Here is a 104107-nt window from a genome sequence, read left to right as displayed (position 1 = left end):
CTCTCTCTCTCTCTCTCTCCCTCCCTCCCTCCCTCCCTCTCTCTCTCTCTCTCTCTCTCTCTCTCTCTCTTTAATATTGGTAATGACTATAATTAAAAAAAAATCTGATGTAAAAAAAAATCTATAGAAAAAAAATCTATAGATTTTTTGGTATAGCTTTAAAATATATTTTATTGCTGTAGAATTTTATTAAAAGCACCTAAAATTGATGTGGATATTTGATTTTCTAAAACACTTGTACAACTGTAAAATTATAGAAATATTAGGATTTAGTTGTGAAATAGTATCTCTTGAAAAAGTATGTACTAAAATCTTGGAAATTTACTTCAATATGCAAAGAGGAAGTAGATTAAACCTCACATGAAACTGAAATGAGTGTTTTGGTTTGAATTCTCACCGTTTGAAAGAAAGCTATCTGTCTCAACTCTCAATCAATAAAGTTTGTCTCAACTCTCAATCAATCCCCTCGTCTAAATTCTCAAGTATTCAAAACTCGCATGTACATACTAATTTGCTTGTGACTTTTGAATGGGAACCCGATTAAGACTCGATCCATCTGAACATGTGAATCACATTGTAACTGCTAAAACTTAACAAAGTTGATAAAGGTCGTGGAAATTGTTAAATGTATCTAATTTCATTTTTTTTTTATATTTGGACTTCAGGGATGCCTCTGCATTGTTCATCCGTCAAAGCAAGAGGCTAAAGGTTCAGTGATTAGTTTTGTGTTCTAAAATCAAAACTGATGACATAATAAAGGTACAAAAATATGATCCACCAAGCAGAAAATATTTCAAACAACAAAACCTCACAAGAGTAAAATCCCCCTCAAACCCTCCTTTACAGTCACAGTGTCTTCGCCAAAAAAAAAAAAAACTGAATAATGCCTTTTTTGCGCAAAATATTCTTAATCTTACACCCATTTTTTTTAGTTCTCAGCTTCAAGAAACAGGCTGAGTTCCACATACCTCTCCTGCGAAGAAGACCTGGAGTCTCTCCGACCTCTCAAGCTCAAGCTATCATCGGTCTGTGGTCCAAGCAACAGAGCACCACTCCTTTCCTCCGCCACAGTCCTATCGTCCTCGTCCACATCCCTTAGACCCCTCAACGCCATGGAGTCCGAGATAGGGAAGTAGACAAGCAAGCAGATGGAAACCACGGACAAGCAGAAGAGGGAGGAGAAGGCCAAGAAAGAAAGGGCTTCGAACACAACCGTATCCACCTTGGTTAGTACCGACAAACAGAGCATAACAATCCTCAGCGGAAGGAAACACGAGACGGAGAATATCAAAGTGTACACTCTCTTCTGCAGACGCTTATTAATCACAAGTTTCAGTATCCGCCTCCCGAGCCAGAACAAGTAAGCTGTAAGCACGGCCGCGAACACGCCGAGGACGACTGTACTCAGCAGAGGGTAAGTACACAACGCAACCTCCTCCTCGTCCCCATCCATAATAACTCGGGAATAGGTTCTCGTGAAGTTGCGCGGGAGGTTCACGTAAGCGCCGCTACCACCGTTTAGGCGCGACTCGGACAGAACAATCGCAAGCTGGAGGGCAAACACGGGGAGACAGCAGAGAAAGATGTAAAAGGCAGTGTTCCTGTTCCATCTCCCGCTCAGCGCCCCAGACTCCATCTTCAGAGGAGCTCGCAGGAGAAACACGAGGGCGAGAAACAAGCAAGGCTCCGCGAAACCGAGATTCGAGACGATGTACCACTTGCAGACGTTCTCTTGCCATCTGAGATCCAACCCGCTAAGTATCCTCCTGTGTCGCCTGAACAAACTCAACCTGAGAATCTCTCCGATGGCCCAGCAGATAGAGAAGAGGATGAAAGCGATCCGGATGATCCAAGGACCGCTGAAGTAACCGAGCTGGAGAAACCTTTGATTACGAACGTGAGACTGGAAGTAGAGAGAGTAAGCGATGCAGAGGAGACCGAGGAGGATGAGCAGGAAGACGAGAGAGATGGTCACAACCCCGAATGCATCGGGAACTAATTTGGTCAGGGGCATCACCCAAAACACAGTATCCACGCATGCTCTCTAACAGCATGGGTGCCTGTAGCCGCCACTAGATGATAACAAGCCTCCTTGTCTCCAAAACAATGCGAAGCTATGAAACACCCACATTCACTCGCATCTGCTGCAGCCCAGATCACCCGATTATAAAAACTTTTGTTGATCTTTTGACTCTTTAGCACCACTTGTTTATGCGTCTTACCTACATAAACTGAACCACAATGAATTGAATCAAAACAGACATTAAAGGAACATGTATCCAAGATCTGATAAAAAAGACAATAACAAAGCAACCTTCAAGACCACAAGGATTCAATAAAGACAAGTCAACAAGGGTTCATAAACTTTTTGTCATCCCAAAAAGACATTCTCTTTTTTTCAGATAGAACCAAGAGGTTTTTTTTTTTAATTACAGGACCAAAGTCAAATACGTGTTCTATGTAATAAACGAGAGAATCGCATAAAGAAAAAAGAATCAATTTTACGAGCGTAATGCAAACACGAAACTATCAAGTACAAACCAGATCCGACGGAGGAAGAGAAGGAGAAAAAAAGAGAGCTTACAAGGAGGAGAATCTGGATCCACAAAAGAGTTAGAACGGGGAAGATCTGAGCAGCGGCGGAGAAAAGAGAGAGAGAGAGAGAGAGATAGAGATTGAGAGGGGAATGAGAGACGAGGAGAGGAAGAAGAGAAAAGGAAGAGAGATATGGAAGGAGAAGAAGGAAACTCTCCGTTGGTGACAGCCTGTATCCAGCTGTTATTGATAACCAATAAACTCTGGATCCGGGTTCGGGTTTGTTTCTTTTCCTGAGTTGTCCGGGTTTTTTATTTATTTTTGTTGACGTGGCTCCACCCTGGCGGCGTTTGTCTTTTTCCCTCTCTCTTTTTTTTTTTGTTTCGACAAAAAGTAGAATTAATTTTACCAGATATTTTAAAATAGTCAAACTTGGCAAAAAGAGATAATGAAGGAAACAGTATCCGAGTATTATATTCCGAAATTGATACGAAGAAGAATCATAGACAACTCGAAATAACCCGCCAGATATTTTTATATTAAGCAATAACAGAGTTCAAATGGAAACGATTTGGATTTATGGTACGTGTTACAGCTGATGTTACCAAATATTTTTGTGCAGCTATTTTAATTTGCACAGCTGGAAGGAAGGATATGATCGAAATGATTGATTTGAGAGAAATACGTCCTATGATTTTGCAAACTTTCCATAAACTAATCAAAAGAATTTTTTCCACAAACTGCAACATAACTACACCAAACGTTTATATATATGTTGCATTTGTTCTAACTTTCGATTGTCTGAGTACTTTCTGATTTCTTTTTTGAATTTTGTTGCACTATCTGATAATCATTTTTATACTGTATGCAAATACTATTTTCTTGACTCTGATCGCTTTTTGTTTTCCGGAAAAAGTGTTAGGGATTTATGTAAAGCTATATAATTTTTTTAATAAAATATATGTTTTCTTTTTTTAATGCTAAATAATTATACTAATACAAATTATAAATATTACATTTCACTAATTTTCACAATTCTGTCATTTTAAGATTTGAAGTCCAAACCTCTTAACATAAAATTATTGATTTTAGCAAAAAAAAATACATAAATTTAGTGACAAATTCTTAGTTTTTTTTTGTCAGCTTGACGCATTCTTAGTTAAACCAAAGAAACAAAGACATTTCTACACATGTTTAATTAGTAAACTAGGATAAACTTCCGTCTTGCATATGATGAATTTATATAAAAATTATTTGAAAAATATTATATGAAAGAAAAAATTGTATTCTTGTTCGAATTAATATTTTTGATCCTTAATTTTTTAAATTATTTTTGTTAATTATATTATTTATTTATTAATGAACTGATCTCAATTTTAAAAAATATTTTAGGTCAAAAAATTACTTATCGCATAAGAATCTAACGTTTAGACCGAAAAATCTCTGGTCTACTATTTGGTTACGATGAAACTATGTCAGCTCAGTTTTAGATCATGTTTTAACAATTTAAAAGTTAATTATGATTTATAAGAAGTTTATGTTCATGTATCAATCCTATATATTTTCAATATTTTTTTATGTTGTTTTTTATTTTATTCTCGTTTTGTTCTTTTTTGGACAGTGACAATAATTTCAAAATTGCTGATTTTGGTCTTTCTACTTTTCACCAACGGAAACAGCCTCTGACTAGCCGTGTTGTGACCTTGTGGTACCGTCCTCCTGAGCTTCTGCTCGGTTCTGCAGATTATGGATTCGCGGTTGATCTGTGGAGCACAGGATGCATTCTTGCTGAGCTCTTTACTAGAAAGCCTCTCCTTCCCGGAAGAACAGAGGTGTTGTTTCCACTCTTAAGTCACTTAATGTAAGTGGGGAAAATGAGTATTTGTTTTCTTGTATGAATATAGGTTGAACAAATGCACAAGATAATTAAACTGTGTGGATCACCTTCTGAATAGTATCGGAGAAGATCAAGATTGCGGCATGCAGCTATCTTTAAACCTCAACATCAGTACAAGCGATGTTAGCTGGACGTATAAGGATCTTATCCTTCCTCCTGCTTTGGCTCTCCTTGAGGTTCTTTTAGCTGTTGAACCAGAAGCACGTGGAACCACATCTTCTGCCCTTCAAAGCGAGGTTACATAACTCATGAACTTTGCTAGTGACACTTTGGCTTTAAAGCATAGATGTTGATATTCCTTTTTCTCTGCCTTTTCCAAGCGAGCCATCAAGTTTACCGAGGTATCATCAGCCAAGGAAAGAGTTTGATATCAAGCTTCGTGAAGAGGAAGCAAGACGGTAAGAGTCTTGTTTAGTTTTTTTTTTCCTTTGTATCATCATCATCATCATCTCAGTAACACTTATGCATCCCAAATGTTCTCATGAGCAGAAGGAAAGGTGCGAGTAGTAAACAGAATGAAGCCAAACGGTTTTCAGAGAATTTAGAGCTGTACCGGCTCCTAGTGCCAATGCTGAGTTGCTGGCGTCAATACAGGTATCTTTACGAGGCTATAAATGCATAGATGTGTGTGTATGTGTCACTAAAGCCTATGCTTATATCTTACAGAGGGAGATTCTGGTTTTGGCTTCCGGATCGAACCACTGAAGGGTATTACTGCACAAAACCCCCTACCCAAACGGTGACAATCATCCTAACGGATCAAGCCAGCTGAGAACACAAAGGTCTTATGTGCAACGTGGGGGAGCCCACTTGTCAAGATTCTCAAACTCTGTAGCACCTAATAGAGATGGTTCACAATTTGGTAGTGTGAGAGACGCGTTAGTGAATCAACGCTGGCTTGAAGATGGTTCAGGGAACTGCAATTTGTCACAAAGAATGCTTGAGAAACCCAATGGTTTGAGGAAAGATGACCCCTCATCATCCAGCAAAGAATCAGTACTGGTAATAAGAAATGAAAACACACGTCTATCATTGTTGTTGGCATGTTTGTTTGTTCCTTGTGTTGTTATACTTGTGGCTTATCACACACTATTTGGTGAATTATAGGGTTGTGAAGGTGGGAAGAGAGAGAGGATTCATTACTCAGGACCATTGATTCCAGGAGAAGGAAACTTGGATGAGATGTTGAAAGAACATGAAAGACGACAGATCTTGTTGGCTGTACGGCGAGCTCAAGCTGATAAGGCTAATTAATAGGGATTATAAACAGACAGGACCGAGCCTCCCTTTTGGGTAATGGAAGGTGATTTTGGGAGGTTCATTCGTAAATAAGTTTAGAGAAAGGTCAAATAAAAAGCAAACTTTGGGGAACAATCTGATAGATGTTTCTTCACCATACATAAACCTTTTTGTTTAGACTTTGTGTGGTTCAGAAGTAGGGGTTAGGACTTAGTGTTTTTGTCTTGTATAGTCAACTGCTAACGTTTATTCTGATTGATTCTTTTAAATAATCTAATAAAAATCTCTATTTAGGAATCATTTTTTGCTTTTTTTTTTGTTTCATTTGGATCAACTCAACACCTTGTTGTGTCCTCAGTAGTACTTGAATAACATATGATCAAACTGTACTTAATATTATTTTACAAGAAAATGAAAAACTATCAGACTGTACTTAGTATTATTTTACAAAAAGATGAAAAAACTTACTGATGTATCAGACTCTTGTGTCCTCAATAGTTCTTGGTTTTGTGGTATAATAGGTAGTATTGATCTCATATATCAAACTGTACATGGTATTATTTTACAAGAAGATGAACAGAAAATAGGATGAGACTTACAAGTTACAACCCAAACTTGACAAAGAAATGCTCTTTGAGATGAGATGACATGATCATCATACGAGCTGCTCACCACCTTTCTTCTCGGTCTTTTCTTGTGATGCTGGTCACCATCATACGAGCTGCTCACCATCTAGCTTGAAAACAGATGATAAATCATAAAAGTAAGAATATGGAAGACTTAGCGTTTATAGCTTAACTGGCTATTCATCTGGCTACTCAAATGATTAAAGTTCCCGGAAGATCCAAGATCAAAGATGGACAACGGAAATCACTATATAGTAGAAACTTTATAAATTAATTATTTAATAAATTAATAAATAGTATAGATTAATAAATTTTCCGGTTTTTAAATTGGACTGATTTAAAATATAACATAAATCGATAAAATAATAAAATAATAATTTAAAAAATCAATATTGATATATGATCCCATTAAATCATAATTTAATATATATATATATGTACAAACCAAACATTCTATTGTTTTCTATATTTATAATGGTATTATCTATATTTTATCTTAACAATCAACATATTTTGATAATATTTAGTAAAATTATATCTAAGACTATATTTAAATTCTAAAAAAATTATTTCATATACACCAAAAATATAAAAAAATAATATGAAAATTGATTTTCTAGAACTTAATTAATTTATGTAAGGTAAAATTAATTATTTTTCTTATTTTATATAAAAGATACACTTCAAAACTGAGAAATTCAAAAAATATTTGTAAATTAATAACTTTATAAATTAGTAAATGTGATAGTCCTAAATTAATAATTTATAGAGTTTTTACTGTATTATTATTTCAAAAAGTCAGTTTCTTATAAATACTTCCTAGCAACTTAATTAGAACAAATGTAAGAGGACTGAATAGTGGACAATCTGAAGTAGGAACTTAATACTTGCTATAAATACTTCTTAGCAACTTAATCAGGAGGAGGAAGACCTCATCGATGTAACCCCTACTGATGGAAACTCTGTAGCCAACAACTACTCTGACCCTGCAGTGGACAATTTGAAGGGAGTCGTCAAAGATGCTCCGCCTGTGGAAGCAGAGGCGGTAGATAGACCTTTTTACCTGGTTAAAACAGGGGGTGTGGCCGCAAGGCTGCAGAGCATCAATAATCATCAGATATGTATTTTGCATGGAATGTAAGAGGACTGAATAGTGCAAGATGCCACACTATGACCAAAGATTGGATTAATATCCATAGGCCACTTTTTTGAGCTTTTTTGGAGACACACATTTTGGAAAGTAATAAAGAGAGAGTTTTAGGAGCTATACCAAGAGGTTGAAAATTTTTTGGAAACTATGACGATGATGTCTCGGGCCGTATTGTGCTTGTTTGGGACCCGAGAGTTACCTTGATTATCTATGACGCTACAGCTCAATCTATCACCTGTGGGATTTCTATTCTGTCTGAAAACGTCAGCTTCACGGTTACTTTTGTCTATGGGTTTAATCTGTTGGAGGAAAGGAGAAGCTTATGGAGTAGGCTGGTTGAATTGCACGGGTCTTCTCCTGTCTCATCTCATCCATGGGCAGTATTGGGTGATTTTAATCAGATGCTGCGCTGCTCGCATCACTCTAACCACCTTACTTCTAGAGTTGACGTCTCTGGTATGGATGATGCTAACTTTGCGTTTCAGGATGCAGAACTTTTTGAGGCTCAATACAAGGGTTTACCATTTACATGGAGAAACAGCCAGGATGAGAGCCCGTTATCTACTCGGATTGACCACGCTTTTATCAACCAACTGTGGTCTACAGATTTTCCAGATTCATATGCGGACTTCCTAGATCCTTCTCAATCGGATCATGCTCCTTGTCTCTTTAGGATGCCTTCTGCTAGACGTCTGGTTATTAAGCCTTTCAAGTTTTTCCACCATTTGATCGATCACCCGGATTATGCAGAGACAGTTAGAGAATCTTGGGATTGTGGACGAATCACGGGTAAGGCTCAGTTCAAGCTGGTGCGTTCTCTCAAACTGCTTAAGAAACCTCTGCGCAGGCTCAATAAACGCCACTTCAGTGGTATATCCCAGCGAGTTAAATCACATAGAGAAAAGGTGGAAGCTCTGCAACGAATATTACTTACTTCCCCTAATGTGACAACGGCTACTGAGGAGCATGCAGAGCGTGATAAGCTTAATGGCCTTCTCACTGCGGAGGAAAAATTCTATCGCCAGAGGTCAAGAGTGAAATGGGGGAATCTTGGGGATCATAACACCCCCTTCTACCACAGAACGGTTTCCTCTCATGCTTCTAGGAACCATATCCACTACCTCAAGGACAGCGACGATCACATTTATCACTCAACGGACGACATCAAAGCCCACGCTGCTAATTATTTTCAGGGTATTCTGGGTTCTACTGATCTCCCCTTCTCATCTGCTTCTACGGATGACCTGAGGTCCCTGCTTCCTTTTCGTTGTACCGATCTACAACAGAATTATCTGAAACGAGAGGTAACTGCAGCGGAGATTAAAGCCACATTGTTTGCCATGCCACTAAACAAAAGCCCGGGTCCAGATGGCTACTCGGTTGAGTTTATTAGAGCATCTTGGGATATGGTATGTGATGATATTGTGTGTGCTGTGAGGGAATTTTTTCGTAATGGCAGGCTTCTCAAGGACATGAATACGACAGCCATTACTCTGATCCCTAAGATGCCCCAAGCATGCCGTCTTACAGACTACAGGCCTATAAGCTGTTGCAATATTGTATACAAGCTGATCTCCAAGATTATTGCGAACCGTCTGAAGCCTATCTTGACTGAATGCGTAAGTCCCAACCAGGCAGCTTTCCTAAAGGGTCGCAGTCTTGGAGAGAATGTCCTCTTGGCCACCGAGCTCATACGGGACTACAACAAGACTTCTTGCCATTGCAGTGCCATGATAAAGATTGACATCCGTAAAGCTTTTGATACGGTTTGCTGGGATTTTGTGATCAAGGTTTTGGAAGCTCAGCAGTTCCCTCCCATGTTTATCACTTGGATAACTGAGTGCATATCTTCTCCTAGATTTTCAGTGGCCATTAATGGTGAGCTCGCTGGCTTCTTTGAAGGCAAGAAGGGCTTAAGACAAGGAGATTCTATTTCCCCTTACTTGTTCATCATGCTCATGGAGGTACTATCTAGGCTGTTGGACAAAGCAGAGTCGGATGGAGCATTTGGGTTACATCCTTTGTGTTCTTCTCCTAAGCTCACCCATCTCTTATTCGCGGACGATCTTCTAGTCTTCTCAGATGGTTCCAGCGACTCGACTGCGGGTATTAAAGCCACTATGGATCTTTTTAAGGTTTGGTCGGGGCTGGACACTAGCGAAGCCAAATCTGAAATTTTCTATGGAGAACATACAGACATTCAAACCGCGACACTGTCTGCTCTCTCTGGTTATCGGCGTGGTGAGTTCCCAACACGGTATCTTGGCCTTCCCCTAAGTCCAAAGAGAATATATGCAGCCACTCTTCAGCCGTTTATAGATCGTATAACCTCGAAGCTCCATTCCTGGACTGTTAAATTTCTCTCCTTTGCGGGTAAAGTGACAATGATCTCTTTTGTCATATATTCAATGGTTAACTTTTGGAGCTTAGTTTTTGTGCTTCCTAAGTGGTTCTATGCAAAGGTGGATTCTCTCTGTTCGGGTTTCCTGTGGAAAAATAGTACATCGTCTGCTGCTGGGGCTAGAGTTGCTTGGATTAATGTCTGTAAGCCAAAATCAGAAAGGGGTGTTGGTCTTCGTAGTCTTGAGGACTTTGAGCTGGTTTTCAGATTAAAGAGACTTTGGCTTTTCTTCTACGGTTCTGGCTCCCTTTGGGTCCCTTGGCTTATCAACAATAGATTTGGGGGTAGAAGTATCTGGCTGGTGAATGACTGTACTAGATTCTCGAGTACAGTTAGGAGTATGTTACAGCTGAAGCAAGATCTCTCACTGTTTCTACGTTGCGATGTTGGTAACGGGAACATGGCTATGTTCTGGTATGACTCATGGACTCAGTTAGGTCCATTACATCTCCTTTTCGGTCCATCAGGGCCAAGGTTTCATCGGATTTCGCTTACTGCAACTGTCTCTCAGGCGGTCAGAAATGGTGAATGGAACTTACCTCTGCCTCGATCTGAAAATGCGGTGACACTGCAGATCGTTCTCTCTACAACGCCTATCCCAGTTGCAGCTAATAGGGACGATGTCTACTTGTGGAGGCATGCTGCGGGTGGGTTTGGTCCGTCTTTCTCTTCTAGAGTTACGTGGGACCGAATTCGTGTGCCCAACCCGGTGGTCGATTGGCACAAAGTTGTCTGGTTCAAAGAGGAAGTCCCTCGATGTTCTTTTATCTCCTAGACTGCTTATCAAGACAGATTACCAACCCGGGATCGCTTAATCTCTTGGGGTCTCCATGTTCCACCAGGTTGTGTCCTATGCTCTACTGCTGATGAATCAAACAGCCATTTATTTTTCGATTGCACCTTTGCATCTTCTACTTGGAATCGTTTTTGTGGCAGGTACTTGGCGTCTCCTCTGGCCTCTCTAGCTGCAGTCGTTGCCCTGTGCCAGAACCTCCAAGGACCTCATTGATGTGGTCATCAAACCAGTGGTTGAACCAGAGGTCAACCAAGCAGTCCAAACCGGCCACTTTGGAGGTACCAGCGACATAGGTCCAGTCCACGGCATATATCTCGACAACCAAAAGGATTTTTGGAGTGAAACAAATTTTAATGGATTCTACACTCAAGCCGGAGTCCAGCCCAATTGGAATATCCAGAAAATCTTACTGGACCAAGGAGTTATGAATTTTACAAACCGGAGGTTTCCCAGCCCATCCATCTGCGAGTACCCGACTTTTGAAGGAGATTCAAGCCCAATGAAGAAGCGTCATGAACCAAAGCCAATCATAGGATTCAAGAGGAGTCTCTCATCTTTCCAGGAAGCCCAATATCAGGAGAAATGGCCACGGAATTATGAAGTTATGCCCAATTTTCCAGAACCGGTCAAACCAGTTCTACACTTGCCTCAATTGGAAGCTAACCGGTTCAATCAGCTTCAAACCAGACATTGGCGTCCAGGAGATCATCTCAACCAATCAGGAGGTATTGAAGAAGTCCTTAGCTACACCAGAGCCCAGGAGATCAGTTGGTTCAATGAAGAGTCACTTAAATCAAACCGGAGCTATTTATGGCAAGATTGGACAATCTTTCGGTTTGATCATTTCCAACCAAACCAACTCCGACCAGAAGACAATAAGATCAGTCCAAGACTTCCAGAAGACATTATATTCATTCAAGAGGATTTCTACAAGTTCATATCATGCACCAGCCATCATAGGATCAGGAGGATCCCCATTAACACCAAGCTGCCTTATTTGGAGATTCTTGCATTCAAACTCCAACAGCTCTTTTTCTCTGAGTTTATGCACGACCTCAGCACCTTCCAAGCTATCAAGAAGATTCCCAGGAAGCTCACTTATCCCCTTAAACCATCCAGGTTCAAGAAGATATCAAGATACAAGATCATCTCATTTGGAAGAAGGCATAAATCAAGCTAAAGGAAGATTACATGGAACCATCAAAGCCTTTGCTTCCAAGACTTTTATTTCAATTTTATTTCTTTCCTTAAGTCATTTTTAGACTGTTAGAGAGTCCCAAGGTCGAGCCTATATAAGCTCATTTAGTTTATCTTTGTTAATCACCCTTGAATTTTATGAATGAAAATACAGTTTTTCTAGTTTTCTTAAAACTATTATCTAAGTCTTTTGAGTGTTGTGAGAAGCAGCTCTTGAGCAACCTGACTTATCAAAGCCCCCTTTCACAGAGCTTTGTGGCGTCCATCATTCCATTCCACCCACTGATCTTGCTTGAGAGAGACTTCAGTCCAGCAAGCAAATCCCATATCTATCCATCTTCCATCCATTGATCTTGTTGAGAGTGACTTCAGTCCAGCAACAAAGATCCCATCTCCAACAATCTATTCCTTTTCTATTTGCTTTTATTCTTATTATCATTCTGATTCATATTCATGTTTGCTTCTGTTTGCATCATAAACTTATAAAACTCATAAAAAGGTTCACTCTTTGTTTCAGGTACCAATCCGAACTATTGGACTAAACCTCAGTTCCATATTCCGGACTGCCTGACCCTGTGCCCACAACATTTTGGTATCAGAGCCTAAGCTCCTGACCCAGGTTCATTCTATCCTTGCATCATTCATTTGATTGCATTTGTTTTCATCTTAAATAAAAAAAAAACAGTTTTTGCATTTTGTGTTCTTTGTTCATTATAAAATTGAAAACCATAAAAAGTGTGAGGTAGGAGACGACCAGTTGTTTAGTTTGATTCATTTCTATCATAAAAACAAAAGAAAAATTTGTTTGCATTCATTTAGCTATTTGTTTCCATTTTAAAAAAAAAGGGTCAAAAAAAAAAATCTGCATTCCATATTTGTTTCTTATTTGAATCTTGCATTTAAAAAAAAAAATTATTGTTAGTTTGCATTTAATTTTCTTTGTCATAGTATTATTATCATTTCATATTTGTTTCATTTCGAGTTTGCATCCAGAAAACCAAAAGAAAAATCATTTTTTGCATATTTTATTTCATTTCGGTTCAAATTAGCATATTTTCTCGGTTTAGATTTCAATAGCTTGCATTAATTCATTTGGTCCGACCAACACTTCTCATATCTTCTTCACTTGATCTTTGAGATTGCTTTCAGGAAGAAATGGAAGTAGCAGCACAATGCCAAGCTTTACTGGCCTCTCAAAAACAGCTATTAGCTGCTATGAAAGGTGTACAAGAACAGATTGCTCAGCTGGAGAAAAGAAACAAGGCACAAGGCCAACATCCCCATAAAGGAAAAAGATGTTTTGGAGATGCACCAGAGGCTGTCTATGTCGAGCCCAAACCACCAGATCCTTCAAAGATCAATCAAACCCCAATTTCTAAAACCCACAACCATCATGTTGTTAATTCTCGGTTTGAACATAACTCTTTTGCTGATAAAGTTGAACTCTTTAATTTTTCAGGAAAAAGATGTTATCTTAGATGGGAGAGGAACCTTGATGAATGGTTTTACTACAACAACATCTTGAAGGAAGAAAAGCTAGCTTATGCCATTGATCATCTAAAAGGAGATGCCTTTAAATGGTGGGTTCAAGAAGTAGATGATAGATGGTTTTACAAGGAGCCAACTATCAAAACGTGGGGAACACTTAAGAAAGCCATGAGGTATGAGTTTGCACCAGGTTATACAAGATCTCAGATCAAGGAGCAGTACCCAAGGAGGTATCCAACTCATGGTTCCCACGAAGCAAGAGAAGCTGCCCACAAAGAGGGTCAAAGAAGCTTACCTCAACAAACCAACTTTCAGCCAAACCAGGGGCACGCCATTGTCCATTGCTTAGGCCAGAAAAGTGACATCCTAAAGGTCATGGAGGTGAGTAAAAACGTCAGCCAAGACACCTTGAGCAGACCCAAAGAAGAGCTAAACAAACCAGTACTTCAAGCAAAGGCTATGGTAAGTCCTATACTTGATAAATTTGGTTATAAATCAACTCCCACTGGTATGAGTCACTTGTCTTTGTCCAAGAATGATATTACAGGTCCTGAGGTCAAGAAAGACATGATCTCAAAGTCCTTGTCGGATTCAAAAGTTGTCCATGATTTAAGTCCAAGGAATGATGAGATTTCAAACCCAAAGAAGGAAGAGACATCAAGCCAAGGTAAGTCTTCTGATTTTAAAATTCTGAAAGATCAGATATGTTATAAATGTCATAAAAGAGGACATTTTGCTGTAGTTTGTCCAAATAAGAAAGCTTTGAAAGAAACATCACTAGAAGAGAAAACAGATTTATCTATGAAAAGTGATAGTTTTATTCAATCTGATTTATTGGTTCAAAATTCTGGTATAATGCACTTGTTTTTCCCAAGGAATTTTGATCCAGGAATAACAAAAGAAAGAGAGCCTAGAGGAAGAGATCCCACGTCCCTAGTAAGGCACACCATCAGCAGTACATGTGCAAAACAGAATGAAGGAGAAGCTGGCAACAAGGAGAAAATCATACTTCAACTTTTTGATGCAATCAAAGTAAGTATGAACTTTAAATATTCTGTTTTTAAATCTTCAACCACAGATATAATGCATTTGTCTTTGCCAAGAAATTGTTTTTCAGATACAAGACAAGAAGGAGATCACACCAAACAAGATAAAAGGGTGCAAGAAAAGCAGCCATCAATCCAAAGCTGTCCAAAGAAGAATTTAATTCTTCATCATGCTGATGCACCTATGGTAAATTCGACCATATCACATTCTGTTTATGAAACTCCAGTATCAGATATAATTCACTTTGTCTTTGTCCAGAATGTTGAGAATTTTTCAGGTTGCAAAGAAGAAAACTTAAAAGAAATCCCACCGGATAATCTTTTATTACTTGGAGAATCAGTCCCAAAGATGATCAACCATGAGGTTACCACTAGTGTGAAGTACCATCAACTCCAGAAGAGAAGAAATGACACTATCCAGGCCAGAGGCGTGATCATTTCCTATCTTTCTAAAGAAGAGCCACCAGATGCACAACCCATTTCCAAACCAAAATTGTATCAAGGTAAGTTTTCAAACTCCCAAAAGAGAATGAAATCTGACTTGCTCTATTGTGGTGTATCAGGTTATCCAGTTTTGAGGTCAAAAACTTCACAGGGGGGAGGGGATGATGTGGTCATCAAACCAGTGGTTGAACCAGAGGTCAACCAAGCAGTCCAAACCGGCCACTTTGGAGGTACCAGCGACATAGGTCCAGTCCACGGCATATATCTCGACAACCAAAAGGAGTTTTGGAGTGAAACAAATTTTAATGGATTCTACACTCAAGCCGGAGTCCAGCCCAATTGGAATATCCAGAAAAGCTTACTGGACCAAGGAGTTATGAATTTTACAAACCGGAGGTTTCCCAGCCCATCCATCTGCGAGTACCCGACTTTTGAAGGAGATTCAAGCCCAATGAAGAAGCGTCCTGAACCAAAGCCAATCATAGGATTCAAGAGGAGTCTCTCATCTTTCCAGGAAGCCCAATATCAGGAATTATGAAGTTATGCCCAATTTTCCAGAACCGGTCAAACCAGTTCTACACTTGCCTCAATTGGAAGCTAACCGGTTCAATCAGCTTCAAACCAGACATTGGCGTCCAGGAGATCATCTCAACCAATCAGGAGGTATTGAAGAAGTCCTTAGCTACACCAGAGCCCAGGAGATCAGTTGGTTCAATGAAGAGTCACTTAAATCAAACCGGAGCTATTTATGGCAAGATTGGACAATCTTTCGGTTTGATCATTTCCAACCAAACCAACTCCGACCAGAAGACAATAAGATCAGTCCAAGACTTCCAGAAGACATTATATTCATTCAAGAGGATTTCTACAAGTTCATATCATGCACCAGCCATCATAGGATCAGGAGGATCCCCATTAACACCAAGCTGCCTTATTTGGAGATTCTTGCATTCAAACTCCAACAGCTCTTTTTCCCTGAGTTTATGCACGACCTCAGCACCTTCCAAGCTATCAAGAAGATTCCCAGGAAGCTCACTTATCCCCTTAAACCATCCAGGTTCAAGAAGATATCAAGATACAAGATCATCTCATTTGGAAGAAGGCATAAATCAAGCTAAAGGAAGATTACATGGAACCATCAAAGCCTTTGCTTCCAAGACTTTTATTTCAATTTTATTTCTTTCCTTAAGTCATTTTTAGACTGTTAGAGAGTCCCAAGGTCGAGCCTATATAAGCTCATTTAGTTTGTCTTTGTTAATCACCCTTGAATTTTATGAATGAAAATGCAGTTTTTCTAGTTTTCTTAAAACTATTATCTAAGTCTTTTGAGTGTTGTGAGAAGCAGCTCTTGAGCAACCTGACTTATCAAAGCCCCCTTTCACAGAGCTTTGTGGCGTCCATCATTCCATTCCACCCACTGATCTTGCTTGAGAGAGACTTCAGTCCAGCAAGCAAATCCCATATCTATCCATCTTCCATCCATTGATCTTGTTGAGAGTGACTTCAGTCCAGCAACAAAGATCCCATCTCCAACAATCTATTCCTTTTCTATTTGCTTTTATTCTTATTATCATTCTGATTCATATTCATGTTTGCTTCTGTTTGCATCATAAACTTATAAAACTCATAAAAAGGTTCACTCTTTGTTTCAGGTACCAATCCGAACTATTGGACTAAACCTCAGTTCCATATTCCGGACTGCCTGACCCTGTGCCCACAACACTCATGCTTCGCGTGCGGTTGTTATCTTGAACCTCCTGAACCAGGTCATCATCTACTCCCTTTGGCGTGAGCGAAACGCTCGTATCTTCAAAGGCGTGTCGTCATCTCAGGAAGCTCTTTTCAGAGTGGTGGATCGAGCAATGCGTGATAGGCTTCTCTCCTTGCCTAGTCCTGCTGCTTCTGTTTGTTCCCCTTCTCTCCTCGAGCTGTATTTCTGTTTCATTTCCCTTTATAGTTAGCGCTCCTCTCTCTCTTTCTCTTGCGGTTGCTTTGTGTTCTTGCTCTTTTATTTTTTCTTGTGTAATAAATTGTGGTTGCAATATTTGTAAAAAACTCAAAAAAACCGGTACAAATCTTAACATTTACACCAAAAAAAAAAAACTTAATTATAACTTTTTCAACGAATAAAAATATTCACGAATGTGTAAGATTGATTAAAAAACTCAGCAATCTAACAACAATACTTTTTAATTTACTATCTTCGTAATTCAAAAACATGGAGGATCGAAATCTTGCTTTGTAAACAAGATCACAATTCTTAAGAGTAAACCATACTTAAGGACTTAATATTTGTAGATTAACTGGTGTACCATCATCTTTGGTTAACGGAATAAAAAAACAAACTACACCTGATTGACAAAGCCAGAAGGTAAACCGATTAGAGCTAAACGTAACGAAGAATGTTCTATGACGACCGTGTCCAATCCTCCATGTAAAGAGAGACCTACTTTACGTTGTTATTTTGCCGGCTGTATTAACCATTTTGCTCTCGCGGAGAATTCGCAGATCATTTTTGTAATAACTTGTCTGTATTGTATCTTTTGATATCACTGTCTGCAATTCTCCCTTGAGTGCTACACAAGACTCTTTATGCAATTGCCAAGAATATAACTGGAATTTCCATTTATCTTTAGTAGTATTTTCTTGGTCACACCAAACTATACGCATATATACTAAGAAGAGAGAAATATGCTTGAAAGTTGGTGGTACTTAGGGATGGCAATCAAGGACCTGGACCGCGGGTCTGGTCCGTAAAGGCTTGCTGCGGGGTGGGATTGGGGCTCCATTTAATAAGCCCGCAAAATTGCGGGTCTCGCGGGACGGGCTCAAAGCGGGACGGGTTCAAAGCGGGATGGGATCAAAATGGGACGGGTCGAAAACGGGATGGGTTAAACCGCGGGATTTTGCGGCAATCCTAAGTTTCCATTTATGCTTTCACATGAGAGAGATAGAGAGAGAGAGAGAGAGAGAGAGAGAGAGAGAAAGAGATTAGACACTATAGAACTCCACTGATGGTGGTTTCAGTGTCGATGATGCTTCCGGTCTCCCAAGAGCCTCTAATCTGCACTGGTAGAGCTTCTTCGAACCATCATAAATGATAATAAATACATTTGTTTTGTATAAGCTTAATGTATTGATCTTGTAAGAGTATACTCGATCATGTGCAAGATGAAAATCAATTCATGTCTATGTTTGTTTGTGCATGTAGAAATAAGCAATGTAATATTCGATGTCCTGCGGGACGGTCCGCGAAGACCTACATATTTTGCGGTACGGGATTGGGCAGCTAGTTTGAGGACCGCATCCCGCGCGGGACAGGCCCGCCGTGTACCGCCAGAAGTTGAACCCGCAGCGGTTCGGGACGGGACGGGACGGAAGAACCCAATTGCCATCTCTAGTGGTACTGTTGACCAAAAGAAAGATGATTGTGAAGCAATGATGCACAACGACTCGTGGAAGGTAACCAATTTTATAAACTTTTATAGAAGAAACTGAATTCAATAAAACAAGGGAAACTTATATATGACAAGAGTACAATAATATAGTTATTTAGACCTACCAATAATGCCCACAAATTTACATTAACCCATGTTGAAGCACCTTAACTAAAAATACGTTTCATATCCACAAAATGTAAGAATGATTACATACTCATTAATCTTCTTCATTGTCTTTTAAATTTATTTTAATCAGAACTCGAAACCATGGAAGATCAAAATCTTGCTTGGAAAACATATTCATAAAAGTAAACCATCTTAAATAATAATATATTATAACCTGCGTGGATGCGCGGATTTTAAAGTTATTTTTGTCACAAAATTTATATTAAATAATATAACTGATTTTATTATTAAAAGTTAATAGTACCTATAATATTATTATAGTGTTAAAAAAACATATAATATTACTAAAATATAGGTAAAAATTTACTTTTTTGTTGACCAGTTAGATAGATCAATAAAACATCATGACTAAGGATGAGAATCAGAGAACGCTCTCCACTAAGACTCATGTATGATATGCAGGCAGAGGAGGTGGTCAAGAACTTAGGCAACTTGACGATAATTAAAACCTTTATTACTATATAGTTTTTATAGTCTATTTAAAAAAATTTCATATGTTCTACTATTCTTATATTTTTATGACAACATTTTCTATTTCAAATATAATACATGATCTCAAAATATTATGTATATATTTCGATGCGAATATTTATGTAGATATATTTACAATAAATAAGACATATACCTAATATTATGTAAACCAAATATTTTTTTTTCAAATAAATGTATTTACCATTTAAATATATAATATTTACCAAATTATGGTTAATATCACATCACAAAAGTAGGAGAATTATATAGTTTCCATTTTTATTTAAATATTAAATAATATATTAAGTTTCTAGTGAATTGGTCTAACAATTTTTTTTACAGTAGATACAAATAAGACTCTATTTTAATAGAGTTGATATATTTAGATGCAAAAATTTATGAAGATATGTTTACAATAAATAATATATATTACCTAAGATTATGTAAACCAAATATATATTTTCAAATAAATGTATTTAATATTTAAATATATAATATTTACAAAATCTACAATGTAGGAGAATTATATTCTTTCTATTTTTATTTAAATCTATACTATTAAAAGTACAATTTTGAGGCACCAGGGAGCGTCCACATCAGCGTTAAAAATAAATAGAAGTAAAATAGACAAAAAAATAAAGAAAGGATGATATTAACAAAAATATCATGTCTGAAAATGTAAATATTTCCAAAATAAATATTTAAAAAACGAAATTAATTGTACATATATAACTTAAACAGAAAAATCAATTTTAACATATGAAACTTCACTTAAAATGCTAATTATTAAAACTAAATGGAAAATTAGAAAAAGAAAAAATAACATTAAGAAAAATATAATGTATTCTTAAGTATAATATATCCAAAGTACATTAAAAGGATAAATTAATGTTAAAGTAACAAAAAAATAATGAAATATTTAATAATTTTGTGAAAATAAAAAAACTATATTTTATATGTATATAAATAAATGAGGTGTTTTTTTTATATGTGGCAGTAAAATAAATAGAAGTAAAATAGAAAAAATAAAGAAAGGATGATATTAAAAAAATATCATGTTTGAAAACGTAAATATTTTCAAAATAAATATTTTTAAAAACGAAATTAATTGTACATATATAACTTAAAACAGAAAAAATCAATTTTAACATATGAAACTTTACTTAAAATGCTAATTATTAAAATAAAATGGAAAATTAGAAAAAGAAAAAAATAACATTAACAAAAATACAATGTTTTCTTAAGTATAATATATCCAAAGTACATTAAAATGATAAATTAATTTTAAAGTAACCAAAAAATAATGAAATTTTCTTCTTTTCATGCGCCTAAATCATGAAACTTTCTAATATATAAAATATTGGTATTATTATAAATAGTCGTCAATTTTTTTTTTATTTGTTTGTGACTAATGATGACTCTCTATCTTATAATTCATATGATTATTCATGTTTCTTATTGGTTTTCTAGATTTCTCATATACAACGAAAGAAATGTAGTAATTGGCAGTATCAGAATGAGTAATAGATTGTTGTGTATTAGTTACAGTATATGCTGAGTATAGTAGGATCTTTGATATTTGAGTTAAGAGTTACATGTTAGTTATTTTAGAACAGTCTGGATTACAATGTAATAAAGCTTAGGTTAGACAACTTCTAAATAAGTTTCAAAGACATTATTTTCAGCGTTTCAAACCATGTGAAAGTCCACACAATTGGGAGTGAAATTACAGGCTGTGATACAAATCTGGAAATCTATACTAATAAAAAGCGACTCCAAAGAACGTCTACATCAGTGGAAAAACTTCTCCTGAAAGATGACACGTGACATTATTACAAAAAAATAAAAAAGTAAATAAAAAGTAAATGTACTATAGAAGGAAAAATAAATAATAAGTAAATATATCATTTGAGAAATAGAAATATTACATTAAACGTATATCTGAACTGCAAATTAAAAAAAATAAAATATACAGTATAAAAAATAGATAAAAAGTAAATATACCATATAAGAAAAAGAAATATTAAATTAAATATCTATCTGAAAAATGTATAATAAAAAAATACACAATATAAAAATAGAATTTCAATAAATATACAGTAGAAGAAAAAAGTAAATATACAATAGAAGAAAATTTAAATATATGATTATTACCAACGAAAAAGTAAATATACGATTATTACCAAAAAAGTAAATATCATGACATTATTACAAAAAAAAAGTAAATATACGATAGAAGCAAAATAAATAATAAGTAAATATACCATTTAAAAATTGAAATATTACATTAAACGTATATCTGAACTGCAAATTAAAATAAATAATAAAATAAATTTACGATATAAAAATAGATAATAAGTAAATATACCATATAAGAAAAAGAAATATTACATTAAATATCTGAAAATTTATAATAAATAAATAAATATATAACATAAAAATAGAAATATTACGTTAAATAAATATATAAGAAAAAAATAGATAATAAGTAAATATACAATATAAGAAATATAAATATTGTATTAACATTTATAGTAATAATAGAATAAGTAAATATACAATATATAAATCTAAGAATAAGTAACTATATAATATAAGAAAAATAAATTTTACATTAAACATCTAACGTAATATATCATTTGATATAAAATTAAAAAATATTTTTATAAATATACAATATAAGAAAAAATATAAAAGGTATATACAATATAAGAAATAGAAAACAGAACTAAACATCTCTCTGAAAAATATATAGTAAAATAAATAATAAGTAAATATACAATATAAAAATAATAAAATACTAAAATATCTATTATAATAATATAATAATAAATATAAAATATCATAAAATAAATAACAAGTAAATAAACGATATAAGAAAATATTACATTAAACATCAATCTGTAAAATGTATGATAAAATAAATAAAAAGTAAATATACAATATAAGAAATAAATATTAATTTAAACATAATATTACAACTCTATATGAAAACAAAACAAGTAGAATAAGTAAATAAACAATATAGAAATAGAAATACTATATTAAACATCTATCATAATATTATAATTTGATGTAAAAAAAGAAAATTAGAATAAATAAATATACAAGATAAGAAAAATTAAGAATAAGTAAATATACAGTTAAGAAATGAAAAAACTAAATTGAACATCTCTCTAAAACATTTACCGTAAAATTATTAATAATAAATATACAATATAAGAAATAAAAATATTATATTAAACATTTATTTTAAAATTATTTATAAAAAAATATAAATTTAAGAAAAACTAAAAAATAAGTAAATATAATATAAGCAATAGAAACATTAGTTTAATCCTAGAGACTGCATTTTGAATAAAAATATATGGTTTCCAAACCAGTAAGATAGAGAGATTGGTCAGCGAAACATTATCGATTTTTTTACCATGCACATGATTGTTTTTAGTTTTCTCCTTTCAGCTCATCACACAAATGAACAATAATATTTTTAAAAAATATTTTTAAATTAAAATATTTTTAAAAAATGTTTAAATAACTTTATAAATTAAAAAAAATTGTCTTATGTTTTATATAGTTAAGACATTAATGGGGTATCACTTTTCACATTTATTTCTAGTTTTAGACAAATTTACTCATAGTTTCACAACCGTTACCAACGCAACCGAAAAAATTCTTCACCTTTATTAGATATACTGATAGTACCGATTAGTTAGCTGTTAATTTTTGAACTATACATTACTGTTCAGTGCATAAAAGTAAATGGGTTTGAGAGGTGCGGTACGATCTCGTCAATTGAGTCGGGTCAGCCAGCAACAATTTTCCCACCAATGACCAACCTTCTGCATTTAATTCTAGGTTATATATAGGAAACCTAGGTTACTAAAGATTCTTGCATCCATACTCATACAACGTTTGTTCAAAATATGGCGATCATAGGCTTACTTGAAGTCTTCGTAGCATTCCTTTTTTCCCTTGTATTCAAAAAATTCTTCCTCCACATGAAATCTCCCGGCCATCCTGTTCTCAAAAGCTGGCCTGTCCTCGGGATGCTTCCAGGAATGCTCCCCCATATCCCTCGCATCTTCGACTGGACGTACGAAGTTCTCGACGCCACCAACCTCACTTTTTTTTTCGAAGGCCCATGGCTTAGTGGAACGGACATGCTATTCACCGCCGACCCAAGGAATATCAATCACATACTAAACCTAAACTTTGGGAATTACCCCAAAGGACCTGAGTTCCAGAAGATCTTCGATGTTTTGGGAGATGGGATCTTAAGTGTTGATATGGAGCTGTGGGAGGATCTGAGGAAGTCGAACTACGTCCTCTTTCATCATCCAGCCTTCCTGGAGCTGTCAGTAAGTAGCAATACAAGTAAGTTAAAGGAAGGTCTTGTTCCTTTTCTTGATAATGCTGCTGAGGAAAACATTGTCGTAGACTTGCAAGATTTGTTCAAGAGATTCATGTTTGATACTTCATCGATTTTGATGACTGGTTATGATCCAATGTCACTGTCCATCGAGATGCCGGAAGTCGAGTTCGGTGAAGCTGCGGAAACCGGTGAAGAAGCGATCTACTATAGGCATTTCAAACCGGTGAACTTGTGGAGGCTTCAAAACTGGTTGGGTATTGGACTCGAGAGGAGGATGCGGTCTTCTTTGGCGACTGTCAATCGTATGTTTGCGAAGATCATATCTACAAGAAGAGAGGAGATACGTCGCGGGGAAGGCGTGGAATCAATGGACGCGTTAACGTACTATATGAACGTGGACACGACCAAATATAAGCTCTTGAAACCAAGTGATGATACGTTTATAAGAGACGTTGCTTTCAGTCTAGTGTTAGCGGGAAGGGACACCACAAGCTCAGTTCTCACTTGGTTCTTCTGGCTTCTTTCTAAGCATCCACAAGTTTTGAGCAAGATCCGACAAGAGATCAACACTAAGTATGATCCTACAGATCTAGAGAAGCTCGTGTATCTACATGCTACGTTGAACGAAACAATGAGACTCTACCCACCACTTCCCTTTAACCATAAGTCTCCTGCAAAGCCAGATGTACTTCCAACCGGGCACAAAGTTGAAGAAAATTCAAAGATCGTACTCTGTATGTATGCATTGGGTAGAATGAGATCTATATGGGGAAAAGACGCATTGGATTTTAAACCAGAGAGATGGATTTCAGAAAGTGGAGATCTAAGACATGAACCTTCAAACAAGTTCATCGCTTTTAATGCCGGTCCAAGAGCTTGCTTGGGTAAAAATTTGGCTCTGGCGCAGATGAAGATGGTAGCTGTGGAGATCATACGAAACTATGACTTTAAGGTCACTGAAGGTCACAAGATTGAAGCAATCCCTTCTATCCTTCTCCGTATGAAACATGGTCTCTGTGTCACGGTCACTAAGAAAATATGATTCTTATTGGTAATTGGGTTACTAGTATAATATGCGTTTGTTCGGCGCAAATATCATCTCAAGTATTAGTTATAACTATAAGTGTGATGTTACTTGTACTATCTTATGCGTGCATGTGTCTCTATTTCTATTATTATGTTTGTTCCCCGCAAATATCATTTTTACAATATTAAATAAAATATTAAGAAATTATAGTTGAGTATTGCCAAAGTTCAGTACATATTTTTATAATGTCTCATCCATCCATGGCTAACGGCATTATACACATAATATATTATCATTCAGTTTACAATAAAATTCATTGGAAATAAAAAATAATTTTCATGTTTATGAAATTTTATATATATTATAACATCTAATAATCAAACAAAAAATTTAACAAAATAAAATATAATAAGTATTACAAATACAATTGATGTTTTGAAATAATTAATTGGATGAAAAGCAATTAAAATATAACACTGTTGTATTTAAATAAGTCATATAAATTTTTGAAAATATGCTTAATGTTTATATTATATATCAATAATGATGTAAACACAAAAAAAAATTATGTAAATATAAATGAAAACAAACATTCGGAGGGTTATTAACTCTATTTCACACCCGGTCAAAAATTCCGTTTAATGCTTTAGAGCCGAAGAAAACAATAGGTTCACGTATGTTGAACACCCATCCCAAACTGATGAAGCAATTCCTGCCGAGCTTATCAAATCAAACCGAAAGCGTTACGAGACTCAGTGCATTAAAAGATGATCATAAATGCACCTTATTTTCACCGGACGGGACCATTAACTCCACTTATCAAGAAGAACTAAGAACAAGAAGAGGGGGATCCGAATTCTTTGTATAGCTAACTTATAGTTTCAATACTCTTGTACTCTCCTTTTAATCAATACTTCTTAATTCTCTATCACATATCAATAAAAATACATTTTCATAATTTTTTTTGTCAACTACATTTTCATAATTTATCTCAAGTTTTATAAAAGTTTTCTGGGAATTATTTTTTATAAATATTCATGTTATGCATTTGATTGGAGCCCACATTTTTCTGGGGCCTACAATTTAAAGAAAATCCTTTTAAAATAATATATTTTGCATATTTAACTTGAAATAAAATTACAAAATATATAAACTAAAAACTTCATATAATTAAGCTAATTAAACTATGTAATATGTAAATATTTTGTAGAAATGATTTCATTTATTTATTTTTTATAAAAATATAGTTATTATGATAAATTTAATATATTTTATCAATAAATAATTATTTTTAATTTTGTATGGGGTCTCGGAAACCTCTGCGTTGTCTATCATTTGGTACTAGGATTCAAGTCAACACGAAAACCTCTGAAGATTCAAACGTAAAACACATACGACAGTGACCTTAGGAAACACATCTGCTGCTACAGGAAACAACTCGAACATTAACAATCCCAGAAAGATTGCAACAACTTATATACTCGCTTTAGCTGTTTGCCTTATTCGATATACAACTTATATACTCGCTAGGAGAACTTGTTCATCTTGTTTGAAGATCATTCTTAAATTGAGATCTTCTACATCGGAGCTGCAAATCATTGTTTTATGAACGATGATTCGTGTCAATAGCAGAATCACCGGTATCATTCGAACAATGCAGCGTGGTGAAGACACACGAGCTTCTCAGTAGGATAATTAAACTTTGTGTCAATATCATGTCGGATCTTGGTCATAACTTGAGGATGTTTAGAGAGAACCCAGACGAACCAAGTGAAAGCTGAGCTTGTAGTATCCCTTCCAGCTAACCAAAGACTCAACTCAATCATGCTTATGATCAGACAGGGTTTGATAAGGATGAGACCAACTCATTTTCAATATATAAATTCATGCATTTATCTTAAAATATTGCTATTGAGCCTTTAGTAGGTTGTGAGAATAAATCAGGAGAGCTACCTATTATTCTATCTTCACTTGAATCCCTTATAGAAGTTCGGTATTGGATTTGCATGTGACTGACTGCGCCTGTATTACATGATCCACAATTGTATATAATTATTGAGATAAAGTTTAACTATGTAATCGGGTTCATGTGTGGCGCAGCGTCAAGCTTGATAAGCTCGAAGATCGTTGATTCCCACAGGAATGGCCGCTCGAGGACTCGATGATCGTTGATTCCGAAGAATAGCCGTTCAAACGAGGGTTCTTGATGTTCGTTGATTCCGAAGAATACCGAAGACAAGGAAGAAGAACAAAGTTCTAGGGTTTTTATTATTCAATATATCAATAGTTTCTTTACAAAGCGATGATCCTATTTATACTATACAAAGATCAGAATCGTATATCTTATTCTAACTAATCTACAAAGGTTTGATATTATCTTTAGATAAAAGAATAGTAAACAATTACTAGCTTGACAAACACGTAGAGCCCAATAAGCATGTTTGTCTTTAGTAGGCCAAATCCATAAGGTGCGCTGCATCAGTCCCTCCCAGTTAGAAAAGATTCGTCTCTGAATCTGAATTGTCCGTCCAACAAATTCCATTGTTGTCAATGATTGGCTGTTGCCATCCTGTTGTATCACACATTCCAAAGCCAAAACAACAAACTTCATTTGTCCTTGATGCGTAAGTAACGTTACCCCTATAAACATGCACCGTCGATGTGAACTGGACCTCAGACGTCTGCAGCAAAAATCTCTTATTCGTCGCTTAGAAAATTTACAGTGCCACACAATTGACAAGACCGAGTTTGTCATGAAGGCGTCGATCGTGAAAGGCATGAGAAGAACCCCACGAGTCATGACGAGAGCCGATGATGCCCATGAGAACTGTATTTCATCGTTGAACCAAAAGCAAGCAAAGACAGAATATGGTACTCTCCCAAGCTCCAGGTGTAAGTGATCCAAGGAGGGGTGGCGTTGAAACATTGTGTCGTCGAACAAGGCCCCACAAATAACAATGTCAACAAAGAAATCAACTATGACACTCAGAATAGAAATCTTCTCTTGACGGAGACTTTCGCAAAATTTGATCCATCTTACCCGTACTACCATAAATTCTTGTTTGTGTATAGCAACATGAACTTGGAGCCGAAAATACCAAAGCCCTTCTTGAATAGCTACAGTGAATATTGCTTTTTTCAAGAAGCTGGTAACGCACCATGTCTTTAGCAATGACTGAACCATAAGACATATCATGTAGGTGCTCCCTACCTCTTTGTAATATGCAGTATATAACCTCATGTTGAGAATCTTTGAACTGACGAACAACTCCGTGTGAAGAATTTGATTTACGTCGCACTGGGAACCCTGAAATCTATCAGCATCACTGTTACACTCCTCGACAGAAACAGCACCGACCGGGTCTCCATCAAAGATAGTGAAAACCAGAGCAAAAATGGAACAAGAACAGACCACCACCAGCCCATAGAGGACATCAAGATCAGCAAAACGTTGGGTTACCATTCCCATCTTCAAGGTGGATAGCAAACATAAGTCTTCTGCTTTGAGACGAGGTAGCGAAAGGATCTCAAAGATCATCAAATTCTCCAAGAACAATACTCGTGCAATACACATCTTGCATCTCATGATATTTCTTAGAGAAAAACAGAACACGATCTCCTTCATCTCCAAAGAAGAAACTGAAGTAGTGGACTTCCTACCCTGCACCACGCACCAAACTAACAACCCGTCACGAGATATATTTGCTTTATCACCAGGTTGGAGTCGATAGGAGGGAAAACCACAAGTCATATATAGAGGCACGTGTCCAAGATTAAACAAAACATGCGGGAAAAAGCAACTCTGTTCTTTAGAGATGTGTTCCTCCTGTTGCAATTTCCAAAACTCATGTTCGTACATCTCGCACTTCATTGTACTCCCACATATGTCTTTCTCCCAACCAAGAACCTCTATGACTTCATAAGAGAACTCCACATGTGAAACACACACCACTCTTAAGCTCCCCGTAGAAGCTCCAAGCCGTAATCCCATACGTAAAAGGAACCGTTGAAAATACACGGTTGGCACAATAATGAAAGTGTGTACTACAGACCTCGCTGCCTGGCGTAACCACAGTGGACGTGCAACCATTGACACCTCCTTGCCAGATAGCACACAGAGCCCAAAATATCCCACTTGACAGAGCCGACGTAGAGAAAGAGTACCAACGCAAATTGAAGTTAGGGTTTTGCCAAGCGTCACGTCGATAAATCTTAGTGAAAGAACAACCGGAGAAACCACAATACTCACGATCAAATCCCAGCTGATGCTGCACTTATCATTATCTCCTTCTACTAAGAAAATATGGCGATACAAGAGAAGATGTCGTTGGTCATGGCGTAAATTCGGGACATCTGTTGCGGCTTCAACAATGACTATTATAGCAAAGAAACCCATTACCGCTTCCAAACAAAGCCCTTGTTGGTACTGTGCGCCTCTCAGAACATAGATGTCTTCCTCCATGTGACAGGTGACAAGAGGTAAATGAGTCAATGATGGTGGAAAAATAACAGAGTTGTCTCTTTGAACATGAAGACAAGGGCGAGAGCCAAGAAGGTTACTTGATGCCCAAGAAACTTCATCCCACCACGTATTTGTCAAAGACGTATTGTCGAGCCTCAGTCGTGGATCACATATAGCTCTAGTTTCCCACTTATACGTTCCACACGGTAAATTACTTAGAAATAGTAATTTCAAAAGGATTAAAATGATCATGTGAGAGAATTCTTGAAAAAGAATCATAAAGATATCCCGAGCCCATAGTGACCAGGAACATTTTCTTTCCCCTTTTTCATCAAAGACAAAAGCCACAAGAGAACCACAGTGAAGCATAAATCGCCCAACACAAGCGGCATAACAAAAATCATGTTCTCCCCTCGACCTTACTAACAATGCCAGAGAACATGACAAGAAGATCCAACCGCCGCTCACGTTACACCTCATTTGAATATGAAGGTCAACAAGACATGTTCACTGAAGAAAGCTCATACTCTGAACATCACATGCAAAAGCTGAGTGAAAACAGAGCATCACCAAAGTGTTCGAACCCGGTTCTTGCATCGCACAGTAGCAAGAAGAGAAGAGCTGCTCGGAACCAGTATTAATGGAGTTTGGTTCACTCGCCAAATCAGGAAGACATGCTTCACAACAACATATAACGTAGCTTCCTTTTTCTTCTTTCTCCCCTTTATTATAATAAAAAAAAGGACAAAGAAAAAGACTTTGTCGTACTGTCTAGTACGGGATTCATTCCTCCTCCAACTTTTACCAAATAAGTATCTATTGATAAAAATATATGACCCCGCATCTTGAACATGGGGATACCCGCAAGTAACATATTGGATGTAAGGACATGTGATGACCAAGTCCAAAAGAAACACATCAAACGATTCTGTGTATGTTCTGGTGTTTCTTCACACAAACTGGTATAGCTTATATGATCAAAAGCAACATTCAACTTATAGACGGGCTGCCTTAATCTTGAAAGGATCATGGGCTGTCTCTCGATAACTTGGTTCTTGTCATATTTAGATTGTGAATGTGCAGCATCCTTGTAACTCTTAATCAAAATTTCTTCATCCTTAACATGGAAACCCGGCTCGTCGTCATAGACGTCAGAAACAGGCTCACCATAGATGTCAAAAACAGGTTCACCATATATCTCAATTTCATTGTAGCGATTTTCTTCCCTTAGTGAAAATGGATATGGTTTCTCGTTGCCGATCCACCAATGAATATCTCCACAACTCGTAACTAATAGTTCTTCATCATTAACATAGAAATCCGGCTCGTCATATACATCAAAAACAGGTTCACCCAAAATCTCAATCTCGGTGTAGGGATTTTCTTCACTTTGAGAAAACAGATTTGGTAGTGATTCACTCGTGTGTTGATCCATTAAGACAAGCAAATTGTTAGATGCCATGATGTAGAAAAAAAAAAAAATTCCGGACAGGAACGTGCTTGCTCTGATACCAAACTGGCGGAGCGTCAAGCTTGATAAGCTCGAAGATCGTTGATTCCCACAGGAATGGCCGCTCGAGGACTCGATGATCGTTGATTCCGAAGAATAGCCGTTCAAACGAGGGTTCTTGATGTTCGTTGATTCCGAAGACAAGGAAGAAGAACAAAGTTCTAGGGTTTTTATTATTCAATATATCAATAGTTTCTTTACAAAGCGATGATCCTATTTATACTATACAAAGATCAGAATCGTATATCTTATTCTAACTAATCTACAAAGTTTGATATTATCTTTAGATAAAAGAATAGTAAACAATTACTAGCTTGACAAACACGTAGAGCCCAATAAGCATGTTTGTCTTTAGTAGGCCAAATCCATAAGGTGCATAAATGAGTTTGGGGAATTTGGTCCGATCCGGTTAGTTGAGTTAGGCCAGCCAGGAAAGATTTCCAACCAACCTTCTGCATTTAGTCGAATCTAGGTTATATATAGCAAACCAATTTAACTAAGATTATTGCATATGCACTCATAAATCCTTTGCCTAGACATGTCTATGACAGGCTTAATTCAAGTCTTCGTAGCATTCCTTTTTTTCCTTGTATTCAAGTGTACCTTCCTCCACAAGAAATCCCACGGCCAGCCCATTCTCAAGAACTGGCCTTTCCTTGGGATGCTTCCAGGAATGCTCGCTTGTCTCCCTCGTATCTTCGACTTTTCCGTCGAGGTTCTCGAGGCTGCCAATCTAAATTTTTCTTTCAAAGGACCATGGCTTAGTGGTACCAACATGCTATTCACCGCAGACACAAGGAATATCAATCACATACTAAGCTTGAACTTTGGGAATTACCCTAAAGGACGTGAGGCTAAGAAGATCTTCAATGCTCTGGGAGATGGAATCTTAAGTGCTGATATGGAACTATGGGAGGATCTGAGGATTCCATAAACTCAAGATTATTCTAAAAAAAATCCTCCATAAACTCAAGATTTAGAACATCAGCTACTAAAGGCAATTCAAGTAAAGCAACCAACCCCATGTCCTTCATTTCAAACTGCATATTTTTTTTATTTTAAAAGACAATTAGATTTTGAACGGTGCTTTTACTTTTTTTTATAATTTAATATGAAAATATTTAAAGAAAATATGCGTGTTTTTATTATAAAAACAGTTTCATTTATGGTTATCAGTTCCAAAATAAAAATGTTTTTTTTCCTATCGTATATTTATATAGACTAAACGTTTACAACTGACATGTTTAGTGTGGCCAAAAGAAGAAAAAAGAAGTTTGTGTTGATAGTTCTAAAATGATGAGTCTATTAGTATCTGTTATGGCCAAAACAGTTTTAAAATGTTTGGATAGTTTACCTTCTCTATTAAAAGAGAAATAGTATTTTTATCTACCATAAAAATAATCATAATATGCCAATTTCATTGTTTAAAAAAAAAGATTAATTTCATTAATTACATAATATGACATAATAATCAATAATAATTAGGTGATTTTTCCGTGCGCATGCACGGATAAAAATATTTATAAAATAAATGTATTATAAATTTATTAATATTTTATTATTTTACTTGATCATTTTCTATTTATATGTAAGATTTATTTTTAATAATATTATGCTATTTTAGTTAAATATATAAATTTAATATATATTATCTAATGAAACTGATTATTACTTGGATATATTATAACGTAATTCAACTATTATTTATTGTTCTAAATAGATTAAAAGGTTTACAAATTTTATATTTACATTTTAGTTTGTGATTTTGCGTATACAGTTTTTTATTTTTTAAGTTACTTACTTTGTCGGTTATATTGAGTTGCATATATTTCTTCAAATCGAAGTACAGTTTTAGTTAAACAAAATTTGATTAGTTTAATTTATTAAATTATTTCAACTCTTCATTTTAAATATGTAATTATACTTTAATAAAAATTCAAAACCTCATGAACAAATATCAATATTTACAAAATAATTACTTTTCGTAAATTCTAAATAAATGTATACTTTAGATGTATACAAGATAAACATAATATTATTTTAGTTCATCAAAGTCAAAGATATCTTAGTTATGTTATTTGAATTAATTTTGTAATAATCTGGAAAAAAAATTATGGATAGAAATAAAATAATTTATTACTTGTAAAAGAGATCTTTATTTTTCTTTCATATCAAGATTGTTTTTTGTGAACTTTCCTTTTTATAAAACTACTATAAATAATATATTTTCCTAAATTATGTTCTTTCTTTTTTGTAAATTATTTTTGTTTACAAAAAATAAATATTTTACTTGACTAATATGTGTCTTTTTTTAATTTTGAACTTTTTATTAAAAGATTTTTTGGATTACAACAGTATATATATATATATATTATATTTGTATTTAAAATCTATATTTTAAGATTTTGGATAATTCTTACTATTTTTAATTTTAAAAATTCGTTTTTATTTTTTAGCTAAAATATATTTTTTTATTCATTAAGGGTACCATCGAAATTAACTATTCTAACTTTTAACGTGAGAGCTCCGTTGTGAAAAATCACTTCGCAAATAATAGTATAGATTTGTAAAAATATAAAAAATATCTATGAATGAAAAAAACAAAAATGTAAATTACGAAAAAGGGTAAATATTAAAAAGTAAGGAAATTTCATGATGTTGTATTAAGATGACACACATATATGTAACCAACATGGGAAATTATCTTTTATATAAATTTTGTTTTTATAAAAATTGGGTTACAAAAAATTCCTTTTTTATAATAATGTGGTTACAAAAATAACTTTTAAAAATATTAATAATGACAATAATAATTAATCCAATTCAATAAGACTATCATTGTAATCAACTATCGTGAGAATTAACGTGAACCCGACACTTAGAAAACTGACTTCTCAAATAATATTATAGATATTAATAATAAATCAATTTTAAATTTTTTTGACAACAATGCAAACAAAAATTATGAGCAACCTCGTCCTGTCCAAAAAACCAAACCACATGCATAGAACATAAATCAATTTTAACTACAAACTTGGTTTTTATTTTTAGTTATAACCAAATTTATTGAGAAAAATTTAACAAAATCCTACTAAACTTTTATTTTTTTTATATTAAATAATGCATTAAAGTATGTATATACTAAATAGAAGTATTATATAAATAATATATGACTAAATTATATTAAATTGGTAAATTAACCTATTTAATTTTTAATGCTTTTATTTAAATATATTATCATTTAGCATTAAATGTGTTAAAACTTGTTAACTAAGAATATTTTTATACCAAAACAAAGTTACTAACATGTGTTAAAATATTATTTCTACAGCTATATATTTCTCAAAAATAATATGTTGAAGAAGTTTCTTAATTTAATTATTTCAAATTATATCTTAATTGTACCAAGCTCAAAAATGTAATAACATTTAATAAAAGGGTAAAAAAAAATCACTATATATTAATTAAGAAATAAGAAATATAAACAATAAATTTAATTGTTATGCAATAAATAAAACTAAAATATAAATCCTATACCAAAAAAATTTACGATACTATCAAAGTTTATTAAATGAAAAACATAGTTAAACTCTAGTCTTAATTTATTCGTAGTTCATGAAGAACTACAAATTTGTTTATCGTTCGAAAAAAATAAGCACTGGTGGAAAAGTATAGATTGGAATATGCTATTTCCCCTACATTGGACATTACTTAGCTCTAGAGTTTAATAACATAAAAATTTTTTTTGAAGTTTTAAATTCTTTTTGTTGATAAACAATTTACATTTCAAAAATATCATACTATATGAGATAAATTTTATTTTTGATATTATTTTTAATATTTTGTTTTTCTACATTTATAATTAAATTTTATTAATAATAAAAATTAAGATAAATATTTAAAATCTTAAAGTTAAAAACTATAAATTCAGGCCTAGATAATTAAGAAATAAATCTGGTGAAATCGGAATAATTAATAAATAAATCTGGTGAATCTGATTATTATAAAGAATAGATCTATACCATCTTTAGTTTGTCCACACATAAAACTGATTGAAATATTCTATTTTAACACAGAAAAGAAAATTCAGGATTGATCAAAATCCGAACGAACATGGAAGAACCACCAAAGGAGGAAAACCCTAGCCACCTCTTTGGCGGTGTAGACTCAATCAGCTCTCTACCAGACGAGATGCTCCACCATATCCTGTCCTTTGTTCCGACCAGTGTAGCCATCACAACTAGCGTCTTGTCCAAACGTTGGAGGCATGTATGGTGCAAGACACCTTATCTCTCTTTTCCTCATATTACATCCTCTTCTATTGAATCGATTCTCGAAACCCTAGATAGCTACACGGCCGCAAAAATCATGCGATTCCATCTCCACGTTGATAGCGAAACGTGGGAAGACAGCGAAAGGAGCAACCATGTTGATAGCCTGATCAAGTTTGCAATATCCCGCAACGTGGAGAAGCTTTCTTTGGTATTGAAAGCATATTACGTTTTTCCAGATTTCTTCTTCAGCAATCCATCTCTAAAGCAACTCATCGGAGATTCACTCAACTATATGAGACCCAAATGCACCGTTTCTTGGACATCACTGCAGAACTTGTCTTTGAGTAACTCTTCACTCGATGAATCTTTTCCTAAGCTTCTGTCTGGGTCCCCAATGCTGGAAAGCTTGAAATTGCAGTCTTGTTCACTTTCTTGTATTGATCTGAGTGGATCGCCGCGCCTTAGACGACTGGACTTAGAATTCTTCAATTCTTTTCCAAGAAAATGTCATATCGTGGCTCCACATATCCATTACTTGAGAATGATAGATTTTGCTCAAAAATATAGTTTAGTTGATGTCTCCTCTTTAATAGAAGCTAACATAGACACTATTTATTACTTACCTCGAGTCTGGTGTACTCAAGATGATACCCCGAAGGATGATTACCAAGTGATGATGCAAACTATGCTAGAAAGCTTGCAGAACGTAGAGAACCTTACTGTTGGGCTTAGCTTTCTTCAGGTATGTTGACAACTTGACATTCTTGCATTCTTTATTATAAACATATGCTAGCTAAGTAGTTTTTTGATTAACTGTTTGCTTTGGTTTTCTTTTGATGAGACGTATTCACTATCTCTTTGTCATTCTTATTGCTAGATGCTATCTGTTGCCGAGTTCAGTGGTGTTCATTTCCCGACGTTTAAGGTCAAAACGTTGACTCTTAAAACTACAATTTTGCGATCTGCGGTTCTTGGTATAGCTAAGCTGCTACAAAACTCACCTGAATTAAAGAAAATTGTTTTCTACAAAACTGAAGATTGGAACAGCTCAGTGGTATATTTTATTATCCTTTCCTTGCTATATTACAATCTACAAGAGTTTTTGGCTGATATACGTAGAAAGAGTTTGTAGTTTGCATGCTAATAACTTTGTTTGTTTTGCAGGAGAAATATGTTAATCTCTACATGGAACCACAAGATCCACAAGACCTGATCTTTCCGGCTAAGTCAGCCCTTAAAGTTGCAGGGCCGGATCTCGTGGCCTCCTTCATGGAACTTTTGCTGCGAAACACAAGAACATTGGAGACATTGGTTTTCCAGTTGAGGAGTTGCCTTAATACATCGAATTATGATGAGCTGTCTCAGATCGCTCTTACACTCTCTCACAAAAATAAGGTCTCCATTGTGTTGAAATGATCAAATGATGTTATATTATGTATGGTGGGTTTCTAGTGTTGGATACTTGGATCCATTGAAAATTTTTAATTGTTGGCCTATTCTACTGATTAAAGGTGAAGCTGCTTCATGTTCACCTGATTTAATTATAGTAGTAAGCATGGTTCCATATAGAAACAAAACTACTGCAATAGAAGAAAAAAAGACAGTGTGTTCACTTCTTTGGTTTTGAGTTATATTTTATATGCTAAATCGCAAGTTGCCTAACAAATCAGATTTTGACACATGAAAAAAGAATAAAAAATATTTTGATCCCAAATTTTCAGCAATCTTTTTCAGAATATTTCAATCCACGTTTCAAATTAACTGCTTATCTACAAATTTATGCTGTGTTTTTATTTTGTTCTTCTCTATGTTCTGCATTACCAAAGAAGCAAAACAAAAAATCCTTTCATCTCTCCTAAATTTCAAATTTGATCTCGATCAGTTCCTTTGTATATACCTTTTTGTCACCAATTCGAAAAATTTAATTATTCATCGCCTGTATTAATAATACTTAAAAGTTCAGCATAGACAAGTTTTTAGATTGATATGGATTGTGGAGGTGGAATCTAAAATCACTTCGGGAAGAGATTGATACTGGTACTGTGATTTTGGAGAGTTGGAGAACAAAATTTTGTTGAAGAGCTTCCAGAATCTGCAGGTATTGATGGTGGTGTGTGTGCCTTCATATGAAACTTTTTGGAAAAGGCAGAGTAAAAAATATAGCATAAACATTTGTATTGTTTAGTTTTGAAATTATTTAGCTTCAGGCTTTGCATGCTTAGCGGAATTGTATTTTATAGAAAATAATAGTGATTGACTGATGCAGATTTTAAAAGATGTGGAAAGAGAAGTAAATCTAACACTAATGTTTTTCTTAAGACAGTCCTTAAGGAAAAAGGGGAAAAGACCGAGAAAGAAAATGGAGAAAAAGGGGAGAGGACCGAGAAAGAAAATGGAGAAAAACTCCTATATAAGGATTGTCCTTATGCTTGTCATGACCAAAAAAGAAAAAAAAAGAAAAAAAAAAAGCTAAGAGCTTTTGTTCACTGCCCACCAATAATGATGCTCTAAGAGCATCAATATTGGGAAGTCCTTAGCAAAGTCTTTAAGGGGGAAAATGCGGGGACCGAGAAGAAAGAGAGTGAGAAAGCCCTTATTTAAGGGTCAGCCTTTATTCTCTATTGAATAAAAAAAAAACCCTTAGTCAAGGGAAAGAGAGAGGACACGTCTAAGTACCCTGAAAGACTATTAGCGAAAACGGAACTACAGGTGTAAATGCTGTGTTTTACTGACTTTTTGAACATGAAGAAGCATCATATTTTGTTTGGTTTCCTTCAGATTGATATTTAATTATTTTGGGTCTTGCAAAGATAAATAAAAGTTATGATGATAACATCTTATAGTACTTCCTGTGATTTATGTTTAAAACTTTAAATGGTATCTCAAAAGCAAAACTCAACATTTTAATATAATAGGTTAATCATTTTCTTTTCCCCTCGTAGGGGTAGTATATATATGTTTAAGTCTGCAATATCTTGCTTTTTACACGTCCTGATTGTATATGCATAATCCTCAGCTTCCACCATATGAACAAGATTATCAAATATCTTCAAGGTACAATTTTTCATGGGCTTCGACTGCGCAAGTCTTAGCTCTGTTTCATCAGAAATACTATTGTTTATGAATAATTCATGGTATAGGTTTATCACTCAATGCAGTTTACTGATGCAAGACAAAACGCACATGATTCATAAAATTGATTGTGTAGACCTGATCTTTCTCGAGAATTTGGCTAAGAAAGATTAGAAAAGAGCTTAAAGAAGGCTTGAAGAACCTGCAGAAACTCAAGCTTCAGAACATCAACTACTAAGGGAAATTCAAGAAAAGCAACCGACCAGTTCTATCGACCATTACATACCACGTCCTTCATTTTAAACTGCTTATTCGTTTCCTCTATGAGACAATTCAGAATTAAAGAACGGTTCTCGGTGATTTACATACCGTCAACTAGGGCTGGGCGTTTGGGTACCCATTCGGGTTTCGGTTCAGTCCATTCGGGTTTCGGGTTTTCGGGGTAAAAGATTTCAGCCCCATTCGGATATTTCTAAATTTCGGTTCGGGTTCGGTTTGGATCTTTGCGGGTTCGGTTCGGGTTCGGATAATCCATTTAAAATGTTTTTAAATTTTCAAAATTCATTATATACTTTAAATTTTCAAAATCTGTAAAAAAGATAATATATTACATATAAATTTTCATAACATATATATCAAAATACCTTAATCTATTATTATAAAGAAAAGGTGTCTCTCTTTTCCTGCTGCCAGCGCAACAAATAGAGATAGGAGAAGCCGACACCTGTCCACTTCATCAAAACTCAACGTTTAATTAAATGAAAACAAGGAAATTTGTGGGCTTCTGTTAGATCATAAGAATTAAAGCCCACAGCCTCAGAGGCGGCCCTGTAGTTTTCATCTCCTTCACACCGAAGTTATGGTTTCTGTTCTTCTGAAAAATCCGAGACCGATCAAAAATAATTCTGTGTACTCACACAGCTTCAATGGTGTTTCAATAGGTTAGATGAGTGAGATCGATATCAAGAATCTCTTCGTTTGTCTCCACCCGCGTCGTTTAGCCTTCTACTTTACTCAACCGAAACGGTCGAGATGCCGATTCAGCGCCAACATCGCCTCTTAACTCCATAGACGGACGTGTAGCACGACCATGACATTGATTGTGAATTATCGCAATTTCCAAGGTGGTCTATTCTTCACCTGTAAAAAGGTTTGCTTCCTTCACTTGACCAATATCCTTACAGTCTGTGAAAATTCTAAATCTGTATGTAGATTCTCTGTGAAATGGCTAACTCATCCATTTACTTTCTGATCTGAAAACTGGTTGCTGCTGCTCCTCCACCGTCTAAGTACGGTTGTCGGGTTCTGGAAAGCTAGGAATGAACGTGGAGGAGAACTGATGATCATCACACTTTTTCAATATATTTCGTTTATGGGAGATGATTTGATTTCTAATTTGATTGTTGATTTTGTTTCAATCTGTTCATCTATTGATTATTATTCAGAGCTTTTGTTTGTGACAGATGATAGTGGGAGACTGGGAATGAAATTTTTTTTTTTAGGATTCAGGTAAGGTAAACCTCTGTTATAATTTATTGTCGTATTTTCATATCTGGAGGAGCACTAAAAGACATTAGAATAATTGTGTTAGGTACTGCACCCTCCTATAAATCTATAATCCTCGATGGCAGACTCAGAATAATCTTGAGAATAAGTCTTCACGGTTCGGTGATAACTACCGCTCCGTCGATGAGGTTTGAATCACAAAACTTATTTTGTCTTGGTTTGTGTGAGTTTATGGCTGTTGGTGTTTTGTTTGGTTTTCTTCCTCTTGACAGGTTGCTTCTGCTCTCTCACATGCTGGTTTGGAGTTCATCGAGTGGGCTGAAAGTAACGGTGTTCGTGTTCTGGGGATTTGCTACGGGTTGCAGCTGGTTGTTCAGAAGCTCGGGGGTGTTGTGGTGGAAGGGGAGAGTAAGGAGTATGGGAAGATGGAGATTGAGGTGACGAAGGGTGATGAGAGTAAGATTTTTGGAGAGGGGAGGGTTGGTGAGAAGCAGGTTGTTTGGATGAGTCATGGGGATGAGGCTGTTGAGCTTCCTGATGGGTTTGAGGCTATCCCCATTCAACTTCTCCTCATTCCTTAATTCGAAATAGTTCTATGTATATTGTTTATGCTGTTTACTTTTTTAATAATGGTTCTTTGGCAGAGGGGTGATAACAACCCAGGAGATTACATGCCCGGAGCTAGAGCAGTGGCTATTAAGTCCTCCCAAACATCACCAAAGTTCCCCCTGCAACATCCGCTGGGTTGGATGCCTGTGGAGAGATGCAGCTGCTCAAAGAGGCATCCATGCAACTGTTGCTGGTGATGTAACTGATGAGGAAGCAGGAGTGCAGGAGGATAGGCGCATCGGAAAAAAAAACACATAATTCTTAGTTTTCTAGCCTAGCGAGTGGCCAAGTCTACAAACGCTTGGAATAATAGTTAGGATTTCATCGTTTCCTTGCATCTTTTCGTCGCTGGGTTTTCACATGTTGTTATCATGGCTTGGTCACTACGTTTCCTATGGGGTCAAATTTTAAAATAAACTCATATTTTGGTAGTTTAAAACAAACTCATCATCACCCTGCAACCCAGCTTGATAACAGATGGTTGCTTATAGATCTTTTTATTTATTTACCAACTCTTATAGATATTTTCCATTTGCCATTTTTCGTATACAACAACTCATGCATCTTACACCGAGAAACAACTCTTGCTTCAAATAAGATCGTAATATGATCGAATCTGTATCCACAATAATTTTGTAATTATTGAATATGATAATAACAAAGATATATGCCTTTTGACTTCACAGCTCAAACTCTTTATGATTTTTTGTCACTCTTTTTTTTTCTTTGACAACTGATTTCATGTCACTCTCTTTTTATATATTATTAGTAAAGCAAAAAAATAGTACCCGTGAAACAAAAAAAATACGAGAAACCAACAAAATATTATAAAAATGGAAAAAGTCACGTAATTTTACAAGATGTTTAAAAATTAATTGAGAAAAATATAATAAAATATAACTAAATAATTAATTATTAAAAACGAAAATTGTATTTATATAATAACACATTAAAAATCCATATGCAAATAAATGTAGTAACTTCATGAATTTCAAAGAGAGTTTCAATATAACTAATTTAATACTGATATGAAAATAAAAATTTTGTAATTATAAATTTTAAATTGAAACGTAATAAAAACAATAAGATATAGGAGTATGAATGAAAATAGAAAATATAAAATAAACCAATCAAAATATTTATATTACCAAAATAAAGAAGAACACATTTCTATTGAAATCATCTCAACCATCAAAGTATACATATACTTAATTTAAAAAAAATAGTGAAAAATCATAATAAAACCCCATAAAATAAAGTAAGCACGAAAATAATTATTCAAACCACATATATAACCAAACCTTCTCAAATAAGAACATACTTAACCAATGTGTTTTTTGCTTTTTATTTTAATCGTAACATAGAGAATTTAAAATATTCCAAAACCGTTCAGTTCAGACGAATGATTGTAAAAGTCAGTGTATGAGATTAAGTAAGAAAATCTTAACTTAATCTTAATTGTAACATATAGAATTTAAAATATTCCAAAACCGTTCAGATCAGATGAATGGTTGTAAAAGTCCGTGTATGAATTTAAGTAAGAAAATCTTGACTCAATCTATACAAGAATTATTGTTAGGAAAAAAATCAAATAATTTTGACTTTGAAACAAAACCGCCATAAGACTAAAAATCTTTACAAATTAACAAACAAAACTGTGGTAAAATAACTATCTCTATGCCATAATTTTGTTATGCACATGAGAACATGAGAAATTCATTAAATTTATGGATCGTCATAAATAAAAAAACCAACATGTCCCGGGCAGACAAATGCTGAGATAGATCAAAATTTTCTTAAGCGACGTCTCTATATTAAAAAAGAAGTGTTATGGGACTAATATAATCTTTACAATGCCACCACATCTCAATAATCTCAAAAATCGATAGAGTGATTGTTATTACTATAAACAAATGGAAAAATTCTTAGTGTTGGTTTTACGGTGACTGACAAATGCCTACACTCATCGACCACTACTCAGTTTTCACATTTTCCAGTTTTAGTATGTTCTTATTTTGATTAGCTTTGCATTCATACCTTCCTCTCATTTAATTTAACATTTTACATTTAATAAAAATGCAACTTCAAATAAACACCACTTCCACTCCAATATCATGTCGAAAAACTATGATTTCAACATAAAAGATAATTATTTTTGTAACATACACAAAAAATTTACCCACCACCAAATCTTTCCAAACCTAAATATTACAAACCACAAATAACACACCAAATACGGAATCAAATTTTTGTAAATGGAAACAACATGAAGATCATTTGAAACTCTCACAACGCAACAATGCCACAGCTTTACTAAAAAATAACTATTACAAACAAACAAAATATATTTTATCACATATAATTCTTCCTTTGCTAAAATTTGCTAAAAGACAAAAAACATTATCATATACATCTCTTCCAAACGTAAACCAAAAACACAACCCACAAAATCATACAAAATAATAACATAAATCACAAGTAAATTATATCCCGCCCGTAGGGCGGGCCTACCCTAGTTTAACATATAAATTAGTTTTCTTTGAATATTTGGATAAATAATCAATTGATATTTAACTATTTTTGGTATTTTCAGTATACTTTAGCTATTTTAAACATTTATTTTTGACTATTTGCATATATTTTTCGAGTATTTTGGAAAACTTAAAGGTATCTTATATATTTTTAATATTTTAATATAACATTATATATATAAATAATGTATATATTTAAGTATATAAATTTAATTCGGATACATTCGGGTACCCAAAATACTTCGGTTCGGATCGGGTTCGGTTTCGGTTCTTTAAATACCGAAATTTTGAACCCGTTCGAATATTTAATCAATTTCGGTTCGGGTTCGGTGCTACTTTTTCGGATCGGATTCGGTTCGGTTTTTCGGGTTCGGATTATTTGCCCAGCCCTACCGTCAACATATATGAGTAGCATGATCACATTTTCATTATGCTATTTTTACAAGATGATTCATCATGTTAATCTTGTTTATATTTGTAACATAAATTGATTTTTGAAGTCTTTAATTAATTTTTTTTTGGTTGATAAATAAATTAACATTTCAAAGTATCATATTATATTTTTTATATGATATATAAATTTTAGTTTGATATCTAAAATTATAAATTCAGATCTTGTGAATTAATTAAGAAATAAATCTGGTGCAATCGGGATGATTAAGAAATAAATCTGGTAAATTGGATTATTAAGAAATAACTTGATTTACATAAGAGATTGATTGAAATATCTTATCTAACACAGACAGAAAAAAATTCAGGATTGATCAAAATCCGAACGGCCATGGAGAAACCAGCGAAGGAGGAAAGTAACGCCCCTGCAGGTGCACAAAACCCTAGCCACCTCTTTGGCGGTGTAGACTCAATCAGCTCTCTACCAGACGAGATGCTCCACCATATCCTGTCCTTTGTTCCGACCAATGTAGCCATCACAACTAGCGTCTTGTCCAAACGTTGGAGGCATGTATGGTGCAAGACACCTTATCTCTCTTTTCCTCATATTACATCCTCCTCTATTGAATCGATTCTTGAAACCCTAGATAGCTACACGGCCGCAAAAATCATGAGATTCCATCTCCACGTTGATAGCGAAACGTGGGAAGACAGCGAAAGGAGCAACCATGTTGATAGCCTGATCAAGTTTGCAATATCCCGCAACGTGGAGAAGCTTTCTTTGGTATTGAAAGCATATTACGTTTTTCCAGATTTCTTCTTCAGCAATCCATCTCTAAAGCAACTCATCGGAGATTCACTCAACTATATGAGACCCAAATGCACCGTTTCTTGGACATCACTGCAGAACTTGTCTTTGAGTAACTCTTCACTCGATGAATCTTTTCCTAAGCTTATGTCTGGGTCCCCAATGCTGAAAAGCTTGACATTGCAGTCTTGTTCACTTTCTTGTATTGATCTGAGTGAATCGCCGCGCCTTAGACGACTGGACTTAGAGTTCACCAATTCTTCTCCAAGAAAATGTCATATCGTGGCTCCACATATACATTACTTGAGAATGATAGATTTTACGCAAAAATATAGTTTAGCTGATGTCTCCTCTTTAATAGAAGCTAACATAGACACTATGTATTTCTTACCTCGATTCTGGTGTACTCAAGATTATCCCTCGAAGGATGATTACCAAGTGATGATGCAAACGATGCTAAACGAGTTGCAGAACGTAGAGAACCTTACTGTTGGGCTTAGCTTTCTTCAGGTATGTTGACATTCTTGCATTCTTTAATCTTTAATTCTTATAACTCTCTTTTTTCTGGACAACAATTCTTATAACTCTCTCTATGCTTATTATAAACATATTCTAAGAATATCCTTCTGTTGTCTAAAAGTAGATATTTTGGACACATGAACATATGCTAGCTAAGTAGTTTATGATTAACTGTTTACTTAGGTTTTTGTTTTTCTTTTGGTGAGAGTTATTCATTATCTCTTTGTCATTTTTATTGCTAGATGCTATCTATTGCCGAGTTCCATGGTGTTCATTTCCCTACGTTAAAGGTCAAAACGTTGACTCTTAAAACAACAATTTTGCGATCTGCGGTTCCTGGCATAGCAAAGCTGCTACAAAACTCACCTGAATTATCGAAGATATTTTTTTACAAAACTGAAGATTGGAACTCTGCAGTGGTATATTTTATTATCCTTTCCTTGCTATGTTACAAATTACAAATAAATTAAAAATCATGTCAGTCACTTTCTTTGGTGGCTAATCAATGTATAAAAAGAGTTTTTAGTTTGCATGCTGATACCTTTCTTTGTTTTGCAGGAAAAGTATGTTAATCGCTACATAGACCCACAAGATCCACAAGACTTGATCTTTCCGGCTAAGTCAGCGTTTAAAGTTGCACAGCCGGATCTCGTGGCTTCCTTCATGGAACTTTTGCTGCGAAATAGCAGAACACTAAAGACATTGGTTTTGCAGTTGAGGAGTTGCCTTAATACAACGAATTATGATGAGCTGTCGCAAATCGCTCTTACACTCTCTCACAAAAATAAGGTCTCCATAGTGCTGAAATGATCAAGTAGGTGTAAAAATTATGTATCATGGATTTCTCGTGTTGGATTCAATGAACGATTTTATTTATTGGCTTATAAGCTTGGAGAGGAAGTTGCTTCTAAACACTTTTGTGTTTTATAGTGTGATTAAGGTTTAATCTGAATGTTTTGTATGAGATTAAGAAGATTAGAAGATTAGAGAGAATAAAGAACTAGAGAGAGACTAGAGAGAGACTAGAGAGAGACTCAAAACTCTATATCTTTATTAGAATAAGTTTTCATAAAGATATATAGAGGATACATTTTGAATCCAGATCTAGATATGTGTTTACACCTTAAAGTCAACACTTTTCAATACTTAACACTCCCCCTCAAGCTTGACCATGTGGAACAAGTCAAGCTTGGAAACCATGAAGATATCCCTCATTAAAAACCTCACCAAAGAAAACCCAATGGGATAAAACAATGATGAGGGAAAAAGAGTGGAGACTCCATGGTTAAGGAGATCAGCTCCTAGGGGTAAGATCAATGAGTCCAAGCCTTGATAGTATGGACTCCATTGTCTTTAACCTTGCTGCCTTAGTGAACACATCTGCAAGTTGATCCTCACTCCTTGTATAACATGGCAGTATCACTCCTAGAATTATCATCTGCCTCACCTTGTGACAATCAACTTCTATGTGCTTCGTTCTCTCATGGAAGACTGAGTTGGAGGCAATATGAATTGCTGCTTGATTGTCACAGTGCATTGTCATAGGACTGATCTGCTCAATTTCCATATGTTTCAAAATGCCCTTAATCCATACCAACTCGTTTGTAAGCTTCAGCATGGCCCTGTACTCAGCCTCAGCGCTTGAACAGGAGATCACTTTCTGCTTCTTGCTCTTCCAAGTAACCATGTTCCCTCCAATGAAAGTGCAATACCCTGTGGTAGACCTTCTGTCTACTCTATCTCCTGCCCAATCTGCATCACAATACCCAACCACTTCTGTACTGCCATTGCAACCCATCCAAACTCCTTGTCCAGAAGTGCCACTCAAATACCTCAGTATCCTATCAACCATCTTCCAGTGATGTACCTTAGGCGTCTGCATGTGCTGACTCACTTGATTCACAGCGAAACATATATCTGGTCTTGTGATGGTTAAGTAGATCAGCTTTCCAATCATCCTTCTATACAGCTTAGGATCTTCAAACAACTGGTTCTCTTCAACCTCCCCCTCACGTAAGACCTTATATCCCTCCTCAAGAGGTGTCTTGGCTATCTTTCCTCCAAGCACATCAGTCTCCTTTAGCATATCCATAGTATACTTCCTTTGAGACATAAATAAGCCCTCTCTGGATCTGCATATCTCAATCCCTAAGAAATACTTCATCTCTCCCAAGTCTTTGATATCAAATATAGACTTGAGGAACTCTTTAGTGGCTTGTATCCCAGCCTTATCACTTCCTGTGATAATCAGATCATCTACATACACCAAGATCACAATGATTCCTGATGGTCCTGTCAATGTGAAGAGAGTATGATCAAGTTCAGACTTCCTGAACCCTCTACCATTGAGTGTTATACTCAGTTTCCTGTACCAAGCTCTAGGTGACTGCTTCAGCCCATATATTGCTTTCTTCAATCTCAACACATTCCCTGGCTTCACTAGATGCTCAAGACCAGGAGGTGGTAGCATGTATACCTCATCTTCCAGCTCACCTTGCAAGAATGCATTCTTCACATCCATTTGCCATAAATCCCATTCAAGATTCACAGCAAGAGATAGGATTATCCTGATGGTGTGAAGCTTGGCTACTGGTGCAAAGGTGTCAATGTAATCTTCTCCATATGTTTGAGTGAATCCCCTTGCAACCAACCTTGTCTTGCGCCTGTATATCTTCCCATTAGGTAAGTACTTGATGGTGAAGATCCATCTGCTTGACACAGCTCTCTTTCCTTTTGGTAGCGCACTCTCATACCATGTATCATTCCTGATCATGGCATTAGTTTCATCATCTACAGAATCTCTCCATTCTTGTATCTCCATAGCTTCTTCATAGGACCTTGGTACATAGCTCTCATCCAGGCTAATCATAAATGCATAATGCTCTTCAGGAAACTCGGCAAATGAACACACGGCTTGAGAAGGATGCTCCACAGCTTGGGCATTATAGTACACTTTCATGTTTACCCAGGTCGAAGGAGTCCTTATCCTTGTGCTCCTCCTTAACTCCTGAACTGGAACCTCAGCTTGAACATGTTCCTCTGAACTAGGAGACTCTTCTTGTTCATCTCCACCACTAGACTGAACCGAATTCTCAGCTCCTTGTATCACATCTTGATCATGATGACCTGAATTCTCAGCTCCTTGTGTCATATCTTGATCATGATGACCTGAATCCTCTTGGTGCAGCTCTTGCACTCCAGATTCAGTTATATTCCCCCTCTCATGATCAAGAGGGATTTCTCTGCCAGCTTCTTCAGCTTGATCAATATGTACTATCCTCCTTGGTACCTGATCTTGAGACATGTTTATCCCAAGCTTCTCCATCAAAATCTTCAGAGTATTTGCCCTTCCTGGTGAAGCTTGAGACTGGTCCCCCAAGTCTTCCCACTTCTCCTTCTCATAATACCCTGTCGACTCTACAAACTTCACTTCTCTTGATACCAGAACTCTCCTTGTGTCTGGATCATAACACTTGTAACCTTTCTGGGTTATAGAATACCCAATAAACATGGCTTTAGTACTCTTCTCCTCCAGCTTATTTCTCTGCTCTCCTGGAACCCATACATAGCACACACACCCAAAGACTCTTAGGTGATCAATGCTTGGTTTGTTCTTGTTCAACACTTCAAATGGAGACAGATCCTTCAAGATTTTTGTTGGTACACGATTGATGAGGTAGCAAGCAGTCTGAACAGCATCACTCCAGAAACGTTTTGGTACTTTAGCATGGAACATCATAGATCTTGCTACCTCCATCAAGTGCCTATTCTTCCTCTCAGCTACCCCATTCTGTTGTGGTGTGTAAGGACAGCTTGTCTGCTGCACAATCCCATGCTTTGCTAGATGACTCTTGAAAGCATTGCTTGTGTACTCTCCTCCATTATCAGACCTTAGTACCTTCACAGTAGCATTGTATTGATTAGAGACGTATGCTTGGAAGTTTATAAAGGCATCTAGTACTCTATCCTTCGATGGAAGCAAAGTAACCCATGTATACTTAGACTTCTCATCAATGAATGTCACAAAGTACTTTTGACTATCTCTAGACATGCATGGGGCAGTCCACACATCTGAATGCACCAGATCAAAGCAATGTTCATATATAGTCTCAGATGTTGGGAAAACAGTTCTACAATGCTTTCCTAATATGCATGCTTCACACTCCAAGTGATTGAATGACATAGTAGGGAGAATCAGTTCTATAGCACGAGCATGAGGGTGTCCCAACCTAGCATGCCAAGTACTACTATCCACTCTACTAGCAGCACTACTTAAGCATATAGAATCAAGAGGTTTATGAATCTTAGCCATTTGGAGGTGATAGAGCTGATTCTTGCTGTCTCCTCTGCCAATAACTCTTCCAGTTTTCAAGTCTTGGAACTCAACTTCATTTGGCCTGAATACCACTTGACAGTCCAGATCAATTGTGACTTTCTTCACCGAGATCAGATTTGAAGTAAACTGAGGTAGATAGAAAGCAGGTGTGTTCTTTTCAAACAACTTCAGGTTTCCCACTCCTTCTATTGGAATTCGAGAACCATTAGCTATCATAACACTCCCTGTTGCAGCCTTGACCTCACTGATCAGACTCCTATCACTGATCATATGATGACTTGCTCCAGAATCAATGATGATGGGTTTGGTTGTGGATGCTGAGGCAGGAGCTCCTTGACTCCGGGTCGTAGCCAAAGCATACACATACTTAACAAACTCATCCCATTCCTTCTTTGTAATAGGATCATCTGCTCCTTTGGTCTCCTGCTCCCTCACACCTATACTTTCCTCACATGAGTTCCCAATGTAGGCAGAATAAGAACACTCTCCTCTCACCAACTTTTGCGCAGCTTTCTTGATCATCTTCAAGCTCATCTTATCACTTAGATACTCTGACTTTCTGTCCCTTCTCCAAGCTTTTCTCATCTTGAACCATTTCTTGGAAAGCTTTCTTAACCTTCCTCTTTTAAAGCTAGTACCACCCTTCACTTGAGTTGATACCTTGCTCTTCTCATACACATCACAAGTGTATTGAACAAGCTCACACATCTCTGCTACAAGAAAGCTAAAGACACCATCTTGTTCTCTCTTTTCTTGAATTGTTTCTGACCTCGCCATAAGCTCCAGCCACACTTCTTTCAGCCTTCCCACAAGCTGATAAATCTCATCCTCTTCTTGTTTCCAGTTGCGGATCAATCCTTTGTCATCACACACCTTCACAAGTTTGGATTTTTCTTCATGAGCTGCTTCAACCCCACTCTGTATAGTGTTTCTTTGAGCAGCTTCCTTTCCATCTCTCAGACTTCTTGTCTGGCCTTTTTCAGTTGCCATTTCTCTTAAAGGTTCCATCTTTATCTTGGATCTCCTTCTAATAGCTCACGCAAAACTCCTCCACAAGCTAGACAATACTTCTGAGCTTGTTAAACAGCTAAAGGAACTATCTTGAAGCTGAATCTCTAAAATAAACACCAACAGAGACAAACTTGAGTTTTTCAAAGATCTAACTTGGAGAAAACCTCAAGAACACTCAAGAACACTCAGATTTTTTTTTTTTTTTTAATTATGAAACAGAAACCACACTCTCTCTTTTTGAAGAACCTGGCTCTGATACCATAAACACTTTTGTGTTTTATAGTGTGATTAAGGTTTAATCTGAATGTTTTGTATGAGATTAAGAAGATTAGAAGATTAGAGAGAATAAAGAACTAGAGAGAGACTAGAGAGAGACTCAAAACTCTATATCTTTATTAGAATAAGTTTTCATAAAGATATATAGAGGATATATTTTGAATCCAGATCTAGATATGTGTTCACACCTTAAAGTCAACACTTTTCAATACTTAACAGCTTCATGTTCACTTGATTTAGTTTATTAGTTATAGACTTATAGTAGTAAGCATGGCTCTATATAGAAAGACAGCTCAACAATATGGTTCGATGGGTTTGTTGTACGTATATAAGTTTTCCTTTCTACTTGTGTTATCGTATCTCTTTCCCCATATCGGTTTGCTCTTCTTCTTTTTGATAAAAAGGGTGTACTACTACAGACATTAGTATCCAATTCTTATGATCAAACGATATAATATAAGTATCTAATTTCTATTGCGAGCACCAACTGGGTCTGCCTAGCACGGTGGGCAGACCAAGAGTTTACTTTGTTACCACTTGTTTTTGATATATTCATTTCGTATTGGTTCCAGTTATCAATGCTTTATTTATTGGAAATTTGTGGCACTAAATAAATTGGTACGATGATACGATCCAGGAAGAAGCCGTGAAAAAAGGCGTAAATGGAAATAAAGTAGAAAATATCCCTTGAGGAGGTGATCGTGAGTGTGAGATAGACATACTAGATTTTAATAAATAGTAGCACGCTACATAGATTGCTTGGGAAATAAAGCAAGTACTAACGCATTTATTAGCGATAAGGGAAAACTAATAGTAACCGTAGAAACCAAACAAGCTAGCATAAGAATCATATATTCTTACTGACTGTAACTTTAATACCATTTTTCATACGGAGTATGATAGAGGGGACTGGTTCAATCTTTTGACCTTCAACAACCTTGAAATTATAGTTCTGTATAATCTCCACAGATACCATCTTCATCTGCAAAAGAGCTAAATGTTTACCCAAGCAAGTTCTTGGGCCTGCATTAAAAACCAAGAACTTTGATGAAGGTTCACGTTTGAGTCCTCCATTCTCTGAAATCCATCTCTCTGGTTTAAACTCTGATGCGTCTTCTCCCCATACAGATCTCATTCTACCCAATGCGTAGATACATATCACAATCTTTGAATCTGCTTCAACTTTGTGCCCGCTTGGAAGCACATCTGACTTTGAAGGAGACTTGTGGTTGAAGGGAACCGGTGGGTAGAGTCTCATTGATTCAAACAATGCAGCGTGTAGATACACGAGCGTCTCTAGATCCGTGGGATCAAAGTTTGTGTTGATCTCATGTCGGATCTTGGTCAAAACTTGAGGATGCTTAGAAAGAAGCCAGAAGAACCAAGTGAGAGCTGAGCTTGTGGTGTCCCTTCCTGCTATCAATAGACTCAAAACAACATCTCTTATAAATGTATCATTACCGGGTTTCAAGAGCTTATATTTGGTCGTGTCCACGTTCATATAATATGTTACTGCGTTAATTGCTGGCTCTTTCTCCCCGCGACTTATCTCTTCTTTTCTTCTTGAAGATATAATCATTGAAAACATACTATTAAAAATCTCCGAAGCAGTTCGTATCTTCCTCTCAATTCCAACGCCAATCAAGTTTTGAAGCCTCCACAAGATCACCGGTTTGAGATGTCTATAGAAGATAGCTTCTTCAGCGAAGTCCGCAGCTTCACCAAACTCATACCCGGGAATTTCGGTGGATAGTGACATTGGGTCATAACCAGTCATCAAAATCGAGGCAGTATCAAACATGAATCTCTGGAACACATCTTGTAAGTCTATGACATTGTTTTCCTCAGCAGCTTTATCAAGAAATGGAACAAGATCATCGTTTAACTTACTTGTAGTGCTACTTACCGAGAGCTTCAGGAAGTTTTGATGGTGAAATAGGGAGTGACCTGACTTCCTCAGATCCTCCCATAACTCCATATCAGCGGTTACGATTCCATCTCCCAAGATATCAAAGATCTTCTTGAATTCAGGTCCTTTAGATTTCGAAAAGTTCGAGCTGAGCATGTGACTGATATTCCTCGGATCAACCGTGAACAACTTGTCTGTTCCACTAAACCAAGGCCCTTTGAAAGCGAACGTCATATCGTTGGCCTCGTGAACCTCAACGATCCAGTCAAAAAAGCAGGGGATGTTGAAAAGCATTCCAGGAAGCATCCCGAGGAAAGGCCAACTCTTGAGAAACGTCCCGCCGAGAGATTTCTTGCAGAGTAAGAAACATTGGAATACAAGGACGAAAATGAATGCTATGAAGACTTCAAATAATCCTATAATATTCGACATTTTATACAAAAGGATTTATGAGTTTAGATACACAGATTCTAGTACAATTGGTTTGATATATAACATATGTACAAGTGGAAATCTTGTGGTTGGCAAATCGAATGCAGAATGTTATCGTTGGCAAACATGTCAAGGATTAGGACCACCAAGGTATCGGACAAAAAACTCGTTTGTCACGTGTAGAGATGATAAAATGCACTGTATCGAAATTTTAACCCTAAACCAGTGTTTTTAAAATCGGATCGGGAGCTGAACGGAATTTTTTTGAATCACGGTTTAATATGGTACAACCAGACTAAACCTGATTCAATAATCTAGTTTAGTATTTTTACTATATAAATTTGTAAATAACGTTAGTAAATATGATATATAGTTAAAATATAAATAAATTTTAAATATAAAATATTACAAATATAAAACATATGTATAATTCATAGATTTTTGATAGTTTTCGTTGTTTTTATTAGTTTAATAACTTTGATATCCAATGTGGCTACTAGGCTTGGACATCCGGGTCTTCGGGTCGGGTTCGGGTCGGGTCTTGTCGGGTCCGTATCTTTCGGGTCCTTGTAAATTAGACCCATATGGGTATTTATAATTTTCGGGTCGGTTCCGGGTCGGGTCTTGTCGGGTCCGGATCGGTTTGGGTCTAGAATTTTAGTACCCGTAAAACACATATAATATTTGGGTATTGTTCGGATCCGGGTCGGTTCGGGTATATAAAACCCCAAAAAACTCGAAATACCCAAACTGGACCCGAAAACTCGAAAAGTACCCAAAAAACCGTAAAAGTACCCGAATATTTACCTAAAATCAGACCTGAAAACTCAAAAAATATCTGAATACCCAAATTATATTTTCTGAAAATCTAAAATTACACTCAAAATTTGAAATTATACCCGAAAATACGAACCTAAAACTTAAAAAAATATTAGAAATACCAAAAATATACCCAATCATCCAAATATACCTAATATATAAAGTAAATCTCGGGTATTTCGGGTACCCGGTCGGGTTTCGGATCGGGTCCGGGTCTTACCCAAGACCCGCGGGTCCAAAATAAAAAGACACATATGAGTACTTATAATTTTTCAGGTCGGTTCCGGGTCGGGTATTTTCTGGTCGGTTCCGGGTCGGATCCTCGGGTCCGGGTAAAATGCCCAGGCCTAGTGGCTACATGGTCGAACCAATTATTATACATAAGCAGACTATATGATAGATTCATGGTTGAATCCAGTCCAACCATCGGATCGATCTAAATTTAAAAACGCTGCCCTAAATCCTGACTATGTTTGTTCAATTCGGTTTTGATCCGATTTCAATTAGGCTTTTTCTATTTTTCGATATTTCAGTTTATAAAAATCAGATATTATATTGAAATCATATCTAATTTGGTTTGGTTCGATTTATATATTCTTTATCTTTTTTATTTATTCGGTTTTATACCAAAACATAACTATAATTATCTTTCTATAATATTATATGATTAGAAATTCGATTTATTTAAAAGTAAGTACATATTTTTACTCTAACTTTGAAATATAATATTTTTTATATTTTATTTATTAAAACAGGAATAAGAAAATTGTAATATCATAAAATTAGTATATAACGATATTTTGTCACACATATTTACCAATAAAAGCAATACTTTATTTAATTTAATGAAAACGATAATATTTTAACTTAAAAAATTATTAAAATCATTATTTGATTACGAATATCATATTAAATAAAATAATATATATATATTTTTTTACTATTAAATTGATCTATAATTATACTAAATATTTTTAATTAATTTGTTTCTTCAGTTTATTCGATTTGAATCAGTTTATATACCAAACAATATCCATGCAATGCAGTCTCATGATTTTTTTTTTTTTGTCAACTGGTCACTTTTGGACCTTTTTAATCCTCAAACTGAGGTAAGTGGGGGTCGAACCCCCGACGTCAAGGCCCGAAGGCAGAGCTCAGCAGCCACTTGGCTACGAACGACCCGACGCAGTCTCATGATTATATTGAAAATTGTCTTAACAAACATCGAATTAAATTTCATGGGAAATACGTCTAGAACTTTTTTCGGTAATATATAGAATGGTCTGGCAGTTTATAGTAATAGTTTAAGAGACATTTGGTCGACCCAAAATTTTGAAAACAAAAGTTCTTTTGGTTGGCATTTTTGTCATTTATGGGCCGTGAACTAGAATATGAGCCTATGCTAATTTAGCCCATGGTGTCATTGACCACTATTGTATAAAGGGAGAAATAAAATGCATGTACGTGGCTTGTTTAAGGCCTCTGTTGATAATCTAAACAAGTCTCTCTCTCCATCACAGAGGAAATACCAATGAGCCCGCCAAATCCACACACAGAGAGACTGACTCATGATCCTCTCTCTGTCTCCTCCTCCTATGGCTGCTAGCTTCTGCGGTTGGACCCTTCAGCCACCGTCTCTCTCTAACTTTAGACGACCACCGGTCAGATATCCCTTCATACGGTCTTCTTCTTCTTCTTCTTCAACCTCTTCCAATGGCAATCTTCCCATCAAGAAATCTTTCCCTGGTTCACTCCCTCTCTCTTTCTTTTCGTTATTTTCTCTGTAAAAAATAAAGGTGAATTTGAAACACAAGTTAAAGGCGAAACTGTAGCTTATGTGTTCCCATTATTGTAATAATATTTTAAAAGCTGCAACTTCGTTTTTCTTTTGCAATGCGAGTAAAAAGCAAACCCTGAACTAGTAGCCTTATTGAACAGTTGCATTATTGTAGTAATCTTTTATGTATTTTTACATTTTTTGGGTCTTTGCTATATGCTTTATATATATACACTTCCTGTAGACAAATGTAAATGTAGCATTAACTATTTTACTGTATGGTTGCGTGTGTTTATAGGGGAGCCTGAAGCAGATGTTGTGGTAATTGGAAGTGGGATAGGAGGATTGTGCTGTGGTGCATTGTTAGCTAGATACAATCAAGATGTGCTCGTCCTCGAGAGTCATGACCTCCCCGGTGGCGCTGCTCACTCCTTTGAGATCAAAGGTTACAAGTTTGACTCAGGTCCGTCTCTGTTTTCTGGATTACAATCACGAGGCCCTCAAGCAAACCCACTTGCTCAAGTAAAAACAAATGTTTCTCTTTTCTTTTTGCTTTTTTTTATTGTTATTTCTTTGGAGTTTGTTCTTATGGATAGTGGGTTGATTGGGTTGTTTCAGGTTCTAGATGCTTTAGGTGAATCACTTCCATGTGCCAAATATGATTCTTGGATGGTTTACTTACCAGAGGGAGATTTCTTATCACGCATTGGCCCTACTGATTTCTTCAAGGTAACAAATTTTTATAAATGTGAGATGATATGACTGCACCGTATCTCTGATCTTGCTTTCAACTTCAGGATCTAGAGAAATATGCAGGACCTAACGCAGTGCAAGAGTGGGAGAAGCTTCTCGTGGGTGCCTATTTGTCAATATAAATGAAATTTACTTTCATCTGCTAATAATTACATTGATATGGAAACCATGATGCAGGGAGCAATACTTCCTCTGTCTTCTGCTGCTATGGCATTACCACCACTGTCTATTCGCGGAGATCTTGGTGTTCTGTCCACAGCTGCTGCTAGGTAGTAATTGTAGTGTATCAGAATAGGATCACTTGTAGTGTTTTTTTAATATGTTTTTTTGATCTTTTTTTTGTTGCTAGATATGCTCCTTCCCTCTTGAAATCTTTCATCAAAATGGGTCCTCAAGGAGCTTTAGGAGCCACAAAGCTTCTCCGTCCATTCTTGGAGATCGTTGATTCCTTGGAGTTGAAAGACCCTTTTATAAGAAACTGGATTGATCTTCTGGCCTTCCTTCTCGCTGGCGTCAAATCTGATGGCATTCTTTCAGCAGAAATGGTAACAAGAATCTCAATTTTCATTGGTGGGACAAGATAAGGTGCTAATAAAGTTTCTTATGTGTGCAGATCTACATGTTTGCGGAATGGTACAAACCAGCCTGCACACTGGAGTATCCTATTGATGGTAGTGGAGCAGTGGTTGAAGCGCTTGTCCGTGGCTTGGAGAAGTTTGGTGGACGTTTGTCTCTCAAAAGCCATGTGGAGAACATTGTCATTGAGAATGGTAAAGCCGTTGGAGTCAAGCTAAGTAACGGTCAAGTATGAAAAAGAGTTCATTTTAATTTACATAATTATTTTCAATTTTTCTTTCATCATTTCACTCATTTCGATAGAGGTAAAATGATAACAGTTTGTTCGAGCTAGAAAGGCTGTAGTAAGCAACGCATCGATGTGGGACACGTTAAAGCTTTTACCTCCAGGAGCTCTCCCAGATTCATACGTTACAGGTGTCAACACAACGCCTCAATGTGAATCATTCATGCATCTTCACTTGGGATTCGATGCAAAGGTATGAATGAACGAACAGGAAGAAAACAATTCATCTTTGTGTGTTTGGTACTTTTTCTTGTTTTTTTTTTTGAGTTTTTTTCTTTTAATGGAATAGGAACAAGGAATAGCAGATGACCTTGAGATTCATCATATTGTTGTGAATGATTGGGATCGTGGTGTGGATGCTGACCAGAATGTGGTTCTGATCTCAGTCCCTAGCGTTCTTAGCCCCAACCTTGCACCACCGGGGAAACATGTTCTCCACGCTTACATGCCTGGAACCGAACCTTATAGTCTCTGGGAAGGTCTTGACAGGAAAAGTGCTGAGTATAAGGATCTCAAATCACAACGGTCCGAGGTATAACACATTCGTTTTATTCTTTTCAACTTCAACGTCATTTTTGAACATCTCCAGCCTCATTCTATTTTTCACTCCGAAATAAAAAAAAATACCCCAGTTTTATTCCATTTTTGGTTCCATAATGGATAAAACCAACTTCATTATATAGTTACTCCATTTTTAAAAAAACATCTATCTTATTAAAGTAGAAGTACTTTAAACTTTTGTTTGGTAATAGGGATAGAAGTCTTAAAAAAAATTAAATTTTGTTTGGTAACAAAGATAGTAGAGAATTTTGTCTTTTCCTTATTTAAATGATAGATTTAACTATTTAATGTCTTTTTCTAATTTAAATAATAGATTTCTTTAATAGAATGAATCTTAACCAAAATAAATTTCCTAATAGATTTTTTGTTAACATTTAATATTTTCAATATTTATTAATAAATTTCTTTTTTGTCAACTATTAATAAAAATAATAAAATAATCACACATCAAAATCAATTTATATATCCTATAAATAAAATATAAAATATTTTATTTATAAATTGTTAGTATAACACTTTTATAATATAAGTCCAATTAGTTATAAATATTAGATTTTTATATGATACACTGTGATATAATAGACGATTAAAATTACATAATATAATTATTTAAAGTAATATATAAAATTTTTGTTTTAAAATGTTATACTAACAATTATGTAATACATATTAATTTACACACACATATATATATATTTATATATAGATATTATCATTAGAACAAAGAAAAAAATTGAAGTGAAAGCAAATATTTATGGCCACGGGTCAAACTATAGAAATAAACAACAATGGCGTAAGATTTTTTTTTAACAAATTTATTTTAATTTAAAATATGTTTATATATTTTATGTATTTATAAATTATTTTATTTTTTATTAAGAATGTTAAGATTTTGGAATTGGAAAAAATTATGATCCATCTCTATATTATTTTAATTAGGAATTTAAAATTTATATCAAAATATTTTTTTAAACTTTTAATTTTTATTATAACTACAAATGTTAATTTTTTATCTAAATTTATGTTTAAATATTACAAATATATCATTTATAAATAAAAAACTAAAAACATAAAATAAATACCCGCCCGATTGGGCGGGTCAAGATCTAGTATAGATTAATACATTAAAGATGCTCTTAAAGTGAACATACAAACTTAAGAAAAGCCAAACCAACTTTAATGTTAATCAATATGTGATGGTACTGTTGCTGTGATTAGGTGATGTGGAAAGCGGTGGAGCGAGCGTTAGGGCCAGGGTTTAAGAGGGAGAAGTGCGAGGTGAGTTTGGTGGGAACGCCACTGACGCATCAGAGGTTTCTGAGGAGGAATAGAGGAACATATGGACCTGCTATAGAGGCAGGGAAAGGTACGTTTCCTGGCCATTCTACTCCCATTCCGCAGCTCATGTGTTGTGGTGACTCGACCTTTCCCGGGATTGGTGTCCCTGCCGTGGCTGCTAGCGGTGCCATTGTTGCCAATTCGCTTGTCACAGTTTCTAAGCATTCAGAGCTTCTTGATGCCATAGGCTTGTAGATATGTTTGTGTATGTATGTTTCTTCTACTATTCACTTACTTTTCATGTTTTTCTTTTACTCATACTTCAATACAGAAAATGTTACTTTAGGGATCGATCTAAAAATGTATTACAACAATATTTAAAAAATCAACATCATCTAATTAATACAAGTCTTGTCATTAGTCATAGACTCATAGTGCAAGTACCTTAACTTCATAGCTACTCACAAGGAAAAAAAAACACGTATTCTCACTATAGTTGTGAGGTTGTAAACCCAATTCTACTCCACAAACAACTGAATTGGGGAAGCTTAATCTTTTTGAGCATGTCCAATACTCTAATTGCTGTAAGAAAGAGTGTTGGAAAAATGGTAAACTGTTTCTAGGACTTCTCCCTCATTTTGGCTCTGGCAAAAACAACTCCAGCCACAAGACCTGTACACCAAACAAGCCTCTCTCAAGTTAATGCACACCACGAGAGAGAAGTGTACCTCTCAGATATTTTAACATACAAACAAAGAGACTGCTTACCAAAGAGAATGCTTGCTGAGTTCTGCAAACTTGTCGGTACATGGAAAAGAACGATCCCAGCAATAGATAACGGTATCTTGTTTAGTGATCCCACCAAGCTGTGAAATTACATAAACACAGAAGATGAAACAAGTAGAGAGTTTGAAACTGTATTTTACTGTTTAGTATCTTACCTGTATGTTGTTGCTCCGGTTTGATGAAGAAACCACATCGAAGTGAAGCTAATAGCAAGACCTAGAAGTCCACTGAGTGTCATAACCATCCAGAAACTTGGCAGTTGAAGAAGTGGCCTGCACAAAACATTACACGCCAATCACTTTGGTTTCTCTTATTGACACGAAAGGATTTCAGGAAGTCAACTCACGTGTTGTATAGATAATCCATCTCGTTGAAAGCAATAGAAAGAATAAGGCCAAGCGGTAATGAAAGTGTGTTATTAAGCAAGACCATGGAGAACTCGTTCAAGTTTCCAGATTGAGTAACTTGCTTGGCCGTATCCATTGTCTTTCTCAGTGTCAGCTGCAAAAAAAAAATGAAGAATAAAAAAAAAATCACATATAAGTAGGTGATGATATTTACTCACAGAGTACGATGCAGTTAAGAAGCAATTAGCAATTTGCCAGGCATAGCCAACAGCATTGAAAGATAGATCTGTTATCCCTCCAGATACTGCAGAAATGATCTGCATCAAGGAATGGAAGAATCTACCATTAGACTACATCAAACAAATGATTGTCCCTATAACAATGAGTAGTAGCCATGAAGAAAACATTCTTGACTCTCACTCGCAGACTATTTCGTATATAGCTGAACCCAAGTATCATAAGTTCATAACTGTTCAACAAAGCTATATTTCACAGGCTAACTTACAGATTCAGTCTGGAACAACTTTAAAAGTAGACAAACGTACCATTAAGAAGAGAGCAAGCCACACTCTGTTGTCATGATGCTTGCTGAACAGATACATCTCACCAACTGCTGTTATTACATTAGTGACATTTTTCAGGACGGTGACCATTGCTACGTTGATGTATTTCAAACTGTCAAAGCCAAAAATGTAAATGTAACTCTGAAACAATCAAATTAAATCCGCACCTCAAATTTTGTTTAAACATGTTCATATAGTTAGTTAGCATTAGTAGATCCAATAGTTTTGGCTCTCCAAATAGCTTTCATAAAATAGTAGTCAAATTATATAACTTTGTCATGTCGTTACCTAAACATGCTAGTGATAAGCATCCCAACAAAGATCACGTTGACTGGGAACCAGACCTTCATCAATCTCAAGGTCAATGGTTCAGTTGTTATTAGACCCATTAAGCTCAAAGCCATAACAATGATCACTGAGACAAAATTCTGCAACAATCACAGAGAGAAATAAGAATATAAAAAAAGTTTAACCATACATTCATTCTGCTAGGGAACATTGCAAGAACATTACCTGGTATAACATTAAGAAAATCCCAGCATTGAAGTTGTAGCTGGAAAGAACAAACTTGTTCACCAGAATCATGCTGCATGACGAAACGCAATAAGCTAAACCAGATAACAGAGCCTGATTAGGTATCTTTCTCAGAGTTGGTTTATCTCCTCCAGGTTTCCTTGTCTTCCCATCTTCCAAGTCCACTCCATCGTGTTCGTATGATTTCATTGCCAATGAGAGAACCTACCAGATTAATACAGAATCAGTGTTAGACATGCATTTAATAATCCAAAATATTTGAAAGATATCGGAATCTTTTTTTTTTCTGCATCTGTTCCATTTTCTAACTTCGGAATCATGGTAAAAGAAAGAAAAGGAGTGTTGAGGGTGAACCTGATCACTTCTCTTTTAAATGCACAAGATGCTTGTATTAAGAACTCCTTTCAAATGAAATTTGGTGTGCCAATGTCCAGTGGGATCAACTCAAGAGCTTGTCCTCAAAAGAGAGCCCCAAAATGGCTAAGTCCTTCAGTGAAGATGTTAAGTGTCAGTTTAACAGTTACAGATCAAAAAGGATTAAACGAAGGAAAAAGTAAATAGACATCAATTTAAAGCTTCTACGTTCTTTAAAACACACACCAGTTAGATCGTTAGAATATGGCCAAGTATGGTAAGAGAAAGAACACGCAGTACACAACATACTATGTTTAGATTTCTCACATACACAATAAATCATTCAAATTCCTAAGTAATATTCAAGCAAGTCAACGTTTTAAGACTTAAGATAAGCTACAAAGTCCAGCAAATAAAGAAAGTACCTTTGAAGACAGGAACTTGGAGATTCGGCTAGTGATTAGAACACGGAGATGGAAGAGAAATCAAAACCCAGATCACGTTTCCCTCGAACCAATCAGAAAGTCTTGGTCTTTTTAAGAGTCTCGATCTGGTCTTTTCCGTCAAACCAAAGTCGATGCTAACAACTCTTCAAAAATTACAAGTTAGCAATCTAAGACTTATATGATCGTTTTGGTAAAGATGAATTAACATCTTCAAAAGAAGAAGAGTAAATTAAACTCACGATTTCGTTTGTATTGTCTTCTTCTTTCTTCCTTCTTCGCAGTTACATTTCAAAAGGACGGAGACAGAGACTAAAATGGGATTTTATAAAAAATTCACATCAGTGAAGTGTTTTATTACCAAACATATATATATCGGGGTCCTACATTTTAGAAAGTCTTTTTTTCTTCTATTTTTTTTTTGTTTTTAAAACAACACTTTTTCTATTAGTTATATATATTTTCTTGTGCGTTTTCTCCTTTTCCAATTTATTTTTTTCGTTTTTTATTTAAATTTCTTTATTTGCTAAAATGTTTACTTTCTTTGCTATTCATACTGGTTGTGTTGTGGCTGGTTTAATTTAACCAGTTTAACCAGTTCTTTGCTATTTCAATATATTGAATTTAACCAATTCAATGCGAGTAAAATTGCAATCTCTAAATTTGCTCTTATCTTCCAATATATTGAATAGATCCTAATTAAACAAAAACAAAAAAGACAAAATGCATACGACTTCAGTGGGAATAAACCACACTTTTCAATATTGTTGTGGCCCAACTCTCACTAACCCATTGATTGCCTCTATTGTTATGAGTCTCGGCTCATATACCACCACCACCACTACCAGGCTACCAGCCACAGTCCACTACTTGGATAATTATTTTTTCATTATTATTATGACCTCTTGTTATTATTATCAAACTTTGACTATTAGTTATTAATCATACATTCATACCCAAGATTAATACACACACACGTTTATTGTCTGTTTTTAATATGTTTTCATGTGATTGGAAACCTTTATTCTCTTACTTTTCAAGATATATCTTAAGAATGAAATTGATGTATCACAATGACCCATTTAAGCCAAAACACTAATGAGAAAGTCACCATTAGCTATAGGAAACAGCTCTTGTGTTATATAATTCAAACCTCTCTCTATTTCCTACCCAATGATCTCTCGATCAAGAAAGACTAACAACGCATTTCTCCAAGTAAAATGTAGTTCAGTTTCTGATTATTAGAGTCTAGTTTTATAATTATCAAATCGAGAGACAGATTACATGTTAAATGAGTGAAAAAAAAAAGATTTACACTATTGAGTTCAAAAGAGTGTTATAAGAAGAAAGCAAAGGAAAGTGTTGGTTTCTAGTGTCCGTCCGTCCATGGATCATCCCTCACCTGATCTAAATAAGCTTCTTCTTTTCAAAGTATTGCTTCAAATACAAAATCTGCAAACCAGAGACCACAATGCAGATGCCTAGCGACATTATACTGAACCATGCGACTCGCGAGTTTGTTTTTTCACTCACAATCCTCATCTCCGCTTCTCTGCAATATGTGAAAAGAGAAAGTGAATTCTGATCTCTTCAAGATTTTTAAACAGTGTAGATGTTGATTAGGTTTTCACCTGTCTTTAAGGTAAAGTAGATTGTCATGTATGCCCTCAACTGCACCTTCGAGTTTCCTTAGCTCCAGCTCCACACCCTAAGATCATTTAAGGCATAATCGTGTTTCATAAAGAGACTAAGACTATATTCTTAGATGTGCATGGGAAGAATTTATTTACCTCGATTTTCTCTTTTCTGGCAATGGAGTCCCAACCCTTGGCGGCGATACCAGTTTTCCAGTCAAGGTTGATGCTAATATCTTTGTTACCATGACTGTTTCCAACGGGATCGAAACAAGCCAAGTAGGTTCCTGATTCTTGGGTTGTAAACGCAAAACTGACCATGCGTTGCGTTTTCGCTATGGTGCAAAACATTTCCATATAGTGATGTAACCTAATACAATACAAGATATATTTTTAATTTATCACATAAGTGAAGTGTTTTATTACCAAACATATATATCGGTCCTACACTTTAGAAAGTCTTTTTTCTATGAAAAATTTACATTTAGACATACTTACTTGCGGACCTATATCATGTTGGCATACTTTGCACATGTAGAGTACTCTCCCTTGTTCTTTTGTCCAAATTGTCCTCACCACTACATTAAGTGAATTTTTTTTAACCTCTGGCTGTCGATTTTATTCAAAAGTTAAAAAAACAAGAAAATCAAAAAGCTTTGTCGTGACCTTTTCTTCCAATTTTTTTTTTTCCATCAAGTTTTTTATATTGAAAAAGGCCCAAAGCCCAACCACAATACAAACACATTACAAGACCCGAACACATCTGGGCCAGTTAATAATTCGAAATGGGTCTATAGCCCAAAACTCAAACACCCAAAACCCTAGCAGCTAGGGTGTCCCCGTGTCTATAGCCGCCGCGCAGATCGGAGATACACGAGTCGCACGCACCATCACACCACCACCGCTTCTCGCTGACACCGGAGAAAGCAGCCCTCATTTCACCGGAACCAAACCGGATCTCCAAAGCTCACACACCAACATCACGAACCCCTTCAACCTAGGATAACCATAGGTGGAGAGATTCAATCGCCATAGCAAGATCTCATCCGTCCTCATTTACCGCAAGCACCCAAGAGAAGGTTTCGCATGCAACACCATCCTTACCGTCGGAGAGACTCAAACTCCTCCGACTAGAACACAAACCACGGCAAAAAAAAAACGCAGAAATAAAAGAGATAAAAGAAACTAAACCCTAAAAAGATCTAGGGACTAAGGTTTAAGGTTTTTCAAATCTAAACCTTCATCTTCCAATCTACTTTCATCTAAACCCTAGTCGTCGTTTGTTCTGTCGATTAATCTGAGTCACGGCTTTTGTTTTTAGTCAACTGCAAAATGAAGGGTATGACCGAGCCTCTCTGTTCTTCATTTTGCAATCCCTAAATTACTGTATTTTATCCTCAAAGATGTTATCTTTTATGGTCATGCAGAAACAGGTCAGAGTTCCGGTCCAGATCAACGACTACCGGAACGCCTCTTCGCAGCCAACAGTGAACCTAGGAAACGGTTGAATATCTACTCCAAGCCCGATATATTGTGTTTCATCAAACATACTCTTCGGGGTTCTCAGGAGTTGGAAGTTATCAGACAGTCATGTTTCGGCGGTCTCTTCAATCTTCCTGCTCGTCAATGCCCTGTTTCGCACAAGTTGATCCACAGTCTTTTGGCAAGACAAATCTTGGTTGAGAGCCAGCATACTTTGTGGCCAGTTGTTGCCGGTAAACCATTCCGGTTCTCTCTCGCTGAGTTTCAAACGGTAACCGGTCTCCCTTGCGGTCCTTTTCCTCAAGATTACGAGAGCCCTTCCTTCAACACAAGAAATGCGGCCAAGGATCCTCTATGGCGGAAACTGCTTGGTCATGACTCTCTTACAACCGTAGCTGACATCTGACATATGCTCAAGACTGAAGAAAACATGCGTTCAGATAAGCGTCTACGACTTGCGCTTATTATGATTGTCGATGGTGTACTCATAGCTCACAAACAAGTCCCTAGGCCTACACTACAATACGTGCAGATGGTTGACAACGTCGAAGCTTTTCTCAACTTCCCTTGGGGCCGTGAATCTTATCTCAAGACCATCACCTGTATGAAACCTCCCTTAGATGAGGATGAACCGGTTCAAACACTTGTCAAACTACTCCAACAGACAACCTACAGATTGCAGGGTTTCCCTCTAGCGCTCCAACTCGTTGCCTTCCAAGCAATCCCATTACTGGCCACAAAGATACCTTCTCCTCACTACTCAACTACTCTTCTCGAGCTTCAAGTTCCCCATCTCCCACTACATAAGTCAGTCAACATCAACGATTTTTTACTTGTAGAAGTTGATCCACAGGTGTGTTTAAGTTTCAAATAAATTTGATGTTTGCTCAAAGATAACACACTGAACGATACTTTTCTTGTAGCTAAGCGTCACCGCTCTCATACCACTCGCTCCTAACACAACTGTGTGGGGTGACGAGCCAGAGGACGAGCGTGCTCTGTATATGGAGGAGTTGATTGCTCAGAACCACGAATTCAACATACATGATTGGCCATGTGGCGATTCATCAAAACAGGAGCCCATAGTTCAACCGGCTGTCCCAACGATTCACAGGAAACATACTGTTCCAAAAAAAACAGTCCCTTAAAGTCAGGAAGGGCATCAAGAAGACTGGCTCAAGCACTCGGAAACAAAGGAGGATTTCTAACTGCTTTAGATCAAATGTTGGCACACCTCCTACTACTATCGAGTGTTTGCTAGAAAGGGTTGAGAGACTTGAAAGGCTTTATGCAGAACAGAAAGCTGAGACGAGACGGCTAAAGAGGAAACTTTATTCTCGTCGCGCCAAAACTGGTGGGAAATTCTCATCGTTCAAGGAAAGCTTACGAACACCTAAAAGGAAGACTGTTCAGGTAAACATTCCTGTAACTTACACCATTCCCACCACTCACACATTTATATTTTTTCATTCACCACAATAACACCAACGCTCTACTTATGTGACAAGGAGGACAAGGAGGACCAACACACTCACACAGAAGGGGGACAACATGACCACATCCTTGGAGCACCTCTCCAAGCTGACCCCAACTCTCCACTTATCAGCCAGTACAACGCCCGGCGGTTCTCCAACGCCCCTACCCTTGACCCCAACATCTTTCACAGCCCAAACCACATCATCAACGACATCCTACTAATAGTCAACCAAACCCACCCCAACTTCGCTGACCACAGCTCACACCACGCTGACCACAACTCGCCTTTGTCTAACCACAACTCACCCTCAGCTTACCACAACTCACCCTCTGCTGACCACACGAAGACTCTGCACAACTCCGGAACCCCCTCAATAGATGACCACGCCACAAACGACCATGCCTCTCCAACACGAAGTGCAACACCTCCCAGCAGCCAAAACACTCCTCCGGACCCCACCGCTACCAGACAACACACTCCTGAAGTGTCCTCAGTCCCTCCCCGGCTGTATTCAATAGACCAAGCCCCACAACTCATCTCAGCATGTCCAAAACGCATTAGCAACGCCAGGCCACCACTTGGGTTCAAATGCCACGCCTCATCCATTAATGCGTTCGCAGAAACCGCAACAAAGGTGGGGGGAATAAACCACACTTTTCAATATTGTTGTGGCCCAACTCTCACTAACCCATTGCCTCTATTGTTATGAGACTCGGCTCATATACCACACCACCAGTCCACCACCACTACCAGCCACAATCCACTACTTGGATAATTATTTTTAATGCTCATTATTATTGTGATCTCTTGTTATTATTATCTTTGACTATTAGTTATTAATCATACATTCTTACCCAAGATTAATACACACGTTTATTGTCTGTTTTTAATATATTTTCATGTGATTGGAAACCTTTATTCTCTTACTTTTCAAGATATATCTTAAGAATGAAATTGATGTATCACAATGACCCATTTAAGCCAAAACACTAACTAGGAAGTCACCATCTATCTATTTATATAAAGTTGAGCTTAATCTCTCCTGAGCCTATCCACCTAGGATGCCACACTGGAAACTCACTCTTCCTGCGCTTGACACGTGTCCTGATTAATGAAACGCAGAGCTTCTTCTTTCGTCGTCTCTTCAATTGGGTTTCGCCTCGCGTTCTCTCCGTGGTGGTGCGCATCTTCCTTGGACGATCCAGTTTCTGTAACGATAACAGTTGTGATTAATCGTCTTAACTCCTCTTAATTCGTGAGCCCACTACGCGGCTTTCGATTGCGCTGAACGTCGGTTATAATCATCTGCTAATCGCGCTCTCCACATCTCTCTTCTAATCATCTCGCTCATATTCATATCTCTGCGATTATCTCTCATTCCAGCGATCATCAGATTCTTCCCTTGGTCGTCGTCCTCAATCCGTGAAAACACCAAAGTTCCTCTCTGATTTGAAGTCCGACCGCTGATCCTCCACCGTCCAAATGGCGAAGGAAGGCGAAGTGATGTTGAGGATAGCTATGTCGGCTTTCAGGGCTTGATAAGAGGAGATCGAGAAGAAGAAGATGGAGGTTTGCAAAAGGATTTACGCTCAGCTTTGTTGTGTCGAAAAAGAGCCGGAGCAATTGGTCGGGTTTATATAATTTTATCATCACAATCTTTTTTATTCTTCACATTTTTGTTTCAGGATATAACAATTTCATTGAACAAAACTGTTACTCTGTTAGTGGGGGTCTTTGTAGATTAAGGCTCTGACTTGGAGTATCGTGATGTCACTTACTTCTCATCTTCATCTTCATCTTCATCTCCCAAGTATATCTTTTTTGCTGACAAAGTAGAGATCAAAGATATCACCAAGCAAACTTGCTTATTTGCTTTACCAGGACCGAAATGTAACGAAGTAAGATTCTTTCTTTGAGCAGAGTGACCATTTTCTTTGTTTACATTGTTTTATGCTAATGTAAAAGAAACTTTAAACAGATTATATCTAAACTGAATCTGGGAGATCTTATCGGGCAGCCATATGGCACACATAAACATTATAGTGTAAGTTTTTAAATAAAAAAAAAAATCTGAAACAAATCCTTTGACGCAGCATACAGTCGTATGTTCTTTTCTTTTTCAGTTCGATGGAATGCCAATTACAGTTGGGGTCGGGAGTCTTATTTCAGATGAAGGCTTTACGATGTTAATGTCACCTGGTGGTGCTGTTTCAGTCTGGAAGACTCTTCTCTCTGATGGTGCCGTTCCAATGGGTTCTGAGGCCTGGGTGAAACTTAGAGTCATTCAAGGTTGTACAATGATGTCGTCATTTCTTTTCTTTACCAAAGCATAGAAAGTTATATGTTTCTCAGACCCAGAAGCGTTAATGTTTTGCAGGAAGACCAGCAACTGAGAGAGAACTCAGCTAGGAATTCAATGTTCTGGAAGCGGGTCTATGGAACTCAGTCTCTTTGAACAAAGGTACGCAAAAAGCTTTAGTTAACTAAAAATGACACTGTGAGCGCCCAGGTTTAACAAAATTCATACTTCCCAGGATGTTATAAGGGGCAGGAGACTATCGCAAGACTTATAACATATGACGGAATGAAACAAAGGTTGTGTGGACTTGAATTCTCTGCACAAGCAGAACCCGGCAGCACCATCACATTCGACGGGAAAAGGTAGTTGAACCTTTGTGTTCATCTTAGTTACTCTAAGACAAAGAGTAGCATCTACGTTTGTTTTATTATTTCTTTGACATTGTTTTCAGGTCGGCAAGCTAACTAGCGACACTAGGGGAAAAAACAGATCTAGCCATTTCGGGTTAGGGTACATCAAGAAACAAGCAGCCTCGATTGGAAACACAGTGACTATAGGGGAAGACATTTATGGGATTGTAGCTGAAGTCGCTTATCTATCCCGGTAACATCCTCCATCAACCAACCCACGTTCTTGAGTAGAAGAAAAAAGTGATGCAAAATGAAACTGCACTATGGTACCCAAAACAAAACCTTTTTGCAAATATTTGAGATGCGAGCATATTATATTCGGGGGTTCTCATTCGAATGAAACATTTATATTGATTGATAGGAAAGAGATTAAAAGTAAAACAACAGCTTTCGTTCATAAATAGATGTTTTAAGGGCACAGGACAACTGCAAATACCCATGTTGGTAGGTTTAGGAGTGCAATTGAACCCTTGAATTTTTTGAACTGACACCACTTCTTTTCTCCGTAGCGATTAAGCTTTCAGCACCTAGACTCTCAACAAACAAATAAGGGTTGAAGTGTTGAACCATGATGGTTTGGGTTGACGAGAGTTCGATGAGCAAAATTGTAATATCAGGAGAATGGTATCACCTTTTGAAAAGTGGGGTTGGGAAAAGGCAAAATAAGAGACGAGTTAGTCAAGAGGTTTATATACAGCCAACTTCATGTTTTTCTTTTCTTTGTTTATTTGTCTTTTGTTTATATATGTTATTTGTATCTCACATTTCATAATGTCATATTCAGCGAGTATGGGTGGATGCTTGGGCAAGAGTCAAAATTAGAGTAGTAATGAGAATCGTTCGAATTTTTTTTTGAAAGATAAATAATAAAAAAATATTTGATTCTACATATGAACGAGAATAGCAAATAACTTTAGACTGCTTATTATTAGAATTCCACTAAACCCAATAGATTCTGATTTTTAATCCATAGATTTAAGTAAACATTAAAATAGAGTAAGCTATTATATTTTAAAATTATATAATAATTAGATAAATATATAACCTATAAACAAATAGTGAAATGAATTTAAAAATGTTGTAAAAATATTATGAAATTATTACTATTTTATTTATAATAAATTAAAGTAAATTTATATTATTTATTTACTTTTCTGTCCGTCCGTAGGGCAGGTTTACCCTAGTTAACTATATAGGAAACAGCTCTTGTGTTAAATCTAAACTCTGAACTCTGAGCAAATTCAATAAAACTACATAATACATTGCCATTTTAAGTGAATTATTTTCTCAGGAGCCTAGATCCAAATGTTCTCAGAAAATGGTTGATTTCCCCAGTTAGTATTGTGCTACCGCAGATATGATATTTTCTAATTTGTTATGTCTCTCTTCATGGAATATTATGATCTCTGTTATGTCTGCAAAAAAAAGTGATATTACAAACAAAATGAACGCATGTTTATGCAAAATGATCACTTAATAACCATCTGAACTACATCTTCATACCATATAAAAAGTCAGTCTTTGTTAAAAAAAACAAAATGCAAAAACTCTAGAGCAGACAGAGGAACAATGAAAAACTTAGTAGCCACCCTTGAGATCGTTGACAACATCGTAAGGGATGGGAGTGACAGTCTCCAGTGTCATACCCTCGACCATGAAACCAGGCTTGGGACCTTTAGGCTGTCTCTTGGTGCTGATTGTCTCTCCTCTGGCTTTGGCTTCATCTTTGAGCATTGGACCCAAATTATGAGAATTGGACACAAATTTGGTATATAATTCAAACCTCGCTCTATTTCCTACCCAATGATCTCTCGATCAAGAAAGAGTAACAATGCATTTCTCCAAGTAAAATGTAGTTCAGTTTCTGATTATTAGAGTCTAGTTATATAATTATCAAATCGAGAGACAGATTACAAGTTAAATGAGTGGTAAAAAAAGATTTACACTATGAGTTCAAAAGAGTGTTATAAGAAGTAGAAAGCAAAGGAAAGTATTGGTTTCTAGTGTCCGTCCGTCCATGGATCATCCCTCACCTGATCTAAATAAGCTTCTTCCTTTCAAAGTATTGCTTCAAATACAAAATCTGCAAACCAGAGACCACAATGCAGATGCCTAGCGACATTATACTGAACCATGCGACTCGCGAGTTTGTTTTTTCACTCACAATCCTCATCTCCGCTTCTCTGCAATATGTGAAAATAGAAAGTGAATTCTGATCTCTTCTCAAGATTTTTAAACAGTGTACAGATGTTTTGATTAGGTTTTCACCTGTCTTTAAGGTAAAGTAAATTGTCATGTATTCCCTCAACTGCAGCTTCGAGTTTCCTTAGCTCCAGCTCCACACCCTAAGATCATTTAAGGCATAATCGTGTTTCATAAAGAGACTTAAGACTATTCTTAGATGTGCATCGGAAGAATTTCTTTACCTCGATTTTCTCTTTTCTAGCGATGGAGTCCCAATCCTTGGCGGCGATACCAGTTTTCCAGTCAAGGTTGATGCTAAAATCTTTGTTACCATGACTGTTTCCAACGGGGTCGAAACAAGCCAAGTAGGTTCCTGATTCTTGGGTTGTAAATGCAAACTGACCATGCGTTGCGTTTTCGTTATGGTGCAAAACATTTCCATATGGTGATGTAACCTACAATACAAGCTATAATTTAGTTTATCCTCATAAACCTGTTTTCATATAAAGCATTTACGTCCTCCTAACACATGTGACTAACACTTTCTACGACAATCCATCAGCCTACTGCGTGGTAGCAGGAAGAGTCAGATAGTGCTATCTAACTAATAAATCACATGACATTGAGATTTTGATGAGATATAACCACCAATGTAATGTACAGTAGTAGAACATTCAACAAGATACATAATAATAACACTAAGATGAAATTAAATGCACAAAGAAACGCATTAACGCCTATATCGTTTTCAAAATAAGGAAACTTGAATCGGAACACAATCAATGCAAAATAGGGACAATTTATAGAAAGGCACGTTTTCCACAAGACATAAATTTCCTATAATAGTAACAGATCGACGCACAGAGTGTAGATTCAAATGACGCGAAGATATGATGGGAATGTGGAAACAAATAATTTAATACCTTAACGGAGACAGTAGGGAAGATGGAATGCTCGTCGGAGATGACGAGGTAATCTGCCAAGACGACGACCTTGCTCTGGATTTCCTCCGACACGCACTTTGTTCCCGTCTTGGGTACTTTGAGCCACACGGCTTCACTCACTGGAATTAGCTCCGGTGTCAGAAAGAAGAAGAGAGCCGAAAGTAGTGAGAACTTCGTCGTCGTAAACTCGAGCTTCATCGTCTTCTTGGACCTTTTCAAACTTTTTTTCCTATTGGATTCGTGAGATCGATGTATGTAGGTAGTCAGATCTCGTTTTCTGGTTATTATTTTCTTTGAACCATAAAAAAAAAAAAGAAAATCGACTGAGCTCTTTAATAAAATATAAAAAATATATAATTCATAAATTTTCTAATATATATACTATTATTTGCGAAGTAAAATTTTGGATTCGAGCTCTCACGTTAAAAGTTAGAGTGGTTAATATCGTTTATACCCTTAATAAATAAAATATATAAACTAACTCCAAAATAAAAACAAATTTTAATGATTAAAATAATAATAAGAATAATACGAAGAATTATCTGAAACATAATATATATTAAGAAAATAAAATATGATTATCTGAAATTATCTTTTAATAATAAATTTAAAACTAAAATAAAACGTAAAACACATAACTAAAGATTAATCAAAAAAATTATCAATTTTATATAACTGAAAAGAGAACATTTAGTTTATACTACTATATTCAAAATGATTTTCTTTCTCTCACGTTAAAAGTTATAGCGTTTAAAATCTTTATTATCCTTAATACATAATTAGATTAGATTTGTTAATATAGAATTACTCACAAATTAAAAACGAATTTTATTAATTTTATTCACATCATTATCTACAAAATTATATATTATGTCATCCAATAATATTTTACATCAAAATATTTTTAAAATAAATCCATGTATATAATTTTATAAATATATGAATATTTTCAAATTTTTTACATAATAAATATTTTTTATTAAAATAAAATTTATTGTATATAAAATTAACATTAATTAATTATTAAATATATCAAAAGCATGAAAATAGTTTATTTTAATGGTTCTCGAATTGATAATATATTTATTTAGTAATTTGTAAAATTATTAAGTCCGCAACTGCGGACAAAACACCTAGTTTTTATAATTTGTTAAGATATAATCATAAAAGTTTATAACCAATTTTTGTAACCAATATGTGTATATTCAGGGCCGGCCCTGAGCAATGCGTAATGAAACATTTGCAACAGGTCCCCGAAATTTTTGAAGAAAATTATATAGAGATAAACCCCCAAAAAAATTTTTAGGTCCCCAAATTTTTTTTTACATAGACAATACAATAGGCCCCTAAAATCTCAGGGCCGGCACCGTTTATATTCATGTTCATTTTCAGCTCTGATTAAATTTGACATGACAAAATGGTAGTGAAAATGGAAGGTTTTGCCAGAGCTATTTATACATTCCAAATTTTCAGCACTCCATCAACGCAAGACTTCTCTTCACCAGTGTACTTGTGGAGCATCTCTCGCAGATTTAATCAAACGAAGCTCCTCTTGATTATGTATGAACTTTACACCTGTTGAAACATAAAATAAGATCATAACTAAATTTTTATTAGAACATCAGTCACTATCAGTCTGACACACTTCACTCTATTTGTATTAAACGAATCCATCTAAAAGGAGGAAAAATCACCAGTCCATATCAAAGAACAGAGCATAAGGCTTATGAACAATAAACATGCCAAAATGTTACAAAAACAATAACCGATATAAAAATAAGCCCATATTCAGTGATGGGAGGCCTTGGCCATATGAAGATAGACCCAATCAGTGATGTGAGGCCTTCGCCAGCTGCTCCGAAGAAGTTTTAGTAATCGCCAAGCTCTGAAGAAAACGACCACCGGATGATCTGCGGCGCCAATAGTCGTCTCCGGCGAGGTTAACCACTCATTTCCAAAACTGTAATCAAAGATCAGCCAGTCATGGATCGCTACGCAAAATGGAAACAGAGAGAGCTCCTTCTTATCCTCCTCTACGCCGTCGCTTTCTACGCCTATGCCCTACGCATCTCCCTTCGTCTCTCTCACGGTAATTAAACTCCCTTTCTTATCGCACACTGATGATGAATCAATTGTGATGTCTACGGTATCTCTCATTCATGTGATTTTTGGTTGATGCAAAATCTTTAGATCATTACTTGAAGCTCCGCGGTTTAGGTCCTGGCTGGCTCATCCCTAATCGACGCAATGTAATCCTCTATTTACTTTTTTTTTTTGTGAATCTATTCAATAGTTTGTTTCAAGCTTAATGGTTCTCTATTGGTTGTTAGGATGTATCAGATGCTCAGTGGAGGAACTTCCGCGGGAACTTGCCGATTCTCAGCTTCGTTTTCGCGGTTTTCACCGTGATTGCTAACGGATGTAGGTCTCTTTTCAATTTGAAAGCCAGAGGAATGGCCATCTTGTGGCTTTCCTTGTCACTTGTATACTTGACTTACTTACACGGAGCTTGGTAATACTGATCTGATTCCATCTCTTTTATTCTTTTGCTCCTCCAAGCAGCAAATGACCTTATTGTATGCTAAAGTTATTTCTGTATTTCTCTTCCAGCGTCATTTTCATTCTCTCCATTGCAACGGCTAATTTCCTTCTTGTTAAGGTATGTTCCTAGGCTTGAAATTTTTTAAGCTTGGGCATGTCAATAGTTTAACTGTCTATAAATATTAGCGCAGGTTTTTGCACGGACAAATTTCTTTCCTTTTATGCTTTGGGCGTTCAACTTATTCTTCCTCTTGTGCAATCGTATCTATGAAGGCTATTCCTTTTCCATTTTCGGGTGAGTATTGTACAGTGCCGTTGGTTTCTTATTCATTTGGAGTTATTGTGGTTGCGCTAAAAGCAATCACTTTGTCTATTTCTTTTTTCTGTTTATCCAAGGCGGCAGTTTGAGTTCCTGGACAACTTTCGGGGCACGTTCAGATGGCATATATGCTTTAATTTTGGTATTTGTTTTTATCCTGGAAAATATCTCTTATGTCAACTCGTAGCTTGTTTGAAAAAACGCAGTTTCACTCCGATGTGATTTTATGCAGTCGTTCTGCGCATGATAAGTTTTGGATATGATTATCACTGGGGTCAACTGGATTCTCATTTTGATCAGGAGGTGAGTTTCCTTTTCAGAAAAGAAGAGAGAATGTTAGATAGGAAGATGTACATCCAATTTCCAGGCGTATAGACAAGGGCTGGTGATATTTTTGTTTGCTAATTATGTTCTATAATTTTCTGTCTTTTAATTTTCGCTTCTATTGTGTTTCTCTGAGCAACTATATACAGCTTATGGTGTATCCATCTCTTTTTTCTATATTATTCTATTGCAGAAACACGTAACACGTTGTTCGTTATGTAAGTTGGGGAAGACTTGCTACGTAGTTCGACAGGTTGACTATGGCACCAGCCTTTCAGTTCTATCATTATGTTCTTCTGCTATTGTATTGCTGATCTCTTACGTGGTATAATTTGTTAGGAGAAAGGTCTAGCAAGTGACAGCAGCTGCAGTTTTGCTTTATACCTTTGTTATTTGGTCTATGCCCCCTTGTACCTTGCGGGGCCAATCATAAGCTTTAATGCCTTTGCTTCTCAGGTATGCATTTCTTTTATGCCTTAACTGTCTTTGTATGTCTTTGTTATTCTGTAACACCCTTATTTTTTACATAATTGGGATTGTCTTCATGAGCCCTCACTACAAGTCGGTGTTTGTTACAGCTAGATGTGCCACAGAATACTCATTCAGTGAAAGATGTTGCACGATATGGATTGCGTTGGTTATTCAGCTTCTTGCTGATGGAACTTATGACACAATTCTTCTATTACAATGCCTTTGTGATCAGGTGAAACCCTTTCAGAATTAGCTTGAAAATAATTAATTTTTATATCTTAGGTTTACAAGCTGCTAATATCTTTGCATTTTGTGACAGTGGTCTTTGGAGAGAATTATCTCCTGTGGAAATATTTATCGTCGGATACGGAGTAAGAGATTATTCATATATGTTTTTGTTTAGCAAACGAACTACTTTTTACTAGACAATTTAATATCATCTCAAGAGGCTATAACTTTGTTTAGTGGAGAACCAGAATGTTCAATACAATACTGATCTGATAGATCTCTGTACTCTTCTACAGGTGCTAAACTTCATGTGGCTCAAGTTCCTTCTTTTATGGAGATATTTCCGCTTCTGGTCTTTGGTATGCTCCCCTAAAGTTCAAAGGCACACTTAGTCTAGAGATCATTTTATTATTCTAAGATCCTTGTTGGAAACAATAGTTCTGTAGTCGTAGGGTCGTTAAACTTCATGTATACGTTTTGCTCTATGAATTTTCAAGGGCCAAATTGTCACTATAAGCTAGAAATTCCGGGCATTATCACAGGATACAAAATTAGCATACAAAAGTATCAAAATGAACTCAAAGAGCATAAACGAGGATTGAAAAGGTTCGGATATGTAACAACTGTAAACCATTTTCTTTTAGGTGAATGTCATTGAAACTGTTGAGAACATGCCGAATTGCATTAATAATTGCTATAGCCTTGAAACATTCTGGAAAACCTGGCATGCATCGTTTAATAGGTGGCTTATCAGGTGAGAATAGTTAGCCCTACACTCCTGCTTTCAACTTAAGGCATCGTTACATCATTTTAACAATTTCCATTTAGGTATATGTATATTCCTCTCGGTGGATCACGAAGAAAGTTTATGAATGTGTGGGTTGTATTTACATTTGTTGCCGTGTGGCATGATTTAGAATGGTAATTATCTGTGGTCTTCCTATGATTCCTTTGAGTTGAATGAACTATTCTATTTAATTTCTCATGTGGTTGATTGTTTCGTTTGCAACCAGGAAGCTTCTTTCATGGGCATGGTTAACATGTTTATTCTTCATGCCAGAAATGTTACTGAAATCAGCATCCAATGCATTTAAGGTCAGTTAAACAACGAATGTTTTATTCACTCTCTTGGGAGCCTATCATTATATGCCAAAGGCGAATAAAAACCTCCTTAACTTCCTTTGAAGTTTGAGTTCTTTTCCATGGAAAGTGTAGTTAAACTTTATAAGCACTGTTGCAGGTTCAGAGTGCTTTTGGAGAATTCCTCCTTCGTGAACTCAAGGCGTTGTCTGGCGCTGTGACAATCACATGCCTCATGGTAAACAGCATTTGCTGAATATTTCTTAGTCCCTTTGGTGTAGTTTGGCTCTACATCGATGCTGACAAATAAAATTTGAGTTTCTCATTTTGCAGATGGCAAATCTTGCTGGCTATGTCATTGGACCATCAGGTCTAAGCCGGTTTGTCTCCAGCTTTCTTAGCAGAGAAGGTATTAATGAAGGCCAGCGGTTTTTCAATCCTTGTTTACGTTCTTTGCGTTAATGTCTATTCATCTGATATCATAGGATTACCTGTTCTAGGCGCCGTGTTCTTTAGCTTTTACGTGGGTACAAAGGTAACTAACGCATATAAATGATTCTTTCTTCGTTTCATAGGGCTTGATTTTGTAGTTTGAATGTTGCCAAGTGCCAACGTTACTCTTGTTTCTTTTTGCAGCTGATGTTCCACATCCAGGACTTGAGAAGTGGGGTACATAGCCCGAGGTAGCCGAAGCAAAGAGTTGTAGTTTTCATTATTGATTGGTTAGGTACAATCCCGTGTAAAATTTTGGTTGGAGTAAGAAACTGTGTTTTTCCTTGAAAGATGCAAAACGAAATCAACTTTTGCAAAGGGGCTTTCTCTTTCCTGTTTATGTAATGCCATTTAACTCCACATTCATCAATCACAAGTAATTTTCAAGACTTGCCATATTGGCTGTACATAGATGGAGTTCTGTGCAGCTGAAGACACCAAGTCTCTTCGAGCCCGATCCAAACTAGTAAAACCCTAATGGAATTTATGAATCTGGTACCAAAATCCCAATCAACCCACGAAACCGGGACTAGCACGCCTAGTGTAAATGGTTTAGGGAACAGAGCGTTCACAATTTTATTAAATTACCGATTTCGAATAGAGACACTGATTAAGAAATATAGGAAGATTATTTGTCCCCTACCCATCCAAACAAGAACAGGTTGAGATAAGACATTGGAGGATTAAGACACACCTCTGCTTTTTGATTATGTGGCTCTAAACAGAATTCTCTGTTTAGACGTAAGGGAATTGCATCAAGTGGTGTGATAGTGAGTCACAGGATGATAGGCGAGTAAGTTTCACAAGTTACCAAATCATATTAATTACCAATAAGGACAAAAAAAAGAGTGGCAGCTTCCTAAGAATCTGAACCTAAATTTTCTGTAATTTAAAAGGCTACAAGAATTGTATATGAATGTGAAAGGAATAGACTTTAGGCCAGCTCGGAATACAATTGCTATCTGTCTGTAACATTCTGCGATCTGATCTCTGAACAACCAAATTTATAATTAACTTTGCCAAGATCTTGATCTGGAATCTTTTGTCAAATGCAACTAACTATCTTGTTAAACGTCACCAGTCCTGTAATTTAATGTTATTTTTCAATTAATTAAGATAAAATAAAACGTTTTGTAATTAATGCTTTAGATCTCTCTATCTCATCAAAGTTACTTTCATTCTCTTATAAACCAGGGTTTATGACCAAGTTCTGAAACGCCTTGTGTCTCAACTGAAATGAAGAAACTTCTATGGACTTTGACTCTGTTTGGTCTCACTCTCTTAATCCTTCCCGTAAATGGGATTATGGAGTTTGATGAAATGGAGTGGTTTACAATTTTCAATGGAACAAAGGTGTTTCAAACTGAAAGTGATCTTTATTCTGAAGCAAAGTTTCCAATGGTAGGACTCACTCTCATTCAGTCTGCTGCTGCTAAAGGAGCAGGTAAAAAACATCTTCTATAATATGATACTAGGTGTTTTCCTGCACCATGTGCAGTAAAATTCTTTTCAAAATTTAATTTATATTTAAAATAAGGTTTATTAAATATTATAGATTTTATTATTTTTACCGATATTTAAATATGGATTTTATTTATTTAAATATTAAATTAAGATAAAATGATTTTTTATTTAAAAATATATTGTATAATTATCAAAAATTTGAACTAACAATATTTATAGAATCTGTAGATATATAAGAATCTAATGATTTTACGATTAGAAATCAAAATTTTTAAAAATTGTAGCAATTTTTAAAGATTTAGTAATATAAATTGTATAATTATAGAAAATAAATATAATATAATTTCGAAATTTTAATGTTATATATGAATATATTTATTTTATAGATGATGTATGTGATATTACCATATTTAAAGAAGTTTACCAGAAATAAATATCAATATTAAATGTAAGGTATGAGTTATTAACATATTCTAAAAAGTTTATCAAAAATAATCCATGTCATATTTTTCGGAAACCATGTCATCAATTTTAGTAGCCATGTCATGTTTTTTTTTTGTGAAACTGATTGTAGAGGGTTTATTAAATATTATAGATTTTATTATTTTTAACGATATTTAAATATAGATTTTATTTATTTAAATATTAAATTAAGATAAAATGATTTTATATTTAAAAATATATTTTATAATTATTAAAAATTTGAACTAACAATATTTATAGAAACTGTAGATATATAAGAATCTAATGATTTTACGATTAGAAATAAATTTTTTTTAAAAACTATAGCAATTTTTTAAAGATTTAGTAATACAAATTGTATAATTATAGAAAATAAAATAAAATATAATTTCGAAATTTTAATGTTATATATGAATATATTTATTTTATAGATGATGTATGTGATATTATCATATTTAAAGAAGTTTACCAAAAATAAATATCAATATTAAATGTAAAGTATGAGTTATTACCATATTCTAAAAAGTTTACCAAAAATATAAATCAACATTAAATGAAATAATCCATGTCATATTTTTTGGAAGCCATGTCATCAATTTTAGTAGCCATGTCATATTTTTTTTTGTGAAATTGATTGTAGAGAGGACATGTGGCAAAATCACTTCTCAAATATAGTCTAGGGGATACCGATATTTAAATATAGATTTTATTTATTTAAATATTAAATTAAGATAAAATGATTTTATATTTAAAAATATATTTTATAATTATTAAAAATTTGAACTAACAATATTTATAGAAACTGTAGATATATAAGAATCTAATGATTTTACGATTAGAAATAAATTTTTTTTTAAAAACTATAGCAATTTTTTAAAGATTTAGTAATACAAATTGTATAATTATAGAAAATAAAATAAAATATAATTTCGAAATTTTAATGTTATATATGAATATATTTATTTTATAGATGATGTATGTGATATTATCATATTTAAAGAAGTTTACCAAAAATAAATATCAATATTAAATGTAAAGTATGAGTTATTACCATATTCTAAAAAGTTTACCAAAAATATAAATCAACATTAAATGAAATAATCCATGTCATATTTTTTGGAAGCCATGTCATCAATTTTAGTAGCCATGTCATATTTTTTTTTGTGAAATTGATTGTAGAGAGGACATGTGGCAAAATCACTTCTCAAATATAGTCTAGGGGATTTTTTCCATATCCTTTGAATAATATATGTTACTTGCTACACACTTCTTCAAATATTGATTCATAACATCATTTTGTTTTCTTTCAGTGTGTCTAGATGGAAGTCTTCCTGGATACCACTTGCATCGCGGGTTTGGTTCAGGAGCAAACAATTGGCTAGTTCAATTGGAGGTTTGTTGCATCATAAAGATAGTGTCTATGCTAATCGATATTAACATGATCGTGTTTTATGTTTTGATAGGGAGGTGGATGGTGTGATACCATTAGAAATTGTGTATACCGCAAAACAAGTCGTCGTGGATCGTCTAAGTATATGGAGAAAAATATGCCTTTTACAGGAATCCTAAGTGACAAAGCCGCAGAGAATCCGGGTTAGTGACAAACAAATCACATTCTATGATGTTTATCTCTGTTTAGGCTGCTAATACAAATGTTTGTTGCAGATTTTTATAACTGGAATAGAGTAAAAGTTAGGTATTGTGATGGTGGATCCTTTAGCGGAGACAGCGAAAATAAGGTTGGCCTAGCTTAAAACATGAATAAAATTTTTGGTAACTGTGTTGTGTAACGTTGATTCTTATGTGTAATTTTAGGCTGCGCAACTTCAGTTTAGAGGGAAAAGAATATGGTTAGCTGCTATGGAAGATTTGATGGCAAAGGGAATGCGTCAAGCTAAACAGGTAAATCATTTTTTTTTTCTTTTCTTTTTGTGTATTTCGTATATGTTGCTATGTTTTGACCTTAAGGTCATCACATTAGGCTCTGCTCTCTGGATGTTCTGCTGGAGGTCTTGCCGCGATTTTGCGCTGTGATGATTTTGGGGCTATGTTTCCTCCTTCCACTAGAGTGAAATGTTTGAGTGATGCTGGCTTTTTCCTTGACTCGTGAGTGATTTTCTAGTTTCATTCTTTACTTTGATATATATATATATATATACAAATATATTAACTTGGTTTCTAAGTTATGTAACTGAAGCATCGATGTCTCTGGAGGTCGATCTCTTAGGCGTTTATATGCTGGTGTGGTGAAGTTACAGGTAAGCATATGCAATGTGTTACACTTCGTCTCGAGAATAGTAATCGAAAATTGTGTAATGTTTCTACAGAATTTGGAAACAAAGCTCTCTAAGGAGTGTCTAAACCGTCTTAATCCAACTTCGGTATGCTTCTCATCTTTGTATCTCGGTAATAAAACCATATGTAAGGTATATATATCTAAAAATATACTTAATGAATCAACGTTGCAGTGTTTTTTCCCACAAAACCTAATCAACCAAATCAAGACTCCATTGTTTATTCTAAATACTGCATACGATTCGTGGCAGGTTAGTTTATATTCTCTTCTTTAATCCTTAGTTTAATCTACAAAAGGCAAAATGTGTACTTTTGACATATTGTTTTTGTACAGATCCAAGAGAGTTTAGCTCCCAAATCTGCAGATCCAAGTGGAAGTTGGCATGATTGTGGACTTGACTACACCAAGTGCAATGCAACTCAGATCCAGTTCTTGCAAGGTGGAACATGGGCTAATAATGTTCTTCATTTTGAATAATCAACTGAGCTAATGATTTTTTTTTCTCCTTGCTTTTGAAATATGTGTGACAGGTTTCAGGACTCGTATGGTAAATTTAATCAAAGGTTTCGCGAAGCCGAGTAAGAACGGAGTGTTCCTTAATTCGTGCTTTGCTCATTGCCAAACAGAGAGGCATGACACATGGTATTCCAAAAACTCTCCTGCGGTTAACAACAAGGTAAGGACCATTTTTGGTCTTTCGACTATAACCCATTGAAAAGCTACAAACATTATGCAAATATCCAAATTAATATTTCAGCTATAGCATTGTTGTTTGAATTTTGGTTTTCATCAAATTTAGCATTTGTTCATTGATTGACATAAATATTTTAGAGACAGGGATATTTTGGCCACATGCTAGATTTTATCATCTTATCTTCGCTATGCTAGTTGTGACAGTTTGTTATATATGATTTAATATCAAATATTAATGATGTTTGCTATATACGAAAACAGGGGATTGCAGTAGCTGTGGGAGATTGGTATTTTGAAAGAGGAGGAGCAAAACTCATAGACTGTGCTTATCCTTGTGACAAAACTTGCCACAATTTAGTCTTTAGAGGATAATTTAGTCCTTTTGTTTTGCATCCAAATCCTTATTCCTTCTTTAAAGACCATCACTTATCCATGCAAACAATGAAAGAAAATAAATTCATTTAATATCTTCTCGACTTCTCTCAACAATGCGGTAACTAACCATGGGCATGTGGTTTGTTTTACAATACTAAAAGCAAATATTTAATACTATGTGTCAAACAACATGGTTGTACCCAATGTTCTAGAAATCGCTAGGTGGTTAGACGTTTTATCGAGGATTATAGTTTATGTGGGCGCCTAAGTCGATTTTTTGAACGCCAAGACCAATTTTTTAAAAATTGATTTTAAAAATCGTTTCGGTATTGTCCGATTTGCCACCTAGACGGATGCCTAGACGCTACCTATACCGATTTTTAGAACACCGGTTGTACCATTTATAATGCAAGAGAAGAAAAGAGAAAATAAAATAAAATGGATCTCAGGTCCATAAGATCCAATGTTTCTAAATTCGATCTGATTATTTCTCGAGTCATTAGGCTATTAGGTCAATCACGGCTGAACTGCAGATGAACAATCAATGAATTTAATATAAATATTGAAAACTATTAACTATTGGAAAATAAGATAAAAATAAAATTTACGTTTGTATAACTAAAAAAGTTAACCTTCCTAAAACAAACTTTATTTTTACCTTTGAGTTATTTCAAAAACTAAAAATAGTAAAGTAATCACAGTTCAACTAAAATAAACTTTAAATTATACTCCCTCTGTTTCTAAAAGATCCATGTTCTATAGAAAATTTTTGTTTCAAAAAGATACATTTTTCATATTTCCAGTGCAATATTTGTGAATTAATAATGAAAAATTATGAAGTTCAAAAACATTAATTGTATTTTGTGAAGTCTTATTGGTTTAAAAATATAGAAAATATAAAATTATAGAAAACTATGCATTTATAGATAAATTTTAATATATTTTACTAGATTTTGACCCGCCCTTCAAAGGAAGGGTATATTTTTGTATTACATTTTTTAAAAAAATTTTTATTTCATGTTTGTGTATTCTTTGTAAATCATATTTGTGTTTTCTGTGATCATATTTGTGTAAATATTACTTTTAAAAAGTTCAGTAAAAGATTTTGATAGTTATATTGAATTTGTGATTTTTCATAACTATAAACACTTCTATCATAGTCATTTCATATATTAATTGTACTTTATTTCTAACAGCTATAAATTTTTATTTTCTTAAATAATAAAGTAATATTATTTTTGATCCACGTTTTCAAAGTGCAAATTTATTTACCGAAACAAATAAAATTTATTGAATATAAATTTATATTTCTGACTATTTATTTACATTTAAATGTTACAAAGAAAGCATTATATATGTGAATATTATAATAGGTTTAACGTTTTAATAAAAATAATTTTGATGATAAAATATATAATCAGGTTTAAATAAAATCAGAATATTGTGGTATTTATTAGCATTTTGAATTATTCACGCAATTAAATATTCGTACTCGAAAAACCAATATATAATCTATCCCATAAGTCTAGGCCTCGAATCTGATTAAATTGGACCTATATATTAAAATATTAATTTATTATATTTATCCAAATTTTGCTAAATTTAATTTATGATATAGTTTTAGTATATTTTCATATATGATATGAATTGATGCGGCCATCAAATCAGTGGTCGAACCAGAGTTCAACCAAGCTATCCAAACCGACCACCTTGGAGCCACCAGCGATAGAGGTTCAGTAAAAGAAGGCTATCTCGACCATCAGAAGGAGTTTTCTCCTGAAACAAATTTTAAAAGAAGGCTAACTCATCAAGGAATCTCTGAGACTTGGAATTTCAAGAAAAGCTTCACGGATCAAGAAGTTATGGATTTTACAATCTGTAGTTTCTCCAGCCCATCCAGTTGCAAGTATCAGCCCTTAGAAGTGGATTTCAGCCCAGCCATGAAGCGGCCTTCTCCTGAATCAATCATGGGCTTGAAGAAGAGTTTCCAATCTATCCTGGAAACAAAGGAAAAACAATGAGTTTATAATAATGAAAATAGAACAGAAACTAAAAGATAAAGATAGGATGGAATGGTTTGATGGATTGAAGATAGATGATGGATGATGGAGATGGATAGATGACGATTGACTCTCTCAATCCTTGGGTTTGATTGACTCTCTCAATCTGGATTAACACTGGCTGATGAATCTCACAACAACCTATGCTAAACGAATCAATAGGACAACAAAGAATCACACTTTGAATCCTAAAGACAATCGATTTTATTCAAAGACAAACTTTGATAAAAACTAAACAAACTTTTATAAATTCTTAAGATCGAGGGTGACTACAAATGAAGGACTAAGAGAGCTTATATAATGCTCAGAAAGAACTAAACAAAACGTTCATCAAGTAAAAAGAAAGGAAACAAATCTTCAAAGACAAGAAATATCGGAAACTAGCCGTTGGAGTGATTGTGGGGATTTGCAAAGGGGGAGCTTGAATAATCTTGAACCTGGACGGTTTCAAGGGATAACTGAGCTTCCTGGGAATCTTCTTTACTGCTTGGAAGGAGCTGATCACGTCCAGAAATGAATGGTAAAAGAGCTGTTGGAGTTTAAATCCTTGAAACCCCAAATAAGGCAAGTGTGGCCATAAATAGATCCTCCTGATCCAATGCTTGCTGGTGTATGGTGAAATGGTGGAATGATCTTCTGGATGGTTGGATATGTACTCTGGATGTCTCTGATCAAGTGGGAACTCTCCTGGTCGCCATAACTTGGTTTGACTAAGATTGAACCGGTGAAACTCCAAATCAGGCAAGTGCAGAACTGGTTTGTCCGGTTTTGGAAAATTGATTGCATCTTGGTTTTTACTGAACCAATTCTCTTGATTTAGGGTTTCCTGGAAAGATAAGAAACTCTTCTTCAAGCCCATGATTGATTCAGGAGAAGGCCGCTTCATGGCTGGGCTGAAATCCACTTCTAAGGGCTGATACTTGCAACTGGATGGGCTGGAGAAACTACAGATTGTAAAATCCATAACTTCTTGATCCGTGAAGCTTTTCTTGAAATTCCAAGTCTCAGAGATTACTTGATGAGTTAGCCTTCTTTTAAAATTTGTTTCAGGAGAAAACTCCTTCTGATGGTCGAGATAGCCTTCTTTTACTGAACCTCTATCGCTGGTGGCTCCAAGGTGGTCGGTTTGGATAGCTTGGTTGAACTCTGGTTCGACCACTGATTTGATGGCCGCATCATACCCTCTCCCTTGAAAAAGTTTCGACCTCGAAACTGGATAACCTGTTGCACCAAGATAGAGCAAGTCAGGTTTCATCCTCTTTTGAGATTCTAGGGCCTTACCTTGATATTTGATCGGTTTGATCTTTGATGGCACATCTGGTGGCTCTCCTTTGAGTAGGAACGACAAGAATACTCCTCTGCTGTGATCTGGCTTTCTGGTGGATGGTGCAGGACCTGGAGGGTCGTCTGGAATCAAGAAGTTGCTGGTGGTAACTTCTTGTTTTACTTTGGCATCTAAACACTTTGAAATCTCCTTGTGTTGATCATCCATGTGATTAGTGACTTCTGTTCCTGAAATAAATTCAAAACTTTTGCCAGGAAACAAGTGCATTATATCTGGGTTTATAAAATTATAAATAGAAAAATTTAAATTCAGATTTACCCAAATAGTTTCAGATAGTTGAAGAATGATTTGCTCTTTGGCAGCATGTGTGCTTTGGATGGTTCTTGCAACTTCTTCAACGTTTTGTGGACAAGTCAGGTGCTGTCCTTGGCTTTCTTTCAACCTCTCAGAAATGTTAGGTTGTCCATCTTCTTGCTTTATACCTGGATCAAAACTCTTTGGCAAAGACAAGTGCATAAATCCAAAATTTGAAAGTTCTAAAGGAACAATACTATCACTTGTTTTACTTTGCTCTGGTTTCAACTCCAATGATGTGCATCCTAATAATTTTCTAGATGGACAATTTACAGCAGAGTGGCCCCTCTTATGACATCTATAACATGTCTGAATTTTAATATTTTTAGAATTAGAGGACTTACTTTGATTTGATGATGCTGGTGGCTTTTGCAAACCTTTTGCCATAGCTTCATCTTTAGCTTGGGGATTTCTTTTCTCAAGAACTACTTCAGCCTTCTTTTTCCCTGGTTGTAAAGTTCCTTTTGAGGATGGAAATGTTTCTGATACCTTTATCAACTGGAGTGAACTTAGCTGTGAGCCCTCTTGCTTTTTGACAGTTTTCTTCTTTACAGCTGATTCTATCTTTTGGGGGCTGTGTTGCTGATTAGCTTGCTTGCTTTCAGGCTTAAAGATTGTAGAGGTGCAGTAAGCATAGATTTCGTGGGCATCACACATAGAGGATTGATCTGGATCTTGTTTCACAAACTCCTCATGAATCTCTAGTTTGAAACTCTCCCAAGTATGATCTGGGTCATTGTAATACCATTGAGCATGCTGTTCTCTTTCCCACCATCTTAGAGCAGGTCCAGTGAGGGTCTTAGTGGCATATGACAGCTTCTCTTCTTCTGGAACGTGCTGGCTCTGGAACAAGGTTTCCATGGCGTCCTCCCACTTCAGGTAAGCTTCTTCTTTTTGACCATAACCGGAAAAGTACATGTAGTGTGCTTCAAGATCAGTAACATTTCTTCCGGCCTCACTTTCAACTTCTTCCTCTTCAGGCACGCCTAGGTCATCTCCAAGGGTTTCAGTCTCATGACTGGGTTGCCTGGTTTCTTCATCACTGATTTGAGAATCAGTTTCCTCATACCATGAACCAAAATTTCGGTTAGGCTGCATAGGAAGTGTTGGTCTCTCCTCATGACCAGAGAATGGTTCTTCATACCATGATCTTTCTTCCATGTCTTGTACAGAGTCTGGTAACTGGTCTAACTCCTCACACTCTGAGTTATCACCAAAGGCATCTTCTGGTTCAGCCTCTTGATCCAAAGTTTCTTCTTCTTCTTCATCAGTTTCTCCTAAACTGATATGAGAGTTGGTGTCTTCACACCATGGCCTGGTTTCCTGGTCAGTGTCAGGTTGGGTTTGATCCTCCCATGAGTCTTCTTTGGCGTCCAGTTGGAACTGAGTATCTTCATCAGCCTCATGTTCCAATTTTTCTGACTTCTCTAGACTGTTTTCATCTCCAGCCTCTTCCTGCCATGAATCACTTCCATAGTCTTCTTCTAGGTCAGCCTCTTGTCTGGACCAGTCAGTAGAAATGTCTTCATCTAGGTAAGGATCTGGTGGTACTGGCTCAGGGTCTCCTTCATAAGGATCTTCTTCAAAATCAGTGCTGGAACAATCGGACCATTGGTCATCTTCATAACTACTTTCTTCATCAAGCATGGATTGCTCTTCTTCCCAAGAGCTATCTTCTTCTTCCATGGTACCTGAGATGAAACACACACAAGTAGTTAAGTGTTTTTTTTAAAGGAAGTGTCCGAATTTATGAAAACAAATTATAAAATGCTTTGGACTGACTTTTCTAATAACTATGATGCAAGAAAAAAAATAAACTTTTTTTTTTTTTTACATGCAAAAATGATATGCACGAAATAAAACAGACTATTATGATATATGCAAGCAAGAATTTAGCAAACAATTAGCAAGTAGCAAAGGCAATGACAATATGATTTTTTTTTTTTTTGAAATTTTAATAAGGAATGTAAACAAACTGAAATGGAAAGATATGAGATGCAAACTTTTTTTTTTTTGATGCAATATAAGATTGATACAAACTAAATGTATGCAGTATGAAAAAGTGCAACCAAATATGAAAAATAATACTAAGAAGAAAATGCAATGACAATTTTTTTTTTTTTAAAGTGCAATAAACATAAAAAGGAAACAATGATCAAACTAAATGCAAAAATTTAAATATGGCAATAGGAGCTGGTGAATATGAATGCAAACAACTAGACAACTATTTCAAATGAATTTTCGTGAATCAAAACACCTAAACTCTTTCTCTTTTCTTTTTTTTTTGTTAAGAACACAAAATGCAGAAATAAAATGCAAATAACAATTTTTATGGCTTTTTTTTTTTTTTATAAAATGAGAACAAACAAAGAATGAAACAAGAACAGGAATAGAGATGGATTGATATCACCTGATATAGGAGCTTTGAGCTCTGATACCAAATGTTACAGGCTGGGAAGCTGGTCGATGGGTAAGATGGTCGATGGGTCGATCTTATCGGTTAAGATAGAGATCGGATGGGAAAATGAAGAAGATGGCCGACTTGCTATCCTACTGAAGTCCAATCTATCCTGGAAACAAAGGAAAAACAATGAGTTTATAATAATGAAAATAGAACAGAAACTAAAAGATAAAGATAGGATGGAATGGTTTGATGGATTGAAGATAGATGATGGATGATGGAGATGGATAGATGACGATTGACTCTCTCAATCCTTGCATCATTCATTTGCTTGCATTTAATTTCAAAGCTCCTGAATCAGGTTCATTCTATCCTTGCATCATTCATTTGCTTGCATTTGTTTTCATCTTAAATCAAAAAAAAAAAAAAAAACAGTTTTTGCATTGTTCTTGTTTTTAAGAAAAGAAAAAAAAAAACAAAAGAGAAGAAGTTTCTTGCATTTGATTCACGAAAATTTTGAAAAAAAATCTCATATTGTGTTTGCATTCATTGCCCAGCTCCATTTGCCATATTTATATTTTGTGCATTCATTTCAAAAAAAAAAGGAAAAATCTGCATTTTGCAATTTTTGATTCTTGCATTGATAAGTTAAAAAAAAAGAGGAGCATATCATTTTAATTTCGTGCATATCATATTTGTTTCATCATTTTGGTATTTGCATTTATTAAAAAAAAAAAAGTGTTTGCATTTATTTGTTTCCATTTGAAAAAGTCAAAAAAAAATCTGCATTTTAAGTTGTTTCCATTTCTGTTTGCATTGCATATTAAATCTGAAAATTCAAAAAAAAAAAATCATCCTAGTTATTGTTTCATATCATATTTGTCTCTCCATTTCGTGCTTGCATCAGAAAAGAAAAATAAATTTTTTTTTATTGCATAGTTTATTTCATATCGGTTCATAATTGCATATTTTTCGGTTTAGTTTAAATTTGCATTATTGCATTGGGTTTATTTTGGTTCAATCAGACTTCTCTATTCTTCACTTGATCTTTGAAAGTGGTTTCAGGAAGCCATGGTAGGAGAAGCACACAACCAATATCAGATGGCCAAACAGAACCAACATTTGACAGCTTTGCAAGAGGTTGAACAGATTGCTCAGTTGAGGAAAAGAAGAAAGGCACAAGGCCAACGTCCACAGCCAGGAGAAAGAAGATTTGGAGATGCACCAGAGGCTGTCTATGTCGAGCCCAAGCCACCAGATCCATCAAGGATCAATCAAACTCTAATTTCTAAAACCCACAACCATCATGTTGTTAATTCTCGGTTTGAATATAACTCTTTTGCTGATAAAATTGAACTCTTTAAATTTTCAGGAAAAAGAGGTTATCTTAGATGGGAGAGAAACCTTGATGAATGGTTTCATTACAACAACATCATGAAGGAAAAGAGGCTAGCTTATGCCACTGATCTACTTAGAGAAGAAGCCTTCAAATGGTGGGTACAAGAAGAAGATGATAGGAGGTTTTACAAGGAGCCAACTATCAAAACGTGGAGAGCTCTTAAGGAAGTCATGAGACATGAGTTTGCACCAGATTTTACAAGTTCTGAAATCAAGGAACTTTATCCAAGGAGGTACCCAACTCATGGTTCCAAAGATGCTAGAAAAGTTGTTGCACAAGAGAGTAAGAGAGGCTGGTCTCAACAAGCCAACTTGCAACCAAACCAGGGGCACGCCATTGTCCAATGCTTAGGCCAGAAAAGTGACATCCCAAAGGCCATGGAGAGTAGAAGTGTCGGCCAAAACACTTTGATCAGAACCAAAGCAAAACCATTGCTAGATACTAGGCAAGTAAAGGCTAAGGTAAGTCCTATACTTGATAATTTGGTTTATGAATCTTCTTCCACTGGTATAAGTCACTTGTCTTTGTCAAAGAATGTTAAGACAGGTCCTGAGGTCCAGCAAAATCCGAGCTCCCCATCCTTATTGGAATCAAAAGTTGTCCATGATTTATGTCCAAAGAATAAAGAGATTCCAAACCAAAAGAAAGAAGAGGCATCAACCCAAGGTAAGTCTTCTAACTTTAAAAATTTAAAAGATCAGACATGTTATAGATGTCATAAAAGAGGACACTTTGCTGTGACTTGCCCCACTAAGCAAGCATTGATAGAAACATCACTAGAAGAGAAAACAGATTTATCTATAAAAAGTGATAGTTTTATTCAATCTGATTTATTGGTTCCAAATTCTTGTATAATGCACTTGTCTTTGTCAAAGGGTATTGTATCAGGAAATAAGGAGCAAGAACTTAAAAGAGAAGACCCAGTCTACCAGCATGGTATTGCTAAAGAGGAGGAAGCCATAAGTGAGGCTGGAAGAAATGATTTGTTGCTTAAAGAAGCAAAACCAGTAATCAAAGTATCAAACCAAGATAAGTGTTTACCATCACCTTTAGATACTGGTTTAAATTTTTATATTCTTGGTACAGGGATACCAGATGAGAGCTCTATGCTCACTGAAGTGCCAAGGGCCGAGCCAGATCATGTGCTCAATCAAAATCCACACCACAAGTGGAAACCAAAATCTGAACAAAGAATTGTTCAAGTGCCAAAACCTGAGGTAAATTTCACTAAGGATCAGAAAGCTATTATTATTTCCATGATAAGATTAATGCACTTGTCTTGTCCAAGGGAAAGTGAAATAGGTACAGGAGACCAAGGTGAGAACAAGCCAAACAAAGAAATAAAATTTCTTGCTGCCACAGCTGAAAGTAAGGTTCTTTGTTCTTTGTTTTCATCAGTTTATAAATTCCTTTACTTTGGTATAATACACTTGTCTTTGCCAAGATGTTCTGACCCAGGTATAAGCAAAGAAAAAGGCTATCCAAACCGTGATGAAACTTGGCAAGAAGAAGCCTTAACCATGATGTCAATAGATGCTGTCCATAAAAGTGATGCTGAACTAGTACCATTTAAGTTCAGCAAGGGAAGTTTCTCTGATCTTAAAACATCTATTACACTTGATTATTCAGATATGACTCACTTGTCTTTGCCAGAGAGTTTTGATCCAGGAATAAGACAAGAAGATGGTCATACCAGCCTAGATAAAAAGGTGCAAAAAAAGCAGCCCCCAATCCAATGCTGTCCAAAGAAGAATTTAATTCTTCATCATGCTGATGCACCCATGGTAAATTCGACCACAACACATTCTGTTCATACATCTCCAGTATTAGATATAATTCATTTGGTCTTTGTCCAGAATGTTGAGAATTTTTCAGGCTGCAAAGAAGAAAGCTATAAAGAAATCCCACCGGATAATCTTTTATTGCTTGGAGAATCAGTCCCAAAGATGGTCAGGACCATCAACTCCAAAAGTGTGGAGAACCACCAACTCCAGAAGAGATGCAATGACCATAAACATAGCAGAGACGTGATCCTTTCCTATCTGTCCAAAGAAGAGCCACCAGATGCATCATGCAACACCAAACCAAAATTGTATCATCAAGGTAAGGTTCTAAACTCCCAAATGAGAATGAAACCTGACTTGCTCTATTGTGGTGTATCAGGTTATCCAGTTTTGAGGTCAAAACCTTCACAAGGGGGAGGGAATGATGCGGCCATCAAACCAGTGGTTGAACCAGAGGTCAACCAAACAGTCCAAACCGGCCACTTTGGAGGTACCAGCGACATAGGTCCAGTCCACGGCGTATATCTCGACAACCAAAAGGATGTTTGGAGCGAAACAAATTTTAATGGATTCTACACTCAAGAAGGAGTCCAGCCCAATTGGAATATCCAGAAAATCTTACTGGACCAAGGAGTTATGAATTTTACAAACCGGAGGTTCCCCAGCCCATCCATCTGCGAGTACCCGACTTTTGAAGGAGATTCAAGCCCAATGAAGGAGCGGCCTGAACCAAAGCCGATCATAGGATTCAAGAGGAGTCTCTCATCTTTCCAGAAAGCCCAATATCAGGAGAAATGGCCACGGAATTATGAAGTTATGATCCATTCTCCAAAACCGGTCAAACCAGTTCTACACCTGCCTCAATTGGAAGCTAACCGGTTCAATCAGCTTCAAACCAGACATTGGCGTCCAGGAGATCATTTCAACCAATCAGGAGGTATTAAAGAAGTCCTTAGCTACACCAGAACCCAGGAGATCAGTTGGTTCAATGAAGACTCACTTAAATCAAACCGGAGCTATTTATGGAAAGATTGGACAATCTATCGGTTTGATCATTTCTCAGCCATTCCAATCCAACCAGAAGACATCAGGACTAAACCAAGACGTCCAGGAGACATTATAGGAGTCCAAGAAGAGTTCCATGAGTTTCTACCATGCACCAGCCCCCATTGGATCAGGAGGATCCACACTTACACCAAACTGCCTTATTTGGAGATCCTTGCAATAAAGCTCCAACAGCTCTTTTCTCTTCAGTTAAGGCACGACCTCAGCACCTTGCAGACCATAAGGAATATTCCCAGGAAGCTTACTTACCCCCTAAAACCGTCCAGATACAAGAAGAACATCAGCCACATTCATTTGGCCAAGATTCTCACCATTAAGCCTCTAACGGCTATATTCCATGGAGCCATCAAACCTTTGATTTCCTTTGATTTTATTTCGAGTTTATTAGTTTCCTTTTATCATTTTATGACTGTTAGAGTCTGTTTTGGTCTAGCCTATAAAGCTCTAGTCTTTGTTTCATTGTAAAGCACCCATCTTGAAAGTAATAAGAATTATTCAGTTTTCTAGTTTTCTTAAAACTATTGTTTGAAGTCTTTAGAGTTTGTGAGAAGCAGCTCCAGAGCATCCTGACTTATCAAGGCTCCTGTCCATAGGGTCTTGTGGCGTCCTCAATCCACCCTTCCTTCCATCCCATTCATTTGCCAAGCTTGAGAGAGTTACACAACCAGCAAGCAAAGCACCATCTCAATCCACTTCAATCATCAACTGATTAGGCTGAGAGTGATACACATCCAGCAGCCTAATTCCATCATATCCTTTGCTTGTTTATCTTGTTTAGTTCATCATAGAATCAGCATCTCATTCATCTTCCATTTGTTTCTGTTTTGTTTCATAAAAACTCATAAAAATCTATCTTCTTTGTTTTCAGGTTGAACCTCAGTTCATCAATTCATATAGTCTGATTTCCAGGCTGTATCATTTGGTATCAGAGCATTATATAAGCTCATAGACGTCCATTGTAGAAACCACCCCTTGAATTTTATGAATGAATATGCAGTTTTTCTAGTTTTTCTTAAAACTATTATCTAAGTCTTTTGAGTGTTGTGAGAAGCAGCTCTTGAGCAACCTGACTTATCAAAGCATCCTTACACAGAGCTTTGTGGCGTCCTCAATCCCCCCATCATTTCCATCTACTGATTTGCCTTGAGAGAGACTTCAGTCCAGCAAGCAAATCCCATATCTATCCATCTTCCATCCATTGATCTTGTTGAGAGTGACTTCAGTCCAGCAACAAAGATCCCATCTCCATCAATCTATCCCTTTTCTATTTGCTTTTATTCTTATTATCATTCTGATTCATATTCATATTTGCTTCTGTATGCATCATAAACTTATAAAACTCATAAAAAAGGTCCACTCTTTGTTTCAGGTACCAATCCGAACTATTGGACTAAACCTCAGTTCTATATTTCCGGACAGCCTGACCCTGTGCCCACAACATTTTGGTATCAGAGCTAAAAGCTCCTATCATTTTTTTTTCTGTTTTCATTCTACTTTCCAAAACAAAAAAACCAGAAAAATCGTTTTCCTCTCTCTTTCTTTTCTGTTTTGTTTTTTTTTTCTCTAAGTTTCTTTCATACAAAAAATTATAAAGAGAAGTTATGGAAAACCAGTCCAGCAACAACAACATGGCCGACCATCCTTGGAGTCTTTTGAAGCAAGAAGATTATTATTTTGCAGGAAGATCAGGCCCAGATGAGTACTTTGAATGGGAACACAAGATGAATGAGTTCTTCATTTCTTGCCGCTGTCCAGATTTCGAGAAGGTATACGTTGCTGCTGATCAACTCATCGACCTAGCTCAACTCTGGTGGAGACAATCTACTGCAAAAGGAGGCCATCGCTGGAATTCTCGAGAATATACTTGGGGTGAGATGAAAAATATGATGAGGAAGCAATACATCCCACACGATCAGTATCAAGAAATCCGGAGGCAATTTCGCACGCTTTGCCAAGATGATAAGACGGTCATGGAGTACCACAAGCAATTCAACCATCTTCGCATTCGGCTCAATCCAGGAGTAAGGAATGAGGATATCATGGACCAGTTTGCTTATGGGCTAAAAAATGAGATCCGTTTCCACATACAAGGACACTCATGCAATTGTTTGGAAGAGTTGGCCCAACAGGCGGCCCAAATTGAGCATGAAAACAAAGAGCCCGAACCGCTTGATCCATCTGAAGAGGTCCAGCAAAATCCGAGGTACATCCCTATATCACATGAGCAAGTTTTGAGGACAAAACTTTTACAAGGGGGAGGGAATGATGCGGCCATGAAATCCACAGCTCCTAAAGTAGACAAAACTTTCCATGTTTGGACTCGGATGAACCTAGACACCATCAAGCCTATGGTTCGTTTGACTCAGCTGGCTGTTCCCAAACAAAGGCCACCACTTAAGCCTCCTTATCAGCTAATAAATATGTGGATCAATGGTATTAAAGGCGTGGTCATCATCTTCTTAATAAGCAAATCTCAATCCCTTGAGATCAGCCCTTTTGACCAGCATTTTGATTGTCTTTTAATTATGATTTGTCCTAGAAATCCGCCTTTCATTTATGTCTTTGATTCTGTCCAAGAGCTATATATAAAGCTCCTCTCCTTTCATTGTAAAATCAGATTTGAGTATTGAATAAAAAGTGAGATTTTCTCTTGAGAGCTTTTATGCTTGTTCTTGTTATTTCTAAGTTATGTGAGAAGCTTTCTTAGGATGCAAGTGTGGAACCTTTATCTTTGTGTGAGATTCACTTAGGTGCTGGTTCTTGATCTTATCTCAAAGCCTTTCACATCTTTGAGTGGCGATCTTCATTTCATTTAAGCCGTAGGTTTTGATTTCTTGTGAGAAAAGCTAGAGTGAGATTCTCAGCCTGTATCATGAATCCACGGCACCAGTGGTAAATCTAGTGATCTACATAGAATTCAGCTTAGATTTTGAATTAAATTATAAAATTTCTATTTAGAAATCCCATACGATTAAAAATCCATCAAATTTTCATTTATCCGTGATTTTGTAATGGTTGACCCAAAAAATTGAGATAAATTTAATTATCTTTTAATTATTTAATTTCATGATAATTATTATTTATCGGTAAAATCCTAATTTTGTAGATATATCAGTTAAATAAATTTGTATTTCATGAATTGAAATAAAAATCTAATTATTTTTATTTTATATTAACTTTTTCAATGGTAAATAATATTATATTAATTATTTATTTTATTAAAAGGTCAGGGTTAGTAAATATAAAGCATAAACTTAGATTTTAAATATTAGTAGTCATAATAGTAAGAATAAAGGTGGTTATTAATTTGGATTAATTAATGTATTATTGTTGATTAATAACTTATATTTTCCGTAACAAAATATGCATATATTTTCAAAAAAAGTGCTGTAATTATTATACATATTTAAATCGACATATATCAATAATTTATTTGTACATTTTCATAAATGTTGCAGTTATGGATCCTAGAATATAGGAATTAAAGGAAAACAGTTATAAAATATTTGGTTTTTTTTTAATAAGCTCCGACCATTATGGAGTTAAAAGGTGGTTACAAAATATTTATTTAGATTCAGTTATAGAATATATGGTTTTTTATTGTGGAAAAAATAATTGTTGGACATAACCTCATATCAATCGGACATGTTGAAGAATTAATAGTATTGATTAAAAAATATGAAAATTCTATAACATTGATCTTTTAGAAACATAAGGAGTAATTCATTACTATTAGATACCACTTTTTTGTTTGTTCACCTCATTTCTTGAACCGGCGTCAAGTCAACAAGTGGTCGGTTCGAAAATGCAAAGGGAGTTGTAGGGTAGTTATTGGTATTTTGAATCGGAGCTCCTTCTTTTTAGGAATAAACAGAGGACGTTGGAAAATCAAATTCAGTTTCTCCCTTATTAAACGGAATCAGTATATTCCAATACACGTTCTTGTTTATTAACAAACAACAACGTACGCAGAACAAAAATATACAAAAACAAAAAACAAAAATTACAGAAGAAGAATGGGAAGTTTCGTTGAAATTCTCTGTGCAGTTCTCATACCTCCTGTTGGCGTATTCATGAGATCTGGTTGCGGGGTAATGCGTTTATAATACATATATATATAAATATATCACTTAATATTTAAACAACAAACGTTAAGTAAAATTAGAATCTCTTTTTCATCTTTTGCTTATTTTTTTGCAGTTGGAGTTTTGGCTCTGTTTGCTCCTAACGTTCTTGGGTTATATCCCTGGAATGGTATATGCTATTTGGGTTCTTACTAAATAGGACAGCCAAGCAAAAACACTAAATCCGTTTCTTTTCTTTTAGTTTCTTTCGAACAATGTATCTCAAGTTTTTTTTCTTTTAATGTTGTGTTATGGACCCAGTTTTAATCTCTAATCTTTTTGTTGCTATATTAGATAAGTAAATTTTGCGAAATTCCCAAAATGTTACGATTCTAGTTCTCCCTTTGTGTTGCGTGATCAGACTTAACCATAACCTAATGTATAGGACCTTGAAAGATTGAGGATGATCAAATGCTAAATCGTTACTTGTAGCAATATTACGTATAAAGAGTGTTATGAAACAAATATACACTAGGATCTAGAATATGTTTAAAGTTCTAGTAGAGACAGTGCATGAGTCACTGATAAAACACAATGTACTTACTTACATAGATAAACTGGTGTACGTAAACTTATGCGGCTTCTGCAATACCAATTTGAAGATTGCCTGAATCGAATACCGTGTGGTAAGCTCCCATAAAGACATCCCCAAGAATCCTGCATAGACCCAGTCTTGACCTGAAAACGCCCAAACGCAAAAATGGAAATAAACTCTGTAAAAATCAACACGGCTTACCAAAGAGGACCAGTCGGTGGAGGCAAATCGTAAGCTGAAAACCCACTTATGCACGTCTCAGCATAGCCTACTCCAGTTTTGAGAATGTACTAAACCGAATAACAACAGAAAACATGCTATAAATGTATGAAAACAGAACGTTTTCAGGTAAGAGTATTAATAGAATATATATATTTTTTTTAAACCTGTTGAGGGGTGAGAGAGAAGGGGTTGCCTCCAATTGTGAATGTAACATTTGGCATGTTTTGGATGTTATTGCAGTCGATGATTGACTCTCCTGCGGGACTAGGAAAGCTCTCACAAATCTTGTTCAGGTCTTCAAACACTTTCTCTTTGGTTTCTTTCTGTTTCAGTCGTGTTTCAACCCAGACAACAGCCATCTCACAGACCTTACATAAAACTGATGATTCCTCTTGCTCGACCACTGATATGACTTCCGTCCTGCACTCATCATATCAAGATACGAGTTTATACCGATGTGTTGTGGGTTTTGTTTGCTTTTAAGAGATAGTTCACATACTCTTTTCCAAAAACACAGAGACCGATCTGTTTACACACAAGATTAGGCAGCACCTGCACGTTAACATCAAGATTTATTTTCTTGATTTACAAGAATGCAATATATGATGGCAAAACTGACAAAGAGCTTTTATTAGTACCTTTGAGACTAACAGATCCCATATCATCTCTCCGTATTGAGAAACAACTATTTTGCACTCCGCACTAACAACTCCCGTAGCGCCAATACCATGGTTGATTTGCGCGATTACCGTCTAAAATAAAAGTATCAATAATCAATATTAAGTAGCAACATTTTTTTTAGAATTTCAAGACCTGAACAGGTCAAAGGAAATTTTTTTTTTTACAGTTGGTCCAGCAAGTAGCGAAGTTCCTGAGTCCATGATTGCATCACATCCTTGCTCACAGAAGCCTACACAATAAAAGTTTTGGATTTCATGACTCACATATGCCTAACGCATTTAACATTCTGAACATGCATATAGTATTATTACCAGTTGAGTTATTTCCGACAAAGATATCTCCCATGTTAAACTGCAAGAAGAGTAAAAAAATACTTAAGCCAAAATCATCAAAAGAGTATATATGGACCAAGTAAAGTCTTCCCACCTGCCAATAGCCTTTTTTAGTGACAGGTACATAAGTGTGGTTGCCTTTAAAGTGCGCAGGATCAACACCACCAAACACAATCTCACCTCCTATTTCAGCACCCGCATCACGGTTTAGCCAGAATGAGAATACTTTCTCCTTCACTAGTTCTTGATCCACCATGTTGTACCAAACTGGCACAGCATTTCCCACTGAAATCTCCTGAAACCCTAACCCCAGTAGTCCATCGAACTTTGCTAGGAGAAAAGAGAGACTCCCTTCATGTGTAGCTTCGATAAACTCCTGATATTGTAAGGAAAGTCTTTAGTGGTGACTTCATTGCAAAACCAAATATGTTTTTAGAATAGGAGATACAAATCCAGACCTGATCTTTGACTACAAGACCACCAACTTTCACATTGTCTTCACTAAAGAATCCAGAGATGGATCCCGAACCATATGTTATAGTACACGGCTTTCCTGTTACTAAGAAATGTGATTCAATGGTACAAAGATTGGTTTATTTTATTATTAAAACTAGACTATAAACAATGTACCGTTCTTTGTGTATGTGTTGGATTGGCTAGACCTGTACTGGTGATGGACCCAGCAAGCCAGCTGAAGAGCACAACATACAAATAATAGACTGCATAAGAAAAAAGTGAAGGTTTCGAAAAAACAACAAAACATATTCAAGATTTCGTATAACTCACGTCAAAGAGTTTGCAATGTATAGATGGAACCCAGAGATTGGAACTTCCTGTGTCGAATATAACTTCGAATTCTTGTGAAGGTGTTCCGATTCCAATTACTCCATAGTATTGAGCGTCCAAGTAGTTCTTAAGAATAACCTGATTCTCTTGACTAGGATCACTTCCAAGAGTAGCAAAAGAAGGGTAATAAGTGAGTTCTCCTTGTGAATGTTTCAGCTTTCTGATCACTCTGCCGGTTCTAATATCATCGAGCTCGAGCCGTCTTTTCTTCAGACCGACACGGAACAGAGAGGTTGTGGGATGTAGAAAGGTTGCTAAGAGACAGAAATAGATGGCTTGACGGATAAGCATCATGTCCTGTCATATGTATCGTCATTAAAGTAAAGATAAAACATTAAATCTTCTTTTTTATTAGTCAAAAAAAAAATCTTCTTTTTAAAAAATAATTAAATCTTAAAAAAGATGGAAAAATGTATTTTCTTTTTTGGGATTTCGATGATAAATTAACTTTACTAAAATTAATCAGTTTCTGTAGCAATTAAATGGTCAATTCTTACTTTTACTAACGTTTTTTTGACTGAATACTTTTACTAACCTTAGAGCCACTTGCTTGATTAGTGACTGTTAAACTCGATTATGTTTCCAGGAAGAAGTAATCTACACAAAGGAAAATAAGAAAAAAAATGAATCAAATGGTAGAAGACATGTTTAACAAAGTTATCTATATAAAGTGGAGACACCAAAACTTTTAGAGAGAAATTTAGTTAGTGATCGAAGAACAAACCTAAGTGGATTGGGGCGAAGATCGAGAAGGTCTGTACTCTGTACTTTTTTGAGGGGAATAGATCTTCTCTCTCCTCCATCATATCTCGTTGATGCGTGTAGATATTTATCTTCTCCCGTGAAAGTGACAGTGACACATTCGATTTTTTTAGTTGACTTTGGAGGCACATAGAGAGAGTATTTTTAAGTCATTCAAAGAAAAAGGAAATTAAAACTCTACTTCAACCCATGTTTGATATTTTTTTTTAAATTGAATTTTATTTTTATATTTGTATATTTTCCTTTACAATTATAAAATTTATAGTAAAATTAATAGTATAGTTTATTTTTATAATGAATAATTATCATTATTGTCAAAGAAAAAATAAGACTGAGTTTAAACAATTAATAATTTTTCGTTTAAAAATAGAGTGAGTTTTAACTTAACCCTTTTTTCTTATTTTGACAAGAAAATAAAAATAAAGGGAACTATTGGAAAGCTCCGCTTTTCATCATCGTTGTTGCTTATTTGCTACGAGCATCTGCCGGCCAGAAGCTACTCCACATCTGTTCATCTCCGGTGAGTTCCTCTGTTCTCACTTTTTCTCCTTCTGAATCTTCATTCTTATCCATTTCGGGATTATTGTTAATTAATTAATCAATCTCAACGATTTCATTTTGCGGGAATACAATCGTTCTTTAGCTCCCTGGTTTTAGGGGGATCAAGAATTAGATCCCCTGTTATGTTCCGACATGCTTAGATTAAACCTGTTCTGTTCTGATATGTTTCTGTCTTATCTGTTCTGTTCTGAAGTCATCCTTATACTGTTCGATGAAATGTCTCACTGAACATCTATGTCAGAAAAACAACTTTTTTTTTTTTTGAAAAGTGAAGTTTGATGGTTGTTGTTACAGAGGGAAAATGGCGTTGAGGCAGATGTTAGGATGGTCAGAAGGAGATCTAATGAGGTCAGATGCAAAGCCATGTTCAAGGCTCATGAGACAAACTGCTGCTATTTTCACTGTTGGTGGAGCTCTTGGTTTCTGGGTTCTCTGCAGACTTCACTATGGTATCAAACTTTTCTTTTCCTTCTTTTCAGAATAATTGGATGCAAAGCTTTATAAAGTTGTTGAACTACTGAAGCTAATGTTCTGCCTAATTGATTGTTAGAAAACATGTTGCTTTCATATTTATTATTTGAGCCTTGATGATTCTTGGGGATAGTTTTGTTTATTTTTTTGGAGAATTTATGATTCAAATGATAGGATAGTTGAGTGACAAAACCTATGATACAATGGTTATAGAAGAAAATGTTGACCCCTGCATTATTTCGATGACTGTTACCTATGGGGAATGCCAGGTCCGAGGGTTACAGTACCAAGAAGTCTACGATGGGCTGGTTGTGGAGCTGTGTCCATGAGTGCTTCTACTGCAACACTTGTCCGTCTCCTGAGCCCTGAATGTGAACCCCAAAACATTGTTGCATACGACCAACCCAAAGCCCCTCAAGCTTCACTCCCTTAGACCATCAGTTTCTGACTTGATCTGTTATGTGTATGTACCTCAGGTGTTGTACCTTTCTTTTTGCAGTACACAGAATTTAGCTATCTATTCCTAAATACTACTGTCTTTTTATTTGGATTTTATTCCTATCTCTTTAGGAGTGTTCAAGATGAGCTACTTCAAGATAAGCTATTGGGCTCAACTCAGCTCAGCATATTATGAACTCGAGTACTTTATGATCCATCTCAGCTGATTGATTAGCTTAAATAAACTCAACTTAAACTTGGACTATTTTGATCATAAGCTAAATGAATTAGCTCGCGAGTGTTAATTCGTTTGCTCATCCAGCTGATCCATTTTGGTAAAAACGTAAATCAATGTTCGTTTCTTTTTATGTATTAAAATGTAACATTCAGACACATTACCTAATTACATTTTCGAAAATTCACCTTAAATTTTAAACCAAATGAAAGTGAGTTTTCATGAAGCATATATAAATTTTAAAATAAACTTTTGTTAAATTTAATACCATAAATTTACATATGCTTTTCAAACCAAAAATCACATTTTATGCAAAATTATGTATTCTGTCAGAAACCAAAAAATCATATTTTTTTCCAAAAGTTGCAAAATAATTTTGTTTTGCCAAAATCGCGGAATCATATTTTCTTGACAAAAACGCAAAACACATTTTTCGCGAAAATTATGGAATCACATTTTCTAACAAAATTGAAAATTCACTTTACCAGTCTTGGAATCACATTTCTTGTCAAAACTGCAAAATATATTTTTTTCATCAAACCTATAAAACACACTTTTACTTTTCTATCAAAACCACACTACAGTCCTCCGCTCTACCAACTGAACTAAGGTCGGATGTATACAAGATTTCACACATGTGTACATTTTAGATAAAGTTATTGATAAACAATAATGTCCATATTGTTACTAATTTGAATGGTTATATAGTTTATGCTGCAGAAAATAAAACATAAAGTCATATTTTACTGCATGTTGCCCAGACTATTATAGCAGTCTCATACATTTAGAAAATATTTTTTACAAAATTGTTGATCTTGGTGGAAAAGATTCTTAAATTAAGAAAGTGCGAAAAAACTTTCCTTTACTAAAAGAACAGGATTATAACCATAGGTTATAAATAATTCTAGTTTGTTATAAACATTGTATAGAACTAAAACAAATGTCTAGTTATTTTAAAATTAGTCCACCTTCTTTTCTGAAAGAAACAAGTAATTCTATATACTCCTAGTTATAGATGTTCACAATATAAATTTTATTATATATGCGTTATATAATATGAAACTTCTTTGAAAAATAATTAAAATAACAATAGAAGAAAAATAGTTTCGACCTAAGGAATTTCTGCTACAAATACAGCCCTCTGCTCTACTTACTGAGCTATGGCCAACATTTTCAGGGTAGATTAGGTAAAGACGTGTTTGTTTGGTTAATCCTTTGTTTGTGTATAACAGGAAGAACATAAAAAGTTTTGTTAATTATTTGTATATCTAACTATTTTATAGCTTCTACACCCAGAGGTCTGGGGTTCAAACCCTAGAAAATACCAAATTATACAGATTATGGAGAAACAAGTTACAGGAGATCTTCAGCTTGGTGCAAGGCGTACCATCGAACATGGATCTCATAGGACGGCTCAGAGTGGTGCAGTCAGGCGTGTATTCTCACAAGGTGGTAAAATTGTCGGTTGTAAAATCGTCTTTGTAATATTCTCATAGTTATAATAGCATAATTAATCGATAATAATCGATCCAGACGTTCAAAAAAAACTATTTTATAGCTTTTAATTTATGTTAAATAAATTAGTAAACTGTATCATAAGAAAAGTAATTATAAAAATAGTGGTACTTTATAAAATAACGTTTCTTAAAACGTGAACGGCAGGATTCGAATCTGCATGGGCAAAGCCCACATGATTTCTAGTCATGCCCGATAACCACTCCGGCACGTCCACTTAAATTGACTGAAACCGTTTTCTATTATAGATTAAACTACATAATACTATCAATCATTATTGATCATTTTTTTTCGATAAGTAGACGAATGTAAAGGATATTTTAAAAAATTTAACAACAGAAGAACTTATCAATAGTCCAAATATTTATCATCTAAACCCCAAGTTTGTACATATTTCCACACACTATTTGTTGCTAGATATTGTGTTTTATTCCACTTGAATAAAAATTAAAAATAATTTATACGTTCAACTTAAGTAAAATTCGGGAAATAATATTTAAGATATGCAATGATTGATTATTTTTACTAAAATGAACAGATGAGTTCATGCAAGAAAATGGGGTGGGGCTTCCACTACCCTTAAAATAACATTTAAAACTGATATGCACATGCAACAATCTTCGAAATTGTATTTTATTTTCATTTTACATTAACATTTTGTATAATATCTTTAGTGTTTGAGTAAAAATTATAGGCTAAATAAATTAATTTCATCTATCTTATTAAAATAGGAACATTACAACTTCTTCTAGGTGGATTTTTAAAGGTGGACCTCATATATTTAAATTAAATGTCTCATTCTTTATATATAATACGTACCAT

The 104107-nt window shown here is 35.5% G+C and overlaps 16 protein-coding genes, 1 non-coding gene and 2 pseudogenes across 29 annotated transcripts; 12 read left to right on the top strand and 7 right to left on the bottom strand.

Annotated features, from left to right (window-relative positions):
- Window positions 1-758: 758 nt before the first annotated feature.
- LOC108828383 (uncharacterized) lies at window positions 759-2748 on the bottom strand. Of its 2 annotated transcripts, none has more exons than XM_018602053.2 (2): window positions 2585-2748; window positions 759-2231 (listed from the first exon to the last, which is right to left on the bottom strand). In XM_018602053.2, exon 2 carries the CDS (start codon window positions 2012-2014, stop codon window positions 929-931), a length of 1086 nt encoding a protein of 361 aa, XP_018457555.1. In that variant the 5' UTR covers window positions 2015-2231; window positions 2585-2748; the 3' UTR covers window positions 759-928. The 2 variants fall into 2 exon arrangements, with proteins under 2 accessions (XP_018457555.1, XP_018457556.1); XM_018602054.2 differs by having other exon boundaries at window positions 759-2222.
- Window positions 2749-4148: 1400 nt separating this feature from the next.
- On the top strand, window positions 4149-5895 carry LOC108825376 (probable serine/threonine-protein kinase At1g09600; annotated as a pseudogene).
- Window positions 5896-22801: 16906 nt separating this feature from the next.
- Window positions 22802-24535, top strand: LOC108835803 (alkane hydroxylase MAH1). The gene has a single exon (XM_018609027.2). It carries the CDS (start codon window positions 22843-22845, stop codon window positions 24331-24333), a length of 1491 nt encoding a protein of 496 aa, XP_018464529.2. The 5' UTR covers window positions 22802-22842; the 3' UTR covers window positions 24334-24535.
- Window positions 24536-30779: 6244 nt separating this feature from the next.
- Window positions 30780-36197, top strand: LOC108825373 (putative F-box/LRR-repeat protein At5g02930). 2 transcript variants are annotated; one of them, XM_056993873.1, is made up of 4 exons: window positions 30780-31296; window positions 34367-35306; window positions 35442-35618; window positions 35729-36197. In XM_056993873.1, the coding sequence occupies exons 2-4, from the start codon at window positions 34404-34406 to the stop codon at window positions 35978-35980; spliced, it is 1332 nt and encodes a 443-aa protein (XP_056849853.1). In that variant the 5' UTR covers window positions 30780-31296; window positions 34367-34403; the 3' UTR covers window positions 35981-36197. The 2 variants fall into 2 exon arrangements, with proteins under 2 accessions (XP_056849853.1, XP_018454172.1); XM_018598670.2 differs by lacking the exon at window positions 30780-31296 and having other exon boundaries at window positions 33613-35306.
- Window positions 36198-38419: 2222 nt separating this feature from the next.
- On the top strand, window positions 38420-40275 carry LOC108826651 (uncharacterized). Of its 6 annotated transcripts, none has more exons than XR_001945505.2 (3): window positions 38420-38786; window positions 39100-39150; window positions 39228-40275. XR_001945505.2 is itself a non-coding variant. In XM_018600032.2 (3 exons), the coding sequence occupies exons 2-3, from the start codon at window positions 39568-39570 to the stop codon at window positions 40007-40009; spliced, it is 339 nt and encodes a 112-aa protein (XP_018455534.1). In that variant the 5' UTR covers window positions 38432-39145; window positions 39228-39567; the 3' UTR covers window positions 40010-40275. The 6 variants fall into 6 exon arrangements, 2 of the variants coding, with proteins under 2 accessions (XP_018455534.1, XP_018455535.1); XR_001945504.2 differs by having other exon boundaries at window positions 38421-38786; window positions 39100-39145; XR_008938516.1 differs by having other exon boundaries at window positions 38421-39150; window positions 39228-39330; window positions 39415-40275.
- A 2722-nt stretch (window positions 40276-42997) lies between these two features.
- On the top strand, window positions 42998-44865 carry LOC130499625 (putative F-box/LRR-repeat protein At5g02930). The gene is made up of 3 exons (XM_056993872.1): window positions 42998-43990; window positions 44242-44418; window positions 44558-44865. The coding sequence occupies exons 1-3, from the start codon at window positions 43064-43066 to the stop codon at window positions 44807-44809; spliced, it is 1356 nt and encodes a 451-aa protein (XP_056849852.1). The 5' UTR covers window positions 42998-43063; the 3' UTR covers window positions 44810-44865.
- A 5459-nt stretch (window positions 44866-50324) lies between these two features.
- LOC108826052 (alkane hydroxylase MAH1) lies at window positions 50325-52134 on the bottom strand. Its single transcript, XM_018599426.2, has one exon. The coding sequence runs from the start codon at window positions 51961-51963 to the stop codon at window positions 50470-50472; it is 1494 nt and encodes a 497-aa protein (XP_018454928.1). The 5' UTR covers window positions 51964-52134; the 3' UTR covers window positions 50325-50469.
- A 2121-nt stretch (window positions 52135-54255) lies between these two features.
- LOC108827389 (prolycopene isomerase, chloroplastic) lies at window positions 54256-58358 on the top strand. Its single transcript, XM_018600775.2, has 10 exons — window positions 54256-54528; window positions 54858-55081; window positions 55178-55288; window positions 55357-55410; window positions 55490-55581; window positions 55662-55857; window positions 55926-56117; window positions 56209-56367; window positions 56464-56706; window positions 57954-58358. The coding sequence occupies exons 1-10, from the start codon at window positions 54351-54353 to the stop codon at window positions 58266-58268; spliced, it is 1764 nt and encodes a 587-aa protein (XP_018456277.1). The 5' UTR covers window positions 54256-54350; the 3' UTR covers window positions 58269-58358.
- Window positions 58340-61427, bottom strand: LOC108827390 (GDP-mannose transporter GONST1). Of its 2 annotated transcripts, none has more exons than XM_018600776.2 (11): window positions 61283-61427; window positions 61023-61186; window positions 60598-60730; window positions 60223-60447; window positions 59998-60137; window positions 59692-59821; window positions 59365-59463; window positions 59146-59300; window positions 58955-59071; window positions 58782-58879; window positions 58340-58685 (listed from the first exon to the last, which is right to left on the bottom strand). In XM_018600776.2, exons 4-11 carry the CDS (start codon window positions 60430-60432, stop codon window positions 58633-58635), a joined length of 1002 nt encoding a protein of 333 aa, XP_018456278.1. In that variant the 5' UTR covers window positions 60433-60447; window positions 60598-60730; window positions 61023-61186; window positions 61283-61427; the 3' UTR covers window positions 58340-58632. The 2 variants fall into 2 exon arrangements, with proteins under 2 accessions (XP_018456278.1, XP_018456279.1); XM_018600777.2 differs by having other exon boundaries at window positions 61023-61177; window positions 61283-61397.
- An 809-nt stretch (window positions 61428-62236) lies between these two features.
- On the bottom strand, window positions 62237-63611 carry LOC108824452 (transmembrane emp24 domain-containing protein p24delta4-like). The gene is made up of 5 exons (XM_056995018.1): window positions 63495-63611; window positions 63173-63180; window positions 62831-63044; window positions 62672-62748; window positions 62237-62592 (listed from the first exon to the last, which is right to left on the bottom strand). Exons 1-5 carry the CDS (start codon window positions 63609-63611, stop codon window positions 62448-62450), a joined length of 561 nt encoding a protein of 186 aa, XP_056850998.1. The 3' UTR covers window positions 62237-62447.
- Window positions 63612-63900: 289 nt separating this feature from the next.
- On the top strand, window positions 63901-65829 carry LOC108827386 (uncharacterized). 2 transcript variants are annotated; one of them, XM_018600772.2, is made up of 4 exons: window positions 63901-64013; window positions 64102-65009; window positions 65080-65569; window positions 65668-65829. In XM_018600772.2, exons 2-3 carry the CDS (start codon window positions 64566-64568, stop codon window positions 65302-65304), a joined length of 669 nt encoding a protein of 222 aa, XP_018456274.1. In that variant the 5' UTR covers window positions 63901-64013; window positions 64102-64565; the 3' UTR covers window positions 65305-65569; window positions 65668-65829. The 2 variants fall into 2 exon arrangements, with proteins under 2 accessions (XP_018456274.1, XP_018456273.1); XM_018600771.2 differs by having other exon boundaries at window positions 65665-65829.
- Window positions 65830-67378: 1549 nt separating this feature from the next.
- Window positions 67379-69137, top strand: LOC108827388 (putative transferase At1g60990, chloroplastic; annotated as a pseudogene).
- A 1020-nt stretch (window positions 69138-70157) lies between these two features.
- Window positions 70158-71767, bottom strand: LOC108827387 (transmembrane emp24 domain-containing protein p24delta4-like). Its single transcript, XM_018600774.2, has 4 exons — window positions 71450-71767; window positions 70769-70981; window positions 70611-70687; window positions 70158-70525 (listed from the first exon to the last, which is right to left on the bottom strand). Exons 1-4 carry the CDS (start codon window positions 71666-71668, stop codon window positions 70381-70383), a joined length of 654 nt encoding a protein of 217 aa, XP_018456276.1. The 5' UTR covers window positions 71669-71767; the 3' UTR covers window positions 70158-70380.
- Window positions 71768-73286: 1519 nt separating this feature from the next.
- Window positions 73287-77314, top strand: LOC108827385 (membrane-bound O-acyltransferase gup1). Its single transcript, XM_018600769.2, has 19 exons — window positions 73287-73559; window positions 73661-73719; window positions 73801-73982; window positions 74081-74129; window positions 74203-74306; window positions 74408-74472; window positions 74563-74633; window positions 74848-74907; window positions 74994-75110; window positions 75233-75357; window positions 75445-75496; window positions 75650-75712; window positions 75998-76107; window positions 76182-76274; window positions 76367-76448; window positions 76594-76671; window positions 76767-76842; window positions 76919-76968; window positions 77070-77314. The coding sequence occupies exons 1-19, from the start codon at window positions 73454-73456 to the stop codon at window positions 77118-77120; spliced, it is 1593 nt and encodes a 530-aa protein (XP_018456271.2). The 5' UTR covers window positions 73287-73453; the 3' UTR covers window positions 77121-77314.
- Window positions 77315-77889: 575 nt separating this feature from the next.
- LOC108826344 (pectin acetylesterase 2) lies at window positions 77890-82309 on the top strand. The gene is made up of 12 exons (XM_018599732.2): window positions 77890-78369; window positions 80162-80244; window positions 80315-80444; window positions 80517-80590; window positions 80667-80753; window positions 80833-80957; window positions 81049-81109; window positions 81179-81232; window positions 81320-81397; window positions 81481-81586; window positions 81678-81823; window positions 82102-82309. The coding sequence occupies exons 1-12, from the start codon at window positions 78162-78164 to the stop codon at window positions 82210-82212; spliced, it is 1263 nt and encodes a 420-aa protein (XP_018455234.2). The 5' UTR covers window positions 77890-78161; the 3' UTR covers window positions 82213-82309.
- A 14140-nt stretch (window positions 82310-96449) lies between these two features.
- On the bottom strand, window positions 96450-100144 carry LOC108823281 (aspartic proteinase A1). Of its 2 annotated transcripts, XM_018596452.2 has the most exons (14): window positions 100028-100144; window positions 99839-99900; window positions 99244-99600; window positions 99088-99148; window positions 98916-99010; window positions 98552-98833; window positions 98437-98476; window positions 98290-98354; window positions 98083-98196; window positions 97944-97996; window positions 97609-97864; window positions 97424-97512; window positions 97236-97344; window positions 96450-96643 (listed from the first exon to the last, which is right to left on the bottom strand). In XM_018596452.2, the coding sequence occupies exons 3-13, from the start codon at window positions 99595-99597 to the stop codon at window positions 97260-97262; spliced, it is 1494 nt and encodes a 497-aa protein (XP_018451954.1). In that variant the 5' UTR covers window positions 99598-99600; window positions 99839-99900; window positions 100028-100144; the 3' UTR covers window positions 96450-96643; window positions 97236-97259. The 2 variants fall into 2 exon arrangements, with proteins under 2 accessions (XP_018451954.1, XP_018451952.1); XM_018596450.2 differs by lacking the exon at window positions 96450-96643 and having other exon boundaries at window positions 97092-97344.
- Window positions 96527-96897, top strand: LOC108823284 (UPF0057 membrane protein At1g57550). The gene is made up of 2 exons (XM_018596455.2): window positions 96527-96654; window positions 96764-96897. Exons 1-2 carry the CDS (start codon window positions 96580-96582, stop codon window positions 96845-96847), a joined length of 159 nt encoding a protein of 52 aa, XP_018451957.1. The 5' UTR covers window positions 96527-96579; the 3' UTR covers window positions 96848-96897.
- A 284-nt stretch (window positions 100145-100428) lies between the features above and the next one.
- Window positions 100429-101964, top strand: LOC108824427 (uncharacterized). Of its 3 annotated transcripts, none has more exons than XM_018597855.2 (4): window positions 100429-100585; window positions 100921-101075; window positions 101367-101560; window positions 101668-101964. In XM_018597855.2, the coding sequence occupies exons 2-3, from the start codon at window positions 100928-100930 to the stop codon at window positions 101528-101530; spliced, it is 312 nt and encodes a 103-aa protein (XP_018453357.1). In that variant the 5' UTR covers window positions 100429-100585; window positions 100921-100927; the 3' UTR covers window positions 101531-101560; window positions 101668-101964. The 3 variants fall into 3 exon arrangements, with proteins under 3 accessions (XP_018453357.1, XP_018453356.1, XP_018453355.1); XM_018597854.2 differs by having other exon boundaries at window positions 101367-101573; XM_018597853.2 differs by lacking the exon at window positions 101668-101964 and having other exon boundaries at window positions 101367-101652.
- A 1456-nt stretch (window positions 101965-103420) lies between these two features.
- TRNAS-AGA (transfer RNA serine (anticodon AGA)) lies at window positions 103421-103502 on the bottom strand. Its single transcript has one exon. It is a non-coding gene; the product is annotated as a tRNA-Ser (tRNA).
- Between the last annotated feature and the right edge of the window lie 605 nt (window positions 103503-104107).

Source organism: Raphanus sativus, chromosome 9, assembly GCF_000801105.2.
Source record: "Raphanus sativus cultivar WK10039 chromosome 9, ASM80110v3, whole genome shotgun sequence".
NCBI classification, from domain to species: Eukaryota; Viridiplantae; Streptophyta; class Magnoliopsida; order Brassicales; family Brassicaceae; genus Raphanus; species Raphanus sativus.
Note: the sequence above shows the minus strand (reverse complement) of the source record. Positions and strands in the feature narration are given on the sequence as shown.

Excerpts from the sequence above, each read along its gene's own strand:
- LOC108826651 (XM_018600032.2), top strand. The coding sequence starts at position 39,568 with ATGGAGATTGAGGTGACGAAGGGTGATGAGAGTAAGATTTTTGGAGAG. Across the intron at positions 39,684-39,786 it reads GCTGTTGAGCTTCCTGATGG|AGGGGTGATAACAACCCAGG; the intron begins GTTTGAGGCTAT and ends GTTCTTTGGCAG.
- LOC108827385 (XM_018600769.2), top strand. The coding sequence starts at position 73,454 with ATGGATCGCTACGCAAAATGGAAACAGAGAGAGCTCCTTCTTATCCTC. Across the intron at positions 74,130-74,202 it reads CTAATTTCCTTCTTGTTAAG|GTTTTTGCACGGACAAATTT; the intron begins GTATGTTCCTAG and ends ATATTAGCGCAG. Across the intron at positions 74,634-74,847 it reads ATTCTCATTTTGATCAGGAG|AAACACGTAACACGTTGTTC; the intron begins GTGAGTTTCCTT and ends ATTCTATTGCAG.
- LOC130499625 (XM_056993872.1), top strand. The coding sequence starts at position 43,064 with ATGGAGAAACCAGCGAAGGAGGAAAGTAACGCCCCTGCAGGTGCACAA. Across the intron at positions 43,991-44,241 it reads TTGGGCTTAGCTTTCTTCAG|ATGCTATCTATTGCCGAGTT; the intron begins GTATGTTGACAT and ends TTTTATTGCTAG. Across the intron at positions 44,419-44,557 it reads AAGATTGGAACTCTGCAGTG|GAAAAGTATGTTAATCGCTA; the intron begins GTATATTTTATT and ends TTTGTTTTGCAG.
- LOC108824427 (XM_018597855.2), top strand. The coding sequence starts at position 100,928 with ATGGCGTTGAGGCAGATGTTAGGATGGTCAGAAGGAGATCTAATGAGG. Across the intron at positions 101,076-101,366 it reads TCTCTGCAGACTTCACTATG|GTCCGAGGGTTACAGTACCA; the intron begins GTATCAAACTTT and ends GGGGAATGCCAG.
- LOC108827386 (XM_018600772.2), top strand. The coding sequence starts at position 64,566 with ATGCTCAAGACTGAAGAAAACATGCGTTCAGATAAGCGTCTACGACTT. Across the intron at positions 65,010-65,079 it reads TTGTAGAAGTTGATCCACAG|CTAAGCGTCACCGCTCTCAT; the intron begins GTGTGTTTAAGT and ends CTTTTCTTGTAG.
- LOC108823284 (XM_018596455.2), top strand. The coding sequence starts at position 96,580 with ATGGGAAGTTTCGTTGAAATTCTCTGTGCAGTTCTCATACCTCCTGTT. Across the intron at positions 96,655-96,763 it reads TCATGAGATCTGGTTGCGGG|TTGGAGTTTTGGCTCTGTTT; the intron begins GTAATGCGTTTA and ends ATTTTTTTGCAG.
- LOC108826344 (XM_018599732.2), top strand. The coding sequence starts at position 78,162 with ATGAAGAAACTTCTATGGACTTTGACTCTGTTTGGTCTCACTCTCTTA. Across the intron at positions 81,233-81,319 it reads ACCGTCTTAATCCAACTTCG|TGTTTTTTCCCACAAAACCT; the intron begins GTATGCTTCTCA and ends TCAACGTTGCAG. Across the intron at positions 81,398-81,480 it reads CTGCATACGATTCGTGGCAG|ATCCAAGAGAGTTTAGCTCC; the intron begins GTTAGTTTATAT and ends GTTTTTGTACAG.
- LOC108823281 (XM_018596452.2), bottom strand. The coding sequence starts at position 99,597 with ATGATGCTTATCCGTCAAGCCATCTATTTCTGTCTCTTAGCAACCTTT. Across the intron at positions 98,834-98,915 it reads GTCTTGTAGTCAAAGATCAG|GAGTTTATCGAAGCTACACA; the intron begins GTCTGGATTTGT and ends TTACAATATCAG. Across the intron at positions 97,345-97,423 it reads CCACCGACTGGTCCTCTTTG|GATTCTTGGGGATGTCTTTA; the intron begins GTAAGCCGTGTT and ends GGGTCTATGCAG.
- LOC108827390 (XM_018600776.2), bottom strand. The coding sequence starts at position 60,432 with ATGAAATCATACGAACACGATGGAGTGGACTTGGAAGATGGGAAGACA. Across the intron at positions 60,138-60,222 it reads TTTTCTTAATGTTATACCAG|AATTTTGTCTCAGTGATCAT; the intron begins GTAATGTTCTTG and ends TGATTGTTGCAG. Across the intron at positions 58,880-58,954 it reads ACCGGAGCAACAACATACAG|CTTGGTGGGATCACTAAACA; the intron begins GTAAGATACTAA and ends GTAATTTCACAG.
- LOC108826052 (XM_018599426.2), bottom strand. The coding sequence starts at position 51,963 with ATGTCGAATATTATAGGATTATTTGAAGTCTTCATAGCATTCATTTTC.
- LOC108835803 (XM_018609027.2), top strand. The coding sequence starts at position 22,843 with ATGGCGATCATAGGCTTACTTGAAGTCTTCGTAGCATTCCTTTTTTCC.
- LOC108828383 (XM_018602053.2), bottom strand. The coding sequence starts at position 2,014 with ATGCCCCTGACCAAATTAGTTCCCGATGCATTCGGGGTTGTGACCATC.
- LOC108827389 (XM_018600775.2), top strand. The coding sequence starts at position 54,351 with ATGATCCTCTCTCTGTCTCCTCCTCCTATGGCTGCTAGCTTCTGCGGT. Across the intron at positions 55,858-55,925 it reads GCATTCTTTCAGCAGAAATG|ATCTACATGTTTGCGGAATG; the intron begins GTAACAAGAATC and ends TTATGTGTGCAG. Across the intron at positions 56,707-57,953 it reads TCAAATCACAACGGTCCGAG|GTGATGTGGAAAGCGGTGGA; the intron begins GTATAACACATT and ends TGCTGTGATTAG.
- LOC108825373 (XM_056993873.1), top strand. The coding sequence starts at position 34,404 with ATGGAAGAACCACCAAAGGAGGAAAACCCTAGCCACCTCTTTGGCGGT. Across the intron at positions 35,307-35,441 it reads TTGGGCTTAGCTTTCTTCAG|ATGCTATCTGTTGCCGAGTT; the intron begins GTATGTTGACAA and ends TCTTATTGCTAG. Across the intron at positions 35,619-35,728 it reads AAGATTGGAACAGCTCAGTG|GAGAAATATGTTAATCTCTA; the intron begins GTATATTTTATT and ends TTTGTTTTGCAG.
- LOC108827387 (XM_018600774.2), bottom strand. The coding sequence starts at position 71,668 with ATGAAGCTCGAGTTTACGACGACGAAGTTCTCACTACTTTCGGCTCTC. Across the intron at positions 70,982-71,449 it reads TCCCTACTGTCTCCGTTAAG|GTTACATCACCATATGGAAA; the intron begins GTATTAAATTAT and ends CTTGTATTGTAG. Across the intron at positions 70,688-70,768 it reads CTAGAAAAGAGAAAATCGAG|GGTGTGGAGCTGGAGCTAAG; the intron begins GTAAAGAAATTC and ends AAATGATCTTAG.
- LOC108824452 (XM_056995018.1), bottom strand. The coding sequence starts at position 63,611 with ATGAGGGCTGCTTTCTCCGGTGTCAGCGAGAAGCGGTGGTGGTGTGAT. Across the intron at positions 62,749-62,830 it reads CCAGAAAAGAGAAAATCGAG|GGTGTGGAGCTGGAGCTAAG; the intron begins GTAAATAAATTC and ends AAATGATCTTAG. Across the intron at positions 62,593-62,671 it reads CTACTTTACCTTAAAGACAG|AGAAGCGGAGATGAGGATTG; the intron begins GTGAAAACCTAA and ends CACATATTGCAG.